The sequence below is a fragment of the Rhinichthys klamathensis genome, unplaced genomic scaffold, assembly GCF_029890125.1.
Source record: "Rhinichthys klamathensis goyatoka isolate OS25496 unplaced genomic scaffold, OSU_Roscu_1.1 h1tg000186l_1, whole genome shotgun sequence".
In the NCBI taxonomy this organism is placed as follows: Eukaryota; Metazoa; Chordata; class Actinopteri; order Cypriniformes; family Leuciscidae; genus Rhinichthys; species Rhinichthys klamathensis.
The window spans coordinates 368,472-490,367 of record NW_026606714.1 but is presented as its reverse complement, the minus strand read 5'-3'; the positions used below and the strand labels follow the sequence as shown (position 1 = coordinate 490,367).

Here is a 121,896-nt window from a genome sequence, read left to right as displayed (position 1 = left end):
CTTCATCTCTCTGCCAGACATCTTCATGCTGAGTTTACTAAACATCACTAATCAGTCAATAATGTTTAGCTAATAACAGTGCAGCACGTGCTTGCTGTTTTGGTTTTGACGTTGTAGTTGACAGGAGGGTGCATTGCCCTTTAGGGAGGTTGTTATCATCCGATGCACCGTGTTCCTCATTTAAAATATAATGAATTGACTCTGAAAAACAAACAGCCTTAAAGCTTGAAGCTTATCAGTTCTTTCATCACCTTTTAACGGTTCAATTTCAGTTCACCGGCCCCTTCCCCGAAACATGTCAAAGTCCTGATGGATTTGTTCATGTCTGTTTAGAGTTTACCCTATCAACACTACACAGAACCAGCTGGAATGCACCCGACTTAATGTCATCCTTGACATAACCCTCTCCCACACTAACACTGAACTGAAATGCTATGAATTTTACTCCAAAACAGACTATTTTTGGTTGTTCTAAGGATTCTTCAGCTTTTGTATTATGGCTTTAAGAATGAATAAGCATATTTAAAAATAATGATTGGGCTAAATCCTCGGGCTAAGAGAGATAACCCTTACAAAACAATACAATGGTGTACCATGGTAAAGTGATGATAACAGATGTTAAAACTGTGGTACTTTAGTTTATAAAATAGCATTGAATAATTAACATAGGGCTCTTCAACCTTTTCAAGCCCAGAGAGACAGAGCAGGGATCCCCGTTTCAGATTTTTTTTGTGACGTTTTTGAAAGAAGTCTCCCATTTATTTAATCAAAAATACAGTAAAAACAGCAGTATTGTGAAATATTATTACAATTTAAAATAATGTTTATTCCTGTGATGGCAAAGCTAAATTTTCAGCATCATTACTCCAGTCTCCAGAGTCAGACGATCCTTCAGAAATCAATCACTATATGCTGATTTGATCTGATATGCTGATATGCATATTTTTGTAGAAACTGATCACCCCCCCTCCACCCCCCATGATTTTTTCCCCCGTGAAAAGTATTTTTTTGAAATTGCAATCTTTTGTAACTTTATAAATGTCTTTACTGTCACGTTTGATCAATGTAATGCATCCTTGCTGAATAAAAGTATTAATTTCTTAAATAAATTCTTACTGACCCCAAACTTTTGAATGGTACTGTTATTATTTATTAAAAGCCATTACATCCATGATTATTGACAGTGTCATACTTGTATAAATCATTCTTTTTTATAAATATTAATCTAAGGGTTTATTGTTTTATTATTATTATTTACATACTATATATATAAACAATAGACATGTCAGGACCAAGACTTTTTTTGTTTTTGTTTTGTTTGTTTTCCTGGAAGTCAGTAATGGCTGTATTGGCTGGTAATATGTCATAAAATCCAGCAGCAGCGTCTTGAACACATTGTTTTGGTAGATTCCGTTTGAGAGACAGGTGTGTGCCACACAACAGGCAGCAGGTGTAACAGAAGATTTCTAGAAGATTTTAATCACATTATACTGTTGAGAAATAATTCTGCCCCAAGGCTACAGGAAATAGTGTGGTTCGTGAATGGATATTGAGCGTAGATTGAGCGAAATAAGTCTAAAACAAATGTACATTTGTGATAATAAGTGATTACTGACCTTTTAACACATCGCCCCTCACAGAAGCTCACATACCTGTGTGAAACAGTTTGACGTCTTTGTAGACTGACTTTAACAATTCGTTTTTTGTTTTGTTTTAACTCATTCAGTTTGGTCTCATCTTTTTGTGTGTGTGTATATATATATACAGTATATATATATATATATATATAGTCAGGGACGGACTGGGACTAAAAAACGGCCCTGGACTTTGACTAGGCCCGGCCCAAAACAATCGACAACAACAACAATAACGCCTGCCGCCTGGCATGAAACAAGACTTTAATTGTGGCTCATGATACTATACCATCCAAATGATAGCTAACAGCATATTATACAATCTATTCCATGCTGTCTTAAAATTAATTTATTACTTAATAATCTTAATTAATTTATGCAGTAATTAATCTTAGCTACTGCACAAATAATAATAATACCACATCTAAATGAAAATAGGCTTACAAATGTAACTTCTGTATTCAAAATCTTCAAAGTTTGTAAGCATTAACTGTAACGTTACCAACATTTTTAAAAGTAAAAGCACAACATATTTCTTAATATTAGCTACTGCATGTGGCATTTTACAGCAAAAATGTTGAAGTTTAGCTGTTTTAACTACTGTAATCATTAAAAATGTAGCAAGCTGAAAATCACTTCCTAACATCATCCCTAGCAGCAAGTAACTTGCAAAGTAATTTCTGATTAATTCGGTTCGGGAGTAAGCCCGCCTGCACTGACAATTGATTGGTTGGGTCCTTACATGCGCTTCGTGAGGCACACACGCACACTAGCACACACACGCAAGGTCTCTAGGGCCCTGTCCCAAATGGCGCACTTCAAGCGGACTTTAAATTGCGCGTGCTCGCCGAGTCTACGAGTCCGTCCCATTTAGCATTTTAATGCTCTGAAGTGTGCTCAGCAGCGCCCCCTTTGTACCCTTGAAGCGGTCTTCCGCGAAGCCCGCATAGATGCAGGCTCCACGCACTTTAACTACCCAGGAATCCTTGCGAAAGGCCAATCAGACAACGGATGGGAGGAGATTTCGGTCACGGACAATTGTTAACATGGCTGAGAAGAAAATATTTAAGTGCAATTATCATTACGGTTTTTATGACAAGTTTATACAAACATTATGATCACTGACCAGTGGTTGATGTCTCAAACATAGGCTAATAATAGCGAGCTGAATAATATGATTCATTAAATAAATAGAACAGAATGTCAGGGCTTTACTGAGTCATATATGTAAACACAACAACAATAGGCAGCATATTTCCCCGAACCTGTAGCTCCTGTTCATAACAACAACCAGACCGTCTTCCTGTTTCCGGCGTGACGATCGAGTCTGTCCCAAAAATACCTCTCAATGCGCCCTCGCGGACTCGTGCTAAGGGCCCTATAATAGGTCTGCACTACATGACGTCACCGAAGTGTGGACTCTGAGGAAGTCCACAAGTCCGGAGTGTGCCATTTGGGACAGGGCAGGGGCGGATCTAGAAAAATATTTATGGGGTGGCAAGAGGGGGGCAGGAATTTTTGAGGGGGGGGCAACATGGCAGACGTATATATATACTGAATTTAATCACAGTTAACACAGTTTGATGAGAAATCGTATGTATACACACTACAAAAGGGCATTATTTGTATTATTATTTGTATCTTTTTTTGTGGGGGGGTTTGGGGTCACCTGTGAGTACAGGGCTGGACTGGGACAAAAAATCGGCCCGGGCATTTTGGCCCAGACTGGCCCACTACATATGATCATAAACACAACCGAACTTTGCACTCCCTTGAATATGTATACCAACTCCTATAAAAACCACTAATGTCATAACATAAGTGAATAGGAGTGAGTAAGAGTTAACAGATGAAATAACTACTAAGTTGAACTATAGGCTCACTCCACAGTGATGAATGCTAAAACAAGCTATAAGCTGCATTGGTATAGCAATAGTGTTTTTTCCCACAGGATTTTGGGAAATGTGCGGTGAGTGCACCTCTGTCCCTCTAGGGGGGTTCGGGGGCATGCACCCCCGTAAGAAAATTTTGTGCTTTTTTAATGTTAAATTCATCAATCTGGTGCACTTTGAGAGTTCAAAATAAAGAGCTCCAACCCATATTCAGTGTGCAAATTGAACAAAGAAAAACTCAAAACTCTTTTAGTTGTGATATAGTGTCTGTCTACATTACACTACTATATAATAATAGTTATAATATTATGGCCAGTCCAGCCCTGTGTGAGTATAAAGGCAGGGGTGCGTTTAACTTTTGGAGCCAAGGTGTGCCGACCTTTTTTCCCTTTTTTATATATATTATTTTGTTGAGCACCCAACTTGAGCGTTTTACTGTGGAATACTGTAGGCTACTGCATATAAACACCAGACAGATACATGATATATGAAACAGATGTGCTTTACTCATCTCACTTGCACAAAATAAATGCAGTAATATAAAGCATAGAAACGCACAGGTGAAATACACTGAAAATGATATGCATTTAAAAATTTGGTCGGGTTGAAAACTGATCTCTCTGGTAATGGAACTCGGTCGCTGTTGTCTCGCTCTCGCTGTCTCCCGCTCTCGCGGTCAGATCACCGGAAGTTTTCGCCGGAAGTATTTGCCCACACACTAAAGTACGAACGTCAACGGTCGTCATATTATGCACGTAGCGAATTCACTGCAGTCGGACATGGGAGATTCGCGCTCGTAAATTGTCAAATTGGCCATAACTTTTAATTCGTTGCTGCCAACTGGGGTGGCAGGAGGGGTGGCAAGGCTTTCTTTTAGGGTGGCATTTGCCACCCTATGCCACCCCGGTAGATCCGCCCCTGGGACAGGGCCTAGCTCGCTCCCTCTCTCTGCCGTGCGCGCGCTATGCATGCGCGCTCTTGCTCGCTCTAGATTCCGGGAGATTTTAACTAATTTGCAGGCATCAGGGAGCCGCTATCAATATGCGGGAGACTCCTGGAACTTTCCGGGAGACTTGGGATGTCTGTGACTGCGTGTGTGGCGGGTGGTGGGGCAGCCAGCCAGCCGTCCTGTGATTCTCCAGATCACACAGATGGCCAGTCCGTCCCTGTATATAGTGTATATGCCCATTTTCTTTTCCAACTCATTGTCTTGTCTCGCTTGAGTATGGCCCTCATGCTTCGCGTGCTATCATCTTCTTCGCTTATAGATAAGTGCAAGAAACTATTGTGGACTTGCTTTCTACTCACCTTCTTCGTCATCTGTCTCCTTGTATGTTGTGCTCGACTAGAATAAAGAGCATTCATTGCAATCTCCCCTGTTGGCTTGTTCATCGTGTGACATATGTCTCTGTTCTGAAACCATTTTCCACTTTTATTTAGCAATAGCAACTTTATTTATATAGCACAATTAACTAAAACAGCTGACTGTAAAATAAGGGATGATGAGAGCTTTAAATACAATATTTTATATAAATATAAAGAATATCACAGGTGCTTATGATGGGACAGCCATTTTTGATTTGTGAATCACTTTGCGTCTGTTAAATTCATAAATGTAATTGTAGACAGCTGTAGTGCATCCTCAGAAGAGATTTTCATGTAAAGCCCTAAACAGTTTAATAGAGAGAATGTAATTCCACATGTAGCACTTGTCTGAATTATTAGCAGTAATTTAGTAGATATTCTTTTTACTTTAGTTTTATAATAAAGATAAGATTTGAATTTCGTCAGAAGGATTAGGTATCGCTAAGGAGACAGCGGGTTGTCATGAAAAGTAACAGACAGACACAAGATTAGAAGTATAATTGGGTTCACTTTAAATAAAAAAATAGAAAATTTGTCAAGTTAAAGAAAGTAAAATCACAAAATCACATAAACAATAGTCAAAACGATTGACTATGAAAATTCCCACCTCGAGTGCACTCTTGTCGGTGTTTTCATATATATACTCACATAGTCAGTTTAACACTCAGAAAGAAAATAGAAAATAACAAACAAGATGCAACAGAAAAGAGTATAATCTCTCTCTCTTGAGACCCTTAAGTGTCTCACGTAAAAGTTCCAATGTCTCTCAAATCTGGATTGTGGTTGACCCTCAAAAAAAAGAAGAAAAATAGTTCTTAAAATCAAATTTGTGATCGAGTACGAGTAGCACTGGAAACTCAAGGAAAGGATATCGGCCTCCTCTCCACAACGTGATGTCTTCTCCCTTTCTAAAGACTGGGTTGGCTCGCCATCAAACACGGAATCTACAAGACGTCACAGAAGGTCGTGCAGTCATCACATCTCCACGATATCAAGAAGAAAGAAAAGAAAAGAAAACGGAAAAACGAAAGGAGAGAGAGAGAAAAAAAAAACCTGGCCTCTGAATCAATAGCTCTCTTTCTAATACAGACACGTGGCCAACAATGGCGACGGTGAACTCTTTGTGATCGATTTTTCTTTTGCTCTCACACAGGCACAACTACAGGCGTGCGTGATCATAAAATGGCGTCGGTGAACAGGTAGAATGTATTCCTCTATTCAATCGACTTCTTATTCAGAATGCATCAAATTAATAAAATCTCGACTTTCTCATACTCTTTCCACAGATTCTCAATCTAAGATTTATAGAAACGGATCACGACGATCAGATTGCGTCTGCTCTTCTCAATCAAGCTCGTCTCTTCTGTCATTGCGCATGCTCGTCGACACCCATGACTCAAATGACAAAGAGCTCTCATTGGTTGATCACTGAGCTTTTATCTAGAATGAATTTGAATATTTATTCATTTTTATATTATTCACTTTTTTCATCTCTTATCAACTTTTATTAAGGGAACAGATCACTAAATTGTGTTTAAATTAAATTAACTTTATTTAACCTGTGTTACATTCTCCCCTCCTAAATTCATGCAAGTCCCTTTGCATGTTCTGCTTGGCTGACTGGTGACCACACTGTGTAAACCATTAGGCAGCAAGGGAAGGACATTCAGATTTTCATCTCCACCAAGAGATTTAACAAAAGCCGAATTCAGACCTTGGAACAAAGATTGGACCACATATATTAATGGGTTTCCTGGCTGAAAATAAGTAAGTCGCTCTGGTTCTCCTCTCTGTCTAACAGAACGCCTCGGTAAGGTGTCTATCTCATCTTCTGATTGTTGTTCTGCTTTTACAGGAACATCTGAACTTTCAACAACACTGGTTACTTCAACTTCATCAACAGAACTACCCATTACAGCATCGACTTGGCCCTTATCAGGTAAGTTACTTTGTTCAAGGACACCGGGAACATTAAGAGGTAAGTGTTCACCAGGTGTATCGAAAGGTAAGTATTCATCAGGATTACCGACTGGTAAGGCTTCAATAAGTAAATTATTACTCTGGTCGCCCTGCAAAGTTTCGCCGGTTGAGAAAGTTTGTTCGGCTGAGGTATCAGCAGAATCAGCGCTCACGGTCTCTTTTTCCGCACAGATATCATGAACTGTAGAGAACCGTACTGTCTCTATATTTGGAGTACGACTGTACTCACAATACGAATTTCCTTCTTCAGGATCAGAGAGAGAAGTGTCATCAATTAACGGAACCTTAGGATTCTGTCGTGTTCGAGGTCTTGAGATGGATTTGTTTAGAGTGGGTGGTTCAACTTCGGGAGACGGTAAAAACCCACACGGGAGCAACAGATCTCTGTGAAGAGTACGCAGAGGACCGTCCTTTCTCTCTGGACGAACAGTATAAACTGGCAATTCAGCTGCCTGACTCACCACAACATACACCTCAGACTCCCACTTGTCTGCTAACTTGTGCTTCCCGCGTATCCTAACGTTCCTCACTAACACTCGATCACCAATCTCCAAAGAACAATGAGTTACGGATTTGTCAAACCTAGCTTTGTTTCTTTCTGCACTTTTTGACATACCACGTGACGCAAGCGAATAACTCTCTTTCAGATTGGTTTTTAGATGCTTGACATACTCGGAATGAGACTGTCGCAGACCATCTTGATACGGCAACCCAAAAGCAAGGTCGACGGGTAACCTGGGTTGACGTCCAAACATCAATTCGTAGGGAGTGAACCCAGTGACCTCATGTTTCGTGCAATTGTACGCATGAGCTAAAGGTTTTACAAAATCTCTCCAACGAACCTTGTCCTTTTCTTCTAAGGTACCCATCATACTGAGCAAGGTCCTATTGAAGCGTTCGACCGGATTTCCCCTGGGATGATAAGGGCTGGTTCGGGATTTTTTAACACCTGCCATTTCACAGAGCTCTTTAATGGTACGTGATTCAAAATCTCGGCCCTGGTCGCTATGAAGACGCTCGGGGAACCCATAATGCACAACAAAATTTTCCCAAAGACATTTTGCTACCGTCCTTGCCTTTTGGTTGGGTGTGGGGACTGCCACAGCATATTTGGTAAAGAAGTCAGTGATTACCAAGATGTCTCTCGTGTTACTCTTGTCCGGCTCTAATGAGAGAAAATCCATACAGACCAACTCTAAAGGTCTTGTGGCTTGGATATTAACCAGCGGTGCAGCTTTTTGAGGCAATGATTTCCTCCTCACACAACGACCGCATGTTCGGATCTTTTGTTCTACTTCCGCAGCCATCTTCGGCCAATAGAAACGAGACCTTACTAAATCTAGAGTTCTCTCTACCCCCATATGACCCATACTGTCATGCAAACTGCTCAATACAGAGGGCCTCAGTTTCTCAGGTAGCACGAGTTGGTAAGTAACTAATTCCTCTACTTGCCGCTTCCGATAAAGCACCCCATCTTTTAACTCAAGACGGTTCCACTCTCTTAGAAAGAAAGGAAGATCTGGGAGTTCCCTCCTGACTGTTGGCGGAGGCTTTTCTCCCGACTCTAAGAAAGACACTACTTCTCGAATGACTGGATCTGCCCTTTGCTCGTCACAGAGGTTCCCTGACAGGTAAGATACAACAGGTAACCCCTCTAAATCACCTTCTTGTGCGTAACTATCAGGTACTGCATCAGGGTGAAGTGCAAGAGACTCAACAAAAGCAGCACCAGACCCAACGTCCGTTGGCGGTCTGACCAGATGCTTCTCACATATCGCCTGAACTACGTCACTTGCGGTGTCACACGAATCTGCAGCTTCCGCGAGATGATTCTGCATAAACTGTTGAATTCGTTCGTACTCTTTTTGCGATTGAGGATTTTCAGGCAATTGTTCCTGCGGTCGCCTTGATAGACCATCAGCATCAGCATTTAACTTGCCTGCTCTGTACTGTAACTTAAATGAAAAAGTGGAAAGGGCAGCAAGCCACCTGTAGCTAGTCGCATCTAGTCTCGCCGTGGTTAGAACATACGTTAAAGGGTTACTGTCTGTAACGACGGTGAATTGGCTACCATACAAATAATCCCTAAACTTTTCAGTTACTGCCCATTTAAGGGCAAGAAACTCAAGCTTATGCGCCGGGTAATTGGACTCACTGCGGGATAACCCTCTACTTGCATATGCAATGACTCGCATCCTCCCTTCCTGTTCCTGATACAGGGCTGCTCCTAAACCCTTGGTGCTGGCATCTGTATGCAGGAAGTAGGTAAGTTTAGGGTTAGCAAAACCCAACACAGGCGCAGTAGTCAGGTTGTCGATAACAGACCGAAACGCTTCCTCACAAAGTGGGGTCCAACGGTCTCCGAACGAATCTTTAGGGTTATGGTATGAACCCTTACTCTCACTCCGTTTAACACTTTTCCTAGTCGGCGGATACCCTACGGTCAGATCGGTGAGTGGTTTCACAACCCTAGAGTAATCCTTAATAAAACGGCGATAATACCCCGAAAAGCCCAAAAACGACCTTAACTCCTTAAGGTTTTTGGGACTCGGCCAGGTTTTTAAGGCTTGTATTTTCTCCGGATCAGTCTCAACGCCGTGCTCAGACACAATGTGCCCTAAATAACGAACGGACGTCTGAAAGAACTTACATTTCTCAGGGGCGAGTTTTAGCCCATACTCTCTGAGCCGAGAAAGAACTTTTAACAGCCGTCTTTCATGCTCTTCCAAAGTTTCAGAAAATATGATTAGATCGTCAAGGAATACAAGTACTTCCCTGAGATTGATATCCTCCATACACTTCTCCATCAATCTCTGAAAAGTACTTGGGGCATTAGTGACCCCCTGAGGCATGCGATTAAACTCCCAAAACCCCAGGGGACAGACAAAGGCGGTTTTAGGTTTGTCTGCTTCTTCCACCTCTATCTGGTAATACCCAGATTTCAAGTCGAGTACAGAGAACCATTTTGATCCGGTTAAGGCGGAAAACGTCTCCTCGAGATTGGGTAATGCATATGCGTCTTTAACGGTTTGTAGGTTTAACTTCCTATAGTCTATGCACAACCGTACATCTCCGTTTTTCTTCCGCACTACTACGATAGGTGAAGAAAAGGACGACTCAGACTCTCGGATAACGTTACTCGCAAGAAGATCGCGCAGATGTTTGCGGACGGCTTCCAGATCTTGCGGATGGATCGGTCGCGCCCTATGTTTAAAGGGAGTTTCATCATTAAGTTGTATACGATGTTTCACTTTTTGTGTATGCCCAAAATCTAGATCGTGCTGACTGAAAACATCAGACATTTCTCTGAGTTTTTCTGAGATGCGGTCCCGCCATTCTTGTGGCACGGGGGACTCACCGAAATTCAAGGCGAAATTGGATTCCTGAGTAGGTAAGTGCTCACTAGCCGGGGAAACACTCGACTGAGGAAGCACGGACTCAACTGCATGCAGCTCTGCTATTATGCATCGTGGGGGAATGGTTATATCATGCTCTGTTTCGTTTTTTAGTACCACAGGCAACCAGACAGACTGACTACTAGAAGGGGTAAGTAAGCAGCGCTTCACAAACACACCACCAGGCAAGGAGGATTCAGACGGGTGTTCTACCACTACACGCTTATCTATCCCACCTGGTACTGCAACAGAACCCTTCACTACGACAGTTTGACCAGCGGACATGACCTCCGGTACGTTGCCTCTTAATCTCACATGACCCAGAACACCACTCGTGTTCTGCTTTCGCCTCGTTTCAAGGGTTTTCAAAACCACTCTATACCCAAATAGAGATGGCTGGTGCTTCTGGGATTCTGCTTGTAACTGCTGCTCATAAAGGATGTCAAGAGCGTTGGTACCTATTAAGATTAACGGCTGAGCGTGAGACTTCACATCTGGAACAACTAAAGCTACCGTGGCCACTTCAATAGTCACACCCAAAAACTCTTCAGGGAACGTGATGTCTACCTTTACGTAACCCTCGTACGGAACGGACAACCCATTTGCGCCTTCTACCTCTAATATATCGTCAAGAGGGTTAATCGGCTGCTCTGAGAGGTGTTGTTCATAAAAAGACTTAGGCACAGTCGTGACCTGGGATCCAGTGTCTAGTAGACAATGACATTTCTTACCAGCTATGCTGACTTCGGCAACACACCTAGCACCAACTAATCCCTTAGGTAGGTTTGCATTCTGCTTCCTAGAAGTTTGGCATTTCTTGAAGACACGATTTACAATGGGACCATTTGACTTTAACTCAGTTCCTGTATGGCCCACGACAGAAACTGACTCTAGTTTAAATCAGAGCTAGTAGGGAGATTCTGTGACTCCCACTGTAACTGTTTCTCTCTTAACAGCCTACGTTTAGCGGCGACAAGCTCGGGATTTGGCTCAGAACTACAAGACGATGCGATGTGGCCATCCTCACCACACGTGAAACAGTACCACGGCCTAGGTCTATCAGTTGGTTTCTTGTTGACCGGAACTACACTCGCGGCAGCCCCTGACTTTCTTTGGTCAGGTGGTGCAGGCTTGTTGACAACCTCTCGCGACGGAGCTTTCTTTGGATGTTTTGATCGGACTGCAAGATTAGCTAACTGACTCTGAAGCTTGACAATCTGCTTCTTTAACTCGCGCGTTTCGGTTTCAAGAGAGCTCACTCTAGGACCTTCGTCTTGTTCTAATTCAGCAGAAACCCACGCTTTCTGAGAGTGCATAAACGCTCTCTGTTTAGAGGACCCAAGGTGTTGCTTCATTCGAGTTGCTTTCGCAGTATGTTTATCCTCCTCTGTACGAAGCATAAGCAGAAGCTGTGCAAAGGAAGGAGGATTGTTTCGCTTTTGCTCTAGTCGTAGTTCGGTGATTAAATCATTATCCCAGCAGCCCCTGCAAAACTGCTTCAGAAGGTGCCTATCTGCCTCTCCTGGGACGATACCATCTCTTTTGACAGTTGCATTTAAAGCTGACTGTAGCCTGTACAGATAAGTGGACGGCCTTTCACCCGCATCCTGCAACGTGTTCATGAATTTGGCTAATAATTCATCCCCATCCTCCACAGCCCCGAAAGCGGAGTCTAACAGCTGGAGGTAAGCGGAAGGAGGAGATTCAGGATTCAGATGCTTTATAACATCTGCCGCAGGTGGCAAAAGACTGTCTAGTATTCGCCTAGACGCATGCAAATCGGACAAAGAGGGATCTTTCAAAATGAATTCGACACTAGAACGCCAAATGTCGTAATCTACCTCGTTGCCAGGCCTGGGGCATTTTCCTGAAAATACTCTGAGCCTGGGCTGTACATGCCCTTGAGCAACCATTTCACTGCTCCGCACAACATGCTCAACTACTAGTTTTTGGACCTCGGGCGGGTTGAGAAATTTGGACGACGTGCGAAGGGTCGGCTCAATCAAATCGATAGGAGTAGGTTGTGACGCTACGTCATCTATCTGACTCGGTGGATTACGAATTGGGTTGAAGTTCCCATCAGGAGATGCCCAATATGGTTTCTCACAGGTGTTTTCACCAGTACTACCAGAAACAGCGGGCTCTGGTGGAAGGTCAGCACTCATTTGCGACAGCATTTCACTCAGTATAGACTCAAAGTTGTTTCCGCTCAGTTCCGCTATTTCTTTTAATCTGTCCAGGTAGGACTTTGTTATGCTACTACCCAGTTGCTGTGTAAACACACTGGCTAACGCTCTCACATGGCACTTAGCACCGGGTTCGCTTGACAGCTGGTGAGTATACGGCAATGTTGGTCCAAGTGATTGCATCGCTTTATTACTGTTGTACTCAACGATCACATTTTGGTAGAACTCGGATTCTTTGTCGTCGATGCGCACGGTTTTGACAAACGACCCGTGTCGTTTCAGAGCATCAAACAATTCATCATCACTCGCAACGTCGGTTAAACCACTAACTATTACGGAGTTTGGGATAATAATCCCTTCAGCTTCAATAATCTCCATTATCGTCGCTTGCTTGAAAGCAAAAGGGATATAAAATGTGTAGCTGTTAGTTCTCAACAACAGCGCTGTCTCCTGGCTGGCTCGCCAAAGTTTATGTAGCACTTGTCTGAATTATTAGCAGTAATTTAGTAGATATTCTTTTTACTTTAGTTTTATAATAAAGATAAGATTTGAATTTCGTCAGAAGGATTAGGTATCGCTAAGGAGACAGCGGGTTGTCATGAAAAGTAACAGACAGACACAAGATTAGAAGTATAATTGGGTTCACTTTAAATAAAAAAATAGAAAATTTGTCAAGTTAAAGAAAGTAAAATCACAAAATCACATAAACAATAGTCAAAACGATTGACTATGAAAATTCCCACCTCGAGTGCACTCTTGTCGGTGTTTTCATATATATACTCACATAGTCAGTTTAACACTCAGAAAGAAAATAGAAAATAACAAACAAGATGCAACAGAAAAGAGTATAATCTCTCTCTCTTGAGACCCTTAAGTGTCTCACGTAAAAGTTCCAATGTCTCTCAAATCTGGATTGTGGTTGACCCTCAAAAAAAAGAAGAAAAATAGTTCTTAAAATCAAATTTGTGATCGAGTACGAGTAGCACTGGAAACTCAAGGAAAGGATATCGGCCTCCTCTCCACAACGTGATGTCTTCTCCCTTTCTAAAGACTGGGTTGGCTCGCCATCAAACACGGAATCTACAAGACGTCACAGAAGGTCGTGCAGTCATCACATCTCCACGATATCAAGAAGAAAGAAAAGAAAAGAAAACGGAAAAACGAAAGGAGAGAGAGAGAAAAAAAAAACCTGGCCTCTGAATCAATAGCTCTCTTTCTAATACAGACACGTGGCCAACAATGGCGACGGTGAACTCTTTGTGATCGATTTTTCTTTTGCTCTCACACAGGCACAACTACAGGCGTGCGTGATCATAAAATGGCGTCGGTGAACAGGTAGAATGTATTCCTCTATTCAATCGACTTCTTATTCAGAATGCATCAAATTAATAAAATCTCGACTTTCTCATACTCTTTCCACAGATTCTCAATCTAAGATTTATAGAAACGGATCACGACGATCAGATTGCGTCTGCTCTTCTCAATCAAGCTCGTCTCTTCTGTCATTGCGCATGCTCGTCGACACCCATGACTCAAATGACAAAGAGCTCTCATTGGTTGATCACTGAGCTTTTATCTAGAATGAATTTGAATATTTATTCATTTTTATATTATTCACTTTTTTCATCTCTTATCAACTTTTATTAAGGGAACAGATCACTAAATTGTGTTTAAATTAAATTAACTTTATTTAACCTGTGTTACACACAGATTAATTTCATTTACATTTTAATGTGTATTTAAATTTCCATGGAGAGGTCAGTGCTTGTAAATTAGTCTCTAGGTGGAAAAAATTCTCAAAATGCCTTTATAGACAGGCCAAAAAGAAAGCACAGTTCATTTCCACTGGCAAAATAAGCAGTTGGTAATTTGCATCATTACAGTTCAGTGAGAGGGTGTAGTTTTCAACCAAAAGCCAACTTTCCTTAAATTTGCTTTATTGTCAGGTTTTGTTCGACTGAGTGTTCCTTCTGTTTCTTTTGGCACATTTGAAGCAGACGGTACAAAGTAGAACAAGTTCTTCTTCCCTACTTTCACCTGCCACAGCTGCTTTTAGTCTGGTACTCGACTGGCAATGAAATATATATGATATGTCGAGAAATACTTGCACTGATGCATAAAAACAGTGGTAAAATAAGCAAAGTTGTATGTCATATGCAAATATGCCATCAGCGCAATACTTTTCTGTCATAACTTTCATCTGCGGTTCCCATTCGTGTGTATAATGTTTGTCTTTCTCTTTTTTCCTAGAAACATTTATAGTTCACAGGCCAACAGGATGTAGCTCATCTCACAGATAAATCCAATAGTGCAAATGATTCTTTGATGTGCTGAATAATGGTATGTGTTTTGCATGTTACATTAACTAAAGAATGGCCTTGGTAATAAATCCTCAGATTTTATACTATATCAATTTCCCCATCTGAAGAGGTAATCCCTTTAGGCATGAATTTGCTTGAGGGCTCATTCTCTATGTGTTTAAGCTTCTGCTCACACACATTCAAAGAAGGAAAATGTTGAAATCCAGATTTGATTAATTCCTAAAAAAAAAGCAATTTTGTGATCTCATTGGGTGTGTTGTGAGCTGTTATGCAAAACAGTTGTTATATGATCTGATCTGAGGTATTTCGTGGTAAATTTGTACCTGCTTAAAGGTACCCTCAAGTCAGGTAAAGACTGTCAGAAACTGCCAAATGAATTAATTTCTGTCAAGATAGCTGATTTACTGATACAACATGTCTGTTGGTGACCTTAGGAACGTGGTGAAAGTTGCCAAACAAAGTCCTCCATCATGTAGATATTTTATGATTTTTTTTTATCTTGACAGTACAAAAACACACACCACTACTGTTCTAGAAATTGCTCTTGACCATAGACAGCACAAACAGAATCAAGCCTTAGAAACTGTTTTCTGAATTAATTTTGTCTGAGCCAAAGGTTTTAATTTTTCTGTATTCTAGTGTCATGTCTTCGTATTTTTTGGCTTAAGCATGCATTTTAATTATATAAATACATTAATAAATACAGTATTTGGACACATAATAAACACTAAGATACATAAGTTGTATTAAACCCTATATTTTCTTTGCTTAAATTCATTTGTTTGTTTGTTTTTTGTTGTACTGTTTTTTATTAATATATCTGTGGAACACATATTTATTTACTATACATATTTAATGTAATAACAGAGAAAGGTTATTTAGGTTGTAATAGAGTTGTGAATACCAAAATAGATTTTCATAATTCTCAGTACCATGGCAACCTTTAAAGTCGGCATGAAACGGAAGTTGCGATAGTCTAGTCTTTTGTTTTGTGACGTACATCCAGTGCTGGGTAGATTACAAATTACTTTATGTAACTTTTTTTATTTCATAAGTAGCCTAATTATTAATTATAATATAATACATCAAAACATGTAGCCTTCCAACATTTCTCAATTAAATAAACACATTTTAAAAGGGTCAAGTGAAAAGTCAGTAATAAAATGCACAAATCTATTTGACTTGTTAGATTTATTTGTCCCGTCCATTGCTATTTCTCTACTATAGTGGTTATCACTATGACAGTGTCAATCATCACACTTTCAGGAGTTAATTTTAGTGGATTCATTCCCGTGTAGAATGCAGTTGTCACTACCGAAACTTTGCAGTGTACGTGAATGTTGGGTTTTTTAGCAGCATGAAATTTTTTTTTTATTCAAATAGTAAAAGGGATATAAACAGAAAGAAAAGCGCTCCCCTGATCATCACTTAAAGGTGCTCTAAGCGATGTCACACGTTTTTTAGGCCAAAACTTTTTTTGTCACATACAGCAAACATCTCCTCACTATCCGCTAGCTGCCTGTCCCCTGAACACACTGTAAAAAAACGCGGTCTCTGCAGACACCCCAGGCTCCACAAACGCCAACAAAAACAAACTGGGCTTACCCGCACCACGAAACATAACAAACTGTTCCAGCCAATGACCGACAAGAAGGGTTTGGGGGTGTGGTTTGGGGGGTTAGTGTGCGGATGAGGAGGAGGGAGGGTCTAGCTAGCCTCCGTTTTGTTTGACAATAGTTCGAACGTCAACAAGAAGTGACGTCACCCAGGATCGCTTAGAGAACCTTTAAGCTGTCGCTCATTTTATTTAAACACAAGCTCACTGAGTTTTTTTATTCTTAAAAAATAATCACGTTATAATACAGACCTTAGCTGAGTAACCTCAGGTATTAATCACCTTTACGTTAAAGCTGACAACCAAAAAGTGTCCAAATATTTTTATCCTAAGTTTAAACAGTATATCAATTGTTTCATTTCAAGGTTCAGTATTTTGTTTGTTGAGAGGTTTACATTATCCAAGGCATTTGAAGTCACTATATAAATAAAAATAATGAGCTTTCCATTTGTGTCTGTCTCCACTTTAATGGAACGGGAATCATAGCAGGACGTGACGGAATCTGTTAACCATCAGTCACTGTCTGGCTGTATCAAATTTTCTGTTAACTAAACAAAAATATCAAGTTCTCATCTCGAGCAACTAGTGCTGTCTTACAACTTATTATCTCCCATGTCATCATCACAAATTTTAAGTATAATTGAAGCACTGCCAAAAACTGTGGGATCAGCAGTAGCCTACATAGTACAAAGTGAAAGTCTCTGGAAGGAGTGACAGTTAAGAGTGACCTGGTGAAACAAGTTCTAGTTTTTTCAAGGTCATCTTTTTTTCCATGGACACTAAATCCGAGTCAAAGTTTCCTTTTGATAAAATTAAAAGGTTTCATAAAGGTTTAATAAATAACATTATTCAACTGAATAATATCCAAGTCAATTTTATTTTATATATTTTTTTTATTAAAAAGAATCGCTATACACCCTTTTAGCGACCTCATAGTAAAATAAAATATACTCGAACATTCACACATTCCCAACTTTACAATAAACAAAACACATTGTCAAGTTAAAATACAAAGACTGACAGTATCATATTACAATACCAGCATGCAGCAGAGAAAATCTGCTTCACCATATGCATTTTAACTGGAGTTTCTCTGACCACAAAAGACGTGATTCATCAGTCCGCTTTCATTACAGGCGCTTGAATTCGGTTTCAGTAATATGAGTTAAGAAAGAATTAGGTGCGTAGAATGGCTTGATGTCAGCAGCTGACCTCAGGTCGGAGCTGCTGATAACAGGGGCCTTTGCTAGAGTCAGCCTGTCATATCTCATGCTGACTAGGCCATTCCTGTGGGAATTCATTCGTATCTTGTGCCCACAGAGCTCAGAGGAGTTTGGTTAGGCCATAGCAGTGTATAGTTTCAGGAAAACAACAGTGTTTTTTTTTTTTTTTGCCCCCAGAGTCTATAGCATGAATTGATCATTCAGCTTGTCTGTTCTCGGTGTCACTCGCTTCCCCTCCTATACCTCTGTGCCCTCCCGGGGGTAAAGAATACCCGTCGAGCTCAAACCAGGGTAGAAATGCCCATTGAACTGACTAAGAGTAGGCCCGTTGTAACCTAAAGTGGACTGGGAAGGTGATGGGGAAATGGATGGCGGTGGGGGCAGAGGTGATGCCCACTCAGACACCGTAGAGCTGGGGGAGTAGGTGCTAAAGCCTGCGGGTTGCGAGGCTCTTTGTACTCCGTCCACTGGCAGACTGAGCGTAAAGGAACGACTCAGGGGATCTCCTTCCATGTCGAGAGAGCCAGCCGTGACCCCAGACATCTCAGTCAGGAAGTTGCTCAAGCATGGCGACGGACCCGTGGATGTGGGTGAAGGGCCCTTTTCAGGCGAAGTGGAAATGTCAACGGGTTGATTTTTCGGGCTGCCCCTGCCATTACTGTCTCCTGACTCAGAGCTCAGATTTCCTCCAGAACTGCTCTTCTCTGGGAGACAGTCAGACTTTCTCTTCCTCTTGCGTCTGAAGTTGCCGTTGTCAAACATTTTTTCACAGTTCGGATCTAGGGTCCAGTAATTGCCCTTACCTTTAAAATGAGAGAGAAATTTCACATTAAATACAGTTTAAAAATATATATTATATTATTATTATTATTAATTATTTAAAAATATATATATTTAATATTTCTATAAATAATATTTAAATGATAAACAATAATTTGTAATGTTTATATAGTTAATAATATTGTGTGTGTATATATATATATATATATATATATATATATATTGTTCTGAGTTTCCTACACTTTAGAAGAAAAAGTTCACAACAATATATATATATATATATATATATATATATATATATATATATATATATATATATACTACTGTATTTATGTAACAAACAATAATTCAATCATTTGTAATGTTTTTTTTAAAGAGTTTTTAACTTGATTTAATAATCAAAGAGCCGCAAAAACTCACCTGGATCATCCTCATCTCGTGGAACCTTTTTGAAACAGTCGTTCAGAGAGAGGTTGTGACGAATAGAGTTCTGCCATCCCGCTTTGCTCTTGTTGTAAAAAGGGAAGTTATCTGCAACATACTGATAAATCTGACTTAGAGTGAGGCGGCGTTCCGGTGCACCATGAATGGCCATCGCAATAAGAGCAGAGTATGAATAAGGTGGCCTGACCAGCTTCATAAGATCCTCTTGAGAGGGCATGGAGAACCAGCTCAGATCACCAGCAGGAACACCTGGTCCCCCTGGTCCCAAATAGGGCCTTTGCATGCCGTAGTGCTGGGGAACAAAAGAAGGTCCTGTAGGGCCAGGCGTTCCACCCAGATAAGGAGCGCTGTTCATCCCTGGGCTGTTGAACCACAGGTAGGGGTTAGGCGATGAGGCAGCATAGTCTCCGAGTTCATATGAGGTAGGGTTCGCTCGCTGTGGACTCGGCAGTGATGGAGGGGGATAGTAGCTGTCGCTGTACATACTCAATTCTGGAGGTTCCTGTCCCAAGCTAGGGAACTGAGGCCCACATCTCGCCGGAGACTGACCTTGAGATTCATAGGATGTCATTGCTCGGTGATCCTGATGGTGCTCCACTTGGGATTAAAAAAAGTCTTTTAGGTGTTTTTTTTCCCCCTCTCTCTCTCTCTCTCTCTCTCTCTCTCTCTCTCTCTCTCTCTCTCTCTCTCTCTCTCTCTCTGATGACTGTTCTTCTTTTTTTACCTTTTGGTCTATCAATATTTTCAGGAGCTCTAGCGCTGTTCTGCTTGTGTCCTCTCTCAATGCTATTGTGCTTTCTTCTGCTGTATCAACATTGTCACTTGTTGCACCTGTTTTATGCATATATAGCACCTCCTCAGCCCCACCTTATTGAAAGCTTCCACGTGTTTAGGCTCTTCCTGACACAGCTCATGACCACCCACCCTTCCACTCCTCTTCACCTGAAGGCATTCAGAGTCAGACTTTAGCCTGATACACTGGAATTTTCTGTTACAACCAAAAATCTACAACTCCATTCCAGGGGAAATATATAAAAACTTTTTAAAATTTATTTTATGTGGAGCAAGCTCTTTTATTTTTATTTTATTTATTTATTTATTTTACTTTTATGATTAATTTATTCATGAAAAAGTTTCAATTGCAAAGTATAATGCTTGCTTACGGCCATTCTACCTTAACATTTTATTATAGCATACAAAAACCCTTTTAGCTAAGATATGTTCAAAATATTGTTGTTTCAAATAAGTAGCCTACTAATTGTATTTATTTACTTGTTTGTTTATCCACGCCGGGACGTTATAAATTAATCGACGAATCGTTGTTTTTAAGCTAAGGCTGGAGATAAAGAAAAAAAATATATTCGAGTTGATTACACAAGGTAGGTAGGAGCGTGCACGCGAGAGAGAGCCGTTAAATCTGCGTGTCGCGTGCATTGATCGAGCTCGACGAGGAACTGTCAGCTGTCGCAATAAAACAAGAAACATCAAATGTTGTCTGTAGTTCGCTACATTACCAAGGTAATCCGCTTACGTTGTGAATTTCTACTTACACTAAATATATATTAATTTATTAACGTAATTTAAAGCACTCTTTCTTTGGCCTGAGGAAGCCTTGTCTATATTTGAGTGACGGGCGAAAACTGGTGACGAAAAACGAATTGATTAACGTTAACTTATGCAGGCCTACGTTTACAACTTGTTCTTATTTAATCCATCATTAAAATTAAACTAATTTAATATGAGAGGTTAAGTAGCCTAACAACAATTCAGCTGGAGTTACGGAGTTTGATGGTTTTTAGATGTCTGAAGATATTTCGAGTGTGCAGTTATGTGAGGACTTCGGTCGTGAGAATTTACAACTAAACCAACATTTGGAGAAGATGACTGAACAAATGGAAAATATTTCAGGTAACGTTAGACTAACAAACTAATAGTGGATTCCGTATAATGATAATGCTGTACTTTGTCAACATTCATTTCCTTCGTCCTCAGTGAATTTGTCTTGGATGGCCTATGATATGGTTGTACTCCGCACCAGTCCAGATCTGGCTGAATCCCTCAAGAGTCTGGAGAATGAGTTTCTCAAGTGCAAAGATGTCATCTTTGGTCCCACGGATGGACAAGATAAAAAATGTCATCCTGATGCTCAAGAACATAATATCCCCCAAGAATAGATTCAAGTTTTAGTTTAGAACTGAGACCTGATGTTGTTAATATTGTTAAAGTTTATGCATTAGTCTAGAATCTAGATTAGCCAGTTATTCATGTTGCCATATATATTTTTTATTTTACATGTTTATTTGCCCTCACACACATTTAATAAACATATCAACAAAGCATGCTAATTGTGAATCTGATTCATCTAATGTCATTAAAATGCAAAAATGCTTCTGAATGTTCAGCTCATTATATTACATTTGTATGAAGATTTCAGTCTTCTTCCAAATGAGTTTAATGATTTATTTTGTTTGCACATTTGGAACTATTTGCTAAACCATTTTACGACCCCCTTTCTGAGCTTCACAATCACAAGGTTTGTAAAATTTGTTCCAAAATGCTGTTTTTCTAAGAAGGGATGTGTGTTCCATTTTTAGATTTCTGTTTGTGTGTGTCATCAATTTAAGACAGATAGAGACCTTATAAATGATTATATGATATCATTATCTTACTTCTGTATGTAATGGACTTACAGATGGAGTCTGAGGGAAATGCCACCAAGAACAGTGAACACGGAGCCTCAGCTGGCCTAGATTATATCTTGAAGCAGTTGGATTTAATGTCAGAATTTATGGACCGATTGGAAGGTAAATAAGTTTGAATTTTTTTTTTTAGCATAATTCAGTGACTTAGTGACAGTTGGACCTCAGAGTCCCAGCCTTACTTTCTTTAATATTTAACCTTATGAAATGTAATATTACACCCATGTTTATTCTGATATGTACTTTGTTTAATAGTTCCTCTTTCTAGAGTGCTGGCAGAAATTCTTTTGGTGGCTTTCAAATGGGTATTACTTGAATTTTTTTTAAGCAAATGTGCCATCCTTGCCAGGGGTGGCAGTTAGCGAGGAGCCAGAGCTAAGACATTAATCTGTGCCCGTCGTCAGTGCTAACACAAACATATCAGCACCCAGAATATCCCCCAAATCCTCCAGGGCTGTCAATAATAATTCATTTTATTATAGCCATGAAGTTTGGCAAGAAAACATATTGGCTGCATCTATTGCTGAGCCCAGCATATCCAGTCAAGCATGAGCATCTTTGTATATATGAGCATCTTTTGTTACTTGCATTTGTGTTGTCGGATCTTTTTGTGGATTATCAAGCCCTGCAAAATCCATATTTAGATTGATTACTGTGTAAAATAATAATAAATTAATAGATTTTTCTTTTGGATGTACGTTAACAGTAACCTTTGCATAATACATAACAGAATGCTTCTATTTATATGCTTTGATTACAGTAAACATAACCTGTTTGTGCTGGTTATGTTTCAGTCAGTCATAATGGAATAAGAGGGTCTCTTCTTGTGTTCTTCTTGCTTTATGTTCAACCACTACACCCTTTGTTTTCAGTGAAGACCCAGCTGCTGCAGTGTAACCTGACCGTGTGCTTCACACACCCTGAAAAAATGGCGTGCCTCCAGACTGATGTGGAAACCCCAACATGGTTAAGCCGTGCACAGATGATGGAAGACTAAATATGTTACTCAAAGAAGTACACTTGTAAGGTGGAGTTTACTATAATATACTTAAGAAGCACAATTTAATCAGGCAATATTAATATCAAACACTAAAAGCATTAGAAATATTTAAGTTAAAACAGACAAATGTACAGTGAGTTAAGTTTCCACTAGCTAACATTGAGTGTAAAAATGCCTCTTGATTTTAACATTGAAAGTGTTTAAAAATGTAAAAAGTGTAGACAGTCCTGTCTGATCGAATCAAACTAAATATGATTTATTAATTTAGTCATATACTTTGTTATTTTTCTGAAGGAGAGATGAGTGCTTGCATATCCTGCCGTTGAATGCCAGCACCTATAAATGCTCATTATTCAGACAAAGTGTCTGAATTCCATTAAAGTCTTTTTGACACAGGAACCCAGTCAGAATTATGATGCTAACTGGGTATTATTATTAAGATTGTTCTGTGGGTCAGTAACCTGCTGGGTGCATAAGACAGCACTGCCGCTGAGGTCCAGCTCCACGCTCCATTCCGTCTATCAGAACCAGTGGGGTCTTTGAGTGGTGCGAGACCATGTCCATGACACTGGAGAAATTCTGTGACACACATGCAAGTCGATTGATTGAGGGAACTTTGAATCTCACTGAACCAATTACAATCACCACAGCTGATAATCTAACACGCACTTCACTCTTTACAGTTGCTGTGGGTTTTTATTTAACCCTATGAAGCCTACTGTATATTTGATACACAAATTTCTAATTGCCTCTAAATTATCAACATGATCTAATCTGCAAAACTTCACAATCTTCATGCCTTCTATCGTCTGATTGATATTCTATACCTATCATAACTTTTTCAGCTTACTTTTTAGGCCTTAAAGAGCCCATTTACACAACACTGTTTTCAACTAAAAATGGAAAACTTTTTATGCGTTTTGGCTGTTCATTTACACCACAGCGGCGTTTTGGTGGCCTGAAAACGCAAACTTCTGAAAGCAGGTTTCAATGTGCAAGTTTAAAAAAAATGATACCGTTATTGTCTCAGTGTAAACTACAAAAATGTTAATCTGTGAAAACGGTGAGGGCATGCACATGCGTATTACGTGTTTAGTCTATAGGCATGCACGTTTGAATGCATATGTGTGCAGGCGCGTAGTCTTTCTTTACAAAGTGACATCGCCAACTACTGGCCTGGCATGCATAATACAGCGGTTTTAGTCGTTTCATGGATCCGTGTGAACGAGAATAGTTTTGATAACATTGTAATCTGTAAAAACAAAAAAACAAAAAAAATTGTACATCATTAAAGTGTAAATGTACCCTTAGTATAAATCTAAGAAAGTGTTTACACAACACCATTTTTAACTAAAAACTTTTGATGTGTTTTGGCAGTTCATTTACGCCATTACCATCTCTGTGGAAATTACAAGAACGCACATTTGTGAAAACGGCGATGTCAGGCGCATGTGTATAACGTCTTCAGTCTATAGGCGTTTATAGACCTCATTCAGAGCAGTGCCATGACAGGTATAGAAGCGAGGCTGTAAGGGACTCGTGTTTTTAATATCATCCTCTGTAAAAAGCTCTATAAAGCTTTTATTACTTATAATTTTCCACAGCCCAGATTGTCTGGGGTTTTTTGTCTACTGGAATTTCTCAGAAAGATATTTTGCCGTGTTTCGTCAGCAGAACAATCCAAAAACAGATTAAATAACAGTACAACCAGGTTTTGCCAGTAAGGCAGATATGAGCAGATTCTGCGCAATGCGCTATATTGAATATATCATGATGATTTAGAAGTATTTGCTCTAAATCTGCGGAGATTTGTCTTACACGAACTTCTCCAGCAAAGTGAGTAAACATAGTAAGTAACACGCCAAATTGGCTAGTGATTTGACAGTGTACCCTGAGTACAACCCAGTGATTCCCGTTAAAAATCGGGCTGCTGTGAATAAGGTCTATTGTTTCTTTACAAAGTGACATCGCCAACTACTGGCAGCATAATACAGTGTTTTTTAGACGTTTTCACGGATCCGTGTAAACGGGGATTGTTTTGACAATGTTGCCGTCTGTACGCAAAACTTCAAAAACGTAAAGGAAAGACTTTAAAGTTTTTATTACATGTTGGTCATGTAAACATGCAGTAAAAACATTCCCCTTCAGGTTGTGGTGTCTTTTTGCTGTGAAATCTTTACTGAAGAATAACTTCGTAATAATATTTCAATCAAATGATACATCAGGCTTTTGAGGAATGTTTATTTGTACATTTTTCAGTCATCTTTGTATCGCATTATATGTTTTGCTCCCCACAATAACAGAGCTCTTTTAAAAAAAAAATAAGCATTTAAATATCGTCTTACTAAGACATTATTGGGAGAGAAATGGTATGCATATGCATTTTATGCGAGTAGCCTGCTATACTGTTATAAACCTATCAGAATTTCATCTTAAGCTTTGGCCATATAAATATCAGCAATTGCACCAAATTGCATGTTTTGCTTACTTTAGCCCTTTGAATAAAATTGTGGTGTTTTTCTTTGATTATGAGCTCCATATTCTCCTGTATATTATACTATATGAGCCATAAAAGCCTGATGTATCAAATATACTCCAAAAAAAGAAAACAAAACAAAAAACATATTCAAAAATCGGATGACTATTTGATTTCTGTCATAATCAACAGATACATTACCTCAATGCCATTTAGGCCTGTGCCTAGGGAATAGCCATCACTGCTTCCAAGGAAGCGGATCTGGATGTTGTACACTTTTTGCTGGTGCAGCACCATGAGTGTGTAAGGCTGCTCTGTGCAGCCCTTTGAGCTGTCTCTCACCAAGAAAGTGCCATCCTAAAAAAAGACCTTGTCCATCACTCAGTATCTTCAGTGTGTCTTCATTTCACCATACACTTGTTTTCTCTATTTTTTCCCCTCTTTGTCATATACAGGCATCTGTATTTTTTAAAGGGATACTTCAGGATTTAGCATTAAGCTTTGTATCAGTAGAAAACCAGTATTATTTTTCGAATTACCGTGCTTCCCCCCCTCATATCCCCCTGATATGAGAGAAAAAAATATTTTTAGTCTGGAAAAAATCCTCCGATGACGCAAAAATCGTCATTTTGCGTCATCGGAGGATTTTTGTGCCAGAGGCTAAAGACTACAGCCAGTGTTCCGCATGTTTTCACCATGCCCATATGGGGCGGGATCTCACTCACAGAATGTAAAGATAGTGTCAGCCATCTTTCTGTAGAAGCTAAGCTAACAGGCTCTTGCCTCTTGGTCGTGTAGAAAGTTTGTATAGTAGGCTAATCACGATGACAGAAGGTAGTTTTGAAGTTGGCAGAAGGGGATTTCGAAGATCTGTTGCAAGAATCTGATGCTCGCGGCTACCTGTACGAGCCGCAATACAGCGATAAACAGTTGCCGGAGATGGAGGAACAAGAGGCGGCCGGAGCGAGACCTGAGCCCGGCCAGACTCGAGCTGGGGCAGACTGGCGGTGTCAGTGCTCTCGCTGTGCGCCTATGGAAACAGATATAGAGTCCTATTGCTGTCGCCAATCTCAGCAATGCCATTTTCTTCTGGACGAGATCGCTGAATCCGCAGAGCTTTGAGTGTAAAAGTGTTAATAGTAATTCTTTTTTTAAAATTAAAAGTTATAACTCACATTGGTTGTGGTTCTTTTTATAAACCTTTAGTGTTACTAGAGTGTGGATTAGCCTAGATAATGTATTAGCTTAGAGAAATAGTGATTTCAATTGGAGGAAAACAGTTCATATGCAGAGCTACTAAGCTACTCTGTTGACATGGTCCTGCCTTGCATCATATTTTTAATGTGAAAGTCTAAGTTGTGTTACGGTATATACATTAGGCTAGTACATCCCGGTACAACAGAATTTAGCACCATTTCGATGGAAATTTATCAAATAACTCACGATGAATCAAAGCAAGCCTAGTTGTATCCATTTTTCGGATTCTGCCGCCTGTAACCGGTAGGCGTGGTTTGGGAGTGGCCTCGTAAGGGCAGCAAAGCAAGTGCATTCTGGGAGTTGTTGTCTTTCAGCCACATGAGTAAAAAATACATTTTCTGCCTTTTCTCAGTCTAGAATGCTTCAATTTCATAAATAATTTCACATTTCTACTATATAAATGACCAATATTAAATACACATTCATCTTCCCAGAGGTGAAGTATCCCTTTAAGTGTAAATAATTCTAATGAATTCTCTCACAAAAGCTTATTTATTCCACAGTTTATACGAATTATTTGTAGGAAGGGATACTTGAGTGGTGGAACTCACTTTATTCACGTGTCTGAGTGAGATTTCGGCCTCTGCTCGTGTCATTTGCCCCACATACCACTCTGGATCCATGTCCTGAGTGCATAACAAAAAATCAGCCTTTACAGTGTGGTCTAGTATGTGGTCGCTCTCATTATTACAGTAGGAATTGTTTTTTTTTGTAGTTTCTGTGATGCTCAAGACTGGACTTTTGAATTTCCTTTTAGCTTCATTGTCAAACAAACCACAACAGTGCCATCTTGTGGTTGTCCAGCCTAACTGCATGTCTTAGGTTTACAGATTGTTTGTGTGTCAGTAAGATGCCTGCTGTCATGATTATAGGTAGTGATTGCACTAACCTGCCCCATCATCACATTTACTTGTACAGGTGGAAAAGGAAGCTCTTCCCTTTGTTGGATGTCAAATCTGTGTTGAAGATAAAAAAAAAAAAAAAGTAGGCGCTACTGATTTCCGACTTAACAAATGCAAGTTGTCGATAAAGATACTTACCTTTGTGTGGGAAATGTTGATTTAGGAGGCATTGGTAAGGTGTTTCTTGCTGTAAGGATTTAAATTAAAATGTTTAAGTTAAGGTAAATGTGATTACCATACAATACAGAAGGTTTTAAAAATATTCAAATGAAAACTGAATAGTACCTTTGCCAGTATCTTTTGTAGATGAGCCAGGTTTCTTACTACGGTCTACCCTTGGCACAGCTGGACCAGGTTTGGCTGTGGATATGATTTACAGAACATTCAGACATCATGATTTCATATTAAAGGAATTTGAAATTTAACTCACTCACATTGATTAGGGGGAACGAAAGGCCTGTGTGGAGAGGGATCCGGTCGTGATGGAGGCTTAGATATCTGAACGTAAAGAAAGGCTTTACTTGTGCAGGACATTACAGCATTTACAGTAAGATGAGATTGAGATTGTCTAAAGATTTTTACTTACATTAATAAGTCCTTTGGGAAGAGATGTTGACTTGTTGTTCTGGGGTGGTCTTGCAGAACCACGTGGGCTGTCTACACAGAGCCACAGAATAGAAAGGGTGAGTGAATCCTCTGATACATGGATTCTTTTGTTCATGTGTACAGTGATTTATGAATTATAGTGATTTGATATTAATATGAGTTACCTAAATAATCACCATCACCCAGAGGCTTTGGAACACGAAAGTGAGTCGGTACTTCAGAGGGTATTTCACTAGGCGGTGGTTCATAGTCATCATCAGAAATGTCAACTTCCCCAATATCACATGATTCTGCGCATATGTAATTGTCTTCACACACATTATTATCTGGCTCCTCGTAGTCATTGTCACTTTCTTCTTTGTCCTGGACAAAAATAAATGCACTTTTTGCATTTAATAATAATGTCCATTAATGGGGTCGAGAAGACTTTTAAAAAGTATAACATAGCGACTTACAAATTCATCAGAATCCCAACCTGCTGGACTAGGTTCTGCATTTTTTTTTTTTCCCAAAGAAAATATAGAAACATTTTAGGTTGTGTGTGTAATGGGTTAAGTATAACCACAGTTGTTTATGTAGCCGCACAAGAGTTAGTTACCTTGGTTTGGAGGCATCCGATGATCTGATCTAGTCAAGACAAGATTTTAAAATGACAAACTCTCAAACATGAAGAAAAGGTTTTGTTACAAAAATAATCATGTAATTATGAAGTACTGGAGTTGCTTACCTATGAAACAGACTCTTCTTTTGTTTGTTATTCTGGTTAATATCTTTGCAGATCTTTGTGATAAATCTTCCAAATAGTAAAACAAAAGTAAAGAAATAGCAATGATCATTACCAGCTTAACAGACTATATTTTATTTTTCATCAATATTTGGAGGCAAGTTTAAATTAGAGATACAGTATATTATGCAAACCGTCTAAATGATGGTTAGTCACTTTGTACATTTAGGTGATTTTTTTAGAACTCTGTCTGCAGGCTTTTTGGTGTCTTGTATTTGACAGTTGTTATAATCTATATTAGCGTTTCTGTAGCTCAAACAGTGGAGTATAGTGCTACGAAAGCCACGGTCATGTGTTCGATTTCCATGGAATGCATGATCTGATTAAATAAAGTTTGCTATACTTCGTAAACTTTGGTTAAGTGTCTGCTAAATCAGACATAGCAGAGCCAGTAGGCACATGCCCTTTATCATTAGCCAATATGTTTCGTTTATACATTTTGCCATCTCTGTGAGATTTTGTTCCTGTTGTTGATCTTAAACTTACGGGATATGTGCTGTGGGGAACTTCTTCATGTCCTTATCATTCATGTTCTAGAACAAGATACAAACAGGAATTATTATTTCTATATTGATTTGACATGTCTAAGCATTTCGGGGCATACAGTACTGTGCAAAAGTCTTAGGCATGTTGGATTTTCCACCAAAAAATGTTTTAAGAAGATTGTGCTTTTTCTTAATTGTGCCAGTTGGAAATCCGTTTATGTTTCCCAACATTACTGTACTTATGCCATTAATTGCAATACAGGATTGAACAGGATTTTGTATGCACAAGGAGTCCATCAATAGATGGTTTGGTCCACACAGAAATCTGATCTCATCAAGTTCATCTGGGATTATATGAAGAGACATAAAAAAAGAGAGAGAGACTAAATTCATAAGAACACTTGGTAACATCTACAAGGTGCTGTGAGAAATAAATGCAAAACTTTAGTACTGTGAAAGGTTTTAGGCACTTGTGAAAAATACATTATGGGGATGTTTGAAAAATAATGTCATAAATAATGTCACAGGGGCAAAGATGGCAGCAGGCAAAACAGGTGTATCCGGCACGTCAGGGGCGCTGGTTGCGTTTTTAGTTTATAATTTTATTTTAACGTTCTTAGACACAGGTCCGCCTCTTCAGATTAATTATATCTGTGACAAGCGCGATTTCTCTACATCTATCATTCGAAACTACAATCAAGGTATTAGGCTTTACGGGAAAAATGCTGTGATTAATGCATTCATCTACTTAGGTCAACATAAGACTCAAAAACCTTATCATCAAGCCAAATACCACGCAAGCAACCATTGTATCATTACACTCTGTTTGCTCCTCTCTGGCGATGTTCATCAGTGCCCCGGTCCAATTTCAAACGTTGTGGACGGAGCGATGTGGCCTGGTGTAAATCAGCCTGGACTAGAAACTGCATTTGATGTCCAGGTTCAACAAGTTGAGGATTGCAGAGACCTCGCCGGTGGGCCTGTGGATCGGAGGCACAGTGTCTCTTCCCTCTACTGTTGTTTACACGCCGGGGAGTCGACGCCCAGCCCGGTGGATGTCTCATGCGCTGCCGTGCGGCTTGCGGCGGGTGGTGGGGGCTGGGAGTGCGCGGCGGCTGCGGCGGAGGGAGAGAGTCGGGAACACATGGCAGCTGCTGCTACAGATGAGGATAAACAATGCTGCACGATGGCTACGGTGAATGATGAGGACGGTGGGTGTCTGCTGGTGAACGCAACGGGCATGGCGGTGGATCTGGATATCTGTCCTAGAGGTGCTTGTTTACCTGCAGCGTCAGGCGCACTTTTGTCAGTGGCGTTGTCCCGTCCAAGTAGTCCTACTAGATCTTTGCTTCCAAGAGGTTTGAATTCGGCAAAATGTAAGTACTCTAACACACAAAATGAAAGAAATGACTGTTCATCAAACTCTAAACGGCGAACTTGCACCCGGGGAGAACAAATCCATCAAGGAAACAAACATACCGGTAGTAACTGTAAAGACATCCATGGACCTATTCCTGTAAACCCCGTTTTTAAAAAACATCGCAGTTTTAAACTTTTTAAAACAGTTAATCATTCTAGAGTAATCTGGGATCCCCAAAAGAAACCCAGGGGACTATTAGGAGGGCATTTAAATATCCGTAGTGTAATGTCTAAAATTGAACAAGTCAAACATTTGTTATGTGACTCCAATCTAGACTATCTATGTCTTTCAGAAACATGGTTAAATAAGAACTCACCATCGGCAGCTTTGAATATACCCGGATATAATTTATTTAGACGAGATAGAGTTAAGGGAAGAGGTGGTGGAGTCATGGTTTACCTGAAGAATAATATTCACTGCACCCAGATTCAACTATCTAATGTAAATCTGGAATGTATTGGATTAACTATTACTCTTTCTTCACAAATGTCTTTTGTTATGTTTTTACTCTATCGTCCACCTTCTTCTACCAATACCTTCTATGATGAATTTAAAAGGTTACTCAAAGAATGTAATTCAAAACAAGAAGTTTTACTCTTAGGTGATTTTAATATAAATTGGGATGACAAGAGAAACAGGAATTCCTTAAAAAGAATTACAGATAATATGGACTTTACACAACTAATTAAAGGTCCTACTAGATTAACCGCTTCCTCACAGACGCAAATTGATTTACTTTTCACCAACAGGCCAGAAAGAGTTGAGAAAACATATAACCTCATTACTGGATTAACTGACCATAACCTAATTTTATTCTCAAGAAAGCTTACAAATAATAGATTTAATACAAATAAATATCATTCTCAGCATTCTAGAATTCCTAAAAGTGAACTTGAGAATTTTCAAATGACTATAAATAAAATAAACTGGAATGAAATTATAGCTGGGAGGAAGGTAGAGGAAGATAGTGAGAGATTTATAAACACAATTCAAAGTATAGCACAAGAGTTTACAAAAACATCCCAAGGTACGAAAAAAAGTAAAAAGAACTGTCTACCATGGTTGAATACAGACTTACTGAAACTGATGAAGGACCGAGATCATGTATTAAAAGATTTTCTTAAGTTTAAGTTGCCAATTGATAGACAAAAGTTTATAATGTTACGTAATAGGGTCACTCGAGAATTAAGAAAGGCTAAAGCAAACTTTTTTATTAGTATTATTCATGAGTCTAGAGGTAATACTACACAAATCTGGGAGCATATTAAGAAATTAATTGGTGTAAATAACAGTGGATCATCAAAGCAACTACAGTTAAAGCTACATGGTAAAATATCTGAGGATCCCTTTGAACTGGCTGAAGCCTTTAAAAGATACTTCATTGACTCTGTAGATGAGATTACTCAAAGTTTCACTGAAACAAAGAATAACATTTTGGTGGACTGTCAGCTCCAAACTTCTAAACCCCAATTCTGTTTAAGTAACATCTCCGAGCAAGAGGTATTAAGGATAATTAAAACACTTAAGACTTCCAAAGCTAAGGATTGTTACAGAATGGACTCTATAATGCTCAAGTCGTTAAAGGACTGCTTAGCTCCAACCATTACAAATATCATAAACCTTTCAATATTTCAAGGGATTTTTCCAAACACATGGAAAACTGCTATTGTGTCACCAATTTTTAAAGGAGGAGATCCCCAGATTATCAGTAACTATAGACCTATCAGCATTTTGCCTGTTGTATCCAAGGTGATGGAGAAGTGGGTTTCAGAGAAAATAGTTTTTTATTTGAACAACAGTGACTTTAGCCTGCATCCTATGCAATTTGGTTTTAGAGCTCACCATTCAACAGAGACTGCTACCCTTTTCCTTCTGGAAAACATTAAATCTATGATGGATGCGGGTGGTATTGTGGGGGCAATTTTCTTGGACCTTAAAAAGGCCTTCGACACTGTGAATCATGGAATACTTGTTAACAAATTAGCTTCTTTTAATTTTTCCAATGATACCATTAAGTGGATTGATTCATATTTAAAGGGAAGAACAAATTATGTAAAGGTTCAAAACCATAAATCCACTGCTTATACAAATAATACTGGTGTTCCGCAAGGTTCTATACTTGGGCCATTGCTGTTCAGTCTTTATGTTAATGATTTGCCTTTAGTTTGTCCCGATATAGAAATCCTATTATATGCTGATGATGCTGTTATTTATGTACATAGCAGCACAAAACAGCAAGCTGCTTTAAAACTAACCAGTGCAATGAACTATATCACTACATGGCTTGACATTTCATGTCTAACGTTAAATGTTTGTAAAACAGTTAGCATGTTCTTTTCAAAACGACCATGTAGCGTTCCAGACCCTGACATAATGATATCAGGTCAAAATTTGCAAGTTGTGACTGAATATAAGTATCTGGGTGTTTGGATTGATTCAAATCTCAGTTTTAGAACTCATGTAAAAAGTATGTGCAAACGAGTTAGATTTAATTTAAGTAATTTCAGATTTGTTAGGGAATCATTCAACTTTGAAACTGCTATGATATATATGAATGCCATGATTATCCCGCATTTTACATACTGTTTGACAAGCTGGGCACAAGCTAACAAGTCTACAATGAAGTCACTTGAAAGTCTTTATAAACGTACTCTTAAAGTTTTAGTTCAGAAACCTAATAGTTTTCACACCTGTCAAATTTTAAATACCCATAGACTTCTGAGTTGGGAAAACTTGATCACTTATAGTAACCTTTGTCTAGTTTATAAGATATTGCATAGCACGGCTCCACCTCCACTGAAGAGATTTGTTATGCAGAGAGCAGGCACTCATGTCACCAGAGGTATCATAAGAGGGGACTGTATCATTCCCACTCGAAAAAGCGCCTTTAGTCAGTCAGCGTTCTCTGTAACTGCAACTAAACAGTGGAATCTATTGCCAAGTCTGATAAGAGAAACAAAGACTTATCGTTCTTTTACTGGTCAGCTTAAGAACTGGCTAATTGATAATCAGAAATGTGCACATTAGACTACTGACTGCCTACTGATAATTGTTGCTTGCTAGCAGATTGTCTTGTGTCAAACTTGTTTATCTCTCATTTTATAGGCTATGTTGTGTGCTGATGTTACTTGTTATTTATTGTTGTGTGTTGTATCTGTCTTATCATTACTTTTCTATGCTGTTATTATTTGTGGACTGTAAAAAGTCATTTTTGTTTTTATATCTTGATTTTAGGTTGCCTTCATAATAACTGGCCAGGGACAACAGATGAAAATTAGCCTGTTGAGCTAACTCTGGCTCATTTACAGTTATTTTACTGTTAATTAATGAGCACTGTCCCTGTAAAATAAACAAATAAATGAAATGAAATGAAAAATAAATAGATTTTATTTATCACTTAATTGTACACCTGTGCACAGTTTTTAAGATAGCTTTGCAGGTAGGTTTTTCCAAGATGCTTGGAGAAGTTTATTCTGAGACATTTATTCTCTTCATGTAATCCCTTCGTGTAATCCCAGATGGACTCGATGGTGAGATCAGTTCTCTGTGTGGACCATGGGGTCTGTTGTCGTACTTCTTGTGCATTCAAAAATCACTCGATTATTAAAGGTGCTATATGTATTTTTTAGCGGCCTCTATCGGTGATGTTTCAGATTGCAACCAATTTTTACAAGAGCGCTCGTGCTCTTGTGCGTGCTCGAACACAAGAGCGAGCACTCATGGTACCGGCCACACTGAGATTTCCATTACACGAGAGTAGATGTTAAAACATGCTGATTTGTACTCTGCTTTCGCCAAGATAAGCAACACTAAGACGTAGCTTTACAGTAAACTATGCTTCACCCATTTACGCTTCTTTCCATATGGTGGTGTGACTCCCCTTCTGTCCGGCGTTAACGGCTGCAGTGTACTTGGCGCGTCAGCACACACGACGGCTGCAACTACAGTGTGGTCTCCCTAGTGGACCAGCACGACAACCGTCTGGATTGAGCCAAGTAGGGGACATCTCGAGGGTCTTAAAGTGGGCACCTTCCGTCCTCGGTGTTTCGTCGACTAGCCCACGACACCTCAAGAGGGCTCGACAGTGACTCTGGCGTCCCAGAGTCACCCCCCTCCGTCCCCCACTCAACTCAGCCCAGCTTACTGACCTCTACATCCCTCCTGCTGCTGAGACCTAACCACAATCTCTCCGCAACCCAACCATACGCGCTAACCCGTTTGACTAAGGCTGTCGAGCCCCACTGGTGCGTTAATATGCAGTTTCAGTGGCAACGGTTCCGTATGGCATACCACCTACCGCAAAACACAATATCTGCCCAACCACCCGTCATTCACGCAATATACGCAGGAACGTAATGACTGTAAATACTATACAACCTATACAAATAAACCAACAGACTCTTCAAGTTTTCAAGAATTCTACGAAACCGTAGCGTGGCGGCCTGTACTCAGCCAGCTAGAATCTTTCCGTCTCAACCACAGCCAGTTGCTGCTCCTTTCTGCTGCTTCAGATAAGTTCTTTACTGTGCGACGCAACTCTTGGCCACTGAATCCGACGTCTCTGAGGAACCGGGTTGTAGAGTGTGCCACAAAACCTCAACAACCCACTTCCACTGGATAAACCTGGACTCTCCATCCTCGCTGTTCTGCTTCAGTGGCCAGATGAGCATACCGCAGTTTCTTCCTCTCATATGCCTCATCTACCGCATCCTCCCATGGCACTGTTAACTCTATCAGTTGAACAATGCGTGCTGATCCAGACTAGAGTCCTGCGCGGGACTGTTTTCTTCATCCCGCTCCCGCCCGCGCCCGCCGAATTTTTGACCATTACCGCCCGCTCCCGCAACGTATGTGTAACACTCCCGCCCGCTCCCGCAATATGTATGTCCACTCCCGCCCGCACCCGCAAAACTCGGATAATTTATTCCCGCACAATAATAGAGATGCACTGACTTTGTGTCTTCTGCCGTATTTGTATTGCTATTGTTAAAGAGATTCATGGGGTTGTTGGTTTCGTTTCCCTGGCCTGCATGTATTCTGACGCACTGATCAGGAAGATGAATAGTAAATGTCAGACTTGCCTTGCTCAGGTTTTGTGCTGTAAATACCTCGTTTAAGGTTCTTTTCCACATTATTGACATCTCCATCATGTCGTTAGGCTACCTCCCAATCCCGCAGGGGTTTTATTTGTCCGCCCATTCCCGCCCGCAGCAAAGTTCAAACCGCCCGCTCCCGCGAGATTTGCGTTGGGTCCCGCGGGACCCGGCGGGACTCAATCCCAATGCAGCCCTCTAATCCAGACCACAAAACAATATCTCGTCGTAGGTTAGTGGTGGCAATCTCAGGTGGAAAAATAAGCCGTTGATCAAGATCAGCCAGCATCTTCCAGTCCCTTGCAGCTTCCAGTTGTCCTGGGCGAGAATTGGTGTTAGCACCTTTTCTTGGTGGTTGCTCGCCTGGGCGGAGGAATATTGTCTTCTGCGTGTAATGTTTTGCTAGAACAGGCGGCAACTTATTGGTCATTCTATGCTTGCCTTCCAATGCTAAAGCCAAACATCGCAATACTTGGTCTTTCAACACACTGGAGAAAGCATCACACATGCTGGAAACTCATGTAAACTCCCACTGCAACGTTACAATAACAGGCTACTTTTATCAGCTTGACGTTGAACTAATGCTCCATGCTCGTACCATGATAACGTTACATTGACTGCATTTAGCCGACATGTGGTGTTAGCATAATAAGGCATTTCACTAACTATTCGTGTATCTTTCACAATCAGCAATGTCAACATAGGTGAATGTATAATATGATAACGAAAACGGTTAGTGAACTAGACTGAACAATTTCAGTGTAACAGTAAGATCGTAGGAAGTAACATTACTGTACTGAACATGTCTGAAAATTATAAACAATATGATAGTAGTGGGATGAGTGACGTTAGACAGTAGATCTAGTACATCAAATAAAAGTTACATCCTCCTAAAGCACCTACTTTTTGTTATCCTGGAACAGTCTTTTGTATTCATTTCAAGTCTCATGTATGTTGTAGTTTACCTTGCCATTTCATTACAGTTTACCATTATTTCAGCATATCTGAAAATTTGTAATTTATCACAATAAAAATAGCGGAGGTCTCTCCATAATTCAAACGCTCTGCCGATGTTGATTCGTGTTTCCGTCCTAAGTCGATCCGATTGACGTTTGGCCTGACGAGCTTCAGCAGATACATTTTTGTTTTGTTTTTTATACTTATGTGGAGTTTGTGTTGGAGTCGGTGTTGTGCAGGAGGCAGGTCGGCAGGTAGTTTTTTGGTGTTATCAGACTCCATGTCGTCAGCTGCAGTGCCATCGCATAGACTGTATATAAAAAGGAGAGAGGCTCGGGAGCGCGCATGCACGTCACATCCGATGGATTTCGCAGAAAATGCGACCCGGAGACTTCACATAGAAATAGGAATACTGGCCTTCAGAGGTAATAGCAGAACTGTCACGGTTCATGGATTCATTGACTCGCCCTCGCTAGGTGTGTGCGTGTTGTGTGAATGGGCGCGGCTCATCAGCACGGCTCGTTATCTCCGCTGATGAGCTGATCAGCGCCAGCTGTTTTGAATGAGAATGTCCTATATATTGTTTGTCATGTTGTCTGGTCTCTGTCAGATGGTTGTTGAGGTTCACGGATTACTCACCGTCCTTTCTCCTTGCCCAGTGTCTGTTCTCCTGTTGTTTGGACTCTGCCCTGTTCTGAGGAGCGTCAGCCGTATCCAGTCTGTTCCTGATCCGGTGTTTTCCGTCTCGTTCTGGGAAGCAGCAGCCGCTTCCAGAGACTGTTCCTGATCTGTGGTATCTGCCCTTTTCTGAGAGGATTCTGCTGTTTCCTGCCTTGCCGTCTGCCCACGGAGTCCTGTGTTACCGAGCCTGTGTTCTGTCGCCTGTCTGTCGTCCACTGCATTGTTTGCCACTACCTTGTGTTTAATAAACACCTGTATTTACTCGCGATTGAATCCACGACTGTTCTTTCGTGCCGTGACAGAACCATCTGACCACCTACATGGATTCAGCGAGTGCAGCCGAGGTCGGGAAGATGGTCGCCGAGAACCATGCCCGCATGGATCGACAAGATGAACAGATCGGATCCTCGGGTCGGGCGATACAGGCTCTGGTAACACAGGTGTCGGAGCTCACCTCTCAAATACAACGTCTGAGAGGTCCCGCTGCGCCAGCCCCGCCCCCGCCTGTTCCCCCGGAGTCTCCAAACTTCAACCGACCAGAGCCGCGCATTCCCAGTCCGGAGTGGTATTCTGGGGAACCAGACCTGTGCAGAGCGTTTTTAACAAAATGCTCAATTTTTTTCTCTCTCCAGCCTGTGACGTTTTCCTCTGAGGAGAGTAAGGTGGCACTCGTTATGACGCTGCTGTCTGGACGCGCGGCTCAGTGGGGAACAGCGGTGTGGCAGAATAGACACGCTTGCTGCTCCTCGTTCCAAGCACTCGAGCAAGAGATGAGGCGCGTGTTCGACCGCGCGGTTGCCGGACGGGAGGCGGCCCGCCATCTTGTCGATCTCCGTCAGAATAACAGCTCTGTTTCCGACTATTCCATCCAGTTTCGGACATTGGCCGCCGAGTGCAAATGGAACGAGGAGGCGCAGTGGGACCTTTTCCTGCATGGGCTGGCTGACCGTGTTCAGAAGGAAATTTACACACTGGAATTACCCAAGACTCTTGATGGACTGATTGAACTGGCAATCCGAGTCGATGCACGCCTACAACAGAGAGGGAATCGACAGTTCCAGACTCCGAGGGTGGAGGTCGCGGAGTTTCCCGGTTTCAGAGTAACGAACACGGTCAGTTCCTCGAACGATCCGGAGCCCATGCAGGTAGGTCGAGCTCGACTCTCCCGGGAGGAGAGAGAACACCGCCGCTCGAGGGGTCTGTGTCTTTACTGCGGGGAGGCCGGCCACTTCGTTTCCACCTGTCCTTTAAAAGGCCAAGCCCGGCGGTAAGACGGGGGCTACTGTCGGGCGGACTTTCCTTGACCAGACCCTCGAACGCCACCCTCCTCCCGGTGAGACTCCAGTGGGCAGATCATTCCTTCAACGGCCAGGCGCTGGTGGATTCAGGAGCGGAGGGAAACCTGATGGACTCGTCGTTGGCCCACAAGCTTCACCTCCCCATCACTGCCTTGGACCACCCTATCACCATCCACGCACTAAATGGACAGGAACTCCCGGGCATCACTCACATTACTGGGCTCGTCACACTCATCACTTCGGGTAACCACACTGAGAGGATTTCACTCTATCTCACTCGGTCACCTCACGCTCCCCTTGTCCTGGGTCATCCGTGGCTGGTGAGACACGGACCCCGGATAGAGTGGGGACAGAACTCTGTGTCCAGTTGGAGTGAGAAATGTTATGCCTCATGTCTTTTGTCTGCTGTTCCGTCTGTTTCTCGTTCTGTGTTGCAGGAGGAGCCAGTGAACCTGTCTAACGTGCCACCGGAGTATCTAGACCTGAAGGAAGTGTTCAGTAAGTCCCGGGCTGCTTCTCTTCCTCCGCATCGTCCTTACCACTGTGCTATAGATTTACTGCCAGGTACGTCTCCGCCTAAGGGCAAGTTATATTCGCTTTCTGTTCCAGAAAGGGAGGCTATGGAGAAATATATTTCTGATTCTCTAGCAACTAAGTTCATTCGCCCCTCCTCTTCTCCAGCGGGGGCGGGATTCTTTTTTGTAGGGAAGAAGGATGGTTCTCTGCGACCTTGTATTGATTACCGGGGGTTGAACAGCATCACGGTAAAGAATACGTATCCTTTGCCGTTGATGTCTTCAGCTTTCGAGAGGTTGCAGGGAGCATCAATTTTCACAAAACTGGATTTACGTAATGCATATCATTTGGTTCGCATCAGGAAGGGGGATGAGTGGAAGACCGCGTTCAACACCCCCAGGGGGCATTTTGAATATTTGGTTATGCCGTTTGGGCTTTCCAACTCCCCAGCGGTCTTCCAGGCACTCGTCAATGATGTGTTGAGAGACATGGTAGATCAGTTCATATATGTTTACCTGGATGACATATTGATTTTTTCTTCGTCTCTCCAGGAGCACGTTCAACACGTCAGACGAGTGCTTCAGAGGTTGCTAGAGAATGGGCTTTTTGTCAAGGCGGAGAAATGCGCGTTTCATGCACAGTCTGTTCCTTTTCTAGGGTACATCATCTCGTCTGAGGGAATACGAATGGATCCTGAGAAGGTTAAGGCTGTGGTGGAGTGGCCAAGTCCAGATTCCCGTAAGGCCCTACAGAGGTTTCTGGGGTTCGCCAACTTCTACCGGCGTTTTATTCGCAACTTCAGCCAACTAGCCGCGCCTCTGACTGCCTTGACCTCCCCCAGAACGGTGTTCAGGTGGTCAGACACAGCGGAGGCTGTGTTTGCTAAACTTAAGGGCCGCTTCGTTTCAGCCCCCATCCTTATAGCCCCTGATTCATCACGTCAGTTCGTGGTGGAGGTCGATGCGTCAGAGGTGGGGGTAGGAGCAGTGCTGTCCCAGCGTTCTCCCACAGACGACAAGATGCATCCCTGCGCGTTTTTTTCCCGCCGCTTATCGCCTGCCGAACGTAACTACGACATCGGTAACAGAGAGTTGTTGGCAGTCAAGTTAGCGTTGGAAGAATGGCGTCACTGGCTAGAGGGGTCGGGGGTACCTTTTATCGTCTGGACCGATCACAAGAACTTGGAATATATCAGAACTGCCAAAAGATTGAACTCCAGGCAGGCTCGGTGGGCACTTTTTTTCGGTCGTTTTGATTTTGTTCTCTCGTATCGCCCGGGTTCCAAGAACATCAAACCCGACTCTTTATCTCGTATTTTTGACCGTTCCAAACGCCCGTCTACTCCCGAGTGCATTTCACCCGAGACCCTATTTGTCTCCACACTCACATGGGAGGTCGAGTCGAAGGTCAAGTCGGCCTTAGAAGGGGTAACGCCTCCGCCCGGTTGCCCACCGAATCGCTTGTTTGTGCCGGAGGGATTACGGTCCGACGTTATCCAGTGGGGGCATTGTTCCAACGTGGCTTGTCATCCAGGAGTTAATCGTACTAGTTATTTAGTCAAGCAACGATTCTGGTGGCCACTTATGGCTCGTGACATCCACAGTTTTGTTTTGGCTTGCTCGATTTGTGCCATTGGTAAGACTTCCAATCGACCTCCAGATGGGTTACTTCAACCGCTGCCTGTCCCTTCGAGACCCTGGTCCCACATAGCACTAGATTTTATTACCGCCCTCCCACCCTCCCAAGGTAACACGGTCGTTTTAACCGTGGTGGACCGGTTCTCTAAGGCGGCTCATTTCATCCCCTTGCCCAAATTACCTTCAGCCAAGGAGACGGCGTTGACAGTCGTAGACCACGTCTTCCGCTTACATGGCCTCCCGGTGGACGTGGTCTCCGACAGGGGACCCCAGTTTGTGTCCAAATTTTGGCGTGAATTTTGTAGATTGCTGGGAGCGACTGTCAGTCTGTCCTCAGGGTTTCATCCCCAGAGCAATGGCCAAACCGAGAGAGCCAACCAAGATTTGGAAAGGGCGTTACGATGTTTGGTCTCCAAGAATCCTTCTTCCTGGAGTCAGCAACTCTCTATGTTGGAGTATGCGCACAATACGTTACCGGTGTCGTCAACGGGCCTATCTCCGTTTGAGTGTAGTGTAGGTTACCAGCCACCAATTTTTCCCAGTCTGGAATCCGAAGTCGCGGTTCCCTCCGCCCACGCCTTTATCCAGAGGTGTCAACGCACGTGGATCAGAGCCCGTGAGACTCTGCTCCAGGTGGGTGCACGCACCAAGGCTAAGGCCGATCGCCACCGGTCTAAACCTCCCGTATACGTCGTTGGTCAAAAAGTGTGGCTTTCAACCAGGAACATTCCGCTCCGCTCCGTTTCTAATAAACTTGCTCCCAAATTTATTGGCCCATTTACTGTCACCAAGATCATTAGTCCGGTGGCAGTCCGCCTCAACCTTCCTCCAGCGTACAGAAGGATTCATCCCGTTTTCCATGTATCTAAAATTAAACCTGTGTTTCATTCACACATTAATCCGCCTGCCCCGGTTCCCCCCCCGCCGCGACTCGTAGATGGGGAACCAACGTATTCGGTTAATCGTATACTGGATTCGAGACGGAGGGGACGCGGATTCCAGTATTTGGTGGACTGGGAGGGTTACGGTCCGGAGGAGAGAAGTTGGGTTCCTGCCAGGGACATCCTGGACCACTCCCTTATCTATGATTACAATCGACAGGTAAGGGTGTCTGGGAATGCCAGGCGGCATTCCTAGGAGGGGGGGGTACTGTCACGGTTCATGGATTCATTGACTCGCCCTCGCTAGGTGTGTGCGTGTTGTGTGAATGGGCGCGGCTCATCAGCACGGCTCGTTATCTCCGCTGATGAGCTGATCAGCGCCAGCTGTTTTGAATGAGAATGTCCTATATATTGTTTGTCATGTTGTCTGGTCTCTGTCAGATGGTTGTTGAGGTTCACGGATTACTCACCGTCCTTTCTCCTTGCCCAGTGTCTGTTCTCCTGTTGTTTGGACTCTGCCCTGTTCTGAGGAGCGTCAGCCGTATCCAGTCTGTTCCTGATCCGGTGTTTTCCGTCTCGTTCTGGGAAGCAGCAGCCGCTTCCAGAGACTGTTCCTGATCCGGTGTTTTCCGTCTCGTTCTGGGAAGCAGCAGCCGCTTCCAGAGACTGTTCCTGATCTGTGGTATCTGCCCTTTTCTGAGAGGATTCTGCTGTTTCCTGCCTTGCCGTCTGCCCACGGAGTCCTGTGTTACCGAGCCTGTGTTCTGTCGCCTGTCTGTCGTCCACTGCATTGTTTGCCACTACCTTGTGTTTAATAAACACCTGTATTTACTCGCGATTGAATCCACGACTGTTCTTTCGTGCCGTGACAAGAACCCGACAAGTGGATCATTGTAATGTGTGATTACAACCCCTTCACACACAGGCATTAAAAAAAGCATTCATTTTAGAAGAAAAGTTACATTTAGCACCTTTAAAGGCAAATTGAATTTTTGGAAATTCATTTTGAAAATACATTGAAACTGTAAATGTACAGTATATTTCCTACTGGCACAATAAAATTAAAGATTAATAACATGCCTAACCTTTGCACAATACTGTATATTGTTTAATGATGATTATATGCAGTATAGATTTCAGTTGTAAGTAAGGTCTGAGTTGTTGTATGTGTTATAGAGAGACAAAAAGACTCACCAAGAATCTTGCACCATTCATATTGCTTTTCTTCACCACCCTGTCACACCCCAGCAGTTTCATCTGAAAACACAAAAAACGTGTGATAATTGAAAACTGCTCTGTAGTCATGCTTCACACTTAAACTCAGTCATATCATTTTGAAAAACACTTTACTGACTAAACTATGAGTTTTTTTTTAATATACAGTTTTGAATTTTTACAATATACTTTTTGACATAACGATGCATTTGACAAAAAGATTGCAAGACAAGGCTATAAATTAGCTGAGGTTATCAGAAACAATACACAACCATCAAATAGACATGTTTGGAAAACCACATTGCGTGGCAATCTATCAGCCACACTTGAAGCACAGCAACTGAAGAACAGCAGTGCGACTAAAAAAAGATCTACAAAGACTACCCTTCCAAAGAGCATTCAGAGTCTGCTAGAAGAAAAAAACGCAAATAAAACCTGTCTACATGTTACATGCTAAACTTTATTAATGTTAACAACTGCTTTCAATATATTTCCCTTTAATTGAATGCATCTAGTCAGAAGAACAATAGGATGAACTCACTTTTTTGAGATAGTCAGCCAAGTTTCCAGAGTTCCAGAACATCACCTCTGATTTGGTTGGTAGACTTTCAAAACTCATTGTGATTGGAATGGTTGTTTTTCCAGTTTAGTATAAACTGACTGTTCTACAGTTAGCTATGATGATAGCAAGTAAAGTATACAGCTTTGATGAAGATTGCAAGGCGCTTGTCTTGCTTGTGGCTAGTTGGTCTGACTGAGTGTGATAATAATGTTGACGCAGAATAGACGCTCTGAGCTCTCTCTGTTTCCTGTAACTTTGTATAGAGGAAGTGCCTCATCACCAAAGATGTGAAATTCAAAGCTTACAGGTTTACAGAGCATGACTGTATTTGTACATAATTGCATGTTTGATTCCCTCTAATTTAAATGCATCAAAAACGTACTGTATTAATATTGTGCATGTTTAATTATGGGCAAAGTGGTTGCATCACAATAGTCCACTAATTATAGATCAGTCACATCAAGTTCTCACATGTTCTTAGCACAGCAAATAACTAGGCCATGACCGCAAATAAATATGCAGACAACATAAGATACAGAAAGAGCAATGCATTTGATCGTTGTAGATCAGCACATCCCCGGTGCCTATTCACCTGTTAAGCATTGTATTTTCCAAACAGAAACAGGAAACATCCCTTTTGGGAACAGAACAGCATGCAATCTAACACCAAGGTGAGATGTGAAGGCACTCATCAGTCAACCGCAGGACTCCAAGAATGAAGAAGCTTCTTCCCGAGGGTTCTTTGCATAGGGCTGCTAGCTTGTGTTTTAACCAGTGGCTCCTGACCGTAAATTTAGCTATAGGGCAGATTCTGGGTCTTGCCGCTAGTTTGTGTTAAACATTTTGTAAGCTTTATATTTGAATCGCTGAACACAGTCACAAATTTGGCAGAGGTCTAGCGTCCCTGCATTATTTACCCAGAGAATGGTGCTCTAATTTTGATTGACACCACATGACAAATGCATAGAATGCTATTTAGAATTGCCTTATTATAGTATTTAATGCCTCAGAATGTTGTTTTAGAATATTACAAGTTGTAGAGGAATTAAGGTGAGGAAAATAACCTCATGTTTATTCTTAGAACAAACATAAAAACAAACATAATTATATAGTCAATTCAAATGAGCACGTTTAAACTAAACGATTTATACTTTGATATGCTACTCCACAGAACAGACATGTCAGCCAGTGACTGACCTGATGCAATAGCTGAAGCGGATTGAAATCGTCTTGGTCTGTAGCGAGATTTATGTGAGGTAATCTGCCCAAATGCCTAAATTAAAGCGTGCTGTAGTTCCACCCTCAGCCACCCTCTGCCCCGCTATCATAATAGGCCTACATGCCTGCCGAAACCATACGCTAAATTTTGTTATATCCTACTCAATTTATGACTTAGGGCTTGTCCACACGAAGATGCGTTTAGATGTAAGTTATACGTAAAAAAATTATTATCGTATAGCGTTTCGTCCAGACGAATCTGGTGTTTTGGCCTGAAACTGCTATTTTTTTAAAACCGGGTCCCAGAATTGATATATCTTAAAACGACACCCTTGCGTTTTCGTGTGTACAGTCAAAGCCACCCAATCCGTATATTTTGTGAAACGATGATGTCATCACCCCATGTGTCGACCCCAGAGCCATAGAGAGAAAGAGTTGCGACACTCCCATAGACCGCCATAGGAACTTTGGAATGCGGAAGTAACGCGTGTCGTGGAGCAGCCAAGGGGGTAATCCACCAGCCGGAAACTGAAGTCTCCCCAGGCGCCGCCATTGGCTAGCAAGCCTTCACCTGCTGTTAGCATCCCATTGACTCCCATTCATTTTTGCGTCACTTTGACAGCGAATAACTTTACATCTGAGGCGTTTAAAGACTCCATTTGTCCATTGTTTATTTCTAAAGAAACACGACAATGTATAAAAGGCTCCATTACCATGTATCTTACGTTATGGCCCCGTAGAAGCTGTTTTTGTAAAAATAGGCTAACGATTGCGTCATAACACGCGACTCTCTGTCGCACAGTAGAGAAATTACCGTATAGACAGAAGTAGAAGCTCGCGCGCAATCGGGGGGACGTGGAGGCATAAAGTCAAGGGAGAAGCCCGTAGAGTGTCATAAAGTTGCTCCTGCTGCTAGCTCATGGACAGCTAATACTCACGAACTCCGGCTCTGCAAGATTCGGAAGGGAATGATTCAGATTCCTCTTGGCACAGCTACTAGAAGACGTACAAGTTGCTCACGTCACATCTACGTCGTCAAGCTCAGTTTGAGCCTGCGCAGTACGCTTGGCAATCAGGAAGTGAGTGCTTCTAATTGACTTCATTTTTCTCCGTTGAAGTCTATGGGGTCGCTGTGTCCATTTCTTTTACTGTCTATGGGAGCAGCCAATAGTTCCAAACACTGATAGTTTCTCCATTGAACCCCATTCATTTTCAGTGCTTCCGAAGTACGCTCGCTGGTAAATTAATGAAATTACTGTATTTTTTTACTTTTACACACATTAGCCGACCTCTCGTGAATCTAGTCTGTAGTTATATTTTATGTAGCCAGTTTTAGTAAATGTTTATTGGAAGATAATAGGTTAATTGCAGCTATAGCTTTCGTGACCAACACTTCACTATCGTTAGCTAACTTACGGTAACTTGTGTATATAATATATAATATTTTTAATAATATTTTATATGTATGTATATATATATATATATATATATATATAGCCTATATATAATATTATATATACATACACACACACAATTCATTTATTTAAATGGGTTAGGGTTATGCATATATGTGCTTATATGTATTTAGGAACATAGTTAATTCACTCATTAACTATCTCTCTGGTTTAATTTTATGAAGAATATTTTTCGTTTGAATATTTACCGAACATCGCTGTATTTAGTCGTTGCTTTCTACGTTATGGGAGCAGTCTATTTCCCTCCTAAATCACTCATTTGTACATGCACAGCGTAATTATTTATATTTTATGTTGGTTGGCAACGGACCGCCACTGCAGACCTCTTTGCGTGATCACGAAGGTAGGCTAATGGCTGAATCGGAATTTATAAGCAAGATCACGGGAATCAATAGCCTAATACAACCCAGTTATGCTAAAATAAATATCACGAGACGTCCATCATCAGACGAATGACATGGAAAAGTTAAGTTAGAGCCGCCAAAGCCAGTGCTATTACTACCCATGCGAACATGAACACTAAGCGTTTCCCTCCAATTATTATAGCGTAAAACTTATCTAAGTTGTCACCCTGCCTCTCCAAATGCAAAACTGACATTAACAAAATGCAATAACAGCTGAAAAAGTACTTGGGTGTGTGTTTTATTTTATATTTACCGTTTAATAATGCAATCGCTGCTGTCTGTCCATAGAAGAACATGACAGCCCGCATATGTTTTGGAACTATTGGGGCTTACATGAACCACGTGACAGCCGTCGCGGCGACATCAAAGCGTGTCGCAACTCTTTCTCTCTATGGCTCTGGTCGACCCTACTCAGACACCGCTACGTCACGTAACAGCAACAACAACTGCGGACTACATGCTTGTGTTCGTGCTGTAGAAGCTAATGCGCCTCTTTTATTTCTTATTTACTTGCAATGTATTTTTATTTTATGTCTTTATTTTACTGTTGTCTGATTAAGACATTTCATATTTTACACCAGGCCATTTATAGTTGTTTAAATTGTTCAATAAAGTTCTTGGTAAAAAAATAAATAAATAAAAAAGAAGTAGAAAAAGCTACTGAGCCTATTTTTATTGTATACAGGTTTTGTACTCATGGTTTATGTGAATGCCTCAAGTCTTCTCCGTTTTTAGTGTATCTCTGTCGCAGAATTACAGCGCCACATGCTGATCTGGCATGTATACTACATCGTTTTGAGTCGGTTTCAGTGAGTAGGGGGAGGCTGCAGACCTGGAGCCGGCAGATATACGCCCCTGGCAGTTTTACGCCCCGGCAGTTCTACGACCCTGTTGTTCCTGATACGTCCAGTAGAGGGATATACTGCGAAATAACATCATTAAATCGACGCTTAATAACCCGTCCATAGACTTGACAATTTTGTGTTTTTTGTTAATTTAAATATAAACGTTATAGTGTAGATCTGCACGGATTAAATTATCTGTTTAACAAAAAAACAAGGGGGGTAAACGGACATCAAAAGAGATTGAATTAGGTTACACAAATCAATGCAATATTACATTTTGTCAATATAAAAACATGTAAGGTTCTTTACAACAGACTCAATGATATTATTTGTTTTATAAACCTTTGAGTTTAAAGGTTCTGACATTTTCTTAAAGGAAGAAAAAAATTAACTTTATATCAGAGGAGAATATTCTAGAATCAGGATTACTTTGAATGGTTCTGTCTTTATGAAGATGAAACTTGCCCAGAAGACAAAGTAATAATACCGTATAATCAAGTTTAACATCGTTAGAATTAAAATCTGACAAAAATAGATTCTGTCGTTTGTATGTTAAATAATCTGCTAAAGTTATTGTTTTTTAGCAATGATGCAACATTTATTATTTATAAACGATTAGCTCGATAGGTAGATATCAATAGATATCAATTAGGTAGATATCAATTCATTTATATATCAATGGATGGGTCTATAATGTATTTTGACAGGTTTCTGTTCTATCTGGCTTAAACTTAGCTAACCACGTGTAGGTTTAGCTTCCCCTATCTTCTCTACTCAATTTAAAATTAATTTGAATTTGAATTTTCTTTTGTTGCCTGTCTTTAGCTTGGCCTCTTCTGGTAAGACTCTGTTTACGCATTAAAACATACTCCACATGGTAGAGCAATATTACAGTAGATAATGGAAATATGTGATTTTTTTTTACAGTCTATGGTGTGAACACACAAAAGACACATTTATAATAGGTATGTAAATCTCTCTCTCTCTCTCTCTAAGTAAAGAGTTAAACTGCACACTCACTCAAATATGTTAAAACATTAAAAACTTTCCCCATATGGTTTGAATGTAGATTCTGGTTTGAGTTGTTTCTTATAAATGAGATGATCTAATTATCTCATTTACATCTTAATATACATTTTTTCTTAAAATAGCTTACTGATCTGGACTCAAATGTAGGGTATGTGCACTTAATGTGGGTTTTTATCATACTCTGTCTTTACCAAGTTCTCTTTAACTTGGATCTCATAAAGGTGTGTTTGCTTTAGCTACTTAAGGAAAATACACACACACACACACACACAGGGACAAGGTCAAATTCACCATGGATGTCCTTTTTTAACTTTTTTAATGTTTCATTTTTTAATGTTTCATCAGTGAGCAGGAGCAGTTAAAGAAAAAAAAACAGTTAAAGAAGAGTGGCAAACCATAGGGGAGTCATCATAATTCATAAATGGTGTTAATAAATATTTTTTTGTGAACAACAATATTGTCTATATCTTCTAAATGGCCCATGGAATTTTAGAAAAGGGATAAATTGTGTTTGTCTTCATAAAATGCTGTGTAGGACACTGTTTTGTAGCTGTATGATGACCAATAGAATAGTACAGCAGATATTTCATCGAGGATCCATATTATTACACGGTACTGCATGTCTAATGGGCTAAATATAGTTAATATCTAAATGTGACTTTATATAAATTCACAAAAACATATTTCACTCAGTCTCCTGTATATAAAAACCTACGGTGAATTGGCCTATAACTGCAGTAGGTCATAGCATCACCTGTCATAACACATAGTTGATCCAACTATGTGTATTTTTAATTTTTCAATTCACAAAAACAAATAGTCTTCTGTAGGTTGAGTGAAGAGAGTGAAGCCCAACTGAATATCTACAGAAAATTTAATCCGTGGAGATCTACACTGTAACGTTTATATTTAAATTAACAAAAAAACACAAAATTGTCAAGTCTATGGACGGGTTATTAATGTGTAAGCGTCGATTTAATTATGTTATTTCGCAGTATATCCCTCTACTGGACGCATCAGGAACAACAGGGTCCTAAAACTGCCGGGGTGTAAAACTGCCGCCTCCAGGTCTGCAGCCTCCTCATATAGGTTTCAGTGGTTTCGTGTGTGCGCAGATATTTCTTGAGATGGCGCTGTGTTTACGGAATTTTTTTTTTAGAATGAGGGGAAAAAATATTGGATAGGGAAAGCTCTGGCTTCGTGTGGATGTTGCCTTAATATAGTTTAAAAAATCTTTTTTGCAGAATGGAGAACACAATTACAATTTATTACTGATTTAGTTTATATAGAGGTCTATGTTTTGGATGAATATTTTGGTGAGGCTCTGCCCCATCTGCCCTTACTGGCAAGCCACGGCTAGTTTTTTTAACAAATAAAAAAAAAAAAAACAGAAGGAACTTTCATTGCAGTATGTTTTAGGAATTAAATGGTCATTTATGGTCAACCGTTTAGTCGTTAGTGATAAATGAATTCTTAATAGGATCTTATATTATATATATATATAAAAAAAAATCTAGGTAGGCCTACTTGCTTGGTTTAACAATGTAATGCGCTTTACTATTTTCCCACACTTACATAGCCTAACTTTAAACATAAGGAAGAGGTGGATATTTAAAAAAAAACTCGAGACCCAAAAGATCTCAGTAGGAGGCACTAGGATTTAACCAAATAATGATATCAGTGATATTGACCTGTCATCGAAAAGAAAACCAATAAACTAGTGCCAGATACCTTTAATGAATGACAAATAAGTCAGGGAGTCAGTTCTTAGCTTGATGGAGAGTGTGGCAGTTCTTCTGATGCAACTCTGCATTCCTGGCCTTTGTCATGCGCAAGTGGAATCCTTAAGCTAAAAGGAAATAGATCTTTTGTGGCGTGGAACAGACTGAGATCACTGTTAGTGCTGGGGTTTTGAAGTGGGTAAACCAAAGGGCTACACTGAGATTACAACCTGATTCTATCCATATGAAAGGTCAGTAAAATAAGAGATAAGGAGGGGATGGGAATGGGGGTCATGGCTGAGATGACAACAACATGGTATGTATTTGAGGGGATGGCCACTTTGTTCCTTATTCATCAGAGCTCAGCAGGGTGGCCTGGGAAAGAACATAGCATCCTGAAAGGCAAATAGCCAGTCTGTGGTGGGTGAATGGGTTGTTTCTGTTAATTAGTGAAAAAAATACAGAGAAATGTTACTTAAAATACTCTCTGTTTTTATTTATTCATTTATTTGAAGCAAAGTGAGCTATTTAATTTAAATTAAATTATTTATATATTAAATAATTGAAGTCAAATATTTTTTTTATCTTTCAACATTGAAGTAGCCAAGGGAGGCAAATTAACTCACTGTGACATACTATATTCTGAGATTCCCACCCCCTGTCCTCTGAGTCAAGACCCCCACTTGAGCCAATATCCCATCATTCATCAGGCCAGACAGTTTGGCAGATTTATGGCATGTCCCACTGAGTAAACCGACTATGCATTGAGGAATAAGTGAGAAATCTGCTGATAAACTATATAAAAACAAATGTCATGATTAGGCCATAACATCAAATGGGGTAAAACATAATCACAAATCACTTTGTCGACACACGAAGTAAGGCTGGTTTTACAATTTAAATGTGTTCTCAACCTCGTAACGTGACTAATAATGGAATTTAGACCCTTCCTTTGATTTATTTACATGCATCGCAGTGACTTCCACAGGTGTGATAATGTAGCCTACACCAACACAGCGGCAAAGAGGATTGACATGCCAAACACCTTCCAGCAGTGGCATGTTTCCTACGGGCTTTGTCTACATTTTTGTCACCGGGGCAGCATAGTGGCCAACTGTCCGCATATCAAAGTGCGCCAAAGTCTAGGCAAGGGAGGCGCCTATAGGGCGATGTGCCAAGTGTGACACAAAGTTAATCCCTTCAAGAGTATTCATTAAATAAACGCCATATACTGTGGTACTAATTGACATCTCATAATTTCAAGGGTTTTCTCTGACAGCGCGTGTCTGGGATAAAGCTCTCGACTCACCATAATTGATCATACCATCATTACTTTTATAAAAGATGTAATCTTTAATTACAATTAAAAAAAGTTTGTTTTACAGACACTGCAAGGGGGAAAATCTTTGTTGTAAAGCGTCTGTCAGGCTTTCACCGACCGCATTTTGATTCAAGCATATCACAGGAAACGTGATTATATTCATGAGCTCTACAGCCAATAAGACACTAGTACGAGAGACTTCCTGAGGGAAGCCTTAAGTCCAGAGAAGTTGTCTTTGACAAGTTTATATTAAATTGATAAAACCCGTGACTTCATTATTGTTAGTCTTTTTTGTAAATAATTTATTGCACGCATTGTTATTGTGTAGCCTATGTTCATAACTATCTGCATTTCTTACCTCATCGCTAAATCATGTTGCGTATTTTCAATTCCATAAGGTCAATTGCAGTGCAGGTTATATTCATTTAAACTGTATTTTCACATTTGGACATCCCTGTTTGTTAGATAGCCACATAAATATCAACTTGGTCATCATGGACATTAAGAACGAATTCAAACCACAAGACATTTCAGTTACTTTGTTTTATTATAATACCTTAATATATAATTGAGTATTTACAGAAATAAAAATATATTAAGGGCGATAAAGTGCAGGTAGGTGTTCTCCTAAGAAAATAGTTTAGGAGGTGTTTTATTTTGGTCCTCGAGGTCTGCGTCTTTGGTGACCGTGGCTTCCGTGTCTCCGGGCGCAAACGTGTTTGACAGTGACCTGAGAGCAGTTCTCGCACTTTACTGTGCAGCACCAGTGGAACTTGCAGTTGCAGCTGCTCACTATCTCTGTGCGCCTCTCCTCCACCCGCAGACCGCACTCATGGCACAGTCTGCGGCAGCTTCGCCTTTCCCACTGACTAAGACTTTCTCCATGCTGCAGGCACTCCCGATCCTCTGTGCCAGAAAGCCCGAGGCTCTGGTTCTTGGCGCAATAATCCGGCGAATCCTCCAGATATATGAGCTCTGTCCGGGCGATGGAGCCGAAAGCGTCTGCCATGGCCACGCGGTTGTCCGCGGTGTTGCCCGCGCGCATTCGTCTCTTGTCCATTTCGAGCTTCTGGGCCTGGTCGTGCTTCACTTTCAGGTAATTGCCAATCTCACGGAAATCAGAAAGCTGCATCCAACACGTTTGCATTGAGCAACTTTCTGACATGCCATGGCACCTACAGATCCTCTTCATGGTCGCCTTTACAGCCTAGAATACAAATTGGCCTATTGTTATTTTACAAATCTTAAAAGTCTGTTGCCTATTCTTTATACAAATAAATAGGCCTGTTTGTAAAAAAAAAAAATGTATTAATAATCAAAAAACGTTTCAGTAACCACAATAGATGACAAAGCAGTCCTGAACAGAATAGTATTTTCTTGAGGTATAGGCTAGCAACAGCTGCTTAATCGCTAAATATAGCCAGGGATCATCGCCTTTATAGATTTATGGAACACAAATGTAGTATCAGAAAAATGTGAGTTTTGTTTTTGTATGGCAAGTGTCTTTAAAACAGTTAACAGCTATCCACTAGGGCGCCTATAAACTATAATTAAAATCGATTTGCATAAGACAACCCACGAATTGTGTAGCCTAATGTTATGGCCACAATTATTTGAGGATCGTCTTGCACAGAAGGTTAGTTGTTTGAGGTTCGTGTTTTTGCGCCCCTATAGGCTAGTGCAGGGATGGGCAACTTCGGTCCTGGAGGGCCACTGTCCTACAGAGTTTAGCTTCAGCCCTAATCAAACACACCTGAACAAGCCAATCAAGGTCTTCAGGATTACTAGAAAGTTGCAGGCAGGTGATTTTTTTCAGGGTTGGAGCTAAACTCTGTAGGACAGTGGCCCTCCAGGACCGACGTTGCCCATCCCTGGGCTAGTGTATGACATTATTTTTAATAATTGGTTTTTAGAATATTTTCGTCCCTGTTCAGGTAGCCATCAGGTGTTTTTTAATCTGACAGTAGGCCTAGGCCTAATTTATAAAAACTTTGACATATGAAAAGTATTTCTCAACTTACCAAACGTCCAGCTTCGTTATTATGAAGATTAACTGCAGCTCGAGAGTCTTGTCCAGTCTCAAGCGCATCCACGTATTGTTTAGAAATTCTCTCTCCAAAATCTACGTTGTCACTACATCCTCCCCAAAGCCAGCCACGACCCCCTGAAATAGAGTTCATCCCATTGGGTAAATATACGTCTTGACTTTTATTTGAATGCAAATAGGCTACTTCACTTTTATTGCATTGTTCATAAAAAAACGAAGTTCATGAAGGTTATGAATTTGTTTATGATTGTATGATTGTTCTTACCGAGTTTGCCGTTCCTCGAACGGTCACATCCGCAGTCGTCCAAATCTCCGAGACTGCAGTTTCTGGTTAAAGTATACATAACCCCGGCTGCGCTTATTGCATGGACAAATGACGTCTCTCTCGTTGCTACAGAAGTAGAGAGTATAAAAATGTCATTTATTTTTCAGACTTTGTAAAAAAAAAAAAAAAAAAGGAGATCAATTCATATTTATGCACATATCTTACCACTTCTAAAGCCTTTAATTGTGGAAAGTTGTAGCGCGCTGTCCGGGCAGTTCCACCTGTCCCAAGCAAATTGATGTTTGCATTCATGTATCCCACTCTGAGCACCGACCCGCACACTACTTGCATAGGTAAAATACGCCTAAAAGGAAAATATGGGAAAGATATTGAAGATTTTTTTTTTATGATAGCCTATCGTGGTCATTTTTTATTTCGTAAAAAAAAAACGATTTTTAAGGGGTCGTTTTAAATGGCTTTTCAAAGCTAAGAATAGGCTACAAATTAGGCTATACCTTTGGTCCAGTCATCAGCAAATTGTTCATTTCCCTATGGAAGGAAAAAGCAAAACAAAATACATATGTTAACAAGAGCAGTTATGTTTATGTTACATTAACTGATAATAATTCACTGCATCCTCACCATGTGTGCCCAGGGAGAGTTTTGTCGCAAATTAACAATAAAAACACCCAGAGGAAAATGTAAGCCATTATCTTAGATCCACACTGATAAAGCAGGCGATGTGCTGATTTGAAAAAGTGATGTAGCCTACTGTCGTGTATTTTATAGGCTACTCCTCTCAATGGGGGCCTGGGCAAAATACCTTTTGTTATAGGGTTCCTGTCAAGCTATTGGTCCACAGTCACCAGCCAGGTCAAGGAAACGCCTTCAATGAACTTCAAAGGATATCAATACAGGACAGATCATTGTGTCTCCAGGCCGCGTCGTTGGGGCTGATACATAATTAAAGTGATTGGGAGTGATTTTACTTTGTTTATTCACCAATAAACATTTGAACAAAACTGCGCAATGAAATCGACCACTAGGAGACTGTAATTTTGTTTTAAATATTTAATTTGCTTCCCACGACAAAATAAGTCCATTTAATATATATCTATATATATAAACAGAATGTAATAGTTTAAAAATAATAATGTGATAGTTAAAAAAAATAATTGCCTTAAATAAGTTCCATAAAAACAACACTCCAAGCCCCTTGTGAAACATTACACTGTCAAGTGAGAGAGAGAGAGAGAGAGAGAGAGATGAAAGAGACGTGCAAATATTCAAAACGATCATATTTGTATAAGTAACTAAACCTGTGATCTAATGTCGACAACGAAAAGTGCAAATAATGAACATATCTACGTGAAATTAGAATTTAGTAAGCTATGTGATCAATTGACAGTGGGAAGTTCTGGGAACGAGGAAGCCCTTGTGTTTGACATTAGCAATTGGAATAATACAGGCTGCAGTAAGTGAAAAAGCAGCATATCTCGTCTCATATAAAATATATTTACATTGGAAATATACAACTTAATATATTTGAAAAGAGGATAACTTCATCTCCTATTACGTTGTCTTTTGCGTGAATTGTTGTGCGGCCGACGGTTTCTGTGTCTTTTTGCGCAAAAATATTTGGTCACAGTCTGAGTGCATGTTTCGCATTTGACTGTGCAACACCAGTGAAATTTACAGTTACAGCTGCTCACAGTCTCTATCCTCCTCTCTTCTACTTTCAGACCACATTCGTGGCAGAGCCGCCTGCAGCTTCTCTTCTCCCACTGTGAAAGATTCTTCCCGCTTTGTAGGCATTCCCTGCCTTCTGTTCCATGTAGTCCCAGGCTGAGGTTTTTCACGCAGTAGTCTGGAGAATCTTCCATATAAATGAGTTCTGTGCGCGCAACGATGCTGAACGTGTCCGCGATTGGGCCACGATTATCCGCGCTGTTACCTGCCCTCATCCGAATTTTGTCCATCTCCAGCTTCTGTGCTTGACCATGCTTGATTTTCAGATAGGTGCCGATATCTCTGAAGTCAGCCAGCTGCATCCAACATGTCTGAATACTGCAGCTTCCAGATACACCATGACACTTGCATGTCCTTTTGAGTGTTGCTCTGACGGCCTGCAATACATGTAGTTTCACGTTAGCCATATGCACCCGCATGCTGCAATAAATAAAGTTTTTCTTTTGACTAAAGAAAGATTAATAAGAGAATAAAACTAATGCTACTCACGAGTCGACCAGCCTCGTTGTTGTGCAGGTTGACTGCAGCGCGAGAGTCGTGACCATTTTCAAGCGCGTCCACAAATTGTTTGGCGATTCTTTCTCCAAAGTCAACATTATCACTGCAGCCTCCCCAAACCCAACCACGACCACCTTTGAAAAAAAAGAGAATAGGAAAGTCTGCTGTTATTGGTCTGAAAGCTTTGATTAAATTTGAATTACACATAAGCATAGTTAATAAAATAAACGAAAATGTCTTACCAGTTTTTCCTATTTTGGATTCGTCACAGCCACAGTTATCGAAGTCCCCCATGCTGCAGTTCTTTGTCAAAGTGTACATAACTCCAGCAGCACTTATGGCATGCACAAAAGCGGTCTCTCTGGTCGCTAAAATATATATATATATATATATATATATATATATATATATATTAGAACATGTTACGTCAAATTCAATACATTTTAAAGGAAAGTTAATTTGGAACATACATTTTTAAGTGAAATAAATAAATAAACCATGATGTATCCAATCTAAATTTGTCAGTAGCGCTTACCACTCCGCAGGCCGTTATGTGTAGATAACTGCAGTGCGCTTTCCGGACACTTCCACCTGTCCCATGCGAACTGATGTTTGCACTCTTCAATACCACTCTGAGCCCCTGCCTGCACACTGCTGGTGTATGTGAGGTAAGCCTGGTGGATTTAAAAGATGAGCATTAATTAAACACTGTACGTTCAGACATTTTACTTTAAGACATTTTACTAGGGCCTACATAATAAAATATATAAAGTATAAATGAAATATCGCTGTACAAGTGCCAGACGTAAAAACCTAAATTACCTTTGGTCCTGTCATCAGGAAGTTATTCACCGACCTAGAAAAGGAGAAAAAAAAAAAAAGCATATTTATAGATAACAGTGACAAAAAACAACTGAAGTATGTTAAGATATCCGAAATGTTGTGTAAAAAGTCTGTACCATGCTGTTGTTGACAGTACGTGACAGCACATAGACATCACCAACGACGCAAAAATCTGGCAAGGGTTCATTGCTGCGTGAGCGAAGTCGATGCTCCCTTCTTGTGGAGATGCAAAGCACAAACACTGAGATGGATACACAGGAAGACACAGAAAACAAGTGACTCGGTGCTTGAACGAGCAAGGCATTTATACCTGTCGCCAACTTTGAGTGACAGGGATCTCCAACCTTTGACAATTCGCTGTGAAAAGACGTCGAGCTCGTCACTGGAATTGTACGGCCTTAACTGCACTTCAAAGCATTAACACTTTTTCACTAAGCCATTCAGCCTATCTTTTATTAAGCTGTAGTTCACGACCAGGGTTGTTTCAAATTGTTCCTAGACAACCCATTTATTTATTTACTCTGTTATTTTTGTAACTTTAATGTGCTACCATTTGTGTATTTATCAGACACTTTGAATTGAACTGTCCAAAGCCATCAAACTATTCAGCTAATATCCATTCATTAGACTTGTCTATTGAAGGTGTTGTGTGTATTCATGAATACGCTGGTTGTTGATTCCGTGTTGGACATATCACTGCATGCATGTTTGCATCAAAATAGCTCTTACATATTCCTTCTAAGAGTTTTTTTAGTTTATAAATAATCATATATATTCTATAAAATATATAATAGGCCATACACAATATAATCATACATATTTAACATTTTATTTTTTTGTTGAATTAGTTTAGCTTCTTGACTTTGTTTATTTATTCGAGACTTGACTTGTCACGTTTTGGGAAAGTTTTTCAGCTGGAAATGACACTGAAATGTAAGGGGCTGCTCTACATTGTATAGGACGAGTCATAAAATCATTCGGCTCCGTTCGCTAAGGGCCATGCAAATAACATGTAACACGTCTACGCCTCTGACACTCTAGTGTTAATAGAAGACCAGCTGATCCCCTGGGAACAGCTCTGGTGTGAAAAATGTCTGGAAACAGTCCGATACATGTAGGCCTATAGAGTGCAACATGTCATAACATTAGTCTGCAAAATAAAACTAATAATAATTATGAATGCATTTATTAATTGATTTAGTCATTCGATTTTTATGTCGAAAGGGATATACATTTAAATTAAGTTGTCAATTCACGTTTAAAAAAAAAAAAAAAAAACTATTGCCATATGCTTAAAGTAGCTAAATAATTTTTCTCCTTATGGGAGACAAATCATTGTAATGATAGAGCATCCATTTTCAATATTTAGTGCTGATGAGTTTACACAATTCAATCATGTGTCGTGTAAGACAAATTCAAACCCGATAAGCTAATTCACACCACGTTATTATTTGTCACTTGGGGATCAACAGCTGAGCAATGTACACAAAAGGATAATCATGAGAACGATTATATTTCATCATTTTACTTTCGATGACTTTTGCGATTAATTAATACGCTATGTGGAGATGTGATTTTTTTTTACACAGCCTACTGTTGCTCGTGGAAGATTAATTGTTGAAACCACGTATTGACATCTTCGAATCAAATCGTTAGCCACTCAAAAATCCCTTTTCAAAACAGCGTTTATTTGATGGTCGGATAATGGTTTAACCAATGCTGCTGGTTGGAAGACAATGGAGGGACGCGCAAGTGAGGATAATCCCCACTAATTGGACATCGGCATCATCAAGTCTACACGGTGCCTGAAACCCAAATTTCCACACCTACTTGTTACAAAACAAACCCGTATTAAACAATGATCTGATACACTCAGACCTAACCTAAACGGAGCCATTGTGCCATAAACGCTCTGTCGCAGACATCTCAGGATGGTTTTATGGAGTAACAAACTGAGTGCAATTACACAACGATACTTCCACGCTTTAAATCACACGGCTAACAACTACGGGCAACGAAGTTGCTAATAATCAGAAAGTAATCATTAAAATGACTAGAAGAGCATCACCACAGCGTCTACTCCCCATATCAGATTGATACGAGGGAACATGGCTCACCTTGCACAGATCCATTTTGACTAGCCGCTCACAGAAGCTCAGGTGCAGTTCATTAGCCTGTCAGTCACTGACCGTGTTAAGGCGTTTCGCCTTGTTTTGTGATTAGGGAGGAAATAAGGATGCCTGAGATTATAGGCTTATAAAAAATAAAACTTTAGTTTAAAACACCTCAAATTCTTAGGTGTTTGTGTAAAAAAATTGTAGCCTATAGGTTTTTTTTTTACAAAAAAATTGCCTAATAAAGGTTTTCCCATTTGACCTGAACAAAATGTGCCTTTTCATAAAATGGTCAAAAAAAAAATAGCCTATATATATAGGCTATATATATATATATATATATATATATTAATGATCTTGCGGTTTTCTTGTCACACGATAACAAAATGCTTCCTGCAATAAACAACACATTTTAAAACAATAACTTTTCTGCAAAATATTTATACCAACGTTTTCTTTTTCAATCAGACTTTTAATGAGGCGATTTTTTTAACGTTTACTTGGCTAGATGAGTGAATGAGTGTCAGCGTCACATAGCTAGCTACCTTCTTATAAACCTTTCACAAAAGGGAGTTTATTAGATGTTTGCGTAAGCAACATACTTTAACCTGTAGCTTTTTATTGGAGTTTTACGTCTTTATCAGTTTACTTTATTAGTTTTTGTTATGTTAGATTTGGAAAGAGATAAGTTGCCATAAAAGACGATAAGTGTTAAAGAAGCGCTGTGGATGGGTGGCAGGAACAGTGACGCCAGCGCAGCCGCGCTTCTCACATCTCAATCAGATTTCAGTTCAAACGAGATAGGCGCGTCCTCTAGCGCCTCATCAGCAGGTGTTAATTGTAAAATCAAGAATAGCCCAGTAAAATACATGTAGTATCGGATAATCAGCGATGTTCGAGGTTTGTGTGTAGCCGCATTGGCCTGACGTGAAGAAGAACTTTTCTCAACACTTTAACAAATTTTGGATTTGATAATTCTTGGTTGGATTAAGAGGTCCCATAATGTCGATCATATCGTATATGTTAATGATTTTAAATCGGTTTCTAAAGCATAAAGACGTGGGCAATAATAACCCTAAGGTGTGACATATAATCAGGATATTATTAATCGTAGCGCCCCTGCTGGCTGCACCACAAAACATGGTTAATTTTACAATTGTATTATACACCTTTGGTTGTCCTTTTATTAGCGTCATTATGTTATGTTATATCTTACAAGTACCAAGTTATGGCTTTCAAGCACATACCTCTACCTTCTTATTTAATGGCTGCTGGTGACATTTGAGTTTTTAATGTTACATTAGCCTACATGCCGTGACCTGTACAATAGTCATGCTGCAAGAGCATTAATGGTATTGTGTCCATGCACAGTGGATCTGAATGTTTTCAAAGCAGAAAAGATATAGTGAATGGAAGACATGCAGTCAGTTCCTGCAGGGCGTGGAAATTCAGCTACAGGTATCAATTCACAATTTATATAAGGTAGATTTTTAACCAAAAGTTTTAATTCTGGACGAGGATGTTTTTCCATGAATGTCAGGTCGGACAGATTTTTGAAGGTTTTTTTTTGTGATTGTGATATATTTTAAGTCAAGAGATGTATTCTTCTCAAACCTGTTCTCATTGTGACCACTTACCTCATATAGTGTGACAACATGCCCCAGAGCTATTTGACTACCGTTCAAATGTCTTGTCTCTGTGATAAAAATAATAATATATATTTATATATATATAAATAAATTATAGACTGCTTTTATTCAGCGAGGATGCATTCAATTGATCAAAAGTGACAGTAGGCCTATAGACAGTTTCAAAACAATTTGTCAAATAAATGCTGTTCTTTTTAAACTTTCTATTCATCATTTCTATTTTTAATCCTAAAAAAATGTATCCAGGTTTCCACCTCAATATTAAGCAGCACAATAGTGTGCAACATTGATAATAATAATAATACATGTACTTGAGCAGCAAATCAGCATATTGGAATTATTTCTGAAGGATCACGTGACACTAGAGACTGGAGTAAATTCAGCTTCGCCTTGACAGGAATTTCTGTTTTTACTGTATTTTTGATGAAAAAATTACTTCTTTGAAAACATATTACCACCCTCCAAAGGTGTGTGTGGTCTTGGTAAACCCTACGTTGTGGGACATGGTAATACCAGAAATCCTTGTCCTTGTGGGGACATTCTGGTCCCCATGAGGAAAACAACTTAGGCTATAAAAACATATAAAAAAAAATTTCTTTCAGTTTTTTGTGGGTTTATGTTTAGGGGATATACAGTTTGTACAGTATACAAATCATTATGTCTAAAGTCCCTATAAAACATGCAAACCCAAAATTAGCATTAGCATGAATAATCACCAAAAGAAAAATTAATTTAAGAAGAGGAGTCATATTTGGCATTTTATTTGTTTTACATTTCATTTTGTCTTTATTTCATGAAGAAACCCTTAAAAAAAGCACTAAACAGAATTTGGTAAAATAACTATTTTAAACCCTGTCTCAGGTCACCCCCCTTCATCACACTCCCATTTATAGGCCCCAGTGACTCCAATTGCCATGGTAACCATGGATCACATGGGGCAATAGCACCCTTTAAACAGAAATATGAATTGTAATATCTGCCATGTCAGAAGAACATGTTTTGTGCTTGTCTTCTCGTTGTCTCTTGGGTCATGGGGTGGCGTCTCCTTTCCTCTCCTGCTCGATAGCTGAAAACAGAGAAAGATTAAATGTAAATAATGTTTATTAATGCTTTGGCAGGATATAAAGCTTCATAAGAGAGACAGATATGTGTGTGAAGGACGATCGTGTCAGGGAGCGTGGCATTATTGCAAATAAGATGCTTATTCACATGGGAAATTCTGCAAGCAGGCTTAGGTCTGCACTGCAATGCTGATGGAGGACTTTGAACTGACAGCATCTGCTGACATAAGAAGCTGAAAAAAGAGGCTGTGTGGTGAGTAGTGTGAGAGTGCAAGAATAATAGAGATGGATCTGGGGATACAGGGATGGAAGAGAAACAAATGGCTGAAACAAAATTATAAAGAGAGAAGATAGACAGAACACTGCAGATGGGGGGAAGAGAGACCTACACCACACCCAAACTGAGTGGACACACCGTATGCTGTAATGTAACAGACACTCACTCTCTTTGGTGGGTAAAGGGTTCTTCTCTTTTGTCTCAGTCTTCTTCAGCTTGGTTTTGTCAAACCTGGCGATTTCCGTGAGGTCTGGCTTGTCAGACATGTTTGCTGTCAGTAGAGATGACAGATGTGACTTCAAGAGCATTGACCTTGTTTTTGTCGTTTCATACAGGAAAATTCACACGTTATTTCGGCCATTTCACAGACAGTCTTTAAATGTATTTGATTAAAATACTGATAAATATTACTGATATGTTATTTTAGTCCAAATGTGTTAAACCATCAAATCACTACATTTCAATGTTGTTAGGTAGTCAGCCTGATGCTGTGGGAAGAAATGTCCCCATTCTCTCTAGACATGTGATGGTAGCATGTAGCACACGTGTGTCCCAGCATGCGTGTATCATGTTCAGATGCTAACCGCCCACCTAGCCAACTCTCCATGCATCTTAATATGTCTCTACCAGCACATTTCCCTCTTTAACTTCACAGAATGTCTATTTCCTTTATTAATTCTAAGTCTTTGTTCTTTTCTACATTGCTTCATTCACGTTATGGATGACTACACCATTTTAGCATGCAGGCAGCCTTTGCAGTGTCTGCAGTGTCTACCTCACTGGATAAATAGCCATTCATTTTCCTATATCCCTCTGTCTCTCCTCACTCTCTGGCTGCCGCACCTATAGCCAATATGAATTTGCCATCTTGTCGCAGTCATCATGCCTTAAACCCACAAGCACATGCAGCGAGAGGAGGATGGCTATTGTTATGATGGATAAAGGACTTACCGCAGGGAACAAAGTGTCTGTATCCACTGGCTGGTAGAAAGAGAGGAGGACGGCGTGTCTGCTGAGATTACCCAGACTGCGTCTGCTGGTGTCTGTATATCCGATAGGGCGTGGAATTTTGAGGAGAGAGAGAGAGAGAAGGAGGGAGAGAGGGAGGATGCTGGAGAGGTTTAGTCAGCCTACCCCTTCCATCCCATCAAGTTAATATTCATGCTCCGTAGAGAACAGACATGCAATGCCTTTACGTGTTGGAATGATGAATTAATAAAGATGGAATATGACGAGCAGAGTGGGCACAAGGGCATGTGGTTTTGGGATTGCAGGGTTCGGTCACAGCAGTGTGGCAGCTGTCTGGTTGGGGGCTGGGATGTCATACTGCCTTAGACGCTGAGTCATGTCTCATTTTAACATGTGCCCCCCGCTGAGCCAAGGGGAAGCACCATTTAACTCTTCTATAATTATATCTATCGTTTTGAATATACGGTAGCTGTATGTGAAATCCTGGAAATTAACCATCGAAATCAAGTTAAATGTTGCAATATTATTGGGTATATTGTATATTGTATAGTAGTATATGCATGCCTCTGAGGCTAAAATGACTGCATTTACTTAGAAATTAGCTTGGTTTGATTACTTAGTCATACTTGGTGATTTCAACTACTTAGTCATAAGGTCTCATAGTGTGACATCATTTCACATTTCAGTTGGACTAGTCAGCAGACTTCAAAAAGCACAAAGTACATAATGTTGAGCACAACAGTTGTTCTGCGTAATATTTTTGTGGAAATATATATGCATTCAAAATAATAATAATAATTGATTCTTGAGCAGCAAATCAGCATTTTAGGAGGATTTCTAAAGGATCATGTGATACTGAAGACTCGAATAATGATGCTGAACATTCTTTCACACTTTCACATTTGCTCATTTATTTTCTTTACACCAATTCTCTTGTCCTTGTCTGTTCCCATTTGTCAATTGATTTGCTTAATTTCTTTAACCCTTATGTCCTGTAGAGATCCGCTGCACTTCCTCATTGGTTGGGGTCACAGGGACCTTAATGATTAAAGTGTGTCAGTAGTAATTTATTATGAAATAAATGTTTTTTCCTGGTAAATATATTTTGCCTTTTATCCTGAGATTATTAATCACTAAGCCCTCGATTTTCTATAATGTACACTCTTAAGAAAAATGGTTCTTAACAGTACCAAATTATGGTTCTTCGGCTTGTAACAATAGCAGAACCCTTTTTGGTGCTAAATAGAACCCTTTTTATGAGGTTCCATAAAGAACCATTTATTTATATTTATATATATATCTATAAATTACAGGAACCTTTTCATAAGTTCACAGACAGATATGTCTGTCTGTGTGTCTGTCTGTTATTCGCATATCGCTCGAACCGTTAGTCCGATGGATTTTAAACTTGACAGGTGTCTTGCTACGGGCACGAGTAAGTGCAGTGCCGAGTTTGACGTTGTTTGGATTAAAAATGCAAAAGATATCGGTAAATATATAGGTAAAAGAAGCACAAATTTAAGTTGTGGTTTAAAAATAAACATTCTGACATTAGAGAGGGTTGTGGTTTAAAAATAAACATTCTTAATATTTAAGAGTAAAGTGCAGTGCCAAGTTTGACGTTGTTTGAACTAAAAATGCAAAAGATATTGGTAAAAGAAGCACACATTGGCTTTTGCCGCTCTAGCCGCTGGCCACTCTTGCTCACACTGCACACTGAGTGGCCACTCCCCCTCTCACACTGCACACTGAGTGGCTACTCCCCCTCTCACACTGCACACTGAGTGGCCACTCCCCCTCTCACACTGCACACTGAGTGGCCACTCCCCCTCTCACACTGCACACTGAGTGGCTACTCCCCTTCCACACTGCACACTGAGTGGCCACTCCCCCTCTCACACTGCACACTGAGTGGCCACTCCCCCTCTCACACTGCACACTGAGTGGCCACTCCCCCTCTCACACTGCACACTGAGTGGCTACTCCCCTTCCACACTGCACACTGAGTGGCTACTCCCCCTCCACACTGCACACTGAGTGGCCACTCCCCCTCTCACACTGCACACTGAGTGGCCACTCCCCCTCTCACACTGCACACTGAGTGGCCACTCCCCCTCTCACACTGCACACTGAGTGGCTACTCCCCCTCTCACACTGCACACTGAGTGGCTACTCCCCCTCCAAACTGCACACTGAGTGGCCACTCCCCCTCTCACACTGCACACTGAGTGGCCACTCCCCCTCTCACACTGCACACTGAGTGGCCACTCTCCCTCTCACACTGCACACTGAGTGGCCACTCCCCCTCTCACACTGCACACTGAGTGGCCACTCCCCCTCTCACACTGCACACTGAGTGGCCACTCCCCCTCTCACACTGCACACTGAGTGGCCACTCCCCCTCTCACACTGCACACTGAGTGGCCACTCCCCCTCTCACACTGCACACTGAGTGGCTACTCCCCTTCCACACTGCACACTGAGTGGCTACTCCCCCTCCACACTGCACACTGAGTGGCCACTCCCCCTCTCACACTGCACACTGAGTGGCCACTCCCCCTCTCACACTGCACACTGAGTGGCCACTCCCCCTCTCACACTGCACACTGAGTGGCTACTCCCCCTCCAAACTGCACACTGAGTGGCCACTCCCCCTCTCACACTGCACACTGAGTGGCCACTCCCCCTCTCACACTGCACACTGAGTGGCCACTCCCCCTCTCACACTGCACACTGAGTGGCCACTCCCCCTCTCACACTGCACACTGAGTGGCCACTCCCCCTCTCACACTGCACACTGAGTGGCCACTCCCCCTCTCACACTGCACACTGAGTGGCCACTCCCCCTCCACACTGCACACTGAGTGGCCACTCCCCCTCTCACACTGCACACTGAGTGGCCACTCCCCCTCTCACACTGCACACTGAGTGGCCACTCCCCCTCTCACACTGCACACTGAGTGGCTACTCCCCCTCTCACACTGCACACTGAGTGGCTACTCCCCCTCCAAACTGCACACTGAGTGGCCACTCCCCCTCTCACACTGCACACTGAGTGGCCACTCCCCCTCTCACACTGCACACTGAGTGGCCACTCCCCCTCTCACACTGCACACTGAGTGGCCACTCCCCCTCTCACACTGCACACTGAGTGGCCACTCCCCCTCTCACACTGCACACTGAGTGGCCACTCCCCCTCTCACACTGCACACTGATTGGCCACTCCCCAAAATAAACATTCTGACATCATAGGGTTGTGGTTTAAAAATATCTAAATATTATATTTTATTCACGGCCATCATTTGTAGTTGCCTATTCACAAGCTGTTTGCTCAAGCGTAGCGTTTTCTCTGAGTTAACTGTGTAGCTGCTCCAGCCAAGGTCTGAACCTCCCCTGAATCGTCGCGCTTATTCATTTGTGGATGTTAACTGAATCTGTAAGTCAGCTACACGGTTTAATTCTGAATATTATATTTTATTCTGGTGTGCTTAACGTTATCGTTTTCTCAGAGTTTAGGCTCCTGTGTAATAGTAGCCTAGGCTATTCAGCAACTACAAACCAACAATTACTAGTAAAAACACACAAAAACAGATTTTGCACAGGCATTGCACTAGTGCTTTAAAGTGCTATACCTTAATGGTGTTATAAATAACCCTTTCAATTATATTTATTTTCATTAATATTAATATATTACTATCTTCATATTATTAATATTACTATTATTACTATTTTTTTATAAATTATTTATTAATATTGTTTTTTAGCCCTCTTTCTGCCTGGTCTTATATCTTGTTGTCTCTATTCATGAAGGCCTGTGTGTGTGTGTGTGTGTGTGTGTGTAGTTGGTTTTCAAATCTGAATGATAACATAAACTCTCTATGAAGTGTCCTCAGAGAAAATCCAAATAATCCACACATTGTAGTTGTCAATGAACTTTCTAAAAACATTCTGATTCTGGAAGTGGGTTGTTGTTTTGATGCTTACATGGACTTGTGTTTTTCTGAGAAAATGTTAAAATACCAGTCATTAACTAATGCTTTAGCAGTATGTGGTTACAGCACAAAACTGATCATCCTAATTTTTGGTAGTCTAGGACATGTGCACAGATTATACGTCAGATAGACCAGGTTAAAATCATAAAAATGTCCCTAAATAAAAATCTTCAGGCATTTGAGTAAAAGTTGGCAAATAGACTATTCTAGGGGTATTTTTTATGCTGAATCCATTTTTGCTGTTTGCCAAGCTGTATCTCTTATGTGAAACTCATTGGAGTGTAAAATCCAAGATGACCGCCTCATACACTCAGGGCTGGACTGGGACAAAAAATCGGCCCGGGCATTTTGGCCCAGACTGGCCCACTATATAACACAACGGAACTTTGCACGCCCTTGAATATGTATACCAACTCCTATTAAAACCACTAATGCCATAAGTGAATATGAGTGAGTAAGAGTTAACCGATTAAATAACTACTAAGTTGAACTATACTCCACAGTGTTGAATCCTAAAGAAAGCTATAAGCTGGGATAGTAATACCGGTTTTTCCCAGAGTATTTTGGGAAATCTGTGGTGAGTGCACCTCTGTCCCTCTAGGGGGGTTCGGGGGTATGCTCCCCCGTAAGAAAATTTTGTGCTTTTTAATGTTAAATTCATCAATCTGGTGCACTTTGAGAGTTGAAAATAAAGAGCTCCAACCCATATTCAGTGTGCAAATTGAACAAAGAAAAACTCAAAACTCTTTTAGTTGTGATATAGTGTCTGTCTACATTACACTACTACATAATAATTATATAGTTATAATATTAATCCCATGGCAGTAATAGCCATATGTTGTAAAACAAATGCACTGAAAAATAAAAGCAACTTAAAAGCAACATAATTAGTTTCGTACTAATTTCTATACAGAGATAAGCACATTATCTTTTATTTTGACGGAAACGGCATCGAGCTTTTATTTTTGAAGAAAAACATGGTTTACAAACTCGTCTCATTACAATTCTAATAAAATGCGTAATCGTCAAATATGCAGATGTGTAAATAATGCGTAACTGGGTAGCGGGTTCCTACATAGCCTGAGTGTTGTGACAGTAGCCTAGTTCTGCTTACCACAGTTCTCTGCACTCACTTATTTCTCTCCTTTATCCTCCTCACTATCCTCATCAGACACTTGAAGGGCCTTTGAAGTTTCTTTTTTCACGCTATTTCACTGCACATTCCTTGCGTTTCTTCTCCATCGCTCTGACTATTTTGACAGATACACACTGCTCGCTCACTCAGAGCTCAAAGGGGGACGAGTTTAAAGATGTGATTGGACCAGCCCAGTGTCAATCAAGAAAATAACCAATGGGCCGCTGATCTACGCGTTTCATCATGCGCCGGTCTGTGAGAAAAAGAAAAACCTACGCTGACTTTTTTGTCCAATGCATTACTGCACAAAGATCCCAGAGCCGCCAATTAAACAAAACTAAACGCAATGGGCCGCCGATGTACGAGTTTTATGGGCCGTTCAGACAAAAAAAAAAAAAAAAAAAAAATTAAGTATGAGATGTATCGGCCCACAAAGCACGTCGGCCCACCGGGCAAATGCCCGGTATGCCCGATGGCCAGTCCAGCCCTGCATACACTAAAATGAGCAAAATTCTCAACACTGGCTCAAAGATAAACTGTTTTTATTGTGATATAGCATTTATTGATTAAAGGAAACAAACTGAATAGTCAGAACAATTTAGATATTCTGTCTTACAATATTTCTGGTAAATACTGACCAGTTATTTTGTGTATTTGAGTATGTCCATGTAAGAAGATCAACATCATGCTGGTGACAGCAAATGGCCTATATCTTAAACCATCATCCTATTACATTATGAGTGTTTATTACTTAAACAAGTTTAAGGACTGAAATTTCACCAAACTAAATTTTCTTTTGGGTTATTTATGCAAAATATATTCCCAGAAAGATTGGTTGTAAATATTACGAATTGAGACAAATGACCAAATTACCAACACATATCACAGTAATGTGTCACACCACTAACATTAGCTTTGAACAGATAAAGGAAATACAGTAAATTTGGCTTAAAATTACCTTATGAAGTTGGACATAACATTATGAATACTAACTAAAACATGAACTGCATGGCATATACAAGTGAATGTTATTTAAACAATGGTACGAAAAGATTCTCATATATGATCACAACAACATAGAGCAGTGCTCTTATTCAGTGCACTCATACATCTTGAAGAGCAGCTGCAGCTGATCAGTTCCAAACAGTAGTCTGGGACTGGAGGAAGTGACATCAAGATTGGCAGCAGTGTAGAATCTTCCAGTCTTCACCCCACTGGCAGAGGAAGGGACCGCTTGTTTGCTTCAAGGAGATTCGCCTGGACCCGATGACAACGCAGTGCTGAAGTGCCAACTAGCCTCTCCCTATGGAGGATCCCTTTCCCACTCTACAGATAAAGCGGTGTGGAAAATCCGGTTCGCGTACCTACCCGAAGTGATAAACCCGACTGTATCAAATTTATTGGCAAGACAAGTAGTTTGTTTAGGCATGGTTTGTAGGGAATTACAAACTTGCGCACAGATATTCAAACGCACATAACTATAGAATCAATTCTTAATGCGCATGTGAACTCCAGCGTTTATCACAGGTTCAGTTTACAGTCTTTAGAGAGAACGGTGTCGTCTTATCGGCCCCTAATTTAATAACTAATGATCATTTCGATGGAAGTGAATCAATCAACTAACTTTAGCTGGAAATAACATTATTCAAGAACTGCTATAAAACCAAACCAATCTCGGTTACCTTAAATTATATGTTTATCTCTGTAAAGCTGCTTTGAAACAATCTACATTGTTAAAAGCGCTATAGAAATGAGGATGACTTGACTTGGCGCCACAAAGCAGTTTGGTGTAAGACTTCCCTTTGCCTAGGATGACTTGTTCTGCTGTACCTGGACCAAAAAGTCCACTTTCAATCCATGCTTGCATCAAACCAGACGATTGCATGTGTTTTCCAATCACCTTCAGGAAGCTTAGAGATGTGTGCAGGCCACCCATTCCGATGATCAGAAAATCCTGATATTCATCTTTTGCCCATTTGAGTTCCATAAGCTTACAGTAAAGAGCTTTGTCAACTGTAAGGACCATGTGTTGTTGACCAAGTGCTGTTGCAATGTGCCTGCATCTCTGTATTACTGTGTTGAGTGTGTCAAGTTCATGGGCGGGAGCTTGTACAATTGGCATATAGCCAATTCTTGTGACCTCTGAGTTGGTCGGGCAGATTGTCTGATTGAAATTGGTCTAATCTGTCTTAATATCTGCATCTTGCCGTTTGATGAAAAACGGCATGTCTTGGTAAGTGCTACACACGCTGATAGATTATCAAGGAGTTCCTCATTGTACCATTCCTAGTTGGTTTGTATAATTGATCCTGGTTCTGTTTTTCCTGACACAACTGCAGCTGGAGAACGTTGTTCCATGATTTTAGGAACTTTAAGACTAGTCTTTGTAGATGGATGGAGATCATTCAGCCCCATGTCTGCTTCTGGACCTCTGCCATCCAGCGACTTGAGTTGCATGAACGCTGTTTTTACCATGAAAACTGCTATCATTGATGTCAATATTGTCACATGTGAAGTGCACAAATCTGTTGGATACAAAATTTGGTGGAAACCACTGCTCCTGTATCCACGTCCATTGTACGAAGTGTGCTCTCTGCCAAAGCTTAACCTGTTTTAAGTTGTTGTAGCTTATGAAGTGACCAGCCATGTGAAACAGCTCGACCAGTTATTTTGATCTGGTAGCTTGGTGCAATGTGTTTGCTAGACCAATATGCTTGGGAGTCCAGTGTTTACCACAACTGAAGTTGTACACTAGGTCTTGAGCAACACTAAGAACCTTACTTTGAGTGTCATCTTTTTTATTTTGAGCAGCATCATCATCATGATCCACTTCTAAGAGACCCTGTCCACCAAACAATAAGCGAAGGAACATGAAAAGGCTCTCTGGAACGCATGATATCATTTCCTCTTCTCTTACTACAAAACAATGACATTGGGCTTCAAACTACACACAGCTTCCATAATGGTGATCTTATAATCTGACCAACTTCATGGGTACAATTCCACAATTGGAAATATTTGTTGTCGGTTCATGTCGCTCTTTGGATATAGAAATTAATTCTGATGAAAAATACGATGTGTGTGGAAATAACTGCAGAAAGTAATAGAAATAGAAAGTAGAATAAAAAAACAATTTGATAACTCCGAACTCAATTTACACACTTTGACCCAAAGACCATAGTATGCATGTGACTCCAAACAAATGACTACAATGAGAAATAATGCAATTATCATTGTCACATACAAATACCTTAATTCCCAACTAAATAAACTTTCTATACTCATTAATTGATGTCGCGCATGATGTAAAGTTTTAAAATATGGAATTTCCTGACATTTTAGAGGTCATCTTAGAGTTTGCGCTCTACTGAGTTTCACATACGAGATACAGCTTGGCAAACAGCATGGATTCAGCAGAAAAAATACCCCTAGAAAAGTCTGTTTGCCAACTTTTACTCAAAAATGCCCGAGGGTGTCACATTATCTGAAAATCGACCTAGTCTAAGAGGCTTGCAAATTGCTGAACTGAGTAAAAAGACCTCTAAGCAAATAGCCAAATACTGTTCTGTGTCAGCAATATAGGCAGTCTGCATGTTTGGAGAAGGCGATGTCACCTCTATCCATACGATGTGTGTATTGTCAGGTGAAACATAACAGGCTCATAACACACACATCCAAAGCAGTGGGCAAGGATTTTTGCTGTGGCGCCTGGGATGGGTTAAAGGGATAGTTCACCAATGAAAATGAAATGAAAAGCCAGGACATTTTTGTTTATTTTTTAACTCCAATTGTGTTTGTCTGAAAGAAGATAGTCATATACAGCTAGGATGGCTTGAGGGTGCCAGGGTAATTTTCCTTTTTATCCATTTAAGCCATATCTTTTTCCTTCATCCATTTGTCAAATGAGAACAAGTTCAACTCCTGTTAGTCTGTTTAGAGAGAATGTTGAAATTTCAGTGGCACTGTAGGTACTTGCTGAGATTTAACAGGATCTACCATCATCAACAACTTTTATTTCCAGACTCTTGGTCCATTCAGAAGACACAGATGTCAAATGTGGAACATCTGCCTGTCTGTATAAAAACAGTGTATTGAGCGTGTTATGTATTTCACCCACTTAATTTATTATTTTGAATTGTGCTTTGTGTATTTTTGATCACTGATTGCTGTTTTGCTGTTTCACTGGTTTCTTAATTCTGGGCCTTAATACTCACAGTGATGACTGACAGACCCCACCCTCTCTCTCTGGCATTGGCGGAATAGGCTTTATGCACAGCTTCACTACTTCCTGAACTTCAGCCAGCTCCTTTGTTCCCTTTCGAGGGAACTCTACACTGCGTCGAGAATCGACACTTTGGGGACGCTCCCTAAGCGTGCGCCTCTGAAGTATGAATGAAACTAATCAATCCTGATTGGTGTTGCGTCGTGACGTAACATGTGACGGCATACCCGGAAGTATAAAAGTGACACTGTCACAACACACACTAGCTTTCGCTCTTCAGCAAGCGCTCTGTGTTGAAACTGTCTGTCTTATTTGGTGTTGTTTGTCAATCAGTTGATCAGAATGGCCAGCGAACAATTTAAAAGATGTGTGCATCCTTGCCCTCGTTTTATTACGGGTGGGGACACACATGCTTTGTGTGTGAATTGTTTGGGAGCTGCTCTTGAGGGAGCTGTTTGTGCAGACTGTAAAGCACGTCCTATTAGAGTGCTGCGCTCCCGGCTGGCGTGCTTTGATGAGCACGGTCAGGCTCGCGTTCCCCACGGTTCTGGTCCCGCGTCCGTTGAGGCGGCGCGACGATTGAGATCGCGGGGTTCGCAGCGGGATCTTACAGATGAGAATGAGACTGCTGCGGCACTTTCTCATTCTTCGTCTGAGGATCCCGTAGCCCCTGAGAATGGTACAGGAGCCCGCATCGCGGCTTCTCCTGCCCACGATCAGGTCCCAATGCTTGAGCTCTCTGCTTCCGAGGAAGTGGATGTGCTCAGTATTGATGCGGATGACCGTGATGTGGGCGCGCCAGTTCACGGCCAAAGCTATGAGGAGCTGGTAGAGGTTGTGACTCGTGCTGTGGCCAGACTTAACATTAGCTGGCCACATGATGAGCAAGGAACGCAAGTGAAAGCAAGCTTGATGAGCGTTTCCTGCAGCACAGGTCACAACCTCAGCGCCGGGCTAACTGTTTTTCCCCAATCTTACAAATAAAGAGATAAGAACTCTCCTGGGAAAAAAACAAAAAACAAAAAAAACACTCTTTTTCACCTGTACTCTAAGACGATTTTACAGGCGTATAATGGCACTAAACGTACCATAGCTTATTGTAGCAGTTATGATGGTTGAGAGACATCAGTGGCTTAATTTGTCTGGTATAAAAAAGGGAAGACAAATATTTTCTGCTGAACGCTCCGCTATCACCTTCTGGCCTGTTCTCCGACGCTGTAACTTCTATCATCGACAGGTTTATGAATAAATAAATAAAATAAATATATATATATATATATATTAGGGGTGTAACGATACACGTATTCGTATTGAACCGTTCGGTACGAGGCTTTCGGTTCGGTTTTCGGTACGCATTTTTGAACCGAACGGTTCGTTGGACCATTTTTCCTGCCGACCAAAATTTCGTTATTTCAAATGAAGGCGCGTCACGCGTGGCAAGCGCGCTCATAATGTGCGTGACCACAACATTGCCCAACATCAAATGGCAAATGTAATGTAAGCGGAACGAAACCACTCGTTATTGTGTGGTTGAAGGACCGTTTATCAGTTTGGACAAATACAGCGCGAGCCGATCTTAATCATCAGCACTGTTACTACACAGCCAAATCCAGTAAAGAAAGCATTTGAATTCGCCACTGAAGTAATAACATCGCTGCAAGATCTAGTGAGAAACATTCGCATTTCTCCGTTATTAACGGATCAAACAGCGCTGACGTGGAAACCAGGAAGAAACATTGTGCCATGAATGAACTATCCAGTGTCCACAGATCAGCAACATTCACCATGGGTTTACTGTAGTAACACTACTAACTGTAACCATGGAAGTTTGGCAGGAATAGTAGGCTATAATGCTTTCAAGTGACATCACGTCGGTTTTATTTTGACATTATGAATACAATTGCTGCCCTCAAATGTTAATCTGAACTAAAATAAACCTTTGTTTATAACTACTACAATATTACATTTAATTTTGTCCAAGGAGCTGTTTTGTTTTATAAGCTCCTAAGAAAAGTCAAGTATAGCTCCATCATTGCTCAAAGTAAAAAAATATCATACTTTATGATGTTAGTTTTAATAAAAATATAATTAAAAAGATTAAATCAAGGAAATTTCTCTGGCATTTCTTTCTTTTTGCTGTATCGGAAACGTACCGAATCGTACCGAACCGAACCGTGACACAAGTGTATCGTATCGAACCGAACCGTGAATTTTGTGAACCGTTACACCCCTAATATATATATATAAAAATAAATATATATATACACTCACCGGCCACTTTATTAGGTACCCCATGCTAGTAACGGGTTGGACCCCCTTTTGCCTTCAGAACTGCCTCAATTCTTCGTGGCATAGATTCAACAAGGTGCTGGAAGCATTCCTCAGGGAGTTTGGTCCATATTGACATGATGGCATCACACAGTTGCCGCAGATTTGTCGGCTGCACATCCATGATGCGAATCGGCCCGTTCCACCACATCCCAAAGATGCTCTATTGGATTGAGATCTGGTGACTGTGGAGGCCATTTTAGTACAGTGAACTCATTGTCATGTTCAAGAAAACCAATTTGAAATGATTCGAGCTTTGTGCCATGGTGCATTATCCTGCTGGAAGTAGCCATCAGAGGATGGGTACATGGTGGCCATAAAGGGATGGACATGGTCAGAAACAATGCTCAGGTAGGCCGTGGCATTTAAACGATGCCCAATTGGCACTAAGGGGCCTAAAGTGTGCCAAGAAAACATCCCCCACACCATTACACCACCACCACCATCCTGCTCAGTGGTAACAAGGCATGATGGATCCATGTTCTCATTCTGTTTACGCCAAATTCTGACTCTACCATCTGAATGTCTCAACAGAAATCGAGACTCATCAGACCAGGCAACATTTTTCCAGTCTTCAACTGTCCAATTTTGGTGAGCTCTTGCAAATTGTAGCCTCTTTTTCCTATTTGTAGTGGAGATGAGTGGTACCCGGTGGGGTCTTCTGCTGTTGTAGCCCATCTGCCTCAAAGTTTGACGTACTGTGCGTTCAGAGATGCTCTTTTGCCCACCTTGGTTGTAACGGGTGGTTATTTGAGTCACTGTTGCCCTTCTATCAGCTCGAACCAGTCTGGCCATTCTCCTCTGACCTCTGGCATCAACAAGGCATTTCCGCCCACAGAACTGCCGCTCACTGGATGTTTTTTCTTTTTCGGACCATTCTCTGTAAACCCTAGAGATGGTTGTGCGTGAAAATCCCAGTAGATTAGCAGTTTCTGAAATACTCAGACCAGCCCTTCTGGCACCAACAATCATGCCACGTTCAAAGTCACTCAAATCACCTTTCTTCCCCATACTGATGCTCGGTTTGAACTGCAGGAGATTGTCTTGACCATGTCTACATGCCTAAATGCACTGAGTTGCCGCCATGTGATTGGCTGCTTAGAAATTAAGTGTTAACGAGCAGTTGGACAGGTGTACCTAATAAAGTGGCCGGTGAGTGTATATATATGTATAAAACTATATATGTTGTCCCGCCGTTTTTGAACGTTTCGGGCTACATCGATTTCCAGCGAACGCATACCGTGGCGTTCACCCCAAGAGCTTGCAACCGGGCACCGACTATGATCACAAAAATTTTCTAGACTTTTTCCTGCCGGTCATCTGCTTCAGGAAGTCGAGAATAGTGCTCGAGAAACACCCGAGGCCGGTCCCAAGGGGCTGGTTCCCTTAGTAGATTTTGTAGAATGGCAACGCCTTCCAATTATCTCTATGGGTCCTGAATATTTTTAAATATGGGTACGGACTGCAGTTCGGTTACCGACCTCCCAGCTTTGTTGGGGTCGTACCGACCGCAGGGGTTCCAGAACAGGCTCGGGTTATGGAACAAGAGGTACAGACTCTACTGGAGTTAAGGGGCCATAGAGAGTGTTCCCCTACCAGATAGAAAGTCCAGATGTTACAGCCGGTACTTTTTTGTTCCAAAGGAGGATGTTGGACTGAGGCCAATTTTAGATCTAAGGCTATTGACTTGTTCTTTGAGGAGATCCAGGTTCAAAAGGCTTACAATTTCCATTATCGGAAACCAAATCAGATCCGAGGACTGGTTTGGCATGGTAGATCTAAATGTTGGGGCTGTCCACTCAGTTGCAGGGCAACCGATGTTGTTCTTGCAGCGGGGCCCGGAAACGATGTGTATTGCCCGCCGTCTATGACGCTTTGGGCCGCATCATTTTCCAGGGAACGCACTCTGCGTCGTCTGTTCTCGAAAAATTAAAGACGAGCATCAGTTATGGTCACGAAAACCGCATCGACTACAGCCTGCCGGTCTTCCGCTTCAGGCAGTCGAGAAGGGTGCTCGGAAACCACCAGAGACCAGTCTCGAGAGGCTGGATCGGATGTGGTTTTTGCAGCGGGGCCCGGAAACGATGTGTATTGCCCGCCGTCTATGACGCTTCGGGCCGCATCATTTTCCAGCGAACGCACTATGCGTCGTTTTTCCTAAAAAAAAAAAAAAAAAAAAAAACGAGCATCGGTTATGGTTACGAAAACCGTATCGACTACAGCCTGCCGGTCTTCCGCTTCAGGCAGTCGAGAAGGGTGCTCGGAAACCACCAGAGACCAGTCTCGAGAGGCTGGATCGGATGTGGTTCTTGCGGCGGGGCCCGGAAACGATGTGTATTGCCCGCCGTCTATGATGCTTCGGGCCGCATCATTTTCCAGCGAACACACTATGCGTCGTTTTTCCTCGAAAAATTTAAAAACGAGCATCTGTTATGGTTACGAAAACCGTATCGACTACAGCCTGCCGGTCTTCCGCTTCAGGCAGTCGAGAAGGGTGCTCGGGAACCACCAGAGGCCAGTCTCGAGAGGCTGGTTCTCTTAGATCGGGTTCTTCCGTTCTGCCTAGCACTCTCTCCCCGCATGTTCATGTGTAGGTTTATGGATGCGACTCTGGCTCCACTGAGGCTTCAGGGCATCCGTACACTGAATTACTTCGACGACTGGCTCTTATTGGCCCAGTCTCGAGGAATGGCAGTTCGGCATTGAGATGTCGTCCTTGGTCAAGATTAGAATCGGGGGTTGAGACTCAACACTATGTGTTGGAACCAGCTCAGAAGACTGCTCTTCTGGGCATGAAATGGAATTCGGTTACAATGCAGGCACGTATGTCTCCCGCTCGTATCGAACCTATCCTGGCCATGGTGTCCGGGATAAAGCTAGGCCAGGCCATCACTGTAAAGCAGTTTCAAAACTGCTGGGCCTCATGATAGCGGCATCCAACATTATACATTTGGGCCTTCTACACATGAGGCCCCCTTCAGTGGTGGCTGAGAGCCAAGGGTTTTTTCCCTCAAGGGGAATCTGTTCCGTATAGTCAGAGTTACGCGCAGATGCCTTCGTTCTCTGGCAATTTGGAAGAAACCTTGGTTCCTATCCCACAGGCCAGTGCTGGGAGCGTCATGTCGCCGGAAAACCGTTTCGACAGTCGCCTCCCTCACTGGTTGGGGCGCGGTCATGGACGGCCGCTTTGCCAGGGGTCTGTGGCAGGACCATCATCATTCTTGGCACATAAACTGTCTAGAGATGATGGCTGTGTTCAGGGCTTTGAGGAGCTTCCTCCCAGACATTAATGGTTACCATGTCTTAGTACGATCAGACAATACGTCTGTGGTAGCTTATCTGAACCAACAAGGGGGACTCAGATCGCGCCCTCTGTGCAGACTGGCGCATCAGATCATTCTTTGGTCCCAGGGGAAAATACTCTCTATCAGAGCAATGTATATTCCGGGGGTTCAGAATCAGGGAGCAGACATCCTGTCGAGGCAGGGGCTGAGGCCCGGGGAATTTAGACTTCATCCTGATGTGGTGAAGTCAGTATGGGAGAGGTTTGGACCATTGGAAGTGGATCTGTTTGCGTCTCGAGAGACGTCCCACTGTCCACTTTGGTTCTCCCTCTCACATCCAGCCCCACTGGGGTTGGATGCCATGGTACAGGCCTGGCCGAGGCTTCGCCTGTACGCATTTCCCCCGATCGCTCTGCTTCCGGGAGTCCTGGAGAGGGTCCGTCAAGAGGGCATCAGTCTACTTCTGGTTGCCCCAATGTGGCCGACCCGAGTATGGTTTTCAGACATAATATCACTCCTGATAGCTCCGCCATGGCAGATTCCTCTGAGGAGGGATCTGTTGTCTCAGGCGGAGGGCGCAGTCTTCCACCCTCACCCAGAGCTGTGGAAGCTGTGGGTCTGGCCTCTGAGGGGGTTCAGTACCTAGATGCTGGTCTATCAGCTGGAGTGGTTGAAACCATACTTAGCTCTAGGGCTCCGTCTACTAGGAGATTATATGGCCTCAAGTGGAATGTCTTTTCCACTTGGTGTAGAGAACAGGAGTTAGATCCAGTTAACTGCCCAGTGGCTTCAGTTCTGGAGTTTCTTCAAAATCGTTTCTCTGCGGGTCTCTCCCCTTCCACACTTAAGGTGTACGTGGCTGCCATTGCGGCTTTCCATGCGCCTTTGAGTGATGGGCCTCTGGGGAGGCACCAGTTGGTCATTCGTTTTCTCCGTGGTACTCGGAGGATGAGACCGGCAACCAGGTCCAGGGTTCCTGCCTGGGACCTGGCAATAGTTCTTGAAGGGTTATCCCTGGCCCCCTTCGAACCTTTGCAGTCGGCTTCGCCTAAGGACTTAACGCTAAAAGTGGTATTTCTCTTGGCTATTACCTCACTTAAGAGGGTGGGAGATCTCCAAGCCCTGGTACACCAGCTTGCTTGGAGTTTGCCCCTGGCAGAGTAAAGCTTTTTTGCACCCGAGTCCGGGCTACGTGCCTAAAGTATCGAATACGGCTCGGTCTACAGTTCTTCAGGCATTCCATCCTCCACCTCATGTGTCGGCAGAAGAAGAGAAGCTTAATTTGCTCTGCCCCGTCAGAGCTTTGAGCGTGTACCTTGAGAGGTCCTCTTCTTGGAGAAGGTCGGACCAATTATTAGTATGTTTTGGGTCACCTAAGAAGCGGCTCCCGGCATCCAAGCAAACTATTAGTTTTTGGATTGTTCAGGCTATTACTGAGGCTTACAAGGTGCGCGATTTGCCTTCACCTTTAGCCGTGAGGGCTCACTCAACTAGAAGCATGGCTTCTTCTAGGGCCCTTCTTTTGGGAGTTCCTCTACAGGAGATCTGTGAGGCAGCCGGTTGGGCTACTCCACATACTTTTATTAGGTTCCACAGTCTCCACCTTCCTAGTACGCTTGGCACACACGTGCTCAGTCCTTGCTGAGTGCCTAAACAGTTTCACTCCGGGACAGGCCTATTCGGTGCGTGGCCTAGTGGGCACTCGTTCCCCAAAGTGTCGATTCTCGACGCAGTGTAGAGTTCCCTCGAAAGGGAACGTCTCGGGTTATGACTATAACCCTTGTTCCCTGAGAAGGGAACGAGACACTGCGTCGTTCTGCCACGCCCCTTGAGGCCTTGGAGCGTCTTGCTTCATCGCGAGGCTAGTGTGTGTTGTGACAGTGTCACTTTTATACTTCCGGGTATGCCGTCACATGTTACGTCACGACGCAACACCAATCAGGATTGGATTAGTTTCATTCATACTTCAGAGGCGCACGCTTAGGGAGCGTCCCCAAAGTGTCGATTCTCGACACAGTGTCTCGTTCCCTTCTCAGGGAACAAGGGTTATAGTCATAACCCGAGACGTTTCCTGTCTGCCATTATTGGACAAACTGATTAATCCAGGTATGCCTGATTATTGTTACTGAGGCCAGGCACACCTGGATTAATCAGTTTGTCCAATAATGGCAGACAGGAAACAAAGGAGCTGGCTAAAGTTCAGGAAGTAGTGCAGCTGTGCATAAAGCCAATTGGCGGCGCTGCACGAACTAATGGATTGGTGATTAAGGACAGGTGCGGCAGGTTGCTAATTAAGAAGGGACATTGGGACAAGCGAGAGTGTGAGGGAGTGAAGGTGTGCAAGGCAACGCACACCGCGAGCCGAACCTATACGGGCAGGAACATCGATCGCGGCGTTTGATGACAGAAAGTTACAGCCGGACGAGCAGTGGGCACGGATCTGATTACAACCCATCAACGGAGATAAGTCAAGCGGAAAGGAAGAGGAACGCAGAAGTTCATGCGGTGGATTCAACGCCTGATTTGAGCTAAGTAAAGGAAAGTCGTTCTGCCTACCAACTTATGTGTGTGCGTGAGAGCTGGGTTATTTTTCGTGAGACTAAGGGTCGCTTTTACTCCTCCTCAGTGCTGGATCATGGAGCTGCGTGAAGGGACGAACTAACGAGACGGCATCATCTGAACCGGCATTCCCTTCCGCGGCCCGCTTGTCTATCGGACTTCCATATAAGGACAATGGACCTTGAATATGGTTTGAGATTTGACTGAAGACTGCCGAACTTTTCTGTCAATGCATTTGAATTTTATGCTTGGTTGATTTTATTTTTATTTTTTTATTATATATAGGCCTATATATATATATATATATATATATATATACTGATATAGGACAGGTTTTGAATTGGGCTGTAGCATTAACTGACAAGTGAGTTGCCTCTCTTTACTTTTTATCCTCTTGCCAATTTTATCATTGTGAGCAAATTGTTAAATTGTATAAATTCTAGAAGTGGTTGTTGTCCTTTTCCTGTCAGTGGAGAAATTAAATGCTGGTATAATTAAGAACCTCACATTCCGGTGACATAACATGCAACATACATAAAACGGATACAAATAGATAAAAAGATGAAGAAAACAACTACTACAATACGGCATTTCTATAAAAGACACTTATACCAGCCTTTCCATAGTGATGATTGGTATCGTATGGCACTAAACATAGATGTTTTGATCAAGGTTCAGGGCAGATGTTGGTGTGACACTAGACAGCAGATGGCGATATTTCATTTTGTCAGCATTTTGTTCAGTGTGACTATGACAGAATAGTGCAGAAAGAATTTGCATGGCATTATGGATGGAAGCGTTAAATAAGTTCGATATTAATTTACTGGCCTTCCATCCAGGGAGTTACCCTGCATTCAGCTCGAGATGCTGCTGGGTAAGGCTCCAGAATCCTCTCAACCCCATAGCCTAGGACAAACGGTTAGGAGAATGGATGGATATTAATAAAAAATAATAATTATAATATATTAAAACAAGACTTAAAACAGCATATTGTAACTATAAATGTTTTTGGGACTATACCTAGTGCCCTTTTATGCATTCAAAATAAATTTAGAGAAATATTTCAACCATTTCAGTTTGTTTTTCTCCCTCCCTCATATAAAGTTATTTCCAAACTGACGGCAAGCCACAGTATTAAACTGGAATTTAAAAAAAAGTAGCTTGTTCGTAAACATCAGCAATTCGTCTGGTGCAATTTAATTTAAAATGTGAAAGCAAATCAAGGATGCAAATGAAATAAATTATTAATTGTTTTTGTAATCTGAGAAACACAAATAGTCTTGTTGTTTTTTTGTTTTGTTTTTTGACAGTGCCATCTGCTCTAAAAGCTACTTAACATGCTAAACGCCATGCGTACACTAGGCTATTATAGTTTGTCCATGCAATCACTGTATTGTTGCAAATCCGAAGATAAATATCCTCTCACGAGTCTCATTAAATCTAATTTAAGTGAATTTGCAATTCCTCTGAGCTGGAGACATCAGGACGCTTGTTGTCTGAAGTCTAAGCTGGCAGGAAGCTGAAAGCTCCATCCATAACCTTCAGTCTGGCTCCAGCACCTTCCATTAACCTTTGAGCAGTAAATGCTAACAGTTAGGCGGTTTGGGGCCAGAGTCCATTGATAAGGTCAGTCAGACATCCAATTTACCTCATGAAAAGGCCAGAACAAACCAACAAACTTTCTTTCTCTTTAGTGTCTTGTCAACGCACACTCACCGTTGTGTTCCTCACAAAGTGCACTTGTTGTTGTATGGCAAGTAGACTATCACGGTTGATTATATGGCATATAACCACATGGTGGCAGTATGAGTATGCTTATCCTAAACTGAACGCCATGTGGCCAGAGATGCAGGTGTCAAACTTTTTGCTAGTACTACATCCTTCATGGTCACAAATGTGATATTCTTATGACTTTAACCTTTCAAGGTTATTTGTTTTTATAGAATCTAAACCCTTATTTTGGATGAAATTTAATACAGCCACCTAACAAAAAGACCTAACATGTGTAATTGCGGTAGTAACACCATGTCATCAATTCTCATGAGCAGTGGGCGGCTCTGTACAATGAGCTCATTCAAACGGAGATAGCGCTGAAGAGCTCTGTTAAAGGGATAGTTCACTTTGAAATTAATTTTTGGTATGTTTTAGCTTACCTCAAGGGCATCCAAGATGTAGGTGTCTTTGTCAAACCTTTAGCCTGACTTCGTCATACTCATATTCTAGTCAGAATGTGAGTCTGATACTGGACTATAGGGCTTTGATTATGAGGCGTGTCTTAACCGAACCAGGAAAAAACAAACTCTGCACTCAATTGGATAGACCTACAACCAATCAGAGCAACGCAGTAAGTGTTTTTTTTATGAGCTACGCAAATTGTCAATAGAACTCAATTACATACACGCACGCTGGAAGAAGTAGTAAAATAATGTGTTGCTTCTTTTACTTGGTCCTCCATGAGTGCGACCAAAGGAGAAACCACAACGACCACAGGGTTTTCATTGCGTCCCATCTTCTTAGCGACCATTGGAGCCAGCTGATAAAATAAACTTTTGCCGAATCCCGTAGGAAGGACGGCAAACACATCTTTCCGACCGACAAATGCCTTGATTGCAGTTCTCTGTTCGTCTTTTAAAGTTAATGTGCTGTCGATTTCTTTTACAACAGACGCAATAGCGGAATACATCTCAATTCTCCAGCTGCAGTCATCTTTGAGGGAAACCAGTTCAACCTAAGCTCTTTGATAACGTGATGATTATGTAACTGCAATTTTGATATTTTTAGGTCAAACCTTGTCTGTCAGTCATATAATACAGGTCTATGGTCACCACCTCAAAGAGCATGCACAGAGAAGTCCAAATTAAACATGATTTAATGACTCGTAAATGTAAGTACACATTGATGGCCTAAGACACAAAACGAGCGGTTTGTGTGAGAAAAAATATTGTTTTTACCTCTTGTAACCACAGCCACGTCTAAGTGATCTGAGGGCGCGGGCGCTTCGGTCTGCGCAAGCGCCGGAAAGCATTTTAGCGGTCAGCCCTCATGTTATGTTAAATTTTGACAATCTGAAAAGGTCAATTTAATTTTGTAATGTGAACTTTTATTTTGTCACAATATGGAAACAATGAAAAAAATGACTGGTTTACTATGTGCAGGAGTGTTTTTGAGATACATTACATGTGAAGCATACTCTTTGCCCTAGGTTTCAACCTCGTACCGATGCCAAAAAGAGAATTATGATCTGCTGACCTGACAGCAGTCAAGGTTACGGTAGAAATAGAAAAAGCCCACTGATATTTACTCATAAGGTTAAGAAACAATAAAAGCCTGGCAGCGTTTAAGAGATTATAGACATTCCCCACACATCAATGGACAATCCTCTCCCGTTCTCTCTTTCCCTCGATTTTCTGCTCTTTGACGCTGTTGACATACCACCGCTGGGATCACTGGAGTGAAACTTTGGAACTGAGCAATGTTTCCCACATCAGTGAATCCAGCATGCGACCACTCTCCCTCTCACACACACAAAACCAAGCTGTCGTCATCTCTTGTAAAGACACCATAATGAATGGTGACAATGATATAAACTACAAGTGCAGTCAACAAAAGTGCATGAAGATGAATGAATGAATGGACCTGGAGTCTCAGAGTTGATCTAAGGACTTTATCTTGTGACATCTTTTCAAATGAAGGATGCAGTAGTATGTGTTATATAACAGGAGTACACGCATATAAACATACTTTAGCGAAAACGTCATCTATTTTTCTGTGCATTCCTAGCCTAGTTGCTTTCCGCTTAGGGAGTATTAGCAAACTGACATTAAGTGGCAGTTGGACACTTGTTATGCCCAGTACGTAGGTGTATTTTGCGTTTATTGGTATGTTGTCAAGCTCAAGGTTAGAAAGATCTGGTACAAATGGTGCTGTGTGCACTAACCACTATCATCGACTGTGGATACATGACTGGCACAGCAGAACCCAAGCTGTTAACAAATCCCAATGAAAGATAAAAGACATGGGCATTGTACATTTTTTTAACTTATTAATACATTTCACCATTCCTCAATCTAGAAGGAATATTCCAGATTCAATACAAGTTAAGCTCATTCAACAGCATTTGTGGCACAATCGTTAGCGAACGTGTATAGCCTATAACACTGGTCTCTCTCACCAAGACACCTGCCCTGTTCTTCACTGGTTCTCCTCACACCACAACTCAATTTGTCTCTGACTGTTGTTCTGTCTAACATTAATCCTGGCCTGTCCCTGTTCTCTTGCAGCATAGCAGGCTCATAATTGTATGGCTGTGGTCCGTCATACGAGTAAGTATAAACAATTTCCTCAGCGCCCGAAATGTCATTGCGATCCGTTGTTTGAATCGACCGCTCTCCCGCCCGTTACGTCACGCCCGCCACGCCCATTTTCAGATGCGGAAGTAAAATGTTCTCACAAAAACGACTCCAGAAGCTTCTGTAGCGTATTTATAAGTATATTTGGTCCCACTTTATATTAAGTGGCCCTAATACCAGTGGTGTAGTCTACGTGATACGCAGGTATACGGCGTATACCCACTAGAAAATGTCAAGGATTTCCGTATGCCCACTAGGAAATGTCAAAGATCTCCGTATACCCACTTTAAAAAGCGTGAGGATTCGTAACAACATCGTTTTGTGAAAGAACTTTCATTCATAAATTCACCCCGCCGTGATGTCTGTGTTTGCGCAGCGACACGGATCGAATCGCGGAATCCAGCAACAAATGTAACTACTGTAAAGCGGAACGTCACGCAATTTGGCCATTTTTGAATGAACAAATCAAAAGTAATGATAATCAAATCTCGATATGTACTAAGTGTCTATGAATATTAAAGCTCAAAAAGACTGCTATTGAAATAAACTCTGCATGTTCCACTTCTGCGTGTTTCTGTGAATGAGCGCTCAATGTGTGCTCTACTACACACTGAAGCGAGCGGGACACGCGTTGTGTTTTCAGCGTCTATGAAGAGGACATTTGAACTTCATTGCAGAGCTTTTATGAGAGTCACTTCACAAGAATTTTACCATTTCATTTGATAAAACGATCGTCATTCATTCGTATCTTATACACACTCACGAACTTTAAAGTCTTCATGACAACCTGTCAAAATCAAAGTTTTGTATAACTTGAGGAAAATATAACAGAAATATATTACTATTGCACAGTAGAGTATACTTCAAGTAGGCCTAATAATAATAATAGTTTATTATAACACACAGAAGCTCAAATGTCTTTAATTTACAACCCACCAAAATAAAAGTTTGTAGAGAGAAATAAAGTTACCCGAGGAAATTATGCAAGAAATTGCATAGTAAGATGTACTTTTTTAAATAATAATAATAATCAAATATATTAAAACATAATTTTAAAGGAATATCACACAAGTTTTTAAAAAGTAAATTTTTATTTGTGCTTATAATGTTTAAGTCTTTTAATTGTCAGCTGATAAAACCTGTGCTTCAGGGACCATATAACATCTAAGGCTAAATGTAGCTCTTTACTGGCTGAGTTAGATGGCGATTTACACTAAACAGTAGAAAATGGGTGTGGGCGGGTGGGGGGGGGGGGGGGGGGGGGGATTTGTATATCACAGTATACTCACTACAAAAAACTAGACTACACCACTGCCTAATACCTGTGGCTGTGAACTTACATGGTTACTAGATATGTACTTAGTATGTAACTACAGTGTAAATACACATTGGTACATAGTATTTACAACTGTAATATTTGTGTAACTACACATATGTAACAACCCACGGAAAGGTATGTGTAAGTACAAATGTGTAACAGGACGTTGGTAACAACACTTTTTCCACTACAGTAAGTACACATGTGTAACAGGCATTATGTAACTACATTTTGTAACAACAATATGTATTCACACAAGTTGTTCCACTTCCACACGCAGTCTTCCATACTGTAGTTACAGTTAAGAACACACTGAAACCATGATGATTCCTATGTGTATACCATGTATTTACTATATGACCGGCAGGACTTATGTTGAATATAGCTAAAGTTTTCCCTTGTGGTACCAGTGTACATACATGGTAACTCCTCAGAAAATCTGCACTTGATACAATGTGTTAAACTGTCATAACTTACATGTATTATGCAAAACCCAAACCTCTGTGCAACTGTACTAACAGTGTACTAACATGGTAACTCCTCAGGAACTGTCCACTTAATATAAAGTGTAAAATTGTCATAACTTACTGTGTATGATGCAAAACCCAACCCTGTGCAACACTGTATTAACAGTGTACTAACATGGTAACTCCTCAGGAACTGTCCACTTAATATAAAGTGTAAAATTGTCATAACTTACTGTGTATTATGCAAAACCCAAACCTCTGTGCAACACTGACTGTATTAACAGTGTAACTTACTTACATGGTAACTACTCAGGAACTGTCCACTTAATATAAAGTGTAAAACGGTCATAACAGAGACCATCTCAGCATACCCAAACCTCTCAGTTTTATTAACAATAGCATTATATTTTGAGCCACTAATCCTACTCATACCCCTAAACCTACTTATAACCATTCCTTAAAACTACGTAGTCTACACTTATGAAGAAAATAAAAACATAACAGACAGACAAGTAACGTTATAAATTTCACAATAATTTGTTTATTGCGAAAATGTCAAAACCGGTACCAAAAGTCGTTCACATGATGATGCGTTGCAGCCGCAGTCCTCTCTGGCAGTATTATAATAGTTGTGTATGAGGTACAGATCAGAATATAAATTATTAATCCATGAAAATGTTAATCCGGTTTCGGTTCGCTCTGTGAAGGCACGCGCACTTCTACATTTCAAATGTACTACACCGACTGAAACACGGCATGTCGCAATGTGTGACGAAGCAGGCGAGAGCCAATGAGCGTTTGATATCACGGCCGTAAAACATGTCGTAACGCTTCTTGAAGGGCATTTTTGAAATTTGAATTCATCACCAGCGCGCCTGAGCGCGGGATTTGATGTTGGCGGTCGCTCCTGAGAAATGGAGATGAAGATCATAAAGGGCTGAATTTGGATCTGTTTCTTGCAAACAACGTATGGATTCTAAAGATTTGGATTACATCAGGCTAATTGATGTTTTATGTGAATTTATGTTGTGTTTTATTGGAGAAAACGCTTTTTGTGTCTCACGGTAAATAAACTACTACAAAATGGTTAAACGATTAAACAAGGTATTTTTAAGGTTTTAAAGTGTAGGCTATTTTTGTTTATTGTTTACAGAACACTGTAATTTACTGTAAAGGCAAATAGGTCTCCACAATGTCAAATCAAAAAATCTAAAATAAAGAGTAACGTTAAATCTTTAAAATTGCTATGCCGTAATATCCCAGAATCTATCAAAGCATAACTATCACATTTATATTTCAGAGTTTACTATCCACTACGTAACCTTGTGTTTTGCATTTACTGTGGTACACAACAATGACCCTAACAATTACACTTTATATTAAGTGGACAGTTCCTGAGGAGTTACCATGTAAGTACACTGTTAATGCAGTGTTGCACAGAGGTTTGGGTTTTGCATAATACACAGTAAGTTATGACCATTTTACACTTTATATTAAGTGGACAGTTCCTGAGGAGTTACCATGTAAGTACACTGTTAGTACAGTTGCACAGGGTTGGGTTTTGCATAATACACAGTAAGTTATGACCGTTTTACACTTTATATTAAGTGGACAGTTCCTGAGGAGTTACCATGTTAGTACACTGTTAGTACAGTTGCACAGAGGTTTGGGTTTTGCATAATACATGTAAGTTATGACAGTTTAACACATTGTATCAAGTGCAGAGTTCCTGAGGAGTTACCATGTATGTACACTGGTACCACAAGGGAAAACTTTAGCTGTAATTCAACATAAGTCCTGCCGGTCATATAGTAAATACATGGTATACACATAGGAATCATCATGGTTTCAGTGTGTTCTTAACTGTAACTACAGTATGGAAGACTGCGTGTGGAAGTGGAACAACTTGTGTGAATACATATTGTTGTTACAAAATGTAGTTACATAATGCCTGTTACACATGTGTACTTACTGTAGTGGAAAAAGTGTTGTTACCAACGTCCTGTTACACATTTGTACTTACACATACCTTTCCGTGGGTTGTTACATATGTGTAGTTACACAAATATTACAGTTGTAAATACTATGTACCAATGTGTATTTACACTGTAGTTACATACTAAGTACATATCTAGTAACCATGTAAGTTCACAGGTATTAGGGCCACTTAATATAAAGTGGGACCGTATATTTTAAAGAAAATCTAGTTCCTACATTATTTTTCTATACATTGACTCGTTGGGTCCTCTAACCTGCAATATGCCCTTTAATCGTAAATACAAATCACAATAGTTGCTTTTTGAAACTAGTAGAACAGACGGCAAATGGTGCATAGTTTTAATATAAGGTTTTTCTGCAGAACTGCCACACATTCTTCATGTTCCACCCAGATTTGAGTTTATCTGGCCCAACCAGCCTGTGAGCAGAGACAGAGATAAAGAGGAGGGGTGGGAGAAGAGAAGAACAGAGAAGACTAGACACCTGTAGCCTAAATGGAGAACACACTCTCAAAGCACCTTATCAGGTTCAGACACAAACTACTATCTGGAACATCAGTGTATACTGGTTGTTTATTTTGGGGTGGAGAAAGAAACAGATAAAGAGGCAGAGAAGAGAAAAAGTGGTATTTGTTGGCATATTCTGTTACATTGTCAATAGTCTATTTTTGCTCATGTCTGCAAAAACAAGGAGACCTCTAACTAAAAATTGAAGATAAATGGGGGAAAAGAGGAATGTCATGACTGTTCTCAGGTGTTTCTAAAAATTCACATAATAATGTTGCAAAAAAAAAAAAAACCTCCAAAAGGAACATTGTATTTTTATTCAGTATTCACATTTTTATTTATTTATTTCAGCAGCATTTTTCTAATTATGATGCTCACTGTGCATTGCTGCGGATGAATGTGTTTACACAGTTTTTGCTGACATTAATTTATTTTATCAACATACACCAGTGGCTTTGAAGAACCACTGCTGGGTTAGGTGTTAGGTTATTGCTTTGAATATTTTGCAAAAGTATTGTATTGTATTTTTTTCTGTAGAATTACACAAATGTTGTTTAAATTTGCATACATGATTAGGCTATATAGGACAGGACTTGTAATATTTTATTATAATACCAGAGGTTTAAATCCCATTTACGTTTAAAAGCCTAAAACGTTTAAATCCCGACAAGAAAATGAACGTTCAGTTTGAATGGAAAACAATGGTGAACAATTTTTTTCTTTTTTCTTTTTTTGTAGAAACAACCCGTCACATAATAAATTGACAGGCTACCTGCCTGCTAATCTTCAACATAAATTGAAAAAATAATTGTAAATATTACACAACACCACTTCGCCTTAGTGGTGTTGTAAGCCTTGTGATCACTGTTCACTTTGCATACAAATATCCAACCCGATCTCACGGCAATTCGTACGAATTTTACGAGGTGGCTAATTCGTACCAATTCATACGCCGTGAGATCGTACGAATTAGCCACCTTTTAATCACTCGTATATATTCGTACGAATTGGTCGTGAGATTGACATACACTGAACTTTTGGTTGATTAAATTCAACCTTGTTTACTTGAAGTATTCTGGTTCCAAAAACGCGTCCAGGAGTAAGTTCAGTAAACCCAGAGTATGTTCACGGTTAACACACAAGACATTCTCAACAGAGCGACAAATCGACGAGTCACCATAAAAATGGATCCTCCTAAGAAAAAGTGTGCCATACTACGGAAGCGTATTGCATTTACTTGAGGAAAAAAATCTACTCTGTTTTTCTGTGCAGGAGTTAATTATCTCAGAATTACGAGATAATTTTTCATGGAAAAAGTTTTTGCTCTGTTTTTCTGAATTAACAAGTTAATTATCTCAGAATTACGAGATAATTTTTCATTGAAAAAAGTTTTTGCTCTGTTTTTCTGAATTAATGACTTAATTATCTCAAAATTATGAGTAACTCATTAATTCAGAAAAAAAGAGTGAAAAAAAAAATTTCAAGACAAAATTATCTCATAATTCTGAGATAATTAACTTGTTAATTCAGAAAAACAGAGCAAAAACTTTTTTTCCATGAAAAATTATCTCGTCAATCACAATATTGTTTGTTTGATGCTAATTATAAAAAGAAAGTCTGATTAAACTAAATAACAGTCTGTGCTTGCAAAGATAACTGCTGTAAAAGTTTATTTTTTAGTCATTTTGCTTATTAAATTGGGGCTGGGGTTCCGCACAGCTGGCAGATTGTGGGCTCAGTGAAGGTGAGCAGCGAACTGGCCAGCCAGTGTGTGTGTGTGTGTGTGTGTGTGTGTGTGTGCTTCAGCACCGGTGAAGACAAATTAATTCAGTTTACAAGGCCTCAGGTTCTAGACTCAGCTCACCGTATCGCTGCTCCGGAATTTTTCCTCGTCCGCTCACAGGCCATTCATCCAAGAGAGTGTATCGATTTGTCCCCTCCTTTCCAGAGCATTGTTTCAATATTCTGGAATGATAAAATGCATCTTTTTTTTAAAAGGCTCTCAGCTCGCTTTTTGCCATGATTTGCCATTTATCTAAATGGACTTGGATGCAAAATAGGATCATTAGAGGTTCCTCGTCCTTTTTACCCTCTTACTTGGAAAGTTTAGATAAACATTTGGCAGTAAAAAAATATAACAGAGGTCTATATTTGAACACTGCATGCCCTAACATAGAAAATCAATGCAATTCTGGCATCGCACAATGTGAAGTGCCAAGGTTTATGATGCATGACTTACTGGGATGGGGGGTCTCGAGTCCATTATAAAAAGGCAGGCTTTCTCATTATTATAAGGGGAGTTGGCTGACACCCAGGCCTTAGACACTGGCCTTGAGAAGTGCTATTATGTACTTGTATTGGGATGTTTTGATGTAGGGGGCTTGAAGCACCCAGGTGACAAGGACCCGGTAGAGGGATTAAAATGTTACTTGCCTCCTTAAGTTTGTACAAATCAGACATCGCTTGAAGATGAACCGTATAAAGCATTTTTGTGTATGTGAGTTGCACACACATCTGTTTGCAAGTATTGGGGAGTAATCAGAGGTTCTCAGATGACGTCCTCCACACATTAAGTGGCCCGCAAACAGAGCTGTGTCTCTTACTCTCGCCTCCTCTCTCCATATTTTCCCCATTGGCCGTCTTCCAGTTCTGAGGAGCCTTATAATTGGGTGAAATTGAGCATTAATAACATTGAGCTGGGGCATTATCTGAATAAATATGAGGAAGGAGAACTTACTGAGACTGAATAAAGCCAGTGGCTTGGCAGATCTCTGTCAAGGTTGTTATACTCAAGTCTGGTGTCATGCAATGTTACTGTGTTTCTGCTATTATTGTGTTCATGGAAGGTTTTTAGAGTAACAGATGAATTATGTATTTGGATTAGAGAGCTTTGCCCTCAATGATTTAGCTTACCCAGAATATAAAAATTCTGTAATTTCTCGCCCTCATGTCATTCCAAACTTCACTTACTTTCTTCTGTCTATTCTGGTCATTCCTTTTGTGTGTGTTTGAAGCTTGAAAGCTGTTGCTGCATTGTAATAGCATTTTCTCAGCAGAAAAATTCAAATTGGTTTGAAAAGGCATGAGTTAATTATATTTTACTAGGTAAGTTAACATAATTTTATTGATGCAATAACCATATTGCTTTGCTTTTGTTAGTTTCGATTATAGGCTGTGTTTTTTTTTTTGTCTGTTATACAGTCATATGTTAATATAGCCAGAGTTTTATTGGGTCATTTGCAGTGCTGGCTGGTGAAATACCCCCTTGTTAAATACATTTATTGTTGAAGCAGTCCATGGCAGAGGCCATGACTTCTTGTCATGTGCTATTTTATAGGTCCTCTGTAGGAGTCACAAAAGAATACCCTACTTAAGCTAATTAAATTTACTTCAACATAAATTACTTGGGATAATACATCTCTTACTGACAGAACACTTTAGATCATGTTCTTGGCCCAGATTTTTCTTACAGTAGCATTACTTATTATTCTTTGAAGGTTAATATTCACTGGTTAAACATCACTCCGGCATTTACAGTCCATGCACGTGAAGTTTCACCTTCCAAAAAGTTTTTGTAAATTCAGAGCAGTTGTATCACCACTAGGTCTATTGATTGGATTAGCAATGAGAATGAGACAAGGGTCACCTCTGAGGTACAAGTACTACATTGACAAATTACCTCCTTTGAGATATTTTTACCCTGATAATTTCGTGCCAGGTCTTTGTTTTAATGGGATTACATATCGCCCAGTTCTTTTGATAAAAACGAGCCGCCATACATATAGGCTATCCTGAGCAAAGGGGCTAATAATAGATGCATACTACTGATGAGTTTCTTGATCGAATCACACCCATGCTTTCTTATTTTTGTGGTTAAGAACTCTTGATGAGACCCGCCCATGTTGTACAGCAAAAGAAGCATTCTTTCTATCTTGTTTGTGATGCCCCCCTCTAAACTAGAGGATGTTCACCGGGGTGGTCGTTTGTCAGCATACCCCCCTGTCACTGTGTGACCTCAAAATGTCTTCTCCACAGTCTGGACCTCCTGCTGTAGGAGGAGCATGCTTCCTAACAGATGCACTGGGTGGAGCACCATTCAGAATCCCACCACCAGACCTAAACCAGCAACTGATGGAGGCAGAAATGGGTTACAATGATGCTACCTGGTGCTTCAGCAGAACTTTTTAGACCAGAGTTTCCTGAGGAGAAATGGATTAGGCAATTACACAGCTGAGGCCGGGCTGTATCTCGTAAGCCTTTTAGCTTTGCCTGTGCACAGGTTTCTGCAGATAAGTAACATTCTTCTTTCTCTCAGTAAGTGCTGTCAGTGCTACAGGAGTGCCACTCTGTAAACCCAGCTCAGAGGCTTCTGTCCCCTTTCATTTTTTTAAGACATTGTCTTAAAAAAGTCTTCTGAAGCCATGTGATGTTTTATGTGAGGAACAGATCGAAATTGAAGTCCTTGTTTACTCTGAAATCAAATAATGCAACCCAGAACGGAGCTCTTAAATCAAATATAATACTTATGGTGTAGATTAGAGGTCAATAACATCAAATGTCTTAAGGACTAGAATTATGACGCCGAAGCTGCAAACTGATTTGAGAGTAAATAATGACTTGATTTTCATGCTATGGCTTTAGAAGACTTGAAATGTAGTGGTGAGTCATATGTTTTATTTTAAATCATGGTTCTTTTATTCTTTTGTTCATGTATTACCTTTGTATATAAAACAGCAATTGTCTCATTTTTGTGTTTCACAAAAAATACCAGAATACAGTTTTGAAAATAGTAGGTTGAGTAAATAATGAAAGAATTATTTTTGGGTAAACTACTTTTTTAAAAGTGAAATATGTGAGAGTAGCAATCCAAACACTGTGAGTCGGTATTTTGAACTTGAATGAATTGTCATAATGCAGGACATTTATCATGCATTTTCAGGGCCAACTGAGATTCACAAAAGTACACGTGCATACATATGTATATTTGTAATCCAGCCTTATGTTATGTTAATTAAGAAGAGGCCATTTCCCTTGAGGGGTTATTATGAATTTATCCTTAGATTAACGATGAGATTTTAGTCCACATGTTTTTTTCCCCTTCCCCAGTGCTAAGAGCATCTTTGCTTGGTTGCTTTTGTATTTTCACTTGAGAAACAAAAAGTTGTCCGATTTTTTTTTTCTCTACACTCTCTGTGCTTTATTCAATAAAACATTTTTCAGATGAGTTCAAAGCAAAAGCAGTAAAAAGGAATAAATGGGCTTTTGGAACACCTGGCATCCAAAGTCATGGCTGAACAGTGAAGAAACACAGCAAGTACAACACAACAATAATGTTACATTATGACCACTTTCCTGAGAAATTAAACTTGGCACAATCTGTCTCTTTGCAGAAAAAATAAAAGAAAAAGTAAAACATGACTAATCCGATTAGTATAATTGGCTTTTTCTAAAGTATCCACTCAATAATCCTCGATTTCTTTAAGCCAAGTGCTCTTTCAGACAGCTGGAGGTAAGAAAAGGCAAATTGCTTGGCAGTGGGCAGAAACGAGTAAGTGCATCTGTGCCGTCTAGATTGGTCTGCATGCCAACAGGAAGTGAAGTCTTAATGGTGTCTCTCCATTTATCTTGTCCCCTGGCCTATTGAGACCAATTACCATGACCAGCCGAGCCTGACAAGGAGATTTCATGCATCAGGGGGCCAGAAAGTCAAAGGTTTCCTGTACTTTGGGGTGAAGAAATGATTCGTTGCCACAAGACACAGATTCCTTGCCTTGGCATAACACGAGTAGAGACCGAAATGGAGACAAAGAGAGGCAGTAATGGTGGCTCTGCTTTTATTTTTACTGCTTTTAGGTAACAACCACTATATTTTTATATTCTGAGGGAATTTTAGAGCATTCATAACCACATTGCTTTCAGAAACAATCAAATGCACTCAATGAGAGATATGTTTCCATTCACCTTTGTTGCATATTTAAAGACTCTTCTGAAGCATTTGCACACTAAGTCACGGATTCTAAGACCAAGGATTCTTTTAAACGTGCAGTGAGTGCAAAGAAAAGAGCAGATGTTGTTTATGGAATGAACAAAAGCCCTCAGAGATTATTATTATTATTGCATAGTCATAGTGAATGGGGGAAACATGTTTTCCTCCTTTTTTGTCCTTAGCTGATCATTTGCATGTTTTATTTAAAACAGCCAAATAAATCTGTTATTCTTACCTGTTAAAATGTTATCTTACACAATTTTGCTTCTAAAGGCAATTTAAATTAACATGTTCAGGTAGCTTTACTAGAATACATGAAAAAAATTCTAAATAATAAAATGTATTTTTTTTTTTTTTGCAATGTGTGATGTAGTTCTAACAGTTATACATTTTTTTTTATCAAGCTTACTTTTAAATGCAAATGTCAAAACTTTTTTTTACTTTTACTTAAGTATGTGTTTGGCTAGATAATTTGCTTTTTAAATGAGTTTCAATTTTGCGACACAGTACCCATACTTAAGTATAATTTCTCAAAACTTTTTACACCCTTGAATACCAGCACAGTTCTCGTCACAGATTACAAGAGTTAGATGCTTTCATCTTCAGGTCCAACTCTGACTCACACACACTTGGCTCAGTCTGTGGTTGTTATGAAATGTCAAGACAGATCTTCAACCAGCTTTCTGTTGTTTGTCTGTTTTCACAGAGGGCTCTGTTACCATGGTAATTCTAAGAGCGAGATGAGTGAAAGCGCTGTGCTAATGTTTGTTGGTGTAGCAGAGCTGAGGAGGAAGAGGGGAGGTAATGATTGTGGCCACAGATGTTTCCAAATGACCTGTTCATAACCGATTTCCTCTTTGCCAAAAATTCGAATAGGCCGGATGTTTCGTTTCTCTGTAGCGAGGGGCAGAGGAGGTGTGAAGTCTGTAGGGAAAATCAATTCCAGCGAGTAAACACTAGATTTAATATTCATCCGCTGAAGAAGAAAAAAAAGTACTAAATATCTTGCTTTTTGACAGACAGCCAAATGAGAACAGACAAGTCCAGTCTTTCTGTCTCTGACGCACACACATACACCCTCACAAATACACTTACATATCACTTTAGCACCTGCCTCAGGCCTTCTTGAGGGCTCCCAGCCTGCATAGCAATGGGAGACTGACAGCGTGTATCCACTAGAGGGGAGGTGAGGCTGAGACTCTCAGAACTGACTTCGCATGAATCACTAAAAAGTCTTTGTTTCCACCTGCACCTCACGGAGAGAGCGATTCCTTGCTGTGACTCCTCCACTGCCTCCCACATATGTGAACAAATCAGTGTCAGTGTTGTGGAGTAACTTACTAAAAGTAACGATGCTACTACCTGAAGTACATTTTTCCGAACAGTGTAGGTTTTTGAAAAGCAGGTTCTCGCAAGCGAGTAGATTGTGTATGGCGACCAAAAAGCACATAGTTGGTTTTATTACTGTATTCACACACAATGTATGTGTTGGAATATCTGATTCATTAGTGAATCGGTTCATCTTGTGGCGCTGGAAACATTCATTCTAGTGAAACGGTTCTTCCTACTAGATGGATGTAGTTTGTATACTCTTCCGGCACTCTAACATATCTTGAACAGTCTTTTCTCTCCATTTGACATGCAGTATATAGCATTGGAAAGTATGATTCATTCTAGTGAATCAGTTCATTGAACTCAGTCCTTTCTCTTGTATGTAGCCTTGGAAAGTCTGGTCTCATTTAATTTGTGCTGCTGGTTATTTCAATGTTTTATATGTGTTTTTTTGTTGTTGTTGTAAATCTAACCCTTAAATGCATACCTCGGGTCTTTATAGTGACATCATTCACTACCCTCCTCCTCATTCATTTTTTACAGTTAGACATCAACCTTCTTAGTATTCCTCAATCAATTCATTGTAAACAATATAACAAGAAAAAAATTATGAAATTATAAAAGAGTGCCTGTTTTCCCATTCATTTTTTTTTTGTAAAAATAATTGTATAGGGTCGCTAACGACTCGTGTGTATATATATTTTTCTGCACAACAATTTAATCTTTGATAAGTGCAATTCACTTTTATTCCACAAGGTGGCAATGTCTAATACACAATGATGAAGTAACGTTTTGCTCATAGTTACTGCAGGCAGAAAAAAAAGAAAAAAAACGATTAGGAAGTATTATCAGCAAAACTTGAAATGGCTCAGCGATTTACTGCAGAGCAAGTACTGAACACAATCAAATGGATCTGGCAAAGAAGCTGTCAGCAATCAAAATATTGATTTTGATGATGATAGTTTTGAGAATATGTTTAAAATAGCGAGTCAGATCTCAATATTAGCCAGATTTCAATATGGCTCAAAATGAGCCAGATGCACTGGGAAATGAGCTCTGACGAGGACAGTGATAATGGTATAAAACATCTGCTCAAACTGAACCCTTCCAAGCTCCAAAAGGTAACAGAATATGCTTTATTTTATTGTTCTGTAATTGTTACTCTAATATCAGAAGCTTTTTATATAATCGCGAGAGGTTGGGTCACTAAAGACCCGAATATGTAATAATGATTGACGAAACCAGTTGATTTTTGTTATTGTAATTGAGATAATTCACTTAACTTATGTTTGTGCCAGATATTTATGACATACATTTTTAAATATATCTAATAAATATAATCATATTAATGGATATAAGGTATAGTCTCCTTGAATATATTCAGTGTTGTTGGGCTAATACAGATATAGTCTTTTTTGTAATTTTCATCAAAAAGATATATGCCAAGAGTGCCATCTTCAAACGTGACAGCACTCACTGTAACTCTCAAACATGTCACACACACAAACATTCAGGATGAGAATTTTACTCATGCTTTTGAATCTTAGGATAGTGATGAACCATTATGATTTTTTTTTTTTTTTCAGAGGGCATCTCACGGAAGCAGTAGGTGATGGACCACTGGTTCTAACCAGATAAGATGCTAGAAAGGATTGAAAAAAATAATGTGTGTACTAGTCAGGCTATCTGCTTCCAGTCAATGCACCACATGATTTCAGTTCAAATAGCTTGGAATTGGAACAACTTGGAACTGCAGTCATGTCAGTTTGATGGGGAAATTTTTTGCCTGATTTTTCTGACACGTCATATTCAAGGCTGCATTACATTCTGCTAGTTTCATGTTTAGATCAATGCTGTCTCCAATCCATCAGTCTGTGCTGTGGAAGTATTCAAGATTCTAGATACAGATTTGTTTTAATGTAAATTAAAATAATGAAAATGTGTAAATGTACACAGCATTCTTAAGTGTTTAGTAGAAATGAAAGAAAGGTGCTCTATTTTGGTTGCCCTTTACCTATACATGTACAGTAGGCTACAGCTAAGCAACATCCTAGCCATGATATCGATAGTGACCTTCATAACATCTTTGTACATGAATGTACACTCTTTTGTTTTAATGCATCTAAAGAATTTGGTTCATATTAGGAGTCATTTCTTTGTGAATCACATGTTTTATGTTTTTGAATTACTAATAAGAACTCCACTAATTACCGACTCCTAAGAGTTATTTATTTGAGAATCAGACTACAATGGACTGATTTTTTTTCCTTGAGTCAGTGGTTTCTAAATGAATACTTGTATTCTGCAAGGATGCGTTAGATTGATCAAAAGTGACAGTAAGACGTTTACATTGTTACAATTCCAAAACTTTCTAAAAACGTTCTATTAAGCAAAGGATCCTAAAAAAATGCATGCAATTTCCACAAAAAAATATTAAGCAGCACAAATGTTTTCAACACTGATAATGATAAGAAATGTGTCTTGCAGCAAATCAGCATATTAGAATGATTTCTGAAGGATCGTATGACAGAAAGCAGTTTTTTAAATCATCATATTTACTGTATTTTTTTATCAAATAAATGCAGCCTTGTTGACCATTAGAAATTTCCAACACCAATCTTTTGAACAGTATAGTGTGTATATATTCTATATTTATTTTGCATATGAGGAGAGCAGCAAATGTGTTGATATCTATACTGGCCTTTTTAATTCATATTTTTAATGACTCTTAATGGATCTTTTTAATGAATCAGTTGCTCTAGTTATTAAAACTGGATTTTTATTTTGCATTTTGCAATCGGGCAGTGCTACTGCTCTCATAAAGTAGCTAAAGATAATAATATGCACAAGTCATAAAGTGAGACTTTGAGCCACAGCAGTCAATACAGAGAGACATGAGATTTGCAATATCCTTTGCTTTGTCTTTTTCATGAGGCATGACGGTGCTGTGTGTAAAAGCATATTAGGTTTTTTTTCAGTGCTCCATATGGGCCCATATTCCCCATCCTCAGAATCGTTATTCAGCCATTACATTTAATTATCACATGGAGACTTTCTTTAATACAAGGGGCCATCAGTTCAGTACAGGACACATGAGAAAAGGAACGCAAGGCTGCCTAAATGATCTTTTCCCCCTCCATTTCCTTATAGCTCAAGTGCCTCAGTGCTGAAATCCGATTGTCTCGTTGTTTTATTTCCCCTGTGGGTCTGTTGCCGTATTGTGGGTCATTTGTGTGGCTTAGACTGCTGAACTCTGAGGCATGCTGACACACACACACACACACACACACACACACACATACACAGAGCGGAGCGCATCCCCACCACCATCAGGAGAACAGATGCCTCCTCATCAAAGCCTAAACGCCTCTGACGGCTGGGCTTTCTATCACAACACATCAGCCTTTTTTCCCCATCCACACACAATGTGCAATTGTGCTTTTTGTTCATGCCAGCTTGAGATAGGAAGGCCACTGATTGACACTAATCATTGCTTTATGCCTCTCTGCATCTCTGTGATTTGTAAAAAAATATTTACAGTGCTGAAAAAAAAAATCAGTTAACCCAAAATTCAAAAAGCCTGTTCATCTCTCTCTCAGTTCTCACTGTTCAAATGGTAATGGTTTCTCAGGGTGACGTCTGCAAGTGAACATTTCCATGGCTTCTCCATGATTAAACTAATGCATTCAGATGCCAGTTGATGAGGGAATTGCATCAATCTTCTTAATGTAGGCAAAGATAGGTAAGCACGGTAGCTAAATTTGTTGTCACTTTTCTTCAACCCATGAATCATGGTCAAGCGACTTGTGCATCGCGATTAAGATGCTAAAGGTACCCCTGCATATATTTATGAACTGAACTCCATTGCTTTCAATTCCTTGCCTTATGCGTCACATGATGAATTTAATTCATACTGTAGATAGATAGATAGATAGATAGATCAAGCATGATCAGCAAGATCATAGTATACTGTGATGTAATTACTGCAGAAATTAAATCACATCTCCATGTACAACAATAACTGTCTTAATAGGGCTAGTGTTTCTCAGCTGTGGGACACACTGTCACTGTGTTTTGGACTGAATAGTGTGTGTGCGTGCGTGTTTGGCATCAGCCGGAGAGAGAGGAAGAACAGAGGGTGTGTGACAGAGAGAAGCAGTGCGCTTCACTGGAGGGGCTGTTCTTTCAGTCCAGTCAACCCATGGCCTCCTGAAAATAAACCTTTGGATGAAAAGCACATCACTGCAAACTAATTGGCCAGGAAAGATAAAAATGGCCCGAGGGACCAATTTCAGAGAGGCTAAAGAGCAGAGAGAGAGAGAGAGAGATGCGAATGGAGAGAGCAGTATGGAAGAAAGAAAGAAAGCAAAGGATAAATAGCAGTGAAATGCAAAGGAAAGTGGGACTAGAGTAGAAGAAAACATAATCAACAAACATCAAATGCAAATATATGTTGGCTTTGGCGAGTAAGTAGAGTCACTGGCCATTTGTCATGACCCTCACAGCTTTTTATCCAACATAAGTGATGGAACGGATTCAAAATGAAAAAAAGCTCTCCAAAGTGACAGTCTAATAATGATGGAAGTGCTTGTGTTTAGCTGTTGATCTTTCTCTCTCCTGAACGTCTTTCTGCTTGTGAGCTGCCTATGGGCACAATAAAGAAAAAATGACAGAATGACTGTGCTTAACAGGTTTATTGTGTCTGACATGCAAGCAAGTATTGTTTTAAAGAGACAAGAGGGGGTGATTGAGAAATGATGAATGCTGTGTTGATGCGTACTTGTGCAATCAATGTCACAGATGATGAATGAAAATCAAGTTCAGACAGACACGTGTCCCTCAGAAATGTACATATTCAACTATGAAATCCTACTTGCCATTAAATTATTTTTTACAGACTATAGGGTAAATATTAGCTTGTTTAAGTTTTTGTTTGTTTGTTCACTTGTTGTTCTATCTATCTATCTGTCTGTACGTCTGTCTGTCTGTACGTCTGTCTGTTTGTCTGTTTGTCTGTCTGTCCGTCTGTCTGTACGTCTGTCCATCTGTCTATATACATCTGTCTATATGTGTCTGTCTGTCTGTCTGTCTGTCTGTCCTAATCTAAGCTCATTTACAGTTAAAATGTTTCTCTCAATATCTCACGTTTTCACCTGAAAATACTTTGTCACATTTTCTCAGGGAGAGAATATAGTAGGTGAGAGATGGAGAGGTATGCCTTTTCTCTGTGATTCAATCTCTGCTCATTATGCAGCAGCGAGGAGCGTTCTGTCAGATAAAAGCAGAGCAGTAATGGAGGATAATGACTCGCTCACAGACCCAACTCCCTCTAAGTCACAACGCTGTTCTTTGAAACTGTGAAGCCCCAGTCCCTTGACTGCTGTAAACAACTGAGAGGGGAGTTAGAGAGACCAACAGAGAGATGAAGGAGAATTAACCCCTGAGATTGAGGGATGTCAAGAGGCAGAAGGAAGCAGTTCCCTTAGGTGGTGTCAGTGAGCCAGGCGACTGAGAGATTGTGATGTTGAGACATTGTAACCACACAGAGACAAAGTGTGAGTGTAGTGCAATTTGTTCCATGCTGAAGGGCCGGACCACCAGCGGACCACCATCTCTCGACTTTATTCGGTAAATCCTCCCATATAACTGCTGTTTTAGAAATACATGTTTCGTATGGGTATTTTTATTTTTGGAATATGGTTTATTCATTCAGACCTTTTTTCTCCACTAATGAAAAATAGCTCTAGAAATATGGCTAAATTAAAGGACCACCCAGCTAGAAATTTTTTGTTCTAAAAATGTTCTGAGAACATTACCATGCAGTGTTCTAATAATGTTTTCAGCGGGTAGTTTTATTTTGGTTCCCAGAATGTTCTCCTAAAAGTTCTAATAACATTCTTTAAAAACATTCTAAATATGTTTAATGCTAACATTGTTAGAACATTATTCCCTAATGTTCTTATAACATTTTCAGCGGGTAGTTTTCTTTTTGTTCCCAGAATGTTCTCCTAAAAGTTCTAATAACATTCTCTAAAAACATTCTAAATATGTTTAATGCTAACATTGTTAGAACATTATTCCCTAATGTTCTTATAAAGTTTTCAGCGGGTAGTTTTCTTTTTGTTCCCAGAATGTTCTCTTAAAAGATGGCATAACATTCTCTAAGAACACTCTGAAAATGTTTTGTGATGACCTTCTATAAAGGTTTAATCATAACATTTTTAGAACATTATCCCCTAACATTCTTATAAAGTTTTTAGCGGTAAGTTTTATTTTTGTTCCCAAAATGTTCTATTAAACATACAAAAAAATGCTTAGCTATAACATTGTTAAAACATACAATTGTATTAATCTCAAAACTAAAACATCAAAATCTAACAGGTTTATAAATGGCATCCACATAAATTCTGCGTACAGTAAATGCCCAACACTATGAAGAACTCAGTAAAGTCACTCATGCGTCTTGACTGCTGTGTTTGCTCAGAGCGCTCATCATCAGTCTTTGCTTGTCTTGGTTCTTGCAGAAGAGTAATCCAGTCATCTGTATTAATAGTGTTCTACTGTTTTTCTCTTCTAGTTGTCCAGTTGCTCGCCTAGTTAGCAGCATTGAGCTCTGTTCTCTGTGTGCATGGTAGAGTTTTTCCTCATAGCCTAAAAAAGAAGATCATGCAAAAGTGTAAACAGAAAGAATACACATACATTAAGATCACAAGCAATATTGACATTGAAAACTTTCAAAATTAGCCAGCCTAATTAGTAATCAGAAATTATGTAAAGACTAATTTATTGGAAGTATAAATATGATACCTTATGAGTATCTTTTTTTGTTTCTGTAATTTAAAAAATATACTTAATCCATTATATACATGTTAATAACACAACTAGAGGCTAAATTATGTGAACAAACTTTGCTGTTGTCTTGAGAAGCCTGAAGCTGAAGCAGGACTGGAACTCAGGTCGCTGTGAGCACAGCTCCAGCACGTCACAGCGCTCGCTGCCCACGAGGCTAGTGCTCTCACATAACAGCAGTTATACTGTCTATGGATCGTTACATTTCTTACAGATTTCTGCTTGTTTTAAATCAGATACAAATAAAGTAGCACTGCATTTGAATGCATTGGCGATAGAACAATTTCTAGAGTGAATTAATCATTCCTGTAAGTGCAGCGTCTCTTATTAGTGAAGCTGTAAGTTTTAGTTACTTCAAAAGCAGAAATAAATATATGCTAAGCTAGTTATTTTAAAGCTAGTTATTTTAGTCAATAAAGTTTTAAATATGGATATTTTTCTTACACAAATGCATCGCTTCGCTTCAAAAGGCCTTTATAACCCCGCCAGAGTCGTGTGGAGCACTTTTATCATGGATGGATGCGCTTTTATAGACGGCCATTCACTGCCATTATAAAGCTCAGAAGAGCCAGGACATTTTTTTAATAACTCCGATTGTATTCGTCTGAAAGAAGAATGTCATATACACCAAGGATGACTTGAGGGTGCGTAAATCATGGGCTAATTCTCATTTTTGGATGTCTTTTGGATGAGATCCTTTATGGTCTGTGTTAGGTGCTTTTAGCACTAAAGCTCTAGGAGTTAAGAGTTGAACATTTATGTCTCAGAAATCATAATAATAATAATAATATTTAGTTTAAATAGGTTAACAATATGTTGGCTTTCTTAAACCAACAAAATTATTTCCTAACATTTGAACAAGATTACAACAATCTGTAGCCTACTATAATATAAAGGTAATTCTATGAAGATTTACAACAAAAGTTACAAAACCACTTACCAGTTATAAGGCTCTTTAGCTCCCATATCCATTCACCTCTGCAGGTTTATGTTTGTTTCAATAGTTGCCAGATTGTGTCCTATACATGGACCATCAGCAGAGTAATTACCTGAAATATTTTAAAACATGGTCTGTCAACACACAACGATATTACAAGCACATACAATATTTGCTAGAAACACAAATGACTGAAAATTGTTTTAGACTTAATGCTCTTTCCAATTTTTTCAATTGCCTCTTTATGAATTACTGAAATAATTATTATTAACTTTTACTTTCAAAAGACATAAGATTAACACTTTTAAGTAGCAAAAATACAGTATTCGTATGCATAGAACATATATACATAGTTATAATCATCTTGAAACAGGCAGTTTGGAGTCTGCATTAAAACAAATCTAGCTGTTATTCAAAAGTAACATACACTCAGATTTATTGCGACTGTCATACAATTCTAAGAAAGTAAGATCTAATACTGAAAGTCATTGATATATCAAGGATAAGAGAAAGCTATGTAAACTGAAAAAATACACACAAAAAAACTTACAGTTGTGAAAGAGTTCAGTTCCGTTGACCAGGAGTTCTGTTGTTTTGGGCCAATGTGTCAAATAGCCAATTTAGACAACGGACATTTTGCGCCGCTTTCTTCAACAAAAACGTTACTTTATTCGCGCTGTTTGTCGATTTCAAATGTTCTTACGTCATGGGAAAATCACGCTGTGATTGGTGGTTTTAAACGTCGATCTACAGTGGCCTCCAATCAGCTTCTCGTCTCTTGTAAACACATTTCGCGCAACAGTTCAAACAGTTCAGAGTAATCCTCAAAACACTTCACGAATGCTGTTTTGATAATGTTCCTCTTTTATTATGGAAAATCATGCCAATATTTTATAGGTTAAAATAATTCTACAATCTGTTACCTAAACAGCTTCCCTAAAATATCCTTACAATTTTATGAGCTTTTGTTAACACATTGTGAGATTTGGTCATCTCAGGCCAATAATGTCCTCAAAACATTTGATGAATGTTGCTTTGATAATGTCCCTCCTTTGTTATTGTGCCAATGATTTATAAAAGATAACAACATCCCTAAAAAATCCTCAAAATGTTTCATGCAAAATGTTCTACTTTTGTTAAAAAGTCAATTAAAAGGAATGTTTTATTAAAAACATTTTATCATCTCAGGACTAAATAATATCCTCAAAACATTTTATGAACGTTGATTTGATAATGTTCCTCCTCTGTATATGGAACGTTGTGCCAATGTTTTATAAAATATCATTCTACAAACTTTTACCTCAACAACATCCTCAAAATGTTAAATTTAAAACGTTCTAGTTTTGTTAACACGTCACATTACAAGAACGTTTTATAAAAAACATTCCGTCATCTCAGGCCTCAATGATATCCTCATAACATTTTGGGAACGTTGACTTGATACTGTTCCTCCTCTGTTATTGTGGGACATTGTACCAATGTTTTATTGAGAACATTGTATTATCTGTTATCTCAACAACATTCCCAAAACATCCTCAACATGTTACAGTTATAATGTTCTAGTTTTGTTAACACGTCACATTACAAGAACGTTTTATAAAAAACACTCCGTCATCTCAGGCCTCAATGATATCCTCAAAACATTTTGAGAACGTTGATTTAATAATGTTCCTCCTCTGTTATTATGGGACATTGTGCCAATGTTTTATAAAATATCATTCTACAAACTTTTACCTCAACAACATCCTCAAAATGTTAAATTTAAAACGTTCTAGTTTTGTTAACACGTCACATTACAAGAACGTTTTATAAAAAACACACTGTCATCTCAGGCCTCAATGATATCCTCAAAACAATTCGAGAACGTTGATTTGATAATGTTCCTCCTCTGTTATTATGGGACATTGTGCTAATGTTTTATTGAGAACATTGTATAATCTGTTATCTCAACAACATTCCCAAAACATCCTCAACATGTTACAGTTATAATGTTCTAGTTTTGTTAACACGTCACATTACAAGAACGTTTTATAAAAAAACACACTGTCATCTCAGGCCTCAATGATATCCTCAAAACATTTTGAGAACGTTGATTTGATAATGTTCCTCCTCTGTTATTATGGGACATTGTGCCAATGTTTTATAAAATATCATTCTACAAACTTTTACCTCAACAACATCCTCAAAATGTTAAATTTAAAACGTTCTAGTTTTGTTAACACGTCACATTACAAGAACGTTTTATAAAAAACACTCCGTCATCTCAGGCCTCAATGATATCCTCAAAACATTATGCGAACGTTGACTTGATAATGTTCCTCCTCTGTTACTATGGAACATTGTGCTAATGTTTTATTGAGAACATTGTATAATCTGTTATCTCAACAACATTCCCAAAACATCCTCAACATGTTACAGTTATAATGTTCTAGTTTTGTTAACACGTCACATTACAAGAACGTTTTATAAAAAACACTCCGTCATCTCAGGCCTCAATGATATCCTCATAACATTTTGCGAACGTTGACTTGATAATGTTCCTCCTCTGTTACTATGGAACATTGTGCTAATGTTTTATTGAGAACATTGTATAATCTGTTATCTCAACAACATTCCCAAAACATCCTCAAAATGTTACAGTTATAATGTTCTAGTTTTGTTAACACGTCACATTACAAGAACGTTTTATAAAAAACACTCCGTCATCTTAGGCCTCAATGATATCCTCATAACATTTTGCGAACGTTGACTTGATAATGTTCCTCCTCTGTTACTATGGAACATTTTGCTAATGTTTTATTGAGAACATTGTATTATCTGTTATCTCAACAACATTCCCAAAACATCCTCAAAATGTTACAGTTAAAACGTTATATCTTAGTTTACATTTAACCTTAGGAACATTATTTGAAATGAGAAAACATCCTTAAAACATTCTTTAAACATTACATTCAAATGTTTTCTTTAAAACATTAACCAAACTTGTAGGGAATGTTAGCCAAAGTTCTGAGAACGTTCCCTGCTAGCTGGGCATGCAGAACTAACTCTATAATTGTATACATTTTCTCAGATATAAGGCTGTGAACATAAATACATATGGTTGTGATCAAAAGTTTACATAGACCACATCTTCCTCTTATTATATCAAAATAATGAACAATTTGCAGATTCTGCAAGGCATATGTAAACTTTTGACCACAAGTATACGTATTAGTATTTGTGGTTTTTTTTTTTGTAAATATTTGTTTTGTGTAAAATACACTTTATCTGAGATCAAACTTTACCTGATTTTGCATAACTCTCTATATTTATAAAAAAATATATATATTCTGACTGGTTAAAGGCAGCTGGGTTGCAGTATAATAATTAAGTGTGTAACTTACCTAAAGGTGATCGTTACAGTGTGCTGAATACAGCGTGAGATGTTTGACTACTACCCCAGTGATAAAGTAGTAAATCTGGAAACACCGTTGTGCAGAATTAAATGATACACCTCAGTTTAATCTCTGGCCCTTGAAGATAAGCCTCAGTTACTGCATGCTACGTGATCAAGAGTACACACACACACACACACACACACACACACACACACACACACACACACACACACACACACACACACACACACACACACACACACACACACACACACACACACACACACACACACACACACACACACACACACACACACACACACACACACACACACGCACACACACACACACACACACACAAAATGCTGGCTTTACAAAGGACACATGAGTGTGTGTAAAGAACCATGGAAGGACAGAGAGAAGGAAAAAACACCTGAAAGACACCTGGCCACTTCTGAGCAAACAGAAGAGGAAGGCTTGTTAGAGTCAGCGATGAGCTCAGTCTGGGCTTCTGATTGCAGTGTCATTTATAAAGACTTCAGATGGCAGATGAGTCTTTTGTAAGGGGGGCATCGTGGCTGTAGTTGCCTGGAGCTCAAACCTTCAATTATCCAGCACAAAGAATACACAGTATTCCTCAGAAACAGTTTTTGATTACTGTCTGGATTGCTTTGGGTAGACTTCTGTATTGGTGAATGTTTTTCTAAACCTTTCTTCTTTTGGAGACATCATTTATTTTAAAGTTTCACAGAGCATGCTTTTAAAATGAAGGAAATAAGCTGATAAATTTGGATGAATAGGAAAATATTTACAGGAAAATATCTAGAAATCCTTTAAACAAGATACATTTACTTGAAAAGCAAATGGCAAAAGATATTAAGACTTGGTTTTAGAATTATATCTTGAATTAAATGTATTTAGATTACCTCATTGGTAAATTCTGTAAAAAAAGATAAATAAGACAGATTCTCTTGTCATGTATCTTATGTAACTTTGCTATTTAGTGAATTTAATTGGTTTTCTCAACGAAAGTGAACACCAGTATATGTGAATCACACCCCCTTCATCAATAGTCTGTTCATGTCAAACCTGGCAGATGAGAATTAGCTCTCTATAATCACGGCATTGCTAACAACCTCTCAGTATCTAACAAGAAAACACTCAATATCCTCACAGGATTGGGCTCCTCTCTCTTCTCAAAAAGCCTCTTTCCTCTCACAGCCAGCGATACAACATCCTCCTCTTGTTCATGCTCAGCGGAGTGTGTGAAACCAGAGCGGCGTAACCATGTGTGAAGGCCCGTACCGTGGAAGAAAGTTGTATGATTTACCACTTGAGTCGCTGATACGCGTCAACTGTTGCAGTCAGGAGAGAGTTGGAGGGTTTAGCCAGTCATATCTTGGAGCAGCACTTAAAGTGAAGAGTATCAGAGTAATTGTTTCGCTTCTTTGTTGTGTCATGGATGAGGCCAATTTGCCGCCCCTTCCGTCCATTTTTTTTTTACCCTTTCATCATGCATCAGCATGACTCAGCGCACACCCAGTCTGCTCTTTCATAGAAACACCTGTAGGGGGGACTGAATTTTCAGCAGCCATAACTCCAGTCTTCAGTGTCACAGGTCCATATGGTGCTTAAGAAACATGTCTCGTTATTATCAATGTTAAAAAAAGTTCTGCTGATTAATGTTTTTTGGAACCTGAATTGGAAAAAATTTTCCAGTATTCTTTGATGAATAGAAAGTTCAGAAAGCATTTATTTAAAGCTGCAGTCCGGCGTTTTTCCTCTTTGTCGCCATCTCTGTTCGAAATCTGCAATTGCAGTCATTCGCGGAATTATCAACTTTACACCCTTGACACGGCACAGCGCGGATGAACACAATGTTTGAGGAGACTGTGAGGCTGTCAGTCACCGCGCCGGTGTGGATACTGTCATTCAGAATCACAGATTATTCTTTTTGGAAGTATGACCAACATAATAATTTTCACCAGAAAATGTCTTCTGAACAAGTAAGAAACCTTGTTTTCGCATTGGCCGGTTGCAGTCTCTTCTTTTCTGTAGTCACTCCGAAGTCCGAACAAAGTCTTTTGCATTTTACAGCGGGTGAATCTGTTGTCACTGGTGATTGTCGTTTGAACCTTTCTGGATCCGCCATCAAATTGATAAGTTTAATTATATCTTAAAGTGCTGTGAGAAAAGGCTATAAATCTCCACCTCTAACATCCTCACTCGCAATATAGCCTTCTAGCGGAGACTCCTTCTTTATGTGTACAGATGTGACGTAATGACGCAAAGACATGCTCGAATCTCCAGCGGAAATCCACCAGTACCACTGGAATTAAAAAACAGTATTACAAGCTTACCGCTTTGAATCGAGCTAAGGCAAGCAGATAGTTTTGAACACTGGCTGGTTATGTATTTTCTCAAATATGTATTTTGGATCATTTTTAACCGAAAAAAAGCTACAGACTGCAGCTTTAAAATGGAAATGTTTTGTAAAATTAAATGTCTTGACTGTCACGTTTGTTCAATTTAATGCGTCCTTGCTGAATGTTAGCTTTCATTTCTTTTTTAATTTCTCTGTTCTTTGATGAATAAAAGGTTCAGAAGCATGGCATTTATTTGAAATATAAATATTTTCTAACATTATAAATATCTTTTGTATCATTATAAATGTCACCTTTGATTAATGGAATCACCCTTTTATTCAGAATCCTTGAAAAAAAAAAATCTGCCTGATCCCACACTTTTGAAGAGCAATGTATATCTGAAATGTGCTTTAATGCAAGCAAACCTAAGCATATGTTAACATCAGATGACAGCAATGGGGCTTAATGTAGAGGCTTCCATGAGTTATGCAAAACAAAATGGCAGCACTTACTCAAAAACCTGAGTGGAATATGCTGGCACTATATGGTCCATTTAGTAAAAACAAAGAGGCTTTAATAGATATATTTATTATTCAACAGGAGTTTCAGCTTCTTTGTAAGTTTTCTCTAAATGGCATTCATATGCACCAATGAATCTTCGTTTCTCATATCCAGATAAAAGCATCTGCATTCATAGCGTGATAATGATAATTCTAATAATAATACTCTCAGGCATTGTGAATTGGTTTTGTGAGGATATTCTGCGAATTGATATTCCAACTTTCATGCTGGAAATAATTTGAGGTTATTACTGTCATTGAGATGTGTTGCACAAAGCTTTCTAGAGGTCTGGAGGCTAACGCAGTGGTTAGTATTATGCTTTTGTTTTGTTTCAGAGGGTTAGTTTCTACAGAACAAGTTGAAATTCTTGCTAACAGTTTTGAAAGTTGTTTATGGTCCATGCTGGTAGTTGCTACTGAAGAATACGATGATGATAATGATGTGGGTGTTGTAGCATCGTGGCTCATGCTCCATTACCTCATGAAGTTTTGCCGCATTTAAGGACAAATCCTTCACCATGAGGGTCATTATGGGCTTTTAAAGACAGACTGGTGTAATTGACTTCCCCTTATGTACTCTGTTTGAAGAGAGCATTTGAGGTCTGTGTTCTCATTTGTGCTGTTTATTTGCAGAAAGTCTCATGTTTGTTCCTCAGCGTGAGAGGAGGCCATTAGGACAATGCTAATGATGTTATTCTTTGTTTCAGTCATATTTTTCAGCATTTGGGAAGGTGCTAAAATGATAGCAAAGATGAATTATAGAAAGTATAATTCAACTTCCTGTTTCAAAAGAAAACATTTTGTGGGCTCTTTAAATTCCAACCCCTCCGTAATAACATCAGAGTTATTTAAGTATTTTAGTTTTTATTTCTCATAGTTTTTATTATTTATTATTTTAAACACGATTTTGCCAGCTTTGTGCTCAAAATGTTGCTCTTTTTTTAATGAAACTTACATTCAAGTGTTGATAAAAAAAGAATGCATGAAGCTAGAATAAAACGGGTTGTGTGTGTGTGTTTGTGTGTGTATGTGTGTGTGTTAAAGCAAAGGCTCTGTTCTCTCTTTTGATATTTTGCATGCAAAATATAGTGGGTGCCATGAATTTTGATCAAATGATCAAAAACGCTGGAGGTGGCTGGCAACTTAAGAAAATTTGCTTTTCACTACTCCCATAGTGTATGGTTGCAGAAAAAAAAAATACGTTTTTATTGAACATTGATGGAGGAACAGTTTTTTTGTGCAAATAAATCATAAAATTGGTTTGTTTGTTTAAAAATCTTATAAATGAATGAGGTGGCGAGGTAACACGAGGGAAAAGGCTGACCAGCATAGGGCAAAAGGCATAAATTATTGATACAAAAATATACTTTTACGGTTGAGAAAAGTCCTGCGCTGAATTTGTGCCATCTAGTGGTTTAAAAGGGAATAAAGTCAAATGCGCCTGTTACCCCGGTCCGCCTTTAGCCCCGCTGTACCCTATTTTTATGTGCTTTTTTTTTTTCATTTTTATTATTATTATTTTTTTTTTTCATTTTAAATAGTTTTTCAGTTTTACTTCATTTCAGTTAGTAATTTTTTGCAACATTTTAATTTTAGTTTGTTTATTTATATTTTAGCTTTATTTCAATGAACAGTTTTTAAACAGTTTTAGTTGTAGTTTTAGTTAACAATAATACCACTGCTTGGCACTTTTCAGCAGCAAAACAAACTTAACAATTCCATTTGGCTTGTGAAACAAAACTGCTGTTTAAGAAAAACTCAATCCCGCATTCAAAATCTTCATTATTATATGCATATGTGGCGACTATTTGTGGTGACAAAATTAAAACCAATTTAAGCGTCCTAGTTCTGTCAATCAAATCCTGCATCCTTATTCTGCCCTCCTTTTGGGCTGCTGAAACAGAAGCCAGCGTCTGTGAGCCGCCTAACTCAGTGTTTCAGCCTTTTGCTATTTGTGGCAGAGCCTTTGTTTCCTTGCCTGAGCAGCACCGTGAGCAGAGGGGAAGACTTTCAAGAGCGCACAAGCTTTCATCTTGATTTCACAGAGTAAGAGAGAGAGTGAGAGAAAGAGAAAGCAGGAATGAGAGAAACTGAGAGGTCGAGTACTTTATATTGCTGCATAAAAACCATGCCTCCAGCAAATCGATCAAGTTTGCATCACAGGATGGCAGAGTCTTGTTTTTATTTATTAAACTGTGATTGGTTGATGTGCGTTCTCATTGTCTCACTAACACCTATTGTGAGCTGTTGTCTGTGTGAAAGGCAGAAGAAAGGAATAAAGGTTTGCAGGGCATCTCTCTATGATATCATTTCCAGTTTTTTTTTTCTTTTCTTTTTTCCTATTTGACTATTTTGACTGATGAAACACAGCTGATTTGATTAAACAAAGATTTTCATTTTTCAAATATTAAAGTTAGGGTAGGCAATTTTGGAAAGGCTAGCAATAGCAAGCTAGCCTTGAAAGCATGAGATCCCACCCTCCCTTCAGAGAGTCTCCAAAGCCACGCCTCCTTCAAAACACATGAACACAAGATGAGAGACAGAGTTAAATTACCTCATGTCTCAAAGCACATTACATTACAAGAATAATGAACGTAAACAACTTACAGAGGTCTAGTTGTACCACTTGACAGCTGCAGATTCATTTCAGCATTGACAGAAATGCATAAATCCGAGTCTGAGGACGTGAACAGCTTCGGGTGCAACGTCACGGCTTACCATCTCATAATTATGGTTATGACATGGGGTGAACGCAGCATAAGCTCGTTGTTTTGGTTCAGGAGGAACTGATGTTTGTTTGTAGTGCTCGGTGACTGTCTGTCTACAACGCACTGCTGGCATGTGACGTGCGTGGAGGTATGGAAATACATGTTGACAGGCAGGTAGGACATTGTATCACTGCATTCGGAACGGATGCAAATGGATTTTTTTTTCTGTATACAGAAAACTTTCAGAATTTTTACATTTTCAATAAAACATAATAATAAGGTTTAGGAATAGGGGATAGAATGTAAAGGTTGTATAAAAATCATTATGTTAATGGAGAGTCCTCATAAAGCACAAAACCCCAACGTGTGTGTGTGTGTGTGTGTGTGTGTGTGTGTTGTCAGAACACGTAGATATTTTGAATAGTCAGATGGTGTAGTTAAATGCTAACCAGCCGAACTTTGATCCCATTCATCCTTCCTCTGGTGAGCCAAATCCCCAAAATACTGAGCTTTATTTCACAGATTCTTTTATTTCTGGCAAAACAAAGCTGACGTTCAATGAGGAAAAGTTTTTGAAGTGAAGTAACAGCTTTCATGAAACAAAAAGGGAACAAGACAAGAGGGTCAGCTTACAGAAACATTATAAAGGACAGAGGAGATGAGGATAGCTGTTGTGGCTTTGCCTGTAATAAACCTCTCCAAATTCTGTGTTTTTCCTTCTTGTTGTATGACGCTCCATTGATGAGTCTCAAGGACTGTACAGCAGCCACATCAAAGCTCCAGTCTAATGTGGATTTCCAATAGGGATCCAGCATAATGGATGATGAGATCCAGACTACAGAGCTCCGCTGGTGTGAAATGAATGGCTTATTTAGCCTCTGTTTATTTTCTTCCCATCACAGTGTTTGTTTTCATCTCCAGGTTTTTTTTTCTTACAGCAACCACCTCTGGGGTATTCAAACAGGCTATGGAAATAATGAAATGCATGAAGAGGAGAAAGAGAGGATGAGATGGAGAGCAAAAGTTGTCTGCGGAGGGGTGATGTTTTAGGAAATCCACACGGCTTCATTCCCTGGAGGACCCTGTAGGGGTTTGTCCACCCCCCTCCACAGCCCTATCAGCCTTGTGTGTCTGTCCTTATCCTGACCTGGAATTCCTTCTGAATTATTATGCGTTTACGTGCCTTTGAAACCATGGGAATTGTGGTTAGGCCTGAAGGACTTAAATGTGCTGTTGCTGTGAGCAAAGCAGTTGCTATCGTCGCTGTTATTAGATGACAGAGGAGATGTTAATTTCCCCCTCTCCTCAAAGTGTGATCAGGGGGAATGGATTTGAGATTGAACTGTTCTCAGGCTCCCAGGGGTGCTGTTTATGCTCATATGCAAGCTGAGCCTGAAGAAACAGACAAAGTGGCAAAGAATATTTCTTTTTGATGCAATCTAAACTTAATTCTATGGAGACAGAGTTCAATTGCTCATCATGAATGTTTTTCAACGAGATGCGGAACCTGATATTATCTAGTTTCCTGTTGCCATAAAGTAGAGATTTCCAAACTTTTTCTTGTCAGCCGAAACTCTTTGACTAATATTTGCGTACACCCTGAGATTTTAAGTTAATGTTTAAATTATTTACCAACAAGTTTGCATGTTCACAGTTTACTGTTCCCTTTCGAGGGAACTCGCGATGCGTCATCGACACTTTGGGAACGCCCCCAGCGTGAATGCGTCTGAGCATCAATGTCAACTAGTCCAATGGAAAGAATGAGCGTCACGAGCGGGTGACGTCATGACCAGGAAGGCATAAGAGCACATCCGGTGAAACGCGGCATTAGCTTCTGTGTCTCAGCAAGCGATCTGTGTTACTCTGTCTCTGTCTATTTATTGTTGTCTGTTCGATATTATTGGGAAGAGTTATGGCGAAACAACTTTACAAACTCTGTGCTTCTCCCTGCCCGCGTTATTTAACGGGTGGGGACACACACGAGCTTTGTGTAGTTTGTTTGGGAGTGGATCATGCGGTATCAGCCTCCGAGGGGGCTGATTGCAACATTGTGAGAAGCTTTCGCTTCGCATGCTCCACTCCCGCCTGTCACTTTTCGAGGAAAGTGGCCAGGCTCGCGATCCTCAGGGTGCAGGACCGGAGAATGCATTCCTGTGGATCGCGAATAGGATCTCTTTACGGGGTTGGAGACGGGTCCGCGGATCTTATCTCCTCCCTTTCCACGAGGGATCCAGTGCTCTCTCTCCGGTCTCGGAAGCCCGCGCTGCGGTCTCTTCCGCCCGGGGAGAGAAATCAATGCTTCAGTGCTCTACCTCCGAGGAGGTAGATGTGCTGGGCATTGAAAGTGTACACAATCATGGGGGAAGTGGATTTGCCATCTCTTTCCCCAGCGTATGAGAAATATATAAGCCTTATATATATATATATATGATAGTTTATATATTATATATAAAAAATATATATATAAAAATAAGCTGGTGGAGGTGTTTAGTAAGGCTGTAGATAAATTAAATATTTAATGGCCAGCAGAAATAAGGGGGCACTCGTTCTAAAAAATAAAACGAGTTTCCTTCCCTCTATTTGTTCACCTCCATCACGGGGCCTTCCATTTTTCCCGATCTGCACAGCGAGCTGTCTAGATCATGGAAAAAGCCTTACTCTTCTTGTTTTTTAGCCCCCACATTCATGTATATTCAGATATTAGGGGGTTAAGAGAGTATGGCTATGGGGCAATACCCCGGTTAGAACAGACGCTTGCGAGCTATCTGTCTCCCGGTTCAGTATCGACCCTGAAGGCGTCGGCTTCTCTCACTAAACCATTAAAGAAAACTATTTTTAATCTAGTGGGAAAAGCATTTACTGCAGTGGGTCTAGCAGGAGCCTGCTTGCACACTATAGCAGTGCTACAAGCATATCAGGCTGACCTGCTGTGGTATTTGGACAGAAGTGAGGGAGTTTGGCCCGATGGGGTTTGAGAACTTCGTCGGGCCACAGATTTATCTCTCAGGGATGGCAGCCCTTGTGGTCACTGAGAGACACCTCTGGCTCAATTTGATGGGAATCATGGAGAAAGATACAATATAATCTCTCCCTCGCTATGTCCAACCCCCTGGGGCTGCTGGGCGTGAGCAGCTCCAGCCGTCTAGTTTCTCATACACAACACAGCAGCCAAAGCCTTCAAAGCAGAAGCCGGATCCGAGGACCGTTCTTCATGCTGAGAAAGCTTCGGCTCGAAGGAAAAGGTCTGGCGCCACCGGCGTCAGACCGGTGAGGGCAGCCCCAATCGGGGTGGAAAGGTGTACACCTCATTATACGGTGCCCTTTCCATCTCGGTGCCCTCAGGGGATCGTTCTGCCAACCCGCCACCCTTGGTGCTCGGGGCGCAGCGGTCTCCAAGCGAGCTTCTGGCGCAGCGTCAACTCGACGTTGCGTCGGACTCGCGCCCTCTGAGGGGGGTTCGAAAACAGTCAGTTCGGGTGGTTCCTGCCAGTATGCTTCAGGTCCCCGAGCTGGCTGTCTTTATTACATCAGAGGCCAGCCTCGAGGGGCTGGTTCCCTTGGTAGATTTTTTGGCAGCGCATTAGCTACTGCCAAATATATCTCTATGGGTCCTGCAGTTAGTAGTAAGAGGCCGATTTGGTTCTCGTCCTCCAGGCTACAACGGGGTGTTGCTCACGTAGTGCATTCCGAGCAGGCTCTGGTAATGGAGCAAGAGGTAAAGGCCCTGTTAGCAAAAAAAGCTATAGAGCAGGTGTACTCACCCGACATTGCGTCGGGTCTTTACAGTCGTTATCTCATTTCTCCAAAAAAGGATGGAGAGCTGCGTCACTTACTAGATCTTCGTCTGTTGGAGTGTTTGGTGCTGGAACTCAAGTCCAAGATGCTGACACTCAAACAGATCGTGACTCAAATCAGATCCGAGGACTGGTTTGTCACGATAGATCTAAAAGACGTATACTTCCATATCTCCATCCTCCCTCAGCACAGGAGGTTCCTGAGGTTTTCTTTGGGGCAAAGAACACCAGTATCAGGCACTTCCTTTCGGTCTAGCTCTATCACCCCGCACATTCACGAAGTGTGTAGACGCAGCTCTGGCCCTGCCAGGCTGCAGTGTATACGCATTCTGAATTGCATAGATGACTGGCTGATTCTAGCGGAATCAGAACAGTTAGCGGTTCGGCACCGAGGTGTCGTTCTCGCTCATATGCAGATGTTGGGGTTGAGGCTCAATGCCAAGAAGAGTGTGCTTTCTCCAGTACAGAGAACCACTTTCCTTGGTGTGGTATGGGATTCAGTGACGATGCGGGCCACTCTGTCGCCCGTTCGTGTAGCTGCTATCCTAACAGCCACAAAAGAGCTGAGGCTAGGCCAGTCACGCACTGTAAAACAGTTCGAGAGACTGTTGGGTCTTGTGGCAGTAGCGTCCAACGGGATACCTTTTGGCCTGCTGTACATGAGACCTTTGCAGTGGTGGCTCAGGACCAGAGGGTTCTCCCCGAGGGGAAACCCACTTCGTATGATCAAGATCACGGTGCCTTCGTGCCTTGGTTATATGGAGGAAACACTGGTTCTTAACCCAGGGTCCGGTGTTGGGAGCTCTTTGCCATCGAGTTGCTATCTCGACAGATGCTTCCCTCACCGGCTGGGGAGCGGTATTGGAAGGCCGCTCAGCTCAGGGCTTGGGAGGAGTCATCATCTCGCTTGGCACATGAATTGCCTAGAGATGATGGTCGTCTTCAATGCGTTGAGACATCTCCTCCCAGACCTGAGGGGCCATCATGTGTTGTTCTGAAACAGTGACTGTTGGGCCTCAGGGCAGCAGCGTTCAATGTGATACCCTTTGACCTGCTGTACGTGAGACCTTTACAGTGGTGGCTCAGGACCAGAGGGTTCTCCCTGAGGGGAAACCCACTCCGTACGGTCAAGATCACGCGGCAGTATCCCCGCGCCTTGGTTATATGGAGGAAACTCTGGTTCTTGACCCACAGACAACACGTTGGTGGCCTATTATTTTGGTCCCTCAGGAAATTACGCTGTCTGAGGGCAGTGTATATTCCAGGGGGGCCAGAATATTCGAGCAGACACCCTGTCGAGGCAGGGGCTGAGGCCAGGGGACTCCACCCCGAGGCGGTGGAGCAAATATGGGAGTTTTATGGCCAGGCAGAAGTGGATTTGTTCTCGTCTCAGCATACGACGCACTGTCCACTCTGGTTATCCCTCACTCAACCAGTCCCCTCGGGGCTGGTTGCTATGGTGCAGACGTGGCTGAGGCTACATCTGTACGCATTTCCCCCTGTTGCTCTGCTCCCGGGAGTTCTGGAGTGATTCCGCCAGGATGGAATAAGCCTATTTAGTAGCACCACCCTGGCCGAGCTGAATTTGGTTTGCGGACCTAATTTTTCTCCTCGACGGACCTCCCTTGGAGGTCCCGATCAGGAGATACCTTCTGTCTCAGGCAGGGGATGCAATATTGCACCCCCGGCAGGGGATTTGGAAACTGTGGGTTTGGCCTCTGAGGGGGCCCAACTCATAGAGAGTGGTCTCTCAACCGAGGTTGTTGAGACCATTCTAATCTCCAGAGCTCCCGCTACGAGGAAACTATATTCACTATTTCGAGAGTTTTTCACTTCTTGGTGTTACCAGCGTCAGTGGGATCCGGTTAACTGTTCAGTAAACACAGTATTCGAGTTTCTGCAAGAACGCTTTGTATCAGGTCTATGTCCTTCCATGCTTAAGGTATACGTGGCGGCCATTGCGGCTTTCCACGCCCTGGTGGGTAGTACATTTTTAGGTCGAGATCCCCTGATCACTCGTTTCCTTCGTGGCACTTTGAGGCTGAGGCCTGCAACTTGCACTAGGGGGCTGGCTTGGGACCTTGCAATAGTTCTAGAAGGCCTATCTGGGGCTCCCTTCGAGCCCTTAGATTTGGTCTCAGAGAAGTTCCTTTCTTTTAAGACTATTTTCTGCTAGCTATTTCGTCCCTATTAGAGTCAGACCTTCAGGCCCTTTCGGTCCCCACCTGCCTTGAGTGCACCGGGGATGGCCAAGGCAATCTTACCCGAAACATGGATATGTTCCAAAGGTGCCTACCATTATTCCGAGGCCTATTGTGCTGCAGGTTTCTGTCCTCCTTTTACATCTGCGGACCAGGAAAGGCTGAACCTCTTGTTTCCAGTGCGAGCACTGGATACTTATGTTCATCGGACATCTTCAATGAGGAAGTCCGACCAGTTATTTATTTGCTTTGGATCACCTAAGAAGGGTCTTCCTGCTTTTAAACAGACGTTTAGTAAGTGGATAGTTGAGGCTATTTCACTTGCATACGAGTACTCTGACCAGCCGTGTCCTTTGGCGGTCAGAGCTCACTCTACGAGGGGTATGGCGGCCTCTAAAGCCTTACTATTTGGAGTTTCTCTTCAAGACGTTTGTGATGCGGCAGGTTGGTCCTCACCGCTCACATTCGTCAGGTTTTACAGTTTGGACCTGGATGCTGCCCCAGGTTCTCAGGTGCTTAGTGCTTAGTTCCAACAGACTGACACTCAGGTACTTGGAATTCTGGCGTTTTGGGTATTCTCGTTCCCAAAGCGTCGATGACGCATCGCGAGTTCCCTCGAAAGGGAACGTCTCAGGTTACTACTGTAACCATAGTTCCCTGAGAAAGGGAACGAGACGATGCGTCACCCTGCCATACTTCCTGCATCCCTGTGATCGGCTTGCTTCGACTTTTTGAAGCTAATGCCGCGTTTCACCGGATGTGCTCTTATGCCTTCCTGGTCATGACGTCACCCGCCCGTGACGCTCATTCTTTCCATTGGACTAGTTGAAATTGATGCTCAGACGCATTCACGCTGGGGGCGTTCCCAAAGCGTCGATGACGCATCGTCTCGTTCCCTTTCTCAGGGAACTATGGTTACAGTAGTAACCTGAGACGTTTTTTGAGACGTGAGAAAAATTTGTATTTTTAATTTTAAGATTAGCTTTTCATTATATAACAATATCCTCCTGCAGTTGCCTTGCAAATCCAGGTTTGGGAAACCCTGCCTTAAAGGATAGTTCACCAAAAAATTAAAATTTTACATCATTTATATTAATTTGCTCACTTGGATGTGAAACATGTATGTTAAGTTTTGGGTTAATTTTATTTGACTGTGTTCTGTCTAGGGGTGTGCAAAAAAATCGATTCACATTTGAATCGCGATTCAATCTTTACCGATTCAGAATCGATTAATAGAATTCCAAAAATCGATTCATATTTTTTTTTTTTTATGGCTTGTACGGGCGGTGGCAATCGGCTGAGTCGGGACTTTTACCGGTGGTGGTTCGGTAGTGTTTCGAGGCCGCGAGGGCCGGTCTGATACATAGTTACATTGCAAGTTCTTGCCGCCCGCTGGTCAAACTGTGTAGCCTCTCTGCTCAACCCGTAAATAAATGCATCGATCCGCAGATTATGTTTGAGTTCTTAATGGTCTGTAGATCTTTTGCCAAGCGTGTCAGAGGTTACGGGTTCTAAACCGCACTCGTATAGTTTTTTCTCTCTCTCATCAAAACCGAATATGTTCATCACGTTTGTGTGCATTTTATTTTGATATTTCACCGGAACCACAACGGCGATATGAAGCGCGCCTCCGAGTGAAGACTGCGCGAGCCACAGAGAACACTGTATCCATGACACTGATAGCAGCGGCAACGAGCGCTGTCAGCGCTCAGCTTGAATTCAAAAACAACAGATCTCTTATTTAATAGCGAACTAAATGAATGCTCTGCTAGTTAACTGGAGATACCCGCAAATTACGCCAACGACTTCAATAGATCTAAACAAATCAATCTAACCATAGATGTTACCAGTAGCGGTGGCTTTTTAAAATCTATTTAAAATTATTTCGCAAGGGTTCTATGACATTAGTATATTTTTAGGAAGTTCAATGTGCCCAGTCGAGTTCACATTTCAACAGTCAGCCTGGTAGCTGAAGTAGTCCTTAAACCACATTTAGCATAATTGTTTGTTTGATCTGACTACAGCACTTTAAAGCTAAATGTAAAAGCTTTTATTTAAGTTTTATTTTAAACTTGAATTAAATGTATTTGAAAGCTGGCCAAGCTTGGCACTTTGCACTTTTTAGTTGCAAAAGTTTTTATTTTTGTATGAAGACATAAAGTAATATCAAACTACATTTAATTTGTTGTGTTTTTTTTTCTTTTAAATTGTGTCTACTGCAATCAATCACATAGGAAAAAGTAAACTACATTTATATACTGCGAATCGTTTTTTGAATCGAGAATCGTTTTTGAATCGAAAATCGATTTTGAATCGAATCTTGAGACAAAAAATCGGTATCGAATCGAATCGTGACATTTTCTGAATCGTGCACCCCTAGTTCTGTCCCTGTTTTGCGTGCTTGTGTTCTCTAGTTTTCTTGGTTGTTAATTAGTTCCATGCACCTGTTTCTGTTCAGTTGATTACCCTTGTATTTAAGCCCTTTCTCTCTCTGTTCATTGTTCGGTCTCGTCTGAGTTTTACGTTGGTGCTTCAGTTCTCCTGAGTATTCTTGTTCTGGATAATTGGATTAAAGACTTTTTTTTCACACTCTCCTAAGTCATGCGCTTCACTGCAGAAACGCGTGACAGCATGTCATTAAACCTGTATGACTTTCTTTCTTTCATTTAAATAGAAATGTTTGTTTGTTTGTTTTTTCAATTTCAAACTATGGACACAATTTCTAAATATCTAAATATCTTCTTTTCTGTACAGAATAAACAAAGTCATACAGATTTGAGAAGACATTAGTGTACACCTGCTTTATGATAAGAAAAAAATGCAAAGGATAAAAAATTGA

The 121,896-nt window shown here is 40.5% G+C and overlaps 6 protein-coding genes and 1 long non-coding RNA gene across 9 annotated transcripts; 1 reads left to right on the top strand and 6 right to left on the bottom strand.

Annotated features, from left to right (window-relative positions):
* Positions 1-17,630: 17,630 nt before the first annotated feature.
* foxi3b (forkhead box I3b) lies at positions 17,631-19,478 on the bottom strand. Its single transcript, XM_056261791.1, has 2 exons — positions 18,812-19,478; positions 17,631-18,414 (listed from the first exon to the last, which is right to left on the bottom strand). Exons 1-2 carry the CDS (start codon positions 19,404-19,406, stop codon positions 17,849-17,851), a joined length of 1,161 nt encoding a protein of 386 aa, XP_056117766.1. The 5' UTR covers positions 19,407-19,478; the 3' UTR covers positions 17,631-17,848.
* Positions 19,479-20,251: 773 nt separating this feature from the next.
* syce3 (synaptonemal complex central element protein 3) lies at positions 20,252-22,568 on the top strand. Of its 2 annotated transcripts, none has more exons than XM_056261789.1 (3): positions 20,252-20,353; positions 21,528-21,639; positions 22,407-22,568. In XM_056261789.1, exons 1-3 carry the CDS (start codon positions 20,324-20,326, stop codon positions 22,529-22,531), a joined length of 267 nt encoding a protein of 88 aa, XP_056117764.1. In that variant the 5' UTR covers positions 20,252-20,323; the 3' UTR covers positions 22,532-22,568. The 2 variants fall into 2 exon arrangements, with proteins under 2 accessions (XP_056117764.1, XP_056117763.1); XM_056261788.1 differs by lacking the exons at positions 21,528-21,639; positions 22,407-22,568 and adding exons at positions 20,635-20,743; positions 20,828-21,077.
* lcp2b (lymphocyte cytosolic protein 2b) lies at positions 22,568-43,506 on the bottom strand. Its single transcript, XM_056261790.1, has 15 exons — positions 43,284-43,506; positions 42,722-42,784; positions 29,046-29,092; positions 28,503-28,568; positions 28,374-28,402; positions 28,231-28,265; positions 27,940-28,138; positions 27,756-27,826; positions 27,604-27,667; positions 27,445-27,529; positions 27,308-27,352; positions 27,157-27,223; positions 26,819-26,893; positions 25,212-25,367; positions 22,568-23,113 (listed from the first exon to the last, which is right to left on the bottom strand). Exons 1-15 carry the CDS (start codon positions 43,359-43,361, stop codon positions 22,988-22,990), a joined length of 1,206 nt encoding a protein of 401 aa, XP_056117765.1. The 5' UTR covers positions 43,362-43,506; the 3' UTR covers positions 22,568-22,987.
* An 8,427-nt stretch (positions 43,507-51,933) lies between these two features.
* Positions 51,934-54,174, bottom strand: LOC130095183 (protein Wnt-8a). Its single transcript, XM_056261876.1, has 5 exons — positions 54,145-54,174; positions 53,855-53,993; positions 53,630-53,755; positions 53,339-53,481; positions 51,934-52,524 (listed from the first exon to the last, which is right to left on the bottom strand). The coding sequence occupies exons 1-5, from the start codon at positions 54,172-54,174 to the stop codon at positions 51,970-51,972; spliced, it is 993 nt and encodes a 330-aa protein (XP_056117851.1). The 3' UTR covers positions 51,934-51,969.
* Positions 54,175-55,099: 925 nt separating this feature from the next.
* wnt8a (wingless-type MMTV integration site family, member 8a) lies at positions 55,100-57,124 on the bottom strand. The gene is made up of 6 exons (XM_056261882.1): positions 56,836-57,124; positions 56,699-56,732; positions 56,412-56,550; positions 56,119-56,244; positions 55,868-56,010; positions 55,100-55,755 (listed from the first exon to the last, which is right to left on the bottom strand). The coding sequence occupies exons 1-6, from the start codon at positions 57,021-57,023 to the stop codon at positions 55,192-55,194; spliced, it is 1,194 nt and encodes a 397-aa protein (XP_056117857.1). The 5' UTR covers positions 57,024-57,124; the 3' UTR covers positions 55,100-55,191.
* A 4,171-nt stretch (positions 57,125-61,295) lies between these two features.
* tmsb2 (thymosin beta 2) lies at positions 61,296-63,077 on the bottom strand. Of its 2 annotated transcripts, none has more exons than XM_056261880.1 (3): positions 62,772-63,077; positions 61,987-62,132; positions 61,296-61,548 (listed from the first exon to the last, which is right to left on the bottom strand). In XM_056261880.1, the coding sequence occupies exons 2-3, from the start codon at positions 62,126-62,128 to the stop codon at positions 61,511-61,513; spliced, it is 180 nt and encodes a 59-aa protein (XP_056117855.1). In that variant the 5' UTR covers positions 62,129-62,132; positions 62,772-63,077; the 3' UTR covers positions 61,296-61,510. The 2 variants fall into 2 exon arrangements, with proteins under 2 accessions (XP_056117855.1, XP_056117856.1); XM_056261881.1 differs by having other exon boundaries at positions 61,300-61,548; positions 61,987-62,091; positions 62,772-63,058.
* Positions 63,078-102,835: 39,758 nt separating this feature from the next.
* Positions 102,836-105,277, bottom strand: LOC130095131 (uncharacterized). Its single transcript, XR_008808050.1, has 3 exons — positions 104,602-105,277; positions 104,055-104,163; positions 102,836-102,916 (listed from the first exon to the last, which is right to left on the bottom strand). It is a non-coding gene; the product is annotated as an uncharacterized LOC130095131 (long non-coding RNA).
* Positions 105,278-121,896: the final 16,619 nt, after the last annotated feature.

Excerpts from the sequence above, each read along its gene's own strand:
- foxi3b (XM_056261791.1), bottom strand. The coding sequence starts at position 19,406 with ATGACATCCTATGAATCTCAAGGTCAGTCTCCGGCGAGATGTGGGCCT. Across the intron at positions 18,415-18,811 it reads ACGAGATGAGGATGATCCAG|GTAAGGGCAATTACTGGACC; the intron begins GTGAGTTTTTGC and ends CTCATTTTAAAG.
- syce3 (XM_056261788.1), top strand. The coding sequence starts at position 20,324 with ATGTTGTCTGTAGTTCGCTACATTACCAAG. Across the intron at positions 20,354-20,634 it reads TAGTTCGCTACATTACCAAG|ATGTCTGAAGATATTTCGAG; the intron begins GTAATCCGCTTA and ends GATGGTTTTTAG. Across the intron at positions 20,744-20,827 it reads ACAAATGGAAAATATTTCAG|TGAATTTGTCTTGGATGGCC; the intron begins GTAACGTTAGAC and ends CTTCGTCCTCAG.
- lcp2b (XM_056261790.1), bottom strand. The coding sequence starts at position 43,361 with ATGAGTTTTGAAAGTCTACCAACCAAATCAGAGGTGATGTTCTGGAAC. Across the intron at positions 28,139-28,230 it reads GTTGGGATTCTGATGAATTT|GACAAAGAAGAAAGTGACAA; the intron begins GTAAGTCGCTAT and ends ATTTTTGTCCAG. Across the intron at positions 23,114-25,211 it reads CAGGCCTAAATGGCATTGAG|AATTTCTCCAGTGTCATGGA; the intron begins GTAATGTATCTG and ends TGTGTGTCACAG.
- LOC130095183 (XM_056261876.1), bottom strand. The coding sequence starts at position 54,174 with ATGAACAATTTGCTGATGACTGGACCAAAG. Across the intron at positions 53,756-53,854 it reads AATTAAAGGCTTTAGAAGTG|CAACGAGAGAGACGTCATTT; the intron begins GTAAGATATGTG and ends CTACTTCTGTAG. Across the intron at positions 53,482-53,629 it reads TTCGAGGAACGGCAAACTCG|GGGGTCGTGGCTGGCTTTGG; the intron begins GTAAGAACAATC and ends ACTCTATTTCAG.
- wnt8a (XM_056261882.1), bottom strand. The coding sequence starts at position 57,023 with ATGCCTTGCTCGTTCAAGCACCGAGTCACTTGTTTTCTGTGTCTTCCT. Across the intron at positions 56,245-56,411 it reads ACATAACGGCCTGCGGAGTG|CGACCAGAGAGACCGCTTTT; the intron begins GTAAGCGCTACT and ends TATATATTTTAG. Across the intron at positions 56,011-56,118 it reads ATCCAAAATAGGAAAAACTG|GTGGTCGTGGTTGGGTTTGG; the intron begins GTAAGACATTTT and ends TTTTTTTCAAAG.
- tmsb2 (XM_056261880.1), bottom strand. The coding sequence starts at position 62,128 with ATGCTCTTGAAGTCACATCTGTCATCTCTACTGACAGCAAACATGTCT. Across the intron at positions 61,549-61,986 it reads CCCTTTACCCACCAAAGAGA|CTATCGAGCAGGAGAGGAAA; the intron begins GTGAGTGTCTGT and ends CTCTGTTTTCAG.